This window comes from Zingiber officinale, chromosome 2B, assembly GCF_018446385.1.
Source record: "Zingiber officinale cultivar Zhangliang chromosome 2B, Zo_v1.1, whole genome shotgun sequence".
In the NCBI taxonomy this organism is placed as follows: Eukaryota; Viridiplantae; Streptophyta; class Magnoliopsida; order Zingiberales; family Zingiberaceae; genus Zingiber; species Zingiber officinale.
The window spans coordinates 62105825-62250003 of NC_055989.1; the positions used below are offsets into that span (position 1 = coordinate 62105825).

Consider the following 144179-nt stretch of genomic DNA (forward strand, 5'->3'; position numbering starts at 1 on the left):
AGTTTCTTTCTAATGAAAGTCCCATACCTTTCATTGAAACTCTTAATTTCCCCCTTGATACTAAGGTCAACACTTAACTTAGTGATAATCCCATATCACTTATGTCTTTTAGGAGTAAAAACTCCCCCTAAAAATCAACTCCCCCTTGACTAATAGGTAAAACTCCCCCTAAAGGTCAACTCCCCCTTGACCATTGCACCAACAATGTCTTGGAGAGTTTCAAACCTTTAGAAATCCAAAACACCAACTCCCAGCTGAAATTTCAGACAAACAGTCGAAATTCAGCAACTTGGCACGCCCTGATCGGATCCTGGATCGGTCACGGTGACCGATCCAGGCACCCCTGGACCGATCAGAATCCCCTCTGATCGGTCCACAATTCTGATTTCTGAACTTTTCTTCTCCCGAAATTCAGAAACCTCTAGAAAATTACAGAAAATTTCAAAAATTGTGAAATTTTGAGGATACATTCCTCATAACATATACTATCAAGGAAAAATAGTTTTCTATGAAAATAACTTCCATTTTCAAATCTTGATACAAAGTTCACAAGTCTTTGAAATAGCTCAAAGTTAACTTATCTTTGTATCAACTTGTTCAATGATGAGAGCTATCACTAGAAAAGCTTCATCAAGGTTTTTCAAATCAATTTTGAAATGATTTTAAACCATTTAATTTAGGACCATAATCTTTGGGCTAAATGTACATGACTTGTACACAAGCTTTCCCTATGATCCTCAAATTAGAATTAGGCTCATCTAGGTACAAGAACTATGCACCTTGATCCTAACTCATCATCCTAATATCTCACACACATCTAAGGTGTATCAAACACATCCAAGTCAATTTTGATGTGAGATATGAGTTTAGGTTATCTTAGACTAAGATCTCATGCATTTTCTAAACATCAATTTGATCTCCATATCAAATTGTGTTTTTAACCTTAAATCAATTTCATTGATTATAAATGCAAGATAAGAGATGATGACATGGCATATAATGATATCATAAATGAAACATGTGCCAATGTCATGATGTCATAGCATAAAGTATAAAACTTAAATAGAGCATGACATTTAACTAACCTAAGCATTATCATGACATTTTAAATGATCATAAAATAAATATGATGTCATGACATGGCATATGACAAACAATATAAGGCAAATAGCACATAAAGGTATAGAAAATACCTAATTCTAGCCTTAGTTGCCATTTTTTATAATTTTGATCATTTTGCCATAAATTCTATATTCCTAAGTGTGATAGACCTAAAATCATATACTAAGGATTTTTAGATCACTATGTGCCAACTAGATTGACTCTAGAAAATTCCTCAAATGTGGTTGGCACATTCTAATCACTTTAGGAATACTTTTCCATTTCATTTCCAAGGCTTGATTATATCTTGAAAATTCCTAGAGTGCCACCTTTTGCCATGATTAGGTTAACTACCTATTCAAGTAAGGTTGGCACACCCTAACTAATCTAGCGTGATGAAATCACGCTACTAGGAACCCAATACCTATTGGAGCTCATTGGGTTCACTAAGTATTCACTAGGGATGACTTCCCTAGCAACCCTCCTAATGACTCTCCTACGCTTTGAAACCTTAGTCATTTGGGACTCATCAAAATCAACTCTAGGGGTGACTCCCCTTGTGACCTTGGTGATAGTCTTCCTAGCCCTAGATTTTGTTCCATAATCGAATGGAACATTGTGATAAGTGGGTTTGACCACTTGGGACTTAGGTTTGTGACCCAAACCTTTCTTGTCCTTGGACTTGGATTTTTGACCCTTAAACCCTAGAGATGACTTCTCCAAGTTCTTAAGAGCCTTTTCCAAAGTATCAAGTCTTGACCTCAAGACTTGATTCTCCTTTTCTAATACCTCAAGTTTTAATTTGTCATTGTTCCTTGAGGTACTCCTAGGCATATGTCGAGTAGTTTTGGGATTCCTACCTAGGTTTCCCTTAACCTTAGATGAGTTAGTCCTAGGGTTGACATTTCTAGAGTTATCCTTATCTAGGTTAACATGTTTGGCTCCTAAGCATGTGTATCGATTTCTATAATTAACATGCTTATCATTCTTGACAATAGCAATAAGGCTACTAGCATGCATCCTACTAGAATTGCAAGAATATGCCTTAGAGATTACCTTAGGGTTTGCCCTAGCTCCCCCTATACATGTGCTCGATCTCTTGTCCTTGTGAGGTTGCCTCCCCCTCGAACATTGGCTCCGATAATGTCCCCTTCGCTTGCATTGGAAGCACATCACGTGCTCCTTGCTCTTGCGTGTTGGGACTCCGGCTTCCTTGACCTTTGGCGCTGGTGGAGTCTTTCTAATCCTCTTTGGACACTTACTCTTGTAGTGCCCAAATTCCCTACACTGAAAGCACATTATGTGTAATTTGCTAGAAATTAAAATGCTTGAGTTACCTAGGTTTGAGGATGGATGAAGGCTTTCTTCTTCATCCCTTCCGGAAGTAGAGGCTTCTTCTTCTTGCTCCAATCTTGAAGAAGAACTCTCCTCCTCTTCTTCCTTAGATGTTGAGTAGCCCTCAACTTCTAATTCCTCTCCTCCATGATGTGAGTTACTTGGCTCACTTGACTCCTCTTCATGGCTTGAATTGGAGCTCTCCTCATGGAACTTAGCCAAGTTGTTCCACAACTCCTTGGCATCGTTATATCCACCTATCCTACACAAAACATCATTAGGTAAAGAAAATTCAATGATTTTCGTTACCTCATCATTGATGGTTGATTGGTGGATTTGCTCCTTCGTCCACTTCTTCTTCTCTAGGGTTTCTCCTTTCTTATCCATTGGAGGCTTGAAACCTAATTGAACACAACTCCAATTTTCAAGGTTAGTCATAAGAAAATACCTCATTCTTACCTTCCAATACGCGAAGTCGTCGCGATCGTAGAAGGGTGGAATGGTGATGTCTTCTCTGAGTTGATCCATCTCTAGCTTGTGCTCCCTCGGGTGTTAATCCGGCGAAGAGCTACCTGGCTCTGATACCACTTGTTAGGATCGATGGACTCAGCTAGAGAGGGGGGTGTGAATAGCCGCCCCAAATCTTCGCGTTTCTTTCTACAAACTAGGGTTAGCGCAGCGGAAATAAAAATAAGAAACGAAGAAAAGAAATCAAACCTCAATACGCGTCGATGTAACGAGGTTCGGAGATGAAGCTCCTACTCCTCGGCGTGTCCGTAAGGTGGACGAAGCCTATCAATCCGTCGGTGGATGAGACCCCGGATAACCGGCTAATATATATACTCCTTCTGAGTGGAGAAACCTCGCCACAATCTTTCTTGCACCAGCAAGAATAGGAGTACAAGAATAGAGGAAACAAACAAGAACAATAGAAATTGTAAACACACTTGCTTGCCTTCTCGTCGGAGTCCGTTGATGAAGCAGCAGCTTCACGGCTCCTGCAGCTAGAAAACCAGCACGAAGCTCACGCGAAGCTTCAGCGAAGAGGAGCTAAACAAAGCTCAAATCGCAGTAGTGAGGAAGAAGAAGAAGAAGAAAGAACAGTAGCTCCTCAACCCCTTTTATAACCTGCGAAGAAGACACAACAGAAACTAGCCGTTGCTACGCAACGGCTAGGATGTGGACCGATCAGGCTTCATCCTGATCGGTCCACAAGGGTCCTGATCGGTCACAAGACCGATCAGGCCCTTCCCTGATCGGTCATGGTGACCGATCAGGTCCTTCCCTGATCGGTCCCATGACCGATCAGGGCCTTTCCCTCCTTCTGATCGTCTCCTTCTAATCGTCTCCTGATCGGTCTGCAGACCGATCAGGAACTTCACTGTATGCTACTGATCGATCACTGATCGGTCTTCAGTCCGATCAGATAACACACAGAAGCTCACTGTGTGGTTACTGATCGGTCACCAGACCGATCTAGATACCCAGTGTATCACTGGATCGATCCACTGATCGATCCAGAGCTTAGTTTTTGCCCAAACCAAGTCCCAAGCCTTCCAAACCAACATCCGGTCAACCTTGACCTATTGGCACATCATGCTTAGCATCCGGTCACTCCCTTGACCTCCCACTTGGACTTTTCTCTTCGTGTCAAGTATCCGGTCACTCCCTTGACCTACTTGATCTTCTCAACACTAGATGTCCGATCACCCTTGATCCATCTGGATTTTCCCTTGCCCGGCTTCACTCACCAGGACTTTCCGACTGCTTGGCTTCACTCACCAGGACTTCCACCTAGCTTCACTCACTAGGATTTTCACCTGGCTTCACTCACCAGGATTTCCCAACTGCCTGGCTTCACTCACCAGGACTTTCCCGTCTGCCTGGCTTCACTCACCAGGACTTTTCCACATCCGGTCCAGAGAAAAAGCTACCGAGCCCTCTCTGACCACAGTTCGGAGAACGAACTACCGAGCCCTCTCCGACTTTCATCCGGTCCAGAGAACGAGCTCCCGAGCCCTCTCTAACCACAGGTCGGAGAACGAGCTAACGAGCTACCGAGCCCTCTCCGACTTCCATCTGGTCCAGAGAACGAGCTCCCGAGCCCTCTCTGACCACAGTCCGGAGAACGAGCTACCGAGCCCTCTCCGACTTCCCATGTGCCAAGCTTCCATACTTGGACTTTTCCCGTGCCAAGCTCCCTGCTTGGACTTTTCACCATGCCAAACTCCCTGCTTGGACTTTTCCGAGTCAGGTCAACTCACCTCAGGTCAACCAGGTCAACCTTGACCACGGATTGCACCCACAATCTCCCAAGCTTGTATCCTTGTCAAACATCAAGATACAACCATTGCCAAATATAACTCGTCAAACATCAAAACACAACTCGAGTCAAGTCAACTCGAGTCTGGTCAACCAGGTCAACCTTGACCTAAGGTTGCACCAACAGAAGAGAGCCACCTCTTGGTTCCTATTCACGGCGGCGGAAAACGCAGAAACCCAAACCCCTCTCCTTTAAGCCCTAAATAGTGAAAAGACCTTAATACCCTCCTCCTTCCCCCTATTTCCATTGGGGTCCTTCCTATATATCTGTATCAAAAGCCTCCCCTTCAAGTCTAGTCGAAGGAGGCGCAAGTCCGACTGACTAGACCCAGTCAAACGAAAAACATAATCACTACTGAATGCAGAGTCATATCGCGGGACCTGTCATATAATGTCGAACGAGTAGCTATGGCAATCCCGAGCAAGTAACCCAAATAGTACCGAGAGATGAGAAATAGTGCGAAGCGCATGCCGAGCAAGCGATCGATCAGATGCTGAGTGAGACCGAGTGATATTGGGAAGACGCCTGAGTGATAGTGAGCAAAGTGATCGGGCGATTATGCAAATGACTAGTAAAAAATAAGTGTCGACCGGGTGATGAATGCGAGGCAAAGTGATGAGTGAGATATGAGCAAAAATGTTGACCGAGCGTCAATAAATCACGACCGGGCAATAGAGAGGATGATGGGCGAGTAGAGCCGTGAGCGCAACCGAGGAAATACTGACCAAGCGTCAATAGATCGCGACCGAGAAATAGAGAGAGTGCTGGGTGAGCAGAGCCATGAGCGCAACCGAGGAAATACCGACCCAGCGACAATAAAATCGTGACCGGGCAATAGAGAGAGTGTTGGGCGAGCATAGCTGTGAGCGTAACCAAGGAAATATCGACCCAGCGACAGTAAAATTGTGACCGGGCAATAGAGAGAGTGCTGGGCGAGCAAAGCCGTGAGCGCAACCGAGGAAATACTGATCGAGCGTCAATAGATCGAGACCAGGCAATAGAACAATGCCGATCAGGCAATCGAAAAATGCTGAGCTAGTCGAAAGACGATGGGCGAACGGTCTCAAACGAGTGATCGATAAGATGTCGACCAAGCGATAATAAATCACGGCCGGGCAATCGATCAATGCCGAGCGGTGCAAAGCGAACGCTCGAACAGATGGCCAAGCCATACTAGTCGGTCGACTAAGAGAATGTCGATCGTGTGATCGGAAGAATGTCGAGTGGGTGCGAAGCCTGTACGCTCGGTAGACACGGAGCCTGAGACCAAATGAGAATGGGAGAAGAGCCCATGGATCGAGCACAAATGGGAGCGAAGGTTCTGTGAGCCAAGTCGGGTGCGGATCCCGAGAGACTGAAAGCGACTGAGAGCAAGGCATGTGGATCAGGCGCAAACGCGAGTAGAGCCTATGGATGGAGCGCAAACGGGAGTAGAACAATCAGTTGCTTATGCGAATGCCAAGTAAGGAGGAAAGTGGGTATCAACCGAGCAGCAACGAGCAATAGCAGTGAATGAAATGCGAATGATGAGTGTCGGGCAGAGTTACAAGTGTGTAGTAAGTGCCGATCGAGCAACAACGGTGAGAGAAAACATAAACTGAGAGTGCGGTGTCGGTAAGTGAACAGTAAGTGCCGATCGAGCAACAACGGTGAGCAAAAACGCGAACTGAGAGTGACGGGTAGGGCGGCAAGTGAACAGTAAGTGCCGATTGAGCAACAACGGTGAGTGAAAACTCGAACTGAGAGTGTCGGGTAGGGTGACAAGTGAAGCAAGTGTGATGAGTGCCGGGCAGAGCGGTAAGTGAGCGGTGAGTGCTGACCGAGAGGTCGTTAAGAATGAGAGCATGCTCATTTATAACTCGCCCTGGGGCGAGAGTCTGGGACACCGACCTGTCAGTCGTTGGCTGTGAGAGCATGCTCACTTATAGCTCACACTGAGACGAGAGTCTGGAAGCATGAGAGCATGCTCACTTATAACTCACACTGGGGCGAGAGTCTGGGACCCGACTTGTCGGTCGTTGGGCGTGAGAGCTTGCTTACTTATAACTCGCACTGAGGCGAGAGTCTGGAAGCGTGAGAGTATGCTCACTTATAACTCACACTGGGGAGAGAGTCTGGGACCCAACCTGCCGATTGTTGGGCGTGAGAGCATGCTCACTTATAACATGCACTGTACTTGCCGGTCGTTGGGCGTGAGAGCATGCTCACTTATAACTTGCACTGAGGTGAGAGTCTGGAGGCGTGAGAGCATGCTCACTTATAACTCGCACTGAGGCGAGAGTCTGAAGGTGTGAGAGCATGCTCACTTATAACTCGCACTGGGGCGAGAGTCTGGAGGCATGAGAGCATGCTCACTTATAACTCGCACTAAGACGAGAGTCTGGAGGCGTGAGAGCATGCTCACTTATAACTCGCACTGGGGCGAGAGTCTAGGACCCAACCTGTCGGTCGTTGGGCGTGAGAACATGCTCACTTATAACTCGCATTGGGGCTAGAGTCTAGAAGTCTGAGTAGGACTTGATCTAGATACCTGACCATGGAACAATCCGAAGGCCTGACCAAGAAGCATTCTGGAGGCCTAATCAGGAATTGATCTGGAGGTCTGACCAAGAAGCAATCTGGAGGTCTGACCAGGAAACAATATGAATGTCTGACCAAGAAACATTCTGGAGGCCTAATCAGGAATTGATCTGCAGGTCTGACCAAGAATTGATCTGGAAGCTCGACCGAGAGTTGGTCTGGAAGCTCGACCGAGAGTTGGTCTGGAAGCTCGACTGAGAGATTGTTAGCGATACTCCGATCCGAGACCGGTGCTGATACTCCGATCCGAGACCAGTGGCAATAATTCGACCCTGACCGGGGGAGGATAAGTCTTGAAATCCATAGAAGCAGAGCCCATAGCAATATGAGAGGACATAGCCTTTATCATACCTGATGGCGAAGTGATGTCAACCGACTGGCTCGAATCCCAAAGGCCCGTATAGCTAGTAAGAGAAATAGTGTCGATCCCTTGACTCCTAAATGTTCGCAGAGTTAGGGAGAAGAATAATCTGAGCCCCGACCATCAAAGGGAGTGAAGCCCACAACCATATAAGGGAGCAGAGTCCGTATTAATAGAAGTAGAGCACCCAGGGTGAAGGGAGCAGAGCCTGTAGACGTAAAAAGCACACAAAATAGGTGGAGAATACAGAGCATATAGTAATAATAGAGTGAAGTGCCTATAGCAGTAAAAGAATGCAGAACCCCATGGTGAAGGGTGCAGAGCCTGTAGCAGTAAGAGGATGCAGACCCTTATGGTGAAGGGTGCAGAGCCTGTAGCAGTAAGAGGATGCAGACCCTCATGGTGAAGGGTGCAAAGCCTGTAGCAGTATGAGGATGCAGCCCCTCATGGTGAAGGGTGAAGATTCTATAGTACACCTGATCGGGGAGCTGGGCCCTTGGTCCCTGATTGGAGAGTAAGGCCCCTAACTTGTAATCAAAGAGTGAGGCCCCTAGATCCTGATCGGGAAGTCGTACTGCGAGTCAATGATCAGGGAGTTGTATCCCTAGTGTAAGAGCGGGGAGCTGTGTCCCTAGTGTATGAGTGGGGAGCTGGACCCCTAGTGTCCAATCAAAAATCGAAGGCCATAGTCTTTGATCAAATACTAGGATCTTACTCTTATTAGGGAGCTATAACAGCTCCTATAATTGTAAAAAGGGAGCAAAGCTGGTAACGTACCTGATCGGGGAGCCATGCCAACCGACTAAGGGTTTGTCTCGGTCCCTTAATTCCCGAATACCCGTGGAGTCAGGGAAAAAATATAATGGAAAAACTAACATGTCAGCCAACTGAAGCTTCACTCGATCCCTCGACTCCCGAATATCGGTGGAGTGAGGATAGAAGGTAATATGTTCGTCGGGATCTTCCGGAACTGTGATAATTACATAGAACCTCCCGACATCATCCATCTTCACGTCCCAGAACAGGTGGATGTGTTCCCACAGACGACGCCAAATTTGATCCCGTCCGGAAGCTGAGTTAGACGGACCGCAGGGTGAGGTGGATGAAATGTTGACCGAGTCGTGATGCCCCAGAGGGGGAGTGCACTGAGATGGCTTCCGTGTTGACCAAGTTTTCAGAAGTCCTCTGGTCAACGCTACCTGCAGCTAGCGACCGGGTCCCCTCGGTCCCTGGTACCCCGAGGCTCGAGGTGGATCCAACAGACATATAAGTAACAGGATAATAATATAATAATGAAATAAATGAGAGACAAGTACGAAGACGTACCCTGACCCAGGGGACGCCCTCGGATGGGACGCTGCTCGAGTTGTCGCGGCCCGGAAGAGCAAGTGACTTGGAGCCGGATGAAGAGCTAGATTTGACGATGCGAAACCGGACACGGTGGCATGAAATCGACATATGACTCTAGCATGCAGGCTGAGATAAGACACCGGCACGTAGACCGGGACATAACAACACCCCGAAGGCTAGACACAAAGCATACAATCTGAAAGACAACCGCGGCTCGCAGGCCGTGATACAATGACAGCAACACGTAGATCGGGATTTAACTACAACTCGAGGGCCGACATATAGTAACGATGTACACTTGATCTGTAGCTCGGGATACGACATACAAACTGGATCAACACGGGGTCGGCATACAACGACAACACAGAATCAGAGCCGGGGCGAAATCAGCGTAGGGACTGCCGGCACGTGGACTACCGGCACACGGTGGCTGCTGGTCAGTGAGGCTACAGCACGTGGAGGCGTGAAGAGTCAACAGAGACGTCGGCAAGCAGGGCCGTGGTGCTCGGTGACTGTCGGCGAGAGAGGCTGCTGCGCACGGACCAGGAAAAAGGGGGATGGTTCTGTCTCGACGATGATAGGCATCAACAGCGAGCAGCGTCGGCGGCGACGTGCACGAGAGCGAGAAGAGGGGTGGCTCGGATGCGGCTCCGACGAGAGGATGAGAGGAAGAGGAGAGGTAGAGCAAGGGGGTGGTGAGAAGGAGAGTAGGGGCCGGTCTGTCTGGCAGCTGTGTCGTGAGGAGAAGAGGGAGTCCGGCGGCGGTGTCGCGAGGAGAAGAAGAGGAGCGGCTGTGGGGAGGAGAGGGCTGACGTCAGATGGCGTGCTATGTGAGGACAAAGGGCCTGCTGCTCGCGTGGTGGGAGACGAAGGCGAGGTGCATCCTGGTGGCCGACTGCGATGGAAGCCCCGGGATGCCACGACGGACGCCGGCTGGGAGAGGAAGATAGGAGAGGAGTTGGCGACGGTGCTCCTCGGCGGCGTTGGTGTGAAGAAGGCCGGAGGACAGGAGGTAAAGGAGAAGAGGAGAGGAGCGGCCGGCGTCGGCGCCGGTGCCGGCGAGGAGTGTGAGACTGAGAGGGAGGAAGAGAGCGACCTCTTGGTTCCTGTTCACGGCGGCGAAAAACGCAGAAACGAAGAAACCCAAACCCCTCTCCTTTAAGCCCTAAACAGTGAAAAGACCTTAATGCCCTCCTCCTTCCCCCTATTTCCATTGGGGTCCTTCCTATATATCCGTATCAGCTGTCTTTGGGAACTCTGAGCCATGACGCTACGATGGTTAGCACGAGAAGGACTATTGACAATCGTGACTCCACTGAGGAAAGAAGTCATGGCAAAGCGGCAATAATTTCGAAGGCATTATAGGGATTCCTATAGCAATACCCCTTCATTAGCGAGAGGCCTCCCTTCCTTAGTTGGGGTGCCTCCTGCTACGGGTCAAATGCCTTCTCCCTTTGTAAGGGATCACTCATGGTTCCAATTAATTAGGGCGGTGCACTCCTTGGTGAAGCTTCCCATGAATTGTAAGTAGGAGAAACGTTGCCTCGTGACCTCATGGGAAAGACTCCTATCTCTAATGAGGTTAGTAGCCAAGGAACACCTTTCTCAAGGGAGGTCCTTGAACAAGAATTATCTTAGATATTTCATCAACTACAACTAGTTGAGTGCATAGGGGTACCAGACTCAAAATATCATCTATGCCACTTTGAGATTGCTACTATGCTACATCGATGCCCAATTGGTGTTAAGTGACAAGTCTTCTTTGTTGGTGCAATCGACCCAAGTTTGATCGATATGATCATGGTTTTGATGTGTGTGTCAAAGAGTTTAAGTTAGGTTTTCATATGTGTTTGATATGTGTTTAAGTCTTGCAGGACTTGGTGAAACACATGAGGAACTTGGTGCGACCAAGATTGGAAAGCTCATCCAAGGTCTCAAATCCTTGAGTCGGTGAAGGATGGTGTGGAAGACATCCGAGGGACCGCCGGACGAGGAGAAATGGAGTGGAGCCGAGGGAAGTGGACTTCAAGGCAACATGAAGGATGACACGGAGAGGAGCCGCGGGCTCGGGTGCATCTGAGGGACAAAGGCCGAGGAAGAGGACTTCAAAAGACGACTCTGAAAAGGATGAGTGTGTGAGAATGTAATGGACCAGTCGACTGGTCATGGGACAATTCGACTGATCCAATTTCATAGAAAGCACAGAATGCTTCTGTGCTCTTCGGCTAAGGGGACCAGTCGACTGGTCCCATGACCAATCGACTGGTATATGGCCGTTGGCAGAAGATGGCTTCTGCAGAGAGCCGTTGGCTGTGTCTAACGGCTACATCAGTCGACTGGTGCATGGACCAGTCGACTGATGTCGGGGTTGAGTTGATATGATGATCAACTCTCTCCTCTAATTTAAAGAAAGCTTTGGGGCATGAAGGATGTTACTGATGCTTGTTGAATAACTCCTAGTCTTTGCACAAAGCTTCCAAGTCTATTCTCTTCCTCCCAAAACCTAAACTTCATCTTGTAAAGAGGAAGAGATCCTTTGTGAGAGGTTTGCTCCACCGAGAAGAAGAAAGCTCTAGCCAGAGATTGTCGGGGACTGATCCACCGAAGGATCAAGGGTTCGTCCACCTCAAGGACACATCATGGAGTAGGAGCAAGCAATCTCCGAACCATGTAAAGGAATCGTATTAGCGGTTGTGATCTTTCATTGTTTTAGTTTCATTTTTACTTGCTCAAACTAACCGTGTAGAGAAGAAAGGGAATTGGGGGTGACCTAGCTATCCAATCCCCCTTCTACTCGGCCACCTACTAAATGTTCTTCCCCAACAAGAAGTGACTAGGATTGGAAACTACACAAGCGCCAAGGACTTGTTGTTAGTGCGGGAAGCATCTGACGATCGAATCGGTGTTTTGATTATGTCAAAGGGTTCAAGTTAAGTTGTTTTGTTATCTAATGTGCTTGAATAAGTTTGCAGAAAAGTCCTAACTGCGGTTAGGCAGGTGAAAAACCCTAGGGGGTGGTAACCCTAGGTGGTAGAAAACCCTAAGGGGCGGTAACCTTAGGTCCTAGGGGGTGGTAACCCTAGGTGGAGGAAAATCCTAAGGGGCGGCAACCTTAGGTCCTAGGGGGTGGTAACCCTAGGTGGTGAAAATCCTAGGGGGCGGTAACCCTAGGTCCTAGGGGGTGGTAACCCTAGGTGGAGAAAAACCCTAGGGGGCGGTAACCCTAGGTCCTAGGGGGTGGTAACCCTAGGCAGAAAGACCAGTCGGTCTGGAGGACCGGACTGGCATCAGGTAACTCTCCCGAGTGGAGTAGGTGAGGACTCGTTCTTCGTAGAGGGAACAGTAGGCGTCGGGTCAACCTAGGGTTTCCGGTCGAAAATATGAAGTCAGACCTGGACACTTCGAAGACTGTCATTTACTATCTTTACTATATTTTATGTGTGCTAATATTTGTCTTGTAGGGTAGGTTATTGTTTTGGAGCTAACACATCTTGCAGGTACAAAAAACTAAAGTTGAGCCTCGGATGAACAGTGTCCGAGGCGCCTCCATAGAGCTTGGAGGCGCCTCGGGTGCAAGCCGAAGCCAACTGTCCAGAGGAGCTGGAGGCGCCTCGGACGTAGCTAGAGGCGCCTTGGACCAAGGCTTGAAGGCGTCTTGAAGAGGCTTGAAGGCGCCTTAAACCAGATAAGGTGCGACTAGTTTTGTGCTGATCCACGCATTCGACTCGGCGGCCTGGAGGTGCCTTGGACAGGCTTGGAGGTGCCTTCAACATAGTATAAAAGATGGTCTCGAGACAGAACTCAAATAATTAAGTTCTAAGCTTCCTTTCTTCAACGTGCTGCCAACGAGACGAGCTAGAAGTGCTGCGAATTGACACCAACGACCCGGAGCTCCGAATCTTCAGTTTTTCCTACTGTCGTTGGTATCATTTAGTCGCTTCTTTTAATCATTGTACTTCATCTTGTAAACACATTAACGAGCTTATAGTTGTTGCCCACTAGAAGCCATCAACGATCGCAGGCCTTAGAGTAGGAGTCGCCATAGGAGTCGCCATAGTTCTTGTGTGATTGTCTTTTTGTTTCCGCTGCTTTAACTCTCGATTGTTTGACGAATCCGAAATTAGCAAAATAGCCACGAGCGCTATTCACCCCCCCTCTAGCACTTTTCAATCCAACAATTGGTATCAGAGCGGGGTCACTTTGAATCGGTGCAACCACCATTCAAGTAATTTTTTCGTGGTATTTTTAGTTTTATGGAGTCAATTAGAATTAGCTTAATAGCTAAATTCTAATTATTTTTCCTTCGAATAGGTTTTAACTCGAAGTGGGTGCAACACCACTCGAGTTCGTTATTTTATTAAACTTATTCCCGCACTACTAATCCATGACCTAGTCTTGGGGCATCTCTTCTATTGTGTTTTTGCATATTAACTAAATGGCTCAGCAAGAAGGATATAGCATCGTTCGTCCCCCGCTCTTCACCGGAGAAGACTTCGGATACTGGAAAGGACGAATGGAGAATTTCCTCAAAATCCAGTTCGAGACGTGGATGATCATCAAGACTGGATTGGATCTACCAACTGATAGAGACAACAAACCTACACCCTGCGATGATTGGGAACCAGCATTAATCAAGAAGGTGGAGGCAAATGCCAAAGCAACCTATACTCTTCAATGCGTCTTAACCAATGAAGAGTTGAACCGTGTCGGCCCCTTCTCAAGTGCAAAGGAGTTATGGGAGAAGCTGATCGATCTACACGAGAGTACATCATACATGAAAGTAAGTAAGTATAATTTAATAGATGAATTATTTGAGCAGACTAATACTACTCTAGCCGAGAAAGGTGTTACGTTATTTGCAGGAATAAGCAAGACGAAGAAAGCACTGAAGGCAACTTGGGATGAATCTTCTTCCGAGGAATCCGACGACGAAGAAATCGAGCAGGCGAGCCTCCTCGCGTTGATAGCTTGGGACTACACCAAAAGCGAGGACGAATCGGAAGCCGAGTCCGAGAGAAGCCACGGATCCGCTCCGTTTCCAAGGGCCAAACCCCTCTGTAAGTAAAAGTCGTTTGTATAGTTTAATCAATTATTTAATGCATAAAGTAGCTAAGTCGAAAGTTCGAATCAAGTCGCTTCTAAAGAAGGTAACACTCCTTAAAGAAGTGACTAACCTCGTAACCTTGCCTGACCCAGTTCAGACTAAAAATTTAACCCAAGTCCAAAAGCTTGAGGAAGAAAATTCAAGTCAGAAAACTCAGGTCAAGGATTTAGAAAAGACCCTAGAACAATTTTCTTTGGGGTCCAAGAACCTTGACCTAATTCTTGAGACTCAAAGAGTCGTTTACAATAGAACTGGACTAGGATTTAAATCCAAAAAGAAATATAAAGCCTATCTATCCTTAGTCAATAGACCAAAAAGTAAACTAGTCCAAGCATGGGTACCCAAGTCCGACCTGGTCAATCAAGTTGGACTTGATCAATACTGGGTCCCCAAGGATCAAGTACATTATCTTGATAGACCTTATCGAGGCTATGATCCAGGGGAGCAAAAAGAAATGTTGTTTTAATTAATGAATAATTAAATTAGTTCAATTATCTTAACAAATAAATAAATAAAAATTATCTTTAATTAAATTAAAATTATTTTAATAAATTATCTTAACAAACAAATAAATAAATAAAATTATTTTAATAAATAATTAATTAAATTAAAATTTAAAGGAAAATCAATAATGGAAGCTCCAGAATAGCTGACACATCCAAAAAGGAACTTACTCGACTGGGTAACTAAACGAACCTACCCGGCAGGGTAATTAGGACTAGAATAAAAAGGGTTAAGTTTAACTTGACCCACGGTACTGGTGAAGTATTGGATGATAGTACGTTAGGGAAGCTTAGTCTATGCATGTCTAGGAAGATATGGCTTCGACCTGGTGCATTTGGCTAAGTGGAACTGACCGAAGCTACCCTTTATGGATCCTAACTAGTTAGACCAAAGTTTTGTACTAAGTTCAGTGGATAGGACTATTTGGAAAACCTCGAAGGCATGATTACTTTAATGATGTCAATTGACTCACCACAGCCCAAAAGTTTATCCAAAGAATGTCTATTTATTGAAGCCAAAGCTAAACCATCTAATATAAAGTTAAACCAAACCCTATAATTAAACATAATTCATCTCACAAAATTATAGGATTCCCTGATTTAAAATTTAGATCGGGTGAGATGACTAAGGGTTAAATTAAATTGATAATTAATGATTCAAATCTAATTAATAATTCAAATTAAATTAATAATCAAAATTCAACTTAAATTGAAAATTAAATTAAATTATTATTTAAAATTGTTTTAAAAACATATTTAAAAATTCTTTTAAAAAACCTATTTAAAAATTCTTTTAAAAACTTATTTAAAATTATTTTTTAAAAATCCTTTCAAAAATCATTTTAAAAAATCCTTTTAAAAATCCTTTTAAAAATTATTTTAAAAATACTTTTAAAAATCATTTTAAAAATCCTTTCAAAAATTATTTGAAAATTATTTAAAAATCCTTTAAAAATTTATTTGAAAATTATTTTAAAAATTCTTTCAAAAATCATTTAAAAATTACTTTAAAAATATGTTAAAATATCTTACAAATCATTATAATTATCAGAATTAATTAACTGATTTAATTTTCAATGACTTTCAAAATTTTAATTATTTTAAAATGTCGAGTAATTTTCAAATTATGTTTGATTCGAAATCTTAATTTTTAAATTATATTCAGAGTTTTAATGATAATTAACTTTTAATCTTCAAATCATATTGTCAAATTATAATTTTAAACTCAATTTTCAAAATATTCATAAGTTTAAATGATTACTCATTAAAACTCAAAATTATTTTAAATATCAATTACAATTTAAACAAAGACAACTTCGTCTCATACACACTCATCAGCTGAACTTTCTTAATAATCTATAATGGGTGAGATGATAAATTAGGAAAATAATTACCTTTAAAAACATGCTTGGACTCTAGAATCCTCAAAACTTTTAAGCCATTAATCAAGGGGAAGTGAAGGGAGTCGAACTAAATTCTTTTAATATTTCCAAAAAAAAAAAATTTTTGACCCACAAAAACTAAGTACTAAATTTATCAAAATGTTTTTTAAGTTTTGAAATTTAAGTACTCAAACTAAAAGAAAATCCTTTTAAGAAGTTATGTATTTACCAATACTTTTAAGGGCTTGCCAAAATCTTTTAAAGGCTTTTCAAATTTAGCTAAGTGTTTACCAAAACAATTACTTTCAAATGCTAAATTTTGCTAAGTTTTTTGTTGAAAGCACTAAGTATTTTCCAAGGCATTTCCTAATTTAAGTAAAACAATTCTTTTTGAAACACTAAGACATTAGATAAAATGCTACTCTTCAGGGGGAGCTTAAACTAAAATAAAATAATTATTCTTTTCTCTTCCTGGTATTCTTTTTGATTTATGTCAAAGGGAGAGAGAAAAGTCAAAGTTAAAGAATTAAAGAAAATTACGAATTAAGAATTTAAACATAAAGAGGAGCATAAGTTTTACAAATTTTTACATTCATGCTCATGTTTAAATTTCTTAATAATTTCATATTTAATTTTCATATTTTTACTTAACTTTGAACCGTGTTGCCATAATAAAAAAAGGGAGATTGTTGGTGCAGAAAGCATTCGACGATCGAACCGGTGTTTTGATTATGTCAAAGGGTTCAAGTTAAGTTGTTTTGTTATCTAATGTGCTTGAATAATTTTGCAGGAAAGTCCTAACTGCGGTTAGGCAGGTGAAAAACCCTAGGGGGTGGTAACCCTAGGTGGTAGAAAATCCTAAGGGGCGGTAACCTTAGGTCCTAGGGGGTGGTAACCCTAGGTGGAGGAAAATCCTAAGGGGCGGCAACCTTAGGTCCTAGGGGGTGGTAACCCTAGGTGGTGAAAATCCTAGGGGGTGATAACCCTAGGTCCTAGGGGTGGTAACTCTAGGTGGAGAAAAACCCTAGGGGGCGGTAACCCTAGGTCCTAGGGGGTAGTAACCCTAGGCAAAAAGACCAGTCGGTCTGGAGGACCGGACTGACATCAGGTAACTCTCCCGAGTGGAGTAGGTGAGGACGCGTTCTTCGTAGAGGGATCAGTAGGCATCGGGTCAACCTAAGGTTTCCGGTCGAAAATCTGAAGTCAGACCCGGACAGTTCGGAGATTGTCATTTACTGTCTTTACTATATTTTATGTGTGCTAATATTTGTCTTGCAAGGTAGGTTATTGTTTTGGAGCTAACACATCTTACAGGTACAAAAAACCAAAGTTGAGCCTCGGATGAACAGTGTCCGAGGCACCTCCATGGAGCTTGGAGGCGCCTCGGGTGCAAGCCGAAGCCAGCTATCCAGAGGAGCTGGAGGCGCCTTGGACCAAGGCTTGAAGGCGCCTTGAAGAAGCTTGAAGGCGCCTTAAACCAGATAAGGTGCGACCAGTTCTGTGCTGATCCACGCGTGCGACTCAGCGGCCTGGAGGCGCCTTGGACAGGTTTGGAGGCGCCTTCAGCACAGTATAAAAGATGGTCTCGAGGCATAACTCAAATAATCAAGTTCTAAGCTTCCTTTCTTCAACGTGCTGCCAACGAGACGACCTAGAAGTGCTGCGAATTGACACCGACGACCCGGAGCTCCAAATTTCAGTTTTTCCTACTGTCGTTGGTATTATTTAGTCGCTTCTTTTAATCATTGTACTTCATCTTGTAAACACATTAACGAGCTTATAGTTGTTGCCCACCGGAAGCGATCAACGATCGCGGGCCTTGGAGTAGGAGTCGCCACAGGCTCCGAACCAAGTAACTCCTCGAGTTCCTGTGTGATTGTCTTTTTGTTTCCACTGCTTTAACTCTCGATTGTTTTACGAATCCGAAATGAGCAAAATAGCCACGAGCGCTATTCACCCCCTCCCTCTCCAGCGCTTTTCGATCCAACACTTGTGGGAGAAACTAGTGGAGTTTCATGAAGGGACATCGGAAGCAAAATTAGCAAGAAGAGACCTCCTTCGAACTCAATTCTCCAATATCAAGCTTGAAAAAGGAGAAAAGATATCAATTTTACATTCTAAAATTAAGGAAATTTTAAATGGACTAACAAGTGTAGGAGAGACACTTACAAACCGAGACATCATAATGAAAGTCATTAATGCTTTCTCAAGAAACTCAACATGGAGCTCAATTATAGATTCGTTCTACATTTCAAAGGACCTAGAGAAGAGCTCTCTAGATGAATTCTTTTCAACGATGGAGCTTCATGAGACACGAGTTGAAGGGCTAGATGGAGAAAGATCAAGAGGAGTAGCCCTTGTGGCAAACAAAGGAAAGGGAAGAAGAAGAAAGCTCCATCTCCATCATCTTTCGATTCCGAGGAGTCAAGTGCCTCAATGGATAGCGATCAAGAGGCATATATGGTAAGGAAGATGAGAAAAGCATTAAAATCTTTTTCTACTAACAAATCACATGCTAGGAGAAGTTCAAGGGGCAAGAGTAGAAATAGGTAGGTCATTTGCTATAATTGCTAAGGAGAAGGACACATGAGGGATGATTGTCCTCTTTTGAAGAAGAAAGAAGAAAAGAAGAAGGAAGAGAAGAAGAAGTCAAAAGAAAAGGGGAAGAAGGTTAAAAATCTAAAGGCTACATGAGATGATCCATCATCATCGGAGGAAGAAGAACATCATGTCTCCCACTTTGTATTAATGGGAATTGATGATGTAGCCTCCACCTCATCCGAAAATGAAGAAGGAAAGAGCTCAAGTGAAGATGAAGAAGGGAGCTTAAGTGAAGGGGGAGGTCAAACTTCAGATTTGGACTTCTCGGTAAGTAAGGTATATAATCTTCCTCCCCATGTTTTAATTAAAATTATTACAAGTACAAATGATGATTTATTTAGCATTTGGATTCATTCCTTCATTGTGTTGATTTGGTTAATACTTGTTTGTTTTCAAGAGTTCTTGATGTTGGTTGATCTTTATTGATAGATGATTGTATTAGATTGGGTTTCTCATGTTTTAGATTCCTTGCATTAGGCTTAAATTAGATGTTGCCTTTGATGTGTTCGATGAAATGCCCCAAACACCCTTAACAGTTTTATTAATGCATTTTAGTTCCTTAATTGCTTGCAATGCTTTGGTTGGTTAAATGTTAGTGATAGTTGTCCTTTGATTGAATGCAATTAGGATAGATTAGTTTATGTTTCATTACATGCTCTAGATTTCGGCCCATGCTTAGTTTCATTAATGCTTTACTTCATGTTGCATTTTATTTTCTACAATAGTTAAGTTACACTTAGCCTTTCATTACTTGCATTATCTTTCATTTACTAGATTATGTTTCATTTAATGCTTTGATATTTCATTCCTTAATTTAATTTCGTTGATGGTGAAATCGTAGCGTAGAGTGATAATGCGTTGTGAGATCACTATTAATAGGTAGATAGGATGTTGTTCATTTCATTAGGATAAATTTTATACTTGATTCGTTATCTCATTTGTTAGGTTTAGAATCAAAATCCAAAATTCCCATTTCCATATCAAAAATCCAAAAACATAAATAAAAAATAATCCTAAATTACTATTCTATCATTGCATTCGTTGGGAAATGACTGAGTCATTTCTATATTGCATTAGTGTAGTTAGAGGGGGTTCAATACTTAAATCCTTTTGATATCGTTTCACGACAAAAATGATCATTATCACTAACCGAATGAGTTCTTTTTGTGTCACAAATATTTTTTCTAATGGTGTTATTATATATAGAGATGTAGGAGGCGTCTACTGGTCAAACCTTCAAAGTGTATAGCAACCAACTCAATAAATTTCTTCGAGGAAGGAAGTGAGTTAGAGATGGATGAAGTGAATAATAATAATGTCATCTACTCAATTTGAAGGAGAGTTTTTTCCATCTCACACATTTTTCATTTGTAGATATCCATTCGTTTACTTTGTTGCAAGAATAACTGTTTAGTTTTTATTAGTAATCTTTTTGCTTACGATAATGTTGAATTCGGTTTTTGAAAATAAATTCTTCATTGTAAATATCACTTCTTTTTGCTTGATCATTTCAGTCTTGCAAATAAATTTTTAGTTTTTGGAATAAATTATACCCTTTACACTTCTTTATATCATTTTAGAGATTTTAAAAGCAAGATAGATTTGAGCATTAAGTTTTGGGACTTTGTTGCATGAATAGATTCTTGGATTGCATGAGGTTAACACTTAGTAATGGATTCCAGATTAATAATTGAGATGATAACTTTTGCTTACCTAGTGAGGTTTGAGCCTAATTGTGTGATGCACTTGTGGTTTTTGTCACTCTAGAACTTGCTTTAAGTTTAAAAATAATCACTTGATCAGAGATTAAATCATTTTATGAAGGTTATTCCATTTTTCACATTTTCCCCTCTTATTATTGCTAATTTTCTTTTCATGAATCATCATTCCCTTTATCTTTTCTCATGTTTTATTATTTTTGGATGTGGTTACTTTGGATGTTATGTGATAATTTTATTATTGAGTGCATTGGAGTTAAATGCTAGATGCTATGGAGTACCTTAACTTTGGGGATTTAAGTGTGCACAAGTTAAAATGACAATTCGGAAATGGTTTAAGATGTGATATCAAGGAACAAGGGTTGCGTGGTGCAGTTTTTCTTGTGCCAATAATTGAACTTGCTTCTCATTAGTATTGTTTTCAATGGATGGTTCTTAAGATTGTAGTGCGAAACTTAATCATTCCTTGAGCTTAATTATGTATAGAGCAAGCTCAAATAACTTTGAATTCTAAGAATTGATACTATGGTGATCCTTTATAGAGCTATGAAAGTGTTCTGAAATTGTTTTAACAACTCATTTCTGGAGCTAACCATTCTAAACATTGGTGGCAAAAGGCGAATACGCTCGCCTCCAGCGCCCCCGCCAACCCGTCCCAGGGCCAACACGGAGGAGGTAAATCACGGGCGGCTACTAGCCTTTGGAATAGTGACTAGCACATAAGGGAGGCATTTATCTCGGCTTTGCCGAGATTCGAACCCCAGACCTCATTGGTGGCAACACCTCATGTGCTAGCCACTAGACCCATCCGAGGGGACCTCATTGGTGGCCATTCTAAACATTGTTGATTGGAGTGCTAGCTAAATCTGTATAGCAGATTTATTCAAATGCTGAAAATTTGTTACTTGGATACATAGCTCAATCCGGACATTGCTGCTGTGTCGTGATTGCAGAAGTTATAGAAATCTAAATCTGCAATCAAGGTTGGCTTGTTCTAGAATAGGAATTTTGAAGTAGAAGAGTTAAGCATGGAGTTCAAAATTCAGGTATTGAAAAGGAAATGAAACAAGGTGTTGAATTTGAGCTCTGAATCCCTGAGTTTGATTCTGTAAGAAGCAATCTGAATTGGTTTGCAATTCTAATTGGAATTTGAGTGGGTGCTAAAAGCTGAACAGATTTGTTCAAAGTTGTAAAGAGTAGCTAGTTTCACCAGTATTGAATCTGGATTTTGTTGTTTAGCAGCCACAAATGCAGAAATCTATAGAAATATTGGAATTGGAAATGGTTTCTGAAGCAGTGGTGTATCAAAATTAAGGACAACAACATCAAGCAAACTTGAAGCTTAGGAGAAGTCTTGTAATATGAAGAAACAAATGGTATTCTTGCATTCTATGACAACCCCATGCTGAAATGAGGAAACAGTGAGTTGGCTATTGACATCAAATGTTGGCTGATACTAGCGAAATGAAGTGAGTGAATGCAGAATTGTAGAACTGTCCCATGCATTGAATCTTTACCACTATTCCAATAGATGTCGAGTGATGAGGAAATGAAATGTGATGAGTGCTTTTGAATTGAAAAAAAATTTGAAGAATTCTGCTAAGCGAGTAGCAGGATGTTGTTAGAGTGTACAATGAATCTTTTCAATTGGAAGGAATTAAAGGGCAAGCTAATTGTGATTGAATGTTAATAAGATGGTTTTTTTGGAGGTTTAAGCTTAATGTTTGGCCAGAAATTCAAAGAAGAAAAAAAAAGAAAGACATAAATTCTTCCTAATGAAGCATTTCGGTGCCATTTTTGGAATATGAGTTATGACAAGCTAGAGTGCTAAAACCTGGAAATTTTTGGAGGATGAATTGATGGGGGTATTAAGAAGCTAAGTGAAAAAAGAATTGAGAATATTTTAGGCTAAATGATGCCTAGTTGAAACAAAGTCAAAGAACTGTGTTGGAAATAAGGAATCTGCACCTTGCCGTGCTAAATGGAGTTTAAAGCCATTTGTTCACTGAAAATTAAAGGTTAGATATTGATTCAAGTGTTGATAGATGCTAATCTTGTTTCTCTATAGTGGCATGATTTTTAGACTGAGAATTGGATACAAATTGGCACCAATTCTACAAAACACAAACTCGAAGTCATTTCTGCAGTGGTGTTGGTTACTGAATTTACAGAGCTAAAACTTTGTGCCATTGTAAGAAAATGTGGTTAGGTCTTGCTATAGATTAAATGCAAAATAAAATTTATAGAAATGGAGGACGTAAAACTTTTAAGAGGACATTGTACAGCTGAGAATGGAGCTGGAAATCATAACTTTGAAACTGAATACTATCTTCAAGGAACTGTAGTGTTGTACCAAGATTTCTTGTTAGATCTAATCGGAAATGAATGGAATTCAAAGCCCTCGTGATTTAATATCAAATGAATTATCTTCTAAAGCTTTAGTTGCTGGAAAACTTTGCTGAAGTGCCCTTGTACCAGAATTTAGAGATTAAAAGCTAGAAACTGTCCAGCTTACAAAAGTTGTGCCAACTTGCTGACTAACTTCTTTATCCAAAATCAATGAAGACTAAACCTCAGGCTTACACTGGGATTCAAAGGAGGTTGAAATTGGGCACTTATCAGGAATTACAGGATTTCAAAAACTGCAGAATCTGTAGGGTTATTAGAATTTAGATTGTTGAACTAAATTTGGATTTGGTGCTGAAAAGGATAAGCTGAATTCTAAAAATAGAAGTGGAGAGTTACAGTTATATGCTGATTGGAGTGCCTTCCAAGCCAAATCTGCAACAACACTCAGTCAAGATTGAAAATGCAGAATTTGATGCCATGGCCGGAAGTCATCATCACATAGCATCTAGTTCCATGTCTTCCACCTTTACTTGAAATTTTGTTTTCCTTATTGCTTTTCCAACACTAATTCTTTCATTTTCATCTGACTTTGCTTTCCTTTACAATTGTTATAAACCTTCATAATGGTGTATCTTGATATATGTGATGCTGGTGAAAATTAGATGAGAAGCAGGCACATGCTAGTGCTTGACACATGAATAGCTTGAGCGATCTCTACCATTGCATGAAATTGAGATTAGAATGAGAGCCACTCAAAATTACCTTGTGAGAATTAGTTGTTGATGTCATTTTCAATTACTCATGAAAGATTGAAGTCATTATGTGGTTAACCAAGGGTAAGAATGGAGTCTATGATAGCTTGAGTTGTTGAAACTTAACAATCCTAGGTAACTTGCTTTTATTATTTTCTAAACATGAAGAAGAATTGTTAAGGGGTACAACATTGATTGTTTCTTGAGTTTTGATTACTTACACGAGACGTGCAAGAATAAGTGTGGGGGATTTGATAAGTTGATACATTCTTTTGGGTTGATATTGGGTGAATTATGTCTAAATTCTTACGTCAATGTTACATCTTTTATCATGTTTATAGGTGGAGGATCGTTTTTGAGCTTAAGTGTATTTTTTCTTAATTTATGATATTATTTCTCAAAATTTGCATTTGGTCTTGTAGGACATTTAAGTGGATCCAAATTGGTACATGACCAAGGCACAAACAAGTTTGGTTTGATCACAAACTTTATGAAGAAGTTCCACCAAATCGATGCAACTCATCTTAAGGAACAAATCCATGGAGCTTAACCCAAGTCAAACCCCTATATTAAATCCCTAAATTCTTCATTGAACCAGAACTAAACCAACTACAATTCCTAGTTCAAACCATGGTATAAAACCCAAAAAATTCACGGATGAACAATGACTTGCGCTATGTTCACCGTGCTTGTCTTCCTTCTGCGCAATCACAGCCCACCATCTTCTTCCAAATCTACTTCTCAGCAAGCAACATTGGCGTTGAAGGTTCATCCATTTACTTCCAGGTCCTAATCATCTGCACGTGCCGGTGATTGTTTCTCCGGAGCTCAAATATGTTTCTGCGTTTACTCTACTTCAGCCATCATCGACGGGGATTTTTGGTGACAGTGGATCCACCTTCCATCAGCGAGCATCGGAGGCATTCCTCCTGTGCTACTGAGGCCCTTTCGATGACACTCAATCCATCATTATCCACCCATCAGATCCAGAGAGTCCAAATCACAGATTTGCAGTTTTCTGAGCTTGGCAGTTTCGATCTTCATCAGCTTCGCTCGGAGAGGTTTCCTTTGGTGCTGGTGAAGGTTGAGCTGAGTTTAATGGGTGTGAGCTTCTTCTTCAACACCAAAGTGAGAATTTCATAGAGGTTCCTTGTGTGACGGCAAGGAGAGACTTGTTAGAAGAGTAGATTCGTTTGGAGATGGTTTAGATTTAAATTCGGCAATTTCTGTGTTTTTGCAACTTTGTTTCTGTAGATCTCGTTCTCGAATTTTTGTTTCTTTAATTATGATCTATGTAGTTTTGAATCTGCAGACTTGTTTCTCAAGATTTGATTTCTACAATCCAATTTTGTTTTTCTTGTTTCTATAGCTAGAGTTATGCATTTCTGTTCTTCAGCTTTCATTCCTGCAATTCAAGTTTTGTTTTCAATTTCTACAAACTTCATTACTGCAATTTTAATTCTGTTCTTCTTCCTTTAGTTTCTGAATTGTAGTTATTGCAATTAAATTCTGCAATCTCACTTCATGTACTTAGACTTAGATCTTGTTTCGAATAACTTAGGTTTTTTTTAAAAAAAAATTGAGGTTTCAAGTAATTTAGGAAGTTGTTGTAAGCCTTAGTAGTAGTTTTCGTAATCTAGCATTACTAAGTTGGGTGTGGTTCTGTCAAGTCATAGTGTGTCTCTCAAGTTTCCACTAGTTTTTAATTTTGTTAAGTGTCTACATCGAGATCATCGCTAAGTGGATTATTGAGTTGTGAAAGTAGGTTTCTAAATTATAGTTGGTAATCTAGTTTTAGTTGAGTCTCAAGTAGTTGCTAATTTCTCGAGTGATTGTTAATTTTGCTTAGCTTAGATTTCTGCTTTGTTAAGTGAATTAGTTTCTTCTTTTAGCTAGGATTTAACTACTATTTTAGATCAGAGTTATTCAATAGCCATTTTCTTGATTTGCTTGCATTTTCTTCCTTAAGCTAGGCTTTAATCTAAAAACCAAGAAACCCCCATTTTGATAATGAAAACTCCAAAAATAGCTCTAAGTCTAAAGACAAACTTTCGATTATTAGTTCCTTGAGATATTCGACGCCGGGCTCTTTTCTACAACTTCACCGTGCAGTTAAGGGGTTTGTTGGAATTAAACTGTTAATTTGATAAGTTCTTGTGATACTTAGTTTTGGGATTTATCAAGGTCCACTAGTACAAAGCTAAGATTTCTAAGTTTTTCATGAGGAGGAGCCATTTGCGAAGGGCTAGGAGGGCTGAGAGCTCTGCTAGCATGGAGCTAGGATTTCCAAGCCTGTCAAAAGACGGAGCCACTAGCGAGGGCTAGGAGGATCGATACTGAGAGTGTTGGTAGCTAAGCATATTGCTAGTCCTATCTTAAATCCGATCATAGAATTTGACAGAAGTGAAAAAAGCCTTCTGTTGACTTTCCTGACGTTACTCCTCATTTGCCTTATAGGTATCCAATTCTCTCCAAGTGGTATCCCTATAAGCTCTAATAGTCTCCAATTCAAAAACAAGTCTCTCCTTTTTCTTATTGGGGTTCAATCAAAGTCTCATATTGGAAAGATTTGATAAAGATCATGAGTTTAAAAAGATGTAGAATATCTTCATTGGCATAAGACCTTTTGAGAAGAGCCCGAGAGTAAAGTCATATAAGGGTCTATGGAGGATTGAAAGCGCTAGAGGGGGTGGCGGAGAGAAGGGGGGGGGTGAATAACGCTCGTGGCTAATTCGTTCGTTAGAGTAAAACATGCAGTGGAAAAATAAAAACAATATTCGAACACCAAGAGTTTTACTTGGTTCGGAGCTTGTGGCGACTCCTACTCTAAGACTCACACTCGTTGAGTGTTTACTTTGGGCAATCACTATCAATTCATAATTTTACAATTTAGAATATAGAAATTAAGTGCAGTAAAATATACCAACGACTAAAACAGTAAATTTGAAGCATCGGGTCATCGGAGTCTTGTTACAGCTTGTCGGATCGTCCTTTGAGCAGTGCACAGTCGAAAGAATGCTTAATTCCAGTTCTTGCCTTGCTGCTGCTCGAGACAGACTTATATAGCCTATTGAGGGTGCCTCCCATCTCCCTGGGAGGCGCCTCAAGCCCGCTAGATCTGCAGCATAGATAAGCTCTGCTTCGCCTGCAGCTAATCCGCCGGAAGGCGCCTCTAAGCCCATGGAGGGCGCCTCCAACCCCGCGTCCAAGGTGCCTCCAAGCTCTATGGAGGGCACCTCCTGCTCTACGGCACAGAGCCTTAGAGCAGTGCACCCGAGGCGCCTCCAAGCTCCATGGAGGGCGCCTCGGGTACTATTTATCCAAAGCTTTAAGGTTTTTTCACTCCCTGCAAGATGTGTTAGTCCAAAACATATCCTGCAAAATAGATTTTAGCACAATAATATAAGAAATAATAAGTCATTTTGACAGTTTTCGGACTGTCTAGTTTTGACTTCGGGTTTTCATCCGAATATCCTAGGTTGAACCGACGCTTACTGTTCCCTCACCGGGGAGCGCGCCCTCACCTACTCCACTCAGGAGAGTTTACCTGTTGTCAGTCCGATCCTCCAGACCGACTGGACTTTTGCTCAGCACCCGAGGCCTCCGGTCTTCATGTTGGACGTCCGCTCAACGACCTGCCCAGACTTCCACCCGGTCTGCGACCACCAGGATTTCAACCTAGAGTCCCCGACTCTAGGATTTTTGCCCGAAACACTCGACCTACAAAGACTTTCCGCCTAGGATTACCACCCCCTAGAACCTAGGGTTACCGCTCCCTAGGATTTTCCACCTACCTAACCATAGCTAGGACTTTTCTTCACTTAGGGTACCACCCCCTAGGGTTTTCCACCAGTCTAACCGCCGGTAGGATTTTTCTTCACCTAAGCTTACCATCCCCTAGGGTTTTCCATGTGCCTAGAATCCACTAGGACTTTTTCCGAAGACAACTTAGGACTTTCCTACGAGCTCAATCAAACTTGTTAGATCATAAGACAACTTAACTTTGGACCCTTTGACACAATCAAAACTCAAGTTCGATCGTCTGGTGTTCCCTGCACCAACAATCTAGGTCCAAATTGGATAATATCATGTCATTATAGACATATGTGGGCATCCTTTGGGCACAACAAATGGTATCAGAGGCATGGTCCATATCAGATTCCATATGAGGTGGCCTTAAACGAAGTTGAGGGTAAGCCCGAGTAGGTTAGTTGGCCGAATGCGGGAAGGGCCTAAAGCAGGTCAGGGTGATCGAATACTCGCGGGGAGGCCTGGAGATAGTTAAGATGACTAGATGCTTGCGGAGAGGCCTGGATAAGGTCAGAGTGGCAGGATACTTGCGGGGAGGTGAGTATGTCAGGGTAACTGGATGCTCATAGGGAGGTCCGAAGTGTTAGGATCGTTCGTACTCGGCTAGAGAGGGGGGTGTGAATAGCCGCCCCAAATTACTCGTTTCTTTCTACAAATCAAAGTTAGCGCAGCGGAAAATACAACAAAGAAACGAAAGAGAAGAAAACCAAACCTTAACACAAGGATGTAACGAGGTTCGGAGATTAGGGCTCCTACTCCTCGGCGTGTCCGTAAGGTGGACGAGTCCAGTCAATCCGTCGGTGGATGAGTCCCCGGATAACCGGCTAATACAATATACTCCTTGTGGGTGGAGAAACCTCGCCACAAACGTTTGCAACAGCAAACAAAGAGTACAAGAACAGTAAGAAAAGCAATACAATATGAATACAATAGCACTCTACCAATTGCTTGCTTTCTTGTCGACTGGAGGTGAAGCAGCAACTTCACAACCCAAACGCAGCAGCTGGTCGACGACTGGAAGCTCACGCGAAGCTTCGGAGGCTGAATCAAAGCTTCAGCAGCAGAAGAACAGAAGTTCTAGTAGCAAGGAAGAAGAAGAAGATTTGCAGCAGCAGCCCTCGACCCCTTTATACCGTGAAGAAGACAGTGAAGAAACTAGCCGTTGCTACGCAACGGCCTGGGGCTTACCTGATCGGTCGTGGGGACCGATCAGGCCCTGTGCTGATCGGTCCCCAGACCGATCAGAAGGCTTCACAGAGAGTTGCCCAACTCTCTGTGTGGAATCTGATCGGTCCCCGGACCGATCCCAGCTCTCCCAGATCGGTCGTGGAGACCGATCAGGCATACACCTGATCGGTCCCTGGACCGATCAGGAGCTTCTTTCTTCACTTCTGATCGTCGCCTGATCGGTCTGTGGACCGATCAGGAACTCCACAGTATGCTACTGAGTGGAATCTGATCGGTCACCAGACCGATCAGGAAACACTGAGTATCACTGGATCGGTCTGCAGACCAATCCAACTCCTAGGTTTAGAGTGCCCTCTCTAACCTAGTTCGGAGAACGAGCTACCGAGCCCTCTCCGACTCCATATGCCAAGCTTCACTCACTTGGACTTCTCAACACCAGATGTCCGATCACCCTTGATCTATCTGGATTTTCCCTTGCCCGGCTTCACTCACCAGGACTTTCCACCTGGCTTCACTCACCAGGATTTCCACACTGCCTAACATCCCAGTTAGGACTTTCTCACTGCCTGGCTTCACTCACCAGGACTTTCCAACTGCCTAACATCCCAGTTAGGACTTTCCCATTGCCTGGCTTCACTCACCAGGACTTTCCAACTGCCTAACATCCCAGTTAGGACTTTCCCTCGTGCCAAGCTCCCTGCTTGGACTTCTCCGTGCCAAGTCTCCATACTTGGACTTTTCCAGTGCCAAGTCTCCATACTTGGACTTTTCCCGTGCCAAGTCTCCACACTTGGACTTTTCGTGTGCCAAGCTCCCTGCTTGGACTTCTCCGTGCCAAGTCTCCATACTTGGACTTTTTCCCGAATCAGGTCAACCAGGTCAACCTTGACCTACGGTTGCACCAATAATCTCCCAAACATCTATTCTTGTCTCATATCAAGAATAGAACTCTCTCACGAGTGTCAAACATCAACATGCAACTCAACTAGGTCAACCTTGACCTAAGGTTGCACCGACAATCTTCCCACGTCAAACATCAAAATACAACTCGAGTCACGTCACCTCGAGTCGGGTCAACCAGGTCAACCTTGACCTAAGGTTGCACCAACACGAAGCAGGTCAAGGTGACCAGATATTTGCAGGGAGGCAGAAGGCCCCGAAGCAGGTCAAGGTGATCGGATACTCGCGGGGAGGCCCGGAGAAGGTTAAGATGACTGGATGCTTGCGGGGAGGTCTGGAGCAGGTCAGAATGACTGGATACTTGCAAGGAGGTGAATAGGTCAGGATGACCGGATGCTCGCTGGAAGGCCCGAAGCAAGTTAAGGTGCCCAGATGTTCACAGGGAGACGGAAGGTCCCGAAGTGATCGGACACTCACAGGGTCAGGGTGACCGGATACTTGTGGGGAGGTGAGTAGATCAAGGTGACCGGATGCTCGCAGGGAGACCTAAAGCAGGTCAAGGTGACCGGATGTTCGCGGGGAGGCCTGGAGCATGTCAAGGTGACCGGATGCGGATGCTTGTGGGGAGACCCATAACAAGTTAGGGTGACCAGATGCTCGCGGGGAGGCCGGGACCATGAGAATAATTGTGATCCTTCATTTGAGGGGGGGATTATTGGGGTTCAATCAAAATCTCACATTAAAAAGATTTGGTAAAGATCATGAGTTTAAAAGGATGTAGAATATCTCCATTGGCATGAGACCTTTTGGAGAGAGCCCAAGACTAAACCCATGAAGGTCTAGACCAAAGTAGACAATATCATATTATTGTGGAGATATGTGAATATCCTTTGGGTACAACATTTCTCTCTAACATCAAATAACCACATCCCTAGTCTTTCATTGGCCAAAGCTTCCGTGCAAAAAACATCTTGAAGCTGCAATCATTGATTTTATGAGGAAGTTAACTTCTCCATTTGTAGGGCTAACTCCTGAGCCTAGAGTAGCTCTCTCTCTGGGTCTGCTTGACTAACCCCTCCATAGCTTGCACCCTGGCCCGACCCTTCCAAAGCCCTTAGTAGTTTTTGCCTAATCAAGCTCTTGCACTTGCGATTGCGCCTTATCAGAAGAGGTCTGGGTTTCCGACTCCATTTTATAGCCACGACTTGTGCTTCGGCCCTCTCTTTCTCTTGTCGGGCTATGACGCCTCAGCTTGGACATTATAAGAAGTTGTTGCCGCCTTCATCTCCTTCAGTCCTGACTGAGCTTGTTGCCTCTCCAGCTCAACTATCCTATCTTCCATCGAGTGATATTTTTGGCCTAAATTTTGGAGGTAATTGTATACTCTTGTTTCCGTCATGTTTTGCATAATTGCAAATGCAAGTTATAGTTGTTCCAAGAGTTCATGAGTAAGAAGCACAACATACCTTCCGATTGGACCAGACTAGATTCTTGTGCAGCTCTAGAATGCTTAGATAGGGCATGACATTCGTCTCATACTCATGTAACTCCTCCGCATAAGGGAAAGTGCAATTCCCTACTCTTTCCCTGCCTTTGAACTCAAACTTGGACCTAAAAAGGGTAAGTCAGAGCTAGAACTTGGTTGCAGTGGCTTTGAAGATGAGGAAGGGCTTTGCTTGGGGACTCTACCAACATATGGGCGCGTCCACCTCGTTTGTGGAGCCAATGCCCTACCATCAGAAGTTGTTAGAACCATGATTTGGAGTGTGTTGGCTTTGGCCCTGACAGTGTTCTTAAGGGTTCGAGAGTCGCTTTCCGTCATCTCTCAACCCGAGCCAAACTCGAAACCATTGAAGCTTTCGTAGGAGGTGGCTGTGGTGAAATCTAATGACCTTTTCGAACCTGAACCCCCCATGAAGGCCCAGGTGCCTCAGGAGACTCGGGCAGCTCGAAGACTGGCACCTGCATCTCAATTATAGCTAACGATGCAGGGAAGGAATCTTAGTCCCCGTTATAGTTATCACAAGCTCAACTACAACATCCAAAGTTTTAGTAGGTATGACCTCATTCCAAGGAAGGTATGAGGAACAGATGCACTAGAGAATTCCCTAACTGTCTTCTCTAGGGTACACATCATCTAGGGAACTCATACCTCATTTCAGTTTCTTGTGCATTGATGTGTTATACATGATTCAACCTACATGAACCAGAAAGAGGAGGATAAAAGAGAAAATGGAGGCTCCAGATATGTTCTCTCCATTTTACCATCACCCAACATTGAATGAACTGGGTGAACTTTAGCGCCTTTTGAATATACTGTCTAATATGACTCCTATCAACGGACGAGATTCATGATCCTTGAAAAGAGTATAAACATGAAAAATTAAGAGGTCAAAAAAGTAAAGATGAAGAAAAAGGAGGACTTGCTAGGTTACTGGATGTAGGAAAGAAGACGAAGGTGAAAATATCGAAGGTAAAAAAAGGTAAATGCACATAGCGCAACTTTCAATTAACCTAATGTACCTTGACGACGATACAATGGAGTTATCACATCATCTCGCTAGGCCATCGGATGGATATACGAGAGCTCTTTGCAGTCGTGGGAGCATTTGAATGGATAATCATGATAGCAATTAACAACACAAATCTTCACCATTAAAACACAACAACGGCAAAACCCAAGGCAACACCTCGACCTCCTTCAGTGATTTAAATGTAGCCGTTTGATCTAGAGCCTGAAAAGATGCCAACTCACCACCACCATTAGATCTGGAGGGCGTTAGCAGTAGTACCATCGGACACCTTTGCGGTTAACACGGTAGGAGCTATCGCAGTCCGAGGCATGCCATCCATTAACACAATGATATAGTGCACCAATCTACTTGATACGTTATCTTGTGCATCACATCTATTTAATCTAGGGCTCTCTCTCCTCGATCATCACGACACATCTAGATGTCCTAATAAAATGTTGACGTCTCAATGCAATAGTACAAAAGGATAGGTCACTCACTATACCTCCTTCTATTATGCTGAAAAGGGAGATTTGAGATGCGACGATTTCCTTCAGCCTCCACGTGTCCAGTGGATCAATGGTCATATCGAGTTGTCAATCAAAGTCAAGGCTTATGGGGAATCAAACTCATCCTAAAAGGAACTTGGGACTAGCTAATTAGCACCAAAGACTCGAGTTTAGACAATAACAAGTCCATTTTCAAAGTCCCTTTCTCAGACCCCAATACCAATTCACTCCTGACACCGATTCACTCCCAGATCTGACACCGGTTCACTCCCAAATCAAACACTGATTCAGTTTGGATTCTGACATAGGGACTTCTTTTCAGCATCAAAGCTAGTCACCGGCGTAGTCTCAGTCTCAACATTATCTCTTTGTCTCAGCATCATCTCCCTGTCCTAGCTCTAGTTCTTGGCATCATCTCTCAGGCTAGGCATCATCAACTCCATGTCTCAACATCATCTCCCTGCCCAGCTTCAAGTTCATCTCCTAATTTTATCTATATTCAAGGCCGCTCCACATTAACATCACCTTTTTTTATCTTCAAAACATACCCATCCCTACAAGGTCTTGCTAATAGTGATAAGAATTATTTTCGAGTGCGCCATAAAATTAGAGAGATAGTCACAAGGTTATCAGATTCGGTCTCCTAAATACCTTCCTACAAACACATGGTGTTAGATGAATGGGGAGACTATTAACGATTGTCAAATCTGATTCCCTCATTCACCCCTCCAATGGTGACATTTTAGCTGATGTGGAGATGCTCCTCAGAGACCTATATAAGCACATACAAAAGAATAGAGGGGATTTTTTTGATTTTTTCTTCAATTTCACCGAGTTGTATCGCTCCACCTTCATTCTTTAGCACATACCACCTTAAACAAACCCTAACTTGAGCGACAGAATGGCCCCAAGATATGTCCCTCAATCAGTCTAACCCTCTTTTTTGAGTGCGCCTCCAGTCCCTTCATCTTCTTGGACGATCTCCGAGGAGTAACGCACGTTAGCAATTTCGTTGACTAGTGACTTGACCATTCAAAATATTTGGCTGAAACATTTAGTCTTTAGCTTGATGCCCCTGTAGTCGTCTCGCTTCCAAAACATTCTCATTTGCATTGACTAATTTCAGTGAAGATCTAGACAACTCATGATTTAAAGTTGATCTATCACTAGTCGTAAGGGCTATGATAAGTGGTGGGACGATCTCCAACCTTAGACAATGAGGATATCAATCTCATCTAGGCATGTTACATTTGAGAAGTTTGAATTACTTGTGATGCTGGGCCATTCACCAAACCCATAGATTTACTCCGGTGGTCAATGAGAAACTTCCATTGAACCGAATCAGTTATTTCCAAAATTAATTGGATCGTAAGAACTAGATACATTGATTACCCAAAAAAAATTCATATATCACTACGATTATATGGAGAAAAGCCCTCGAATCCTACTATTGAGATCACAACACAACAATAACAAAAAACTAAAGAGAAGACATTGAAAAGGAAGAAGAACAATCGAGAGAGAACGAGAAAGAATAGAAGACGTAGAATTACCGTGGTTCGACAATATGTCTACTCCACGAAAACAACCAAGAAATTTTATTAAAATTTTCTCCACATACTTTTAGGGTTACAAGGATCCTATTTATACATACCAAACTCTACATGGTATTTTGGACCCAAAATATCATGTATTGAACGAAATTCCAAAAATCCTGACACTTTCTCGGCATCTCCCGAATGGGGCATGGCCATGCCTCGGCCGTGCCTAGGTTGTGTGATGCAGATTCGACAAAGCAATCTTTCGGAATTATAACTTTTGACTCGGAACTCAGAATCATGCTTTGTCAGTGCTCATGAGTGCAGAATTCAAAGATCTAGGTTTGTTTTAGGCAAACCAATAACCACCAAATTTAGATTTTTTCGGAGCCTCTGAATATCTTTTTTTACTATTTTTAGTAATTTTAATTTTTATAGTGTTTATGGTATTTTTGATATTATTATCTTGCAATTACGATATTCGATATGTATAAGCATCTTGTTTAATGTTTTAATGCAATTTTTTATTAATGTTATTTGTAATTGTCATCTCCTCCTTGGAATAACGAGATTTCATTTTTCTTGGTATTCTTACGCAAATCAACAAGGATTAGAAGGTCACTTCCGGTATTCATGTTTGAATCAACAGATTTGATAGTCGCTTACAATATTTGTGTGTGAATCAACAGATTGGATGATTATCGACTACATCACTGTGGTTCCTGAATGGGGGCACGACAATGCCCTAGCCAAAATCACCACGCCCTAGCCGTGCTTCTCAGCACAATCGTGCTCGACTTCAACTCCATATAAGTCATCTCCAGTAATCTCTACCTTCGCGAATATCTACCCATTCGGAGAAACACGAGCTTCTAAGAAAACCTCTACCTAGAACACCAAGTTCGCACTATAATCCTCTAGCAACTAGAGAAATGGATTAAGTTCAAGCAATACTTGAACTTCTCTGTGGTAACTAATTTTGTTAACATATCTGCAATGTTTTTAGAATTGTCGACCTTCTGAAGTAGTATTTTTCCGAATAAATTAATTCCCTGATCTTGTGAAACCTCATATCAATGTATTTGGTCCTCGCATGATACACCTGACCTTGACTCCATCTTGTTTAATACGTAGTTCTTTGACTAACCTTGTAAGCCACAATGCTTCCTTGGCTGCTTCAGCTACTGTCATATACTCTGATTCAGTAGTGGACAATGCACTATATATTATATCATAGATTTCCAATAAATTGGTCCTCCCACTACTGTGAACATATCCCCTGCATCGGTTACATCCACATATCCTGTAACAGAAGTACACTCTGTTGTCTATTAAACTCAATGTCATAATCTATAGTATTTCTCAAGTATCTGAAAATCCACTTGATCGCATCCTAATGTTGTCGACTAGGATTTGGAAAAAAACTTGCTCACTATACTAATAACCTGTGCTAAATCAGACCTTGTGTAAATCATTACATACATTAGATAATCAACTGCATTAACATAGGGAACCTTTGACATGTCTTAGATCTCTTCATCCGTCTTTGGACATTGTGTAAGAGATAATTTAAAATAATACGCCAGAAGTGTATTTACAAAATTGACATTTCTCATGTTGAATCTATTTAACACATTCTCAACACAACTAGCTGAGATAACTATAATCTCCCCGAGACTCCTCTCTCTATCTTCATCCCATGAATCTTTTTGGCCGCACCCAAATTATTCATGTAAAATTCCTTACTCAATAGGTTCTTTAACTTGATGACTTCCTTCATCCTCTTTGCAACAATCTACATATCATCTACATATAGTAGTAAGAAGATAAGTGAATCATCGTTAAGACTTTTCACGTAAATGCAAAATCCATACTCACATATCATCTACATATAGTAACCATCTTTCCTTTAAGAAGTCCCACTAGATCTCAAGTTTGGTTCTTATGCAATAACTCTATCTTCTCTACCATAGCACCCATCCACTTATCCATTTTAAAGCTATCTTCCACATGAAGAGTAGTAGGATCTTCACTGCTAGTGATAGTGCATAAGAAATCAAGTCCTGAAAACCATACCTTGTAGGTGGCTTAATTATATGTTTGGTCTTGTCTGCAGTTATAGTTTGATGCTCCATGTACTTTGAACTATTGATACAAGCACACCGTAGTACTACGGGTGTATTAAATTACAATTAATTTACCAAATCATCTCTATGTTAATGTAGCATAGAGATGATTCGGATAGTCTCCCAACAAATATAACAATGGTTGATAGTTCTAAAGATTGATTTGTTATTACTTTTTGGGTTTTTGAAGTTAAATGAGGGGGTTTGGATTGAGGGCTAAGACTACGAAATAAAATAGCAATGCATGTAATGAAATCTAATCCTAATCAATGACGGACAATATGAGCAAAGAAAATCTAATATAACCTAAACTACGATGGCAAGGAATTGAAGAAAACACAAGCAAACATTAATTGAAACTAGCATGAATTGAAATCTAGCGCAATTAACAAAACCTTACCTAATTGCATTCAAATGAAAGACATAAACATAAGAAAACATAAAGCATTCAACTAACTAAGTATTGTGAGAATTTAACGAATTTAAACACAATAATCAAAGTAACAAGAATGGTTGGGGAATTTCATCGAACATGTTGTATGTATGGATCTAATTAACCCAAGCATGTGCAATCTAAACATGAATGATCCAATTTGATACAAGCATTAAACATCACAAACAACAATAACATGAACACATCAACATAGAAGAAAACAACCCAACATAAAGAAACAACCACGCATGAAGAAAGAACCCAAGCTTACACGGAGGGATGGAGTTTCTCCCTCGATAGTCAGATGGATGATGATAGTTGCACAGGAGACCGAACCTTCCTCTTCTAACCCGAAGGGGAAGGGGGCTGTCGGGAATCCTCCTCTTCTAAGCCAAAGAAGAGACTGCCAGATGACGGAGCGGGCTGCCGAAGTGCAAAAGAGGTTGTCGGTGATGGAGAAACTTCCCTCTTCTAAACCGAAGAGGGAAGGAGGAAGATGGAACTCTGGTTCCTTCTCTTCTAACCCGAAGAGGAGGTGATGGCCGGAGATGGAAGAAACTCCTCTTCTAACTCGAAGAGGAGACCCTTGCTCTCTTCCCTTCTAACCTGAAAGGAAGAGGTGGAAGAGATGAGTCCGGCGGTAGGAGATGGTTCGATCTCCGACAGTGGTAATGGAGGGGGAAGAAGGTCTCGGTGAAGCTTGGTGTCGGGTCCTTGCTGTGTATTCCGTGTGTTGCTTGAAGAAGAAGGGATTGCAGCGTGGATTGAGAAGGAGAGGAGAGGTGGCGGCGGGCGGGCCGGCCGGCAGTAGATATGGAGAAGGATGGTCGCCGGCCTGCGGAAGAAGGTGCACAACGAGGGGTGGCGGTGTCGAGCATTAATCGTCGAGCGTGAGGAAGGAACGCTGCGTCAAGATGAAGAATCTGAAGAGATAGCATAAGTGAAGGTCGAGAAGGATTAGGTTTTTAAGTGGGTCGGGTTGAGGAGTTGATGTTTTTGGGTTCATTAGAGCCTAGATCTCGATTCATTAAGAATGAAGATTGGGTTTCAAATTGAATGAGTTGGGCTCCCTTCATGGATGGATTGGGTTGAGAAGAGGTGACTTCAATTGGTTTGATTCAAGTGACCCAAATTGATTTGATGAGTTATCTTCATTGGATTGAACTGAGCTTCACATCAACTGAGCCCTCCTCAACTCTAGTAATGGAGTTGGTCCGGCTCAGCTTGGGTCCATGTTTCTTCTTTAATTTCTTATAAAATCAAAAAATAATGTCAAAATTTAGAGAAAAAGTATAATGAGTTCAAAAATAGATTCTACTCTTAAAGCATAATATAAAGCAAGATTTAAACATATGAAAAGATAAAAAAATACTAAGTATAAGAGTCAAAATAATATATTAAAATACTAGTTATCAGCTATCACCATCAACATCATGGGTTTCTAGCTCCACCTGCACAACATTCGTGCTATTGTTAGTGTTTGGTATTTATTTCTCTTCCTCATTAGTACATTGTATCATGACTCTTTCTTCAAATACCACATCTTTATTGATCATTATCTTATTTGCCTTCGGATCCTAAAGCTTATAGTCTTTCACCCCTTTCTGATTACCTAGAAAGAATACTATCTAGACTTCGTATCCAACTTTGATCTATTTTCACTAGAAATATCCATGTATGCAGAATATCCAAATACTCTCAGACTAGAGTAATCAACCGGATTTTTTGTCCACAACTTCTCTGCTACTTTGTTATCTAATACTAACCTCGATTAATCAGGAAGCATGTCATGTTTTCTATCTCTGCCCAGAAGTTCTTCATAAGCCTTGTAATCAACCTAAGACATCAAGCTCTCTTAATTATTATTTTGTTCATGCTCTCTACTACACCATTTTGCTATGGTGTCTTACAAATCATGAAGTGTTTCTTAATTCTATGATGCTCACAAAATACCTAGAACTTTGAATTCATGTACTTAGCATCATTATCCAATATAAGACATTTGATATTTCTTCTAGTCTGGTTATCTACTTCAAAAATTTTTATATTTTTTTGACTTGTGATTCATGAAGTACGCCCAGACTTTCATGAGTATTTGTCGATGAAAGTCACAAAATATACATGTCTTCTATGTGATTATACACTGGCCAATCCCTAGAGATCCGTATGAACATACTCTAGAATTCCTTCCGTCTTGTGTGTGGCTGTCTTGAATTACACTCTGCTTTATTTTCCAAGAACACAGTACTTGTAGAACTCGAGTTTCCATGTCTTGACACCCTTCAATAAATTTTTTTTATCAAGCTTTATTATCCCACATTTACTCATGTGACCCAACCAAAAATGCCACAAAATTATCTTATCTGATTTAGATTCGATAGTGGCATCTCTACCTATAACTATAGTCTCCAACAACCTATAGATGTTCTTGCTAGTTTCTGTCCTTTCATCACCATTAGAGCACCTTTATTGATCTTCATGCTCAATGAAATCAGATTCTTCCTCAGATCTACTACATGTCTAACATCACCCAACGTTCTAACTATACATCAAACATCTTGATTATGATATTTACTATTGTAATGGCTCTGCATGATGCATTATTACCCATCAGAAAAGAACCATAATTCACCAATCTATAAGTGTCGAACCAATCCTTGTTAGGTATCATGTGATAAGAACATGCTGAATCCAGGATCCACGAGTTTGTCAATTACTCTAAACTGGACAGGACAGAAAGCATATCACCATCACCGCTGTCTAAATTTTCCTCTTCCACTATGTTTGTAGACTTCTATGAACCATCTTTATTCTCTGCATTGACTTTCTTATTATCTAGATAATCTCTTTTGATGTGACTTTTTACCCCGCACTTGTAACATATGATCATCTTCTTTTTTCTCGATTTAGATATTGTTACAAACCGCAAGTGCACGGATTCGCCATCAGTAATAAAGATTATCGATCCCACGAGGACTGGTTATAAGCACTAGCAATGGCTTACTTAAGATTAGCTAAACTATCGATGGTTGTGAGTTATCTAAAGAAAAGAGAATGAGAACTAGAGAGTAATTTACTTGGTTTATGAAGAGTTCTAGGAATTCGGTTTCGTTGTGGTGGTATTGATGTATCACGTTCTATCTGTTGGTGTGGTTAGTACTAACGGTATAACTCAAGTTTTGATGAATGACAAAATAGGTTAAGTTTGTTTCATTGTTATCTAATACTCTGACCGAGTGTGCAGGAGAAGTCCAGACAGGTTGACGGACTGACCTGATGTCTAGCACAAAGTTCAATTAGGTCGGCGGGTCGACCGGATAGCTGGCACGAAGTCCAAACGGGTCGATAGGCTGACTGGATGTTTGACACGAAGTCCAGCTAGATCGACCGGCTGACCGGATAGCTAGCACGAAGCCCAAATGGGTCGAAGGACTGACAGGATGTGACTGTGTGGACGTGTTCCCAGGAAGGGAACATTAGGCGTCGATCCGACTTAGATCTATTTCGAATATCTAAGTCGAGATCGTGACTAGATTCCGGTCTCAAGGAGATGGAATCTAATTACTATCCTTCTTTTATCATAAACTGTGCTAACACTCTGTTTTGCAGGATATTTTGCATTTATGTTTCGGACTAAAATTTTCTTGCAGGGAAATGAAATTGATGGAAAATGGAGTCCGGGCACCCGGAAGGGATCCGGGTGGCGGAGGTCCGGGCGCCCAGGAGGGATCCGGGCTCCCGGAATGCAAGTTTTATCCGCAACGTCACTCCGCCACGTGGAGCGCCCTGGTTGGCTCGACTATGTCATATTCAGGGCGCTCGAAAGGATCCAAGCGCCCTGAACCTCCTATATAAGGAGGGTAAAGGCTGGAGCTAACACAACAACTCACGATCTGCTCTTCTGTGCTCCTGCAACGCTGCGAAGACTCTCCGACAAGTTCATTTTCTGTCTTATTTTTATTGTTGATTTTTCTATTACTAATTAATAACTGTACTTATTTTTTGTAACAATCATTCGAATTATTAGTGATTGCCCAACGAAAGCACTCAACGAGTGCGGGCCTTAGAGTCGGAGTCGACACAGGCTCCGAACCAAGTAAAATTACTTGTGTCATTCTTTCTGCTTTCAATTTTTTCGCTGCGTACTTTCGTTAAAATTTTAATCGCTATTCACTCCCCTCTAGCGAAACTCATCGATCCAACAAGTGGTATCAGAGCAGGTACCGCTATGATTTGGTGCAACCACCAATCAGACAAGGGGGTGAAAACTTTTTTTTTCATTTTTTTTCGATTTTTAATTTTTTCATTATATTCCAAACTGGTATTGCTACCTTTTTGAAAATATTTTTTAGTTGCAAGTTATCTGAATTGGTGCAACACCAATTCAGCTTTTATATTTTTTTTATTTCTTCCCGGACTACTAATCCAAGACCAAGTCTTAGGATTTTCCTTGTCTATTTCTTTACTTGTGTGCAAGTTAAAGAATGTCTCAAATTGAAGGTTTCATCACAGTAAGTCCTCCCCTATTCAACGGGGATGATTTTTCGTACTGGAAGAAGGGGATGGAAGTCTACTTGAAGACAGATTTTGACCAATGGTTTAGCGTCACCAGAGGCTACAAGGTGCCGGTCGACAACTCCGGAATTCCATTGGACCCGGAACAGTGGACTCCGGACATGAAGAAAAAGTTGTTAATGGACTTCAAAGCCCTCAACACCCTACAATGCAAATTGACAAAGGAAGAGTTGAACCGGGTAGGACCGTATCAAAATGCGAAAGAGCTATGAGACAAATTGATCGAGTTACACGAAGGAACGAGCGACGCTAAGGTAACAAAACGCAACCTCCTCTTAAATAAGTTATTTAATATTAAAATGTAGGAAGGAGAAACGGCGAGTCAGCTTCACACGAGGATCAAGGACATCCTCAACGGACTCCACGTGATAGGTCATCAAATAGAGAACCGTAATTTAATAAGGTATGCGTTAAATGTCTTTCCATGTAACACCTTGTGGGCTGATGTGCGTAGATTATATACACTTTTATGCATGCTTTGATGCACATATACTTGTATTTCATTAGAATAATCTATGTTTATTGCACCCTATTTCATTGTAATGTCATACTTCCATTATATTTTTTTTTCGGAGATCTGCTCTTTGCTTGTTTTGATTGATAGGACGTGAAGCTTAAATGAAGTCTAGAGCTTCTAGAGTGTCACGGGCATGCAAAAACTAAGTCCTTGTAGGTTCTGGCCGTGTGGAGGCAATGTTGGGGGTGTGTCGAGGTCGTGTGAATGTCACACGGCCGTGTGAATATCACACGACTATGCGAAGGTCGTATGGAACTTTTAGCACTGCAGACCAAAACTAAAATGACCATAACTTTGTGCTCGGTTGGAATTTTGGGTTGTTCATTATACCGATTTGTAGATAACTTCAAGATTGACAACTTTAATGAAGACGTCAACCAGAGAAAACCCCATAGTGATGGTGTAAAATACGTTGCAATAAAACATAGCCATTTAGAGCTTTACATCCAAATACTTTTAAATAATTCATGTTGGGAATTTTATTATAGTATACTTCATAAGGCGTTTTATTGTGCAATTTGTTAATCAGAATTCTATTTTGAATGTAGTTTGCTGTATTTATTGCTTCGGCCAGGAATTGATGACTTAAGTTATACTCATTTAATATGGTTCTAGTGGCCTCTTGTAGGGTTCTATTTTCTGTTTCACTAGACCGTTCTGTTAGGGGGGGGGGGGGTTCCAGGGCATGAAAATTCATGTTTGTATCCATCGATTTTACAAAATTGGGTAAATTTATGATTTTCCAATTCACCCCCATGATCACTTCTTATTCTTTTAATTTTGGTATCTTTTTCATTTTCTATTAGCTTGCAAAAATTATTAAAAGTTTCAAAGGTTTCATCTTTTGTTTTTAGAAACTTTACCCAAGTGAACCTAGAGTAATCATCAATTATGACTAAGCAATACTGGTTCTTGCTTAGTGACTTGGCTCCATGTGAATCAAATAGATCTAAATGTAGGAGCTCAAGTAAGGAGTCAGTTCTATCTAGATTGGTTGACTTGTGGGTTGATTTGGTTTGTTTACCTTGTTGGCAAGCTTGGCAAATTGTATTCTCTAACTTCCTTAATTTGGGTAGCCCTCTAACTAAGTCATTTCGACTCATTTTTTAAATGAGTTTGACATGCATGTGACCCAGTCTTCTGTGCCACAGGTTGATTTCCTCTTGTTGTGTCAAGAGACACTTTGTTGAGTATATGGGCAGGTCAATTGTGTAGATATTATTTTTCCTAAGCCCTTTAAGTATAATTTCAGGGTTATGAATATTTTTAACTAAACACCCAGAATTATCAAAAGTAACTAAGTAGCCACTATCACACAATTGACTTATACTCAGTAAATTAAAGTTAAAATTTTTAACTAATAAAACGTTTTGAATAATGAAGTTGGAACTAAGTTCGATATTACCCTTTCCGATTACCTTAAGTTTACCGTCGTTGTTGAATGCAACTGATCCTAAGTTCTTGCATTTGAGCTTAGTGAACTTCATCCTATCTCCAGTCATATGTCTGGAGCATCCACTATCCAACATCCATTGATCCAATTCCTACACATAAAATATTTGAATTGGATTCTATTTGATGGATCAAAAGATAGTTTTATTGAATTAAGTTCCCTTTCCATCTCACCCAGTCTAGGTTAACACTTAGTTATGAGTGATTGTTAGATGGTTAAGTTTGTTTCAAGTTAAGTAAGGTAAGTGCCTTTTGAAGAATAATTAAGGTAAGTAATTTTGAGAAATTTTACTTTAATTTAATTTATTTGAATTTAACTTAATTTTAATTTAATTTAATTTAATTTTTAAATAAGTTCTTAAAGTAATTTTTTAAATAAGTATTTAAATAAATTTTCAAAACATTTTAAATAAGTTTTTAAAATAAGTTTTTAAATAAATTTTTAAAACATTTTAAATAAATTTTTAAATAAGTTTTTAAAACATTTAAAATAAGTTTTAGTTTATTTAAGTTGATTTTAATTAATTAAATTAAATTTTAATTAATTTTAATTTAATCCTTAGTCATCTCACCCAATCTAAATTGTTCAATCAGGGGATCCTATAATTTTATGAGATGAATTATGTTTAATTATAGGGTTTGGTTTAACTTTATGTTAGATTCAAGTTTAGCTTTAGGCTCAACAAATAGGCATTCTTCAGATAAACTTCTGGGCTATGGTGAGTCTCTTGGACATCATTAAAGTAACCATGCCTTCGAAGTTTTCCAAATAGTCCTCTCCACTGAACTTAATACAAAACCTTGATCTAACTAGTTAGGATCCATAAAGGGTAGCTTCGGTTAGTTCCACTTAGCCAAATGCACCAGGTCGAAGTCATATCTTCCTAGATATACATAGACTAAGCTTCCCTAACGTACTATCATCCAAAATTTCACCAGCACCATAGGTCATGTTAAACTTGTTCCCTTTCTAATTAGTTCTAATTACCCTGTCGGGTAGCTTGGTGTGGGTTACCCTGCCGGGTAAGTTAGTTTTGGAGGTGCCAGCTATTCTAGAGCCTCCACCTATATTATTGATAATTTCATATAAATAATAATTTCTTTTTTTTTAATTTATAGATTAGATTAAAAATACATTTAATTTAGTTATATTTTAATTATATATATATATATATATATATATATATATATATATATATATTAATGATTTATTTGTTTATTAATACAGTTTTTCTTTTGGCTCCCCCTAGATCATAGTCTCGATATGGTCCATCAAGGTAATGTACTTGATCCTTGGAAACCCAATATTGACCAAGTCCAACTTGATTGACCAAGTTGGACTTGGGTACCCATACTTGGACTGTCTTACTATTTGGTCTGTTGACTAATGATAAATACGATCTATATTTCTTTTTAGGTTTGAATCCAATTCCGGATCTGTTGTATACGGCCTTGTGTTTTCCAAGAATCAAGTCAAGATTCTTGGAACTCAAAGTGAACCATTTCAACGCGGTCTTCAAATCCTTGACTTGAATTTTCAGGTTGGAATTCTCTTCCTCAAGCTTTTGGACTTGAGTCGAGGTTCCAATCTGAACAGATTCAGACAAGGATTTGAAGTTGGTCACTTCTTTAAGGGATGATGCCTCTTTCAGAAGTGACTTGATCTGAATATTGGATTTTACTAATTTACGTAATAAATAATTAACTAAATTATTTAAACGTGGAATACTTACAGTGGGGCTAGTCCCTTCGGAAACGGATACAGATCCGTGGCTTCTTTCCAATTCAGCTTCCAATTCGCTCTCGCTCTCGGACATATTGATCTGGTCCCGGGCCATCAGTGCAAGGAGACTCGTCTGATCGAGTTCGTCGTCATCGTCTTCTGAGGAAGATTCTTCGAATGTTGCCTTCAAGACCTTTTTCCTTCTTTGTTTCTTTATCTCCTTTTAGTTGGGACAGTTGGCTTTGATGTGTGCCTTCTGGTTGCAGCCATAACACGTCACTTCAAATTTTACCTTCGAGCTTAATTGGGCTTCTTTGGACTGGACCGCCTTCTTGAGGTCCCTTTTGTTGAACCCCTTCTTCTTCTTGTAGAGGTTCTTTACAAGGTTGACGAGTTCAGACGTTAGTTCATCGTCTTCATCATCCGAGTCAGGTTCTTCATCTGATTCTGGTTCGGTTCTACACCTTGGTCTTGGTTCACGTGTTCTGCTTGTACATGCAACCAAAGCAATGCCCTTCTCAGTTGGCTGTGCATTAGTCTGCTCATATAATTCAAACTCAGAGAATAATTCATCTAATTTTATAGAAGATAAGTCCTTGGAGACTTTGTAGGCATCTACCATTGATACCCACAATGTACTCCTCGAAAACGCGTTGAGAGCGTACCTTATTATATCCCTGTTCTCGACCCTTTGCCCGATCGCGTGGAGGAAGTTGAGAATGTCTTGAATACGTGCGTGGAGTTGACTTGCTGTCTCTCCTTCCTGCATTTTGAGATTATATAATTTATTAAACAACAAATCTCTTTTGCTTACCTTGGTGTCGGAGGTGCCCTCGTGCAGTTCGATCAACTTCTCCCACAACTCTTTTGCGGTTGAAAAAGGACCAACTCTATTGAGCTCTTCCTTGGTCAGTCCACACTGGAGGGTGCAGGATGCTCTGGCATTGGCTTCTACCTTCTTGATTAGAGCTGGTTCCCAGTTCTAGCAGGGTATAGGCTTGCCATCTTCGTCGGTTGGCAGTTGAAACCCATTCTTGACGATCATCCACATCTCGAACTGGATTTTTAGAAAATTCTCCATTCGTCCTTTCCAGTACCCGAAATCTTCTCCGGTGAAGAGCGGGGGATGAACGGTGCTGTAACCTTCTTGCTGGGCCATTTAATTAATATGCAAGAATAAAATAGAACGAGATATCTCAAGACTAGGTCTTGGATTAGTAGTGCGGGAAAAATTTTAAATAACGAGCTCGAGTGGTGTTGCACCAATTTCGAGCAAAAACTGATTCGTAAAAAGAATTAGAATGTAGCTATTAAGCTAATTCTAATTGACTCCGTAAAACTGAAAATAACCACAACAAAAAAATGCTTGATTGGTGGTTGCACCAAATCGAAGCGACCCCGCTCTGATACCAATTGTTGGATCGAGAAGCGCTAGAGGAGGGGGGTGAATAGCGCTTGTGGCTATTTCACATTTCGGATTCATAAAACTATTGAGTTAAAGCAACAGAATAAAGTAAAAGACAGCAAACACAGAAAGGCACCAGGGATTTATTTGGTTCGGAGCCTGTGACGACTCCTACTCCAAAGCCCGCGATCGTTGATCGCTTCCGGTGGGCAACAACTATAAGCTCGAAAAAGAGTACAAATTTGTATTACAATAAGTGCAATAAAGAACTATTATACCGACGACAGAATCAAAATCTCGGAGCTCCGGGTCCTCGGAGGCTTGTAACAGCACTTCAGGGCGTCTTTTGGAGCAGCACGTTGTAGTAGAAGCACTTAGGAATTGTTGTCTTGACTGCTGCCTTGAGACCCCCTTTTATGCACTACTGGAGGCACCTCCAACACCATCTAGAGCGCCTCCAACACGCCGAGTCAACCATGTGGATCAGTGCTGAAAAGTTCACCTCTTATCCTGCTTGAGGCGCCTTCATGGCCACTCCAAGGCGCCTCCAAGTCCTGGTCCAAGGCGCCTCCATCTCCGTCTGAGGCGCCTCCAAGCCTGTTGCGCAGCCAGCTCACCCTCTGCACCCGAGGCGCCTCCAAACTCCATGGAGGTGCCTCGGACACTATTCATCCGAGGTGTGACTTGTACATTTGTTCCTACAAAATGTGTTAGTCCCAAACACATACCTTGCAAAACAAAGTTAGCACATAATAGTCATAGTAAATGAGATATTGACAATCTTTGGACTGTCCGGGTCTGACTTCAAATTTTCAACCGGAAACTCTAGGTCGATCCGACGCCTACTGTTCCCTCTACGAGGAACGCATCCTCACCTACTCCACTCAGGAGATTTACCTGATGCCAGCACGATCCTCCAGATCGACTGAACTTTTGCTTGGCACTCGATGTTTCTAGACTTTCTGTTGGACGCTTGCTCCTCGACCCGTCCAGTCTTCCACCTGGTTCGCGATACCAGGATTTTTCACCTAGGGTTACCACCCCCTAGGACTTTTGCCTAAATCTCTCGACCCGCCAAGACTTTCCGCATAGGGTTACCACCCCCTATGACCTAGGGTTACCATCCCGTAGGGTTTTCCACCTGCCTAACCGTAGCTAGGACTTTTGCCTAAGTACACTTAGGACTTTTCTGCAAGCTTATTCAAACTGTTAGATCATAAACTAACTTAACTTTGAACCCTTTGCCATTATCAAAACACGGGTTCGATTGTCGGATGCTTCCAGCACCAACAGTAACCTTAGGTCTTAGGGGGTGGTAACCCTAGGTGGAAAGACTTGGCAAGTCGAGGTCTTCGAGCAAAAGTCCTAGAGTCGGGGACTCTAGGCGAAAAGTCCTGGTGTCGCAAACTATGTGAAAGTCTGGGCGGGTCGTGGACCGGACGTCTAGCAAAAGACCTGAAAACTCAGGCGAAGAGCAAAAGTCTAGTCGATTTGGAGGACCAGACTGGTAACAGGTATACTCTCTTGAGTGGAGTAGGTGAGGGCGCATTCCCCGCTGAGGGAACAGTAGGCGTCGATTCGACCTAGGATTTCTGGTCGAAAATCTGAAGTCAGAACCGGATAGTCCAGTGACTGTCAAACGTCTTTTTATATTCATTATTATGTGCTAACTTTATGTTGCAGGATATTTTTTTGGACTAACATATCTTGCAAGGATAAAGGAGCAAGTTTTACCTCGGATGAATAGTACCCGAGACACCCTCCATGGAGTTTGGAGGCACCTCGGGTGCAAAGCAAAAGGAGTGTGCACAGCGAAGCTGGAGGCGCCCTCAAGGAGTGTTGAGGCACCTCGGACGACATTGGAAGTGCCCTCAAGGGAGATGGAGGCGCCTTCAAGAGGATAGGTTGTGAAGGAGTCAAAGCTCATCCTCGCTACGAGTTTGCCGGTGATGGAGGCGCCCTCAAGGGTCTTGGAAGCACTCTCAATGGCCTTTATTAGGAGGTCTCGACCAGCAGCTGAATCAATCAAGTTTTAAGCGATCATACAATTGGTTACTGCTAACGAGACATTCCGGCTGAGCCATAACACGACCCTGACGACCCAGAGCTACAAATTTCAAATTCCTATTGTCGGTATAATTTGTTAGTGCATTTAAAATTGTAATACCTGATTGTACTATTTTCCAAAATTATAGTTGTTGCCCAAAGTAAACGCTCAACGAGCGTGGGCCTTGGAGTAGGAATCGCCCTAGGCTCCGAACCAAGTAAATCTTGGCATCTTCTTTGTGTGTTTTATTTAAATTTCCACTACATTTTACTCGATCGTTTCGAATACGAAAAGTGAAAGCCACGAGCGCTATTCACCCCCCCTCTCTAGCACTTTTCGATCCAATAGGAACCTATTCAATAAATTTACCTAGTGGACTTGTTTTGAATTTAGAAAACTATTATTTTGTTCCTAGTTTCTCAAAGAATATCATTTCGGTGTCGAGTTTAGACACCAAGGGATTTGTATTTCAATTCAAGGACAAGTTATGTTCCTTTTATTTGAATAATGCATTCTATGGGAATGGTTTATTGAATAATGATCTTTATATTCTTAACATAGATGAACCGATCTATTGTCTTGAAAGTAAGAAATAGAAATTACATGACTCAAACTTAACATCTCTCTGGCACTATAGACTTGGTCATATAACCCAGAAAAGCATCGCTAAATTACTTAGTAATGGGTATTTGGACTCTTTTGAATTAGAGTGCATAGATACATGTGAAGCATGTTTACATGGCAAAATGACCAAGAAGTCATTCACCAAGATAGGTGAACGGGCAAAGAAACTACTAGAACTCATACATAGTGATATTTGTGGGGCATTGCAAGTTCAAGTTAGAGGAGTGTATACCTACTTCATAACTTTTACTGACGATTTAAGTAGATATGGATATGTCTACTTAATGAGACATAAGTATGAAACTCTAGGCAAGTTTATAGAGTTCAAGAATGAGGTGGAAAATCAATGTGGCAAGAAGATAAAGGCCCTTCGGAGTGATCGAGGTGACAAGTATCTAAGCCAAGAGTTCATTGATTACCTAAAAGAGTGTGGGATAATTTCTCAACTTACACCTCCTAGAATGTCGGAGTGGAATGGTGTTATAAAAAGGAGAAATCGCACACTCATGGATATGGTTAGATCAATAATGAGTCATGTAAGTCTTCCAATGTCATTTTGGGGCTATGCCTTAGAAATAACAGCACACACACTTAACCAAGTTCTAACCAAGACTGTAGATAAGACTTCTTATGAATTATGATTTGGAAATAAACCAAATTTATTTTATCTTAAGATATGGGGTTATGATGTTTACGTGAAGAATGAAAATTCTAATAAGCTTGCAGCAAGATCCATAAAATGTACGTTTGTAGGTTATCCCAATGCTACAATGGGATATTACTTTTATCTCCCAAGTGAGCACAAAGTTATTGTTGCTTGATATGCTACTTTCTTGGAAAGAGAGTTTATTTCTAAAGAAAGAAGTGGGAGTAAAGTGAGTCTTGAAGAAATTATAGACTCTGCAAATAGGTTGGAAGATGAACAGTTGGATAATGAGACAGTGCCACAAGTACAAGTGTCTCCTTCATTCGAGACTGCTTAAGAAACACAAGATCAACGTAAGTCTACAAGAATACACCGAGAGCCAAATAGATATGGTTGCTTGGTAACCCAAGATGAGGAAGTCCTACTCATTGAAGATGATGAATTGTCGACTTACAAGGAAGTAGTTGCTTCAAGTAATTCTAAGAATGGCTAGAAGCTATGGAATCTGAAATGGACTCCATGTACACCAACCAAGTTTGGGAGTTGGTTGATGTGCCAGTTGAGGTAAAACCCATAGGGTGCAAATGGATCTTTAAGAAAAAGATTGACATGGATGGAAACATAAGTACCTATAAATCTAGGCTTGTGGCAAAGGGTTTCAATCAACGTCAAGGAATTGACTATGATGAAACATTTTCGCCCATTGCAATGCTTAAGTCCATTAGGATTTTGCTAGCTGTAGTAGCTTACAAGGATTACGAGATTTGGAAAATGAATGTTAAAACTGCTTTTTTAAATGGAAAGTTACAGGAGGAAGTATATATGGTATAACCTCCTGATTTTATAAAATATGAGAACGCTAATAAATTATGTAAGCTCAAGAAGTCCATTTATGAACTAAAGCAAGCATCTCGGAGTTGGAATATGTGATTTGATGAAGCCATTAAAGATTTTTCTTTTGTTAAAAATCTAGAAGAACGTTGCGTTTACAAGAAGGTTAGTGGGAGCAAGATTATGTTCCTAGTGTTATATGTTGATGATATACTTCTTATAAGCAATGACATCCATAGCCTATAATCTACTAAGACTTGGTTGGGAGAGTGTTTCTCAATGAAAGATTTTGGGGATGCAATCTATGTCTTAGGTATTAGAATATACCAAGATAGACAAAGCAGATTACTAGGGTTGAGTCAAGGTGTATACATTGATAAAATGTTGAATAGATTCGGTATGTAGGACTCCAAGAGAGGATATTTACCAGTGTCACATGGTGTGCATCTTTCCAAGGCTATGTGTCCAGGAACACAAGAGGAAAGAAGTAGAATGGACTGTAGGATCGAATGAGTGTGATAGGGGGGGTGAATATCGTGCTCTTTTAAAAAAACTTTTCTTTTCGTATTTTAAAGATAATCAGAATATGCAGCGAAAAGTAAAAGACTCAGTTCGGTTACTTGGTTCGAAACGTAGGTCGACTCCTACTCCAAGACCCGTGATCCTTGACCACATCGATGGGTAATCTACTAAAACCCTTCTTTTCAAAATCCTCGGAAAGAAGCAGATCATACAAATGCAAATAGAAGATAGTAATAGACTACTATCTTCTTTTAAATCAAATACAATGCAAGCTTTAAATAATTATACCGACAAGAGTAGAAGATGAAGCTCGGTCGGCTGGATGAAGTTTCTTGCTTGAAGATGTGCAGAAGACTTGTAGACGCACACGCTCTTCACGCCCACCGGAGTACTCTTCCGCAGCTCTCTCGTCCTTCGGACACACCGAGCCCGTCGGCTCCCTTCCCGTGCCATCCTTCTCGCTAGCTGCGTCTTCCGCTCGACTTCCTGTGCTCCTAAGCTCCTGCACACTCAGACACAGGGATCAAACACAGCAGGACCTAACCAACTTGGTTGATCACATCAAAACTACCACGGGGTCCAACAATCTCCCCCTTTTTGATGTGCATCAATCCAAGTTCAAGTTAGGGTTTACAAATAGACATAAATAGTAATTTTAAAGGAAATTACTAAACTAACATATTAAGCATAAATTTACAATAATTAAAATTGCAACACATTTTCAAAAAATAGGTAAAATTTTCATTTTCCTAACTCCCCCTAAACTTGTACCTTTCTCTCCCCCTTTGATCACAGCAAAAATGGGGTACCAATAAGAGAATATTAAGTAAATTAATAAGGTAGGAAAAAATTCTGAGCAAAAATGAATTTTTAAAAAATTTCTAAGTTAAATTGAACTTTCAAAAAATTTTCTAAGCAAAAATGAATTTTTAGAAATTTAAAAAAAAATTCTAAGTTAAACTGAATTTTCCAAAAAAATTTCTAAGTCAATTAATTAAAAAAAAATCCTAAGTAAACTAAATTTTTGAATGTTCCAAAGAAAATTTCTAAGGTAAATGAATTTATTTAGAATTTCTCCAAGAAAAAATTTCTAACTAAAAAAAATTTTCTAAGTTAGAATTTTCAAGAAAAATTTCTAAGAGAAAAATTGTTTGATAAACTTTCAAAGCATTATTTAATTCTTGTTTTTAATGCTTTTTCAGAAAGTTAATTAAACATTTTCTTTCAATATTTTAACTTCCAGGTCGTGGCGAGGCACTAGGCCTTCTTGGTTATTGGAGCAACAACCACTTCCTTAGACAAAGCTTCCATAAAGAATTTCAATGTTTAATTTTCTCACTGTAAAGATTTTAACTTAAAAGTAATTAATTTAGCACAGATTTTGGAACCCAATAAAGGTTCCTTCCTACTGGATTAATCAGATATTTAGGGGGTACATAAATTTTGGGCACTTTTCTAAGTTGACCCTGATGGTTTCTAATGTACCAGTTCAACTTTCCATAAATTCTTAATTTTGAGTTTGGAAATTGATTTAAGCATGCAGAAAATTTCAGTTTTTCAATTTCTAATTTTAAACTTTCATTTTCTGATTTCAAATTTTCATTTTTTTTCTAATTTATCTAATTCTTTAGAAAGAGATTTAATAAATTTAAAAGATTAATTCGGGGTTAGATTGCATACCTTACTTACCTGATCTGGTGACGCTCCCCCTTCACTGCTGCTTTCTTCTTCTGATGTTCCTCCCCCTTTATCCATGCTCATGTCTGAGCTTGAGTCTTCTTCCGGCTGATGGTTCGCCATTAGCGCTAACCCCGAGAATTCTTCGATGTCTGACTCAGAGGATGATGAATCTGACCAAGTAGCCTTCAGGTTCTTGTGCTTGGAGGGTTCTGGTTTCTTGTATTTTGACTTTTCCCTTTCTTTCTCCTTTTTCTTTAGCTTTGGGCAGTCATCTTTAATGTGCCCCTCTTCATTGCAGTTGTAGCAGCGAACCATCCTCTTCTTTCGATGATGCCTCTGCGATTTAAATTTATTAGTACTGAAAAACTTATTGAAGCGTCTTACCAGTAGTGCCGCTTTGGATTCGTCGACTGAGGCTTCAGAGTTAGAACTGTTCATTTTTGCCTTTAAGGCAATGTTCTGACTGGTCTTCTCTACTCCATTGGGCTCTGAAACTCGAGATTCGTGAAGTTCAAAAGTGGAAAACAATTGTTCTAAAGTACTTACCTCGAGGTCCTTAGAGATGTAGTACGCATCTACTAAAGAGGCCCACTCTGGAGTTCTCGGGAAGGCATTGAGCGCGTATCGGATAGAATCCCGGTTGGTTACCTCTTCTCCAAGGTTCGTTAGTTGCGTTATCAGCTCCTTGATTCTCGCTTGGAGTTGCGCTACCTTCTCGCCTTGGTTCATCCGGAGGTTCGTCAACTGGTTCCGGAGGATGTCGCGCCTCGCTAGCTTCGCTTCAAAGGTACCTTCGTGAAGTTCCAGGAATTTTTCCCAGAGATCTTTCGCGGAGTCGTAGCTTCCGATCCGATTTACCTCCTGAGGCGGCAGAACGCTGAGTAGGTGGAACTCAGCCTTTCTGTTAGCGACGAAATCTGCTTGCTCCTTTTTCGTCCAAGTATTTTCCTCCTTATCTTTCGGAACTGCATAGCCATATTTCATTATTAAAAGAATGTCAAATTCGGTTTTAAAAAATACCTCCATTTTACGCTTCCATGTGGCGAAGTCTCCGTCGAACTTCGGGGGATGGATGTTCGCTCCGACCATTTTCTTGATCGTAGTGCTTCAGTTGGGGGTTAGTCCTTCTGAGGCGATCAGGCTCTGATACCAATTGTAGGTGCAGCGGAGGCGGGCAAGAGGGGGGTGAATTGCTGAAAACAAAAAATAAAAACACCTTCCTCGGATTTCAACTCAGAACAAATGTAGTAGTAAAATAATAGTGGCAGAAAATAAAAGCAGAAACAGAATTTTAACCTGGTTACAACCAAGAGGGTTGTTAATCCAGGGCAGTGAAAAGCGCACTAAGAAAATTCTCCTTTGCTGAAGGCGGAGAAGCCTTTTACACTCTAATGGCTCAGAACTACTGCTAGGAAATGCTTATAGAGTTGAATGTAGAAGTTGTTTTGAATTCCTAGCTCCAGGGGCCTTTAAATAGCCTCTGGAAATTTGATCTCGAGGGTCCAAGGCGCCTCCAATAGGGGTCCAAGGCGCCTCCAAGAGGTGAGCGGATAAAACTTTATCCGTAGCTTGAAATGGTCACTTTGACCTGTTGAAGGCCCCTTCAACAAGGTTGAAGGCGCCTTCAAGCTGGAGGCACCTCCAAGCCTGATGGAGGCGCCTCCAAGCTGGCAGCTCCAATTCCAACTTGCTTTCTTCAGCTTCCGACGCTCCGTTCTTTTGGGTGATTGCGGCCAACCGGAATAGGGATCACCCGAACCTAATTCCCGGCCTTCTCCTCGAGCAGCCTTCCATCCCGGCTTAACGTCCCTCGAACGCTGCGCACGCTCTTCACGCCCACCGGAGTACTCTTCCGCAGCTCTCTCGTCCTTCGGACGCACCGAGCCCGTCGGCTCCCTTCCCGTGACATCCTTCTCGCTAGCTGTGTCTTCCGCTCGACTTCCTGTGCTCCTAAGCTCCTGCACACTCAGACACAGAGATCAAACACAGCAGGACCTAACCAACTTGGTTGATCACATCAAAACTACCACGGGGTCCAACAGTTAGCATAGTTATAATACATGAGTAGTAATATGCATGAGTATAACAGTTAAGACTGTCTTGATCTCAACTTGGAAACCTTCCCAGTTTCTTCAGTTGGATCAGCGACCTTAGGTTGTTCTTTTTCAGAACACGATCTCACTATCACTCCTCCAATTGCATACCTCAACTTACCTGCCAAACATTGGTCCTCCAGACTTGTTTGGACTTTCTCTGCTTAGTGTTTGATCACCTGATCCACTAAGACTTTTCCTACAATACTATATTATCTAGCAACAATAATAGTAATATAAAATGCTATGGTAAAACTAAACTTAGAATCACCAAGATCCGCTAGTCCGGTCAAACGCTCGCGGTCGACCGAAAACTATCCGATCAACCTTGCTTGGAGTTCACTCCTCTAAGACTTCTCGTTACCTAAGGTTATCTCCCCCTAAGATTTTCTCCACCTGGCTTCACTCACCATAACCTAAGGTTCCACCCCCTAGGATTTTCTCCACCTGGCTTCACTCACCAAGACTCAGTATTCGGCTACCCAGGGATCAGGTCCTTCAGACCTATCCACCTGGTTTTCATGATCTACCAAGATTTCTCTTCCCTAGCTTACAACTAGGACTCAGTATTCCGCTACCCAGGGATCAGGTCCTCTAGACCTATCGAATCCACCTGGCTTCCACGATCTACCGAGATTTCCCTTGCCTAGCCTACAACTAGGACTTTCCATGCCTAACAGCAGTTAGGACTAGTCATTTGGTTGACTTCTCACCCTTGCCTAGCCATAACTAGGACTTCCCATGATCAATCTCTATTAAACATAATTAAACATATTTGTCGGACATTAAAACCTTGGAGGTCGATTGCACCAACAATCTCCCCCTTTTTTATGTTTGACAAATATGTTTAAGTTAGGTCTATTCATAAGATTTAGATTTCTAACTTAAAACCTTATTCTCCCCCTTTTGTCATTCATCAAAAATAATACTTCATAAATATCATTGATTGCTAAGGTATCCCTAAGTTTTGCACCAACAATGATGTAAAACCTTAAGCATTCTCAAGATATTCCTTCACTCTTTTGAAAGACAATAATAAGATGTATATTGGGTTTTCAAATTGAACATGCATCAAATATATTTTGAAAAATATTGGTTCTTAGTGTCAAAAATTCTTTTGAAGGAGTTTTCAATATCATTTTCAAGATAAAGATACTTTTTTAAAAAAAATATTTTCAGGTTAATTTCAAAAATATTTGTCAAATAATTTTCAAAAAGATTTGCAAAGAGTTTTTCAAAGTATGAAACATAAAATTTTAAAGGAATTTTCAAAGTATTTTTTAAACTATGATTTTTCAAAATGTTTTAAAAAAGTATGAGTTTGAAGAATATGATTTTGAAAAGATAATGCTTGAGCTATGTTTAAAAGATAATATTTTGAGTTACTTTTGTATGAAATTTTTCAAAATTATTTTCAAGCTAATTTTAAAAATGTTTAAGACTTAAGATATTTTTGCAGAACTAAGTTGCTTTCAAAATAGTTTTTCAAGTAAGTTCAAAAAGATTTGCAAAGTAATTTTTATCATCCATACTTTTCAAGGAGTTTTTCAGAAAATTTTTCAAAATATGATGATTTTGAAGAAAGTGTTTTAAAAAGAGAATGCTTAAAACTTTTCAAACCCTCTTGGAAGATATATTTTCAAAAATATTTCAATTTGAATAATATGTCTTCCAGTATAGTCTCTCCCCCTTAACCAGACACTCTTTTTAGATATCCTTGTTACTCACAAGGAAGGCTTTTCTATGTGTGTCTAAGGGTCTGATTGACTTAGAGATCTAAAAACTTAGGTGATGAACAATAATTTATATATAATACACCCAATAAATCATCAATCAAAGTTTTAAAAATATTTTTAAGAAAATAGATTTATTGGTTTTCAAAAACATTTTTAAAAAAAATATTTTAAATTTTAATTTTCTTAGCATCTCACTCATTCTAAATTTTCAAATATGGTAATCCTATAATTATATGAGATGACTTTAAAAATTTGAATTTTAGTTTAACTTTGATTATTTTACGTTAAATTTGGGTTAAATTATTAAGATTAATTAAATTGATATTAATGGTAACATTATTATTATTATAGTATGAATTAATTGAATTAATAATGTTTTGTTAATTTATTAGTTTAAGATTAATTAACTAATTAATCAAGGATTAATCTAAAGTTAATTAAGTATTTTTTAAATTAATGGTTATTAATTGAGTTAATGTAATTTTTTACTCGTGTTGGTAAATTTATATAGATTGATTTTTAGATTAAACTTAATTTGAAATAATTCAAAGTTAGTTTCAATAGATATATTAATTTGTATTTTGAGTTCCATTTAGTATGATTATTTTATATTTTAATTTATAATTATTGGATTAATTATTTCTTATTTCAATTAAGGGTGATTATTATTTTATTTTTTTTTATTAAAGTTTCATAATTAATAGTTATGGTTTAATTGATCATGAATTATTATTAATTAAGGATTAATTTAATTAGTTTCTTAGGAATTAATTAGGAAAATATTTAAGAATTAATTTAAATTTGTTAATGTTAAAGTACTTAATTTATTGATTAAAGTTAAGATTTCAAGTTGAAAGTCATTAAGATTTAATAAGTATATTAAGTTAAATTGTAAAGTTAATGATTAATAAAATTAAGTTAAACTTATTAATTATTGATTTAATATTGGTTAAGGTTAAAGTATTTTATTTATTGATTAAAGTTATTAAAAATTAATTATGTCTATTAAGGTAGATTAGTTAATGATTAGGGTTAATCAATCAATTAATTTAGTTTTAATTTAAAGTTGATTTAGTTTGCTTTTTAAATTACACTTGAGTTAATTTAAGTTTAAGAGTTTAGTTTAGATTAAGTTTATTTTAATTTTAGTTTAAATTAAGTTTAGTTTTATTAAATAAATTTGAGATTTAAAGTTGTAATTTAAATTTAATTAGGTTTTCATAATTAGGTTTAATATTTGAATTAAATTTGAATTAAAGTTTTAAAATAATTTTTTATTTAAGTTCTGAAATAATTTTAATTAAGTTTTAGTTTTTGAATAATTTTAAGTAAATTTTAATAATTTTAATTAAGTTTTAAAATAATTTTAATTAATTTTTAAAATAATTTTAATTAAGTTTTTTTAATTGAAAAAGTATTTAGGAAAAGGTTATTGAACCCATGTTAAATTCAAACTTAGCTTTGGGTTAATCAAGCAAGTTTCCTAAGGATAAGTTTTCAGTTCAGTGGCGAGACATATGACCTTCTTGTGTATCAACTGTGGACCACTTGCTGAATACTTTGCAAAATAGTCCTGCCCAAAAAAAACTTAATACTAAGTTTTGGTCTAACTATCCCATGTTTGACTGGGGTAGCTTCGGTTAGATCTACTAAGTCTAGTGCACCAGGTAGAATACACAAGATTCAGTCTAGACATGCCTTCGACAAAGTTTCCTTGACGTACTATCATCTCAATCCATTCCGATGCTATGTTGTTAGGGTTTGGTAAACCTTTTATAACTAACCATTCTAGACTTAACAGCATAAAGAAAAGATGCATGACATAGTATATAATAGATAAATATGCATGATCATGATAAGTCAATCAATTCATATTATTGTTGATTATTTTTATTGTTATTGTTGTTATTATTTTTATTGTTGTTATTATTATTGTTATTATTTATTTTTATTATTGTTATTATTGTTATTATTATTATTATTTATTGTTTATTATTTTTATTGTTATTATTATTATTATTATTATTATTATTATTATTATTATTATGTATCATAATTAAAGGGTACATGATTATAATTAGGTCTGTGAAAGTTTTGTTTTAGATTCGGTTTTGATTTATAACTTAAATCTATATTTCATGAGTTGATAAAATTATTAATAATGTTTTCTAATTTATTAATTTTATTTTTCAAAATATTATTTTATTTTTCAAAATATTATTTTATTTTTCAAAATATTATTTTATTTTGTATTTAATTTATAGTTTAGTTTCTTATTTTTATTTTCTAAATTTTTAGTTAAATTTTATTTATTGTTAGTTAATTTTAGATAATTATTATTTTGATTTAAATTAAAATTATTTTGAATAAATAAATTTTGATTAATTAGATCTAGGTCTTGATTAAAGTTTGAGTTGATTTGATCAATTTTAATTACATTTCAATTATTTAAAACTTTATTAATTAAATTAGTTTTATTAAGTAATGTTAACGTAGGATTTTCATGCTTTTTTAAATTCATAGAACAATGCAAACAAGAAGCATGTAATTTTTCATGTAAATATATTGTTTTACTTTAATTGCTCCCCCTGGATCCTTGGAGCTTCTTTCTGGACATTGAGATTTATAGTGTCCCATCATTTTGCACTTGAAACATTCAATGTGGTTCTTCAATTTCCAGACTCTAGGCATCGGTTCCTCCTTTGCCTCCGGTAGTGCAAATCGGTTCTTTGGACATTTACTTTTGTAATGCCCATTTTCTCTGCAATTAAAACATGTTATATGTTCTTTAAATTTTGTATTTACAATATTACCTTTTGAATCCTCATTAGGATTCTCCCCCTTGACCATTGTCATCTCGGATTCAGGCTCGAGCATTTGATCGGACTTAGGTTCGGATCCATCTACCTCCTCCTCGACGATTAGTGCCATGAAGTTGATTTGTTCTTGATCTTCTAAATTTGACTCTGAGGATAGCTCTCTGGATTCAGACTCAGATTCAAATTCACTTTGATCTTCTAGCCTCGATAGAGTCTCGTGAAGCTCGATCAATTTGGTCCCATCTCGAATGTGTTCTTGTAATCTTCTAATTGACACAAAACTCTATTAGACAAAACATTAATTAATATGTCCATTACCTTTGTATTTGATTCTGAGTTTTGAGAGGATTGTCTCAATGCGATCTAATTGTCGAAATTGTTGCTTCCAATGAAGCATTCCATCATTTGCCTCCAGGAATTGAAGTAGACTTGGTCGTACGATGGAGGGTCGTAGATACTTTGCCCTTCTTGATATGACATCGATATGACATCGACCACATTAAGAGGTGTTGTAACCTCCATGGAATGTCAAGAGTCACAACTCTTGGTAACTCCCATGAGGTGGCATCCCACTTAAGCAACCATGATGATGTGGAGCATCATCATTGGCTCACTCAACGCCAACTCACCAATGAGGTGGCATAAAGTCAAGTCAAACTTGACTCTTCATCTTCCTCTCAAGTCAAGTCAAACTTGACTTAATCTCTCTCATGGTTGATCTAATCCAACCATTTAATTCAAGCCAATTTAATATAATGAATCTAATTCATTTAATTAAATTGATTCAATGAGTCATAATCTAAATTAGACTCATTGAACACATGAATCAACTTGAGTCCAACTCAATTAGCCCAATTAGGATTACTCTTAATCCAATTTGATTCATCAAATGAATCTAATCCTCTTGGTTCATCATATGAACCTAATCTCCATCTAATTGTCCTTAGTGTGTGACCCTATAGGTTCTTGTAACGTTGGCAATGCCCCTAAACCCATTTAGAAGCATAAGTAATGAGCGGTATCTAACAATACATCATTACTACCCAAGTTACATGAATGTTGAGATCCAACATCACCTTGTGACTACTAATTGTGACTCTTCACAATATATGATAAGTGTCCTTCTATCCAAGACATCTAGATTGATCAATGTGAGGCATAGACCGTGTCATCCTCTAATCAATCTAAATCTTGAACTCCAAGTAGACTCATTAAATCAAATGAGCTCAATATCTCATATTGATTCATTTGGGCATGGTCATGCACTTCGTGGTCTCACTCTATCAAGAATATCAATGTCGCTCCCGTCATATAGGAGGGATAGATCCCATCTACATCACTCACATCCCTCTGCATAATTCGTTATATACCAGTAATCGCCTTTATAGTCCACCCAGTTACGGGTGACGTTTGATGAAACCAAAGTACATAACTCCTTATGTAGGGATCCATGGTGACTTCAGGTCCAAGGACTAGTAGTCATACTAATAGCCACATGAGAAAGTATATGACACTCATATAACGATCCATGATACTTTCTCATGGCGGGTCATTCAGTATACATTCTCCAATGCATACCCATGTGTCAACTTGATATCTCTATATCCATGACTTGTGAGATCAAGTCATCGAGTTGACCTACATGCTAGTCTTATTGCATTAACATTGTCTCTTAATGTTAATACTCGACTAGGAATGATTAAGAGTAGTGTTCCCTATATCATCTCACTATCGGTTCAACTAACCGATTGATATAGGTGAGAACCTTCTAATCAAGGACGCTATTATACTTAGTTTATTTGGCACCAATACAAGTAAGTATAATAACCAAAAACAAATGTCTTTATTTATATAAGAATATGATACAACAAGTCCATAATACAATTATCAAATGATTGGCTCTAGGGCTCTAACTAACAACCTTGACATCTAGATTGATTGATGTGAGGCATAGACCGTGTCATCCTCTGATCAATCTAAATCTTGAATCCCAAGTAGACTCACTCAATCAAATGAGCTCAATATCTCATATTGACTCATTTGGGCATGGCCATGCACTTAGTGGTCTCACTCTATCAAGAATATCGATGTCACTCCCGTCATATAGGAGGGATAGATCCCATCTACATCACTCACATACCCAGTAATCGCCTTTATAGTCCACCCAGTTACGGGTGACGTTTGACGAAGCCAAAGTATGCAACTCCTTATGTAGGGAACCATGGTGACTTCAGGTCCAAGGACTAATAGTCATACTAATAGCCATATGAGAAAGTACATGACACTCATATAACGATCCATGATACTTTCTCATGGCGGGTCATTTAGTATTCATTCTCCAATGCATACCCATGTGTCAACTTGATATCTCCATATCCATGACTTGCGAGATCAAGTCATCGAGTTGACCTACATGCTAGTCTCGTCACATTAACATTGTCCTTGAATGCTAATACTTGACTAGGAATGATTAAGAGTAGTGTTCCCTATATCATCTCACTATCGATTCAACTAACCGATTGATATAAGTAAGAACCTTCTACTCAATGACGCTATTATACTTAGTTATTTGACACCAATACAAGTAAGCATAATAACCATAAACTAATACCTTTTATGTATATAAGAATATGATACAATGAGTTCATACAACAATCATCAAATGATTGGCTCTAGGGCTCTCACTAACAATCTCCCACTAGCACTAGTGCCAATCAGTATAGGCTCTAAGGCCTAATGACCTAGTGTGACCATAATGCTTTCTCTGTGCCAAAGCCTTGGTCTAGGGATCTATGATGTTAGCCTCAGTGGGTACTCTACAAATCTTCACATCTCCTCAATCGATGATCTTTCGAATGAGATGGAAGCGCCGTAGTATGTGTTTGGTCCGCTGGTGTGAGCGAGTTTCCTTGGCCTGTGCTATTGCTCCATTGTTGTCACAATAGAGCTCTATGGGATTAGCGATGCTAGGAACCACCCCAAGTTTAGTGATGAACTTGCGGATCCAAAGTGCCTCCATTGCTGCTTCTGATGCAGCAATATACTCGGCCTCTGTTGTAGAATCAACTACTGTGTCCTGCTTCGAACTCTTCTAGCTCACAGCACCACCATTTATGTAAAACACAAACCCAGACTGCGATCGATAATCATCCTGGTTAGTTTGGAAGCTAGCATCACTGTAACCCTTTACATCTAGCTCGCCATCGCCTCCATATATCAAGAAATATTCTTTAGTCCTTCTCAAGTACTTAAGAATATTCTTGACTGCTATCCAGTGACTTTCACCTGGATCTGACTGGTATCTGCTCGTCATGCTCAAAACATACGAGACATCAGGACGAGTACATAGCATGACGTACATGATAGATCCTATGGCTAAAGCATAAGGGATCTGATCCATGCGGTCTCTCTCCTCTCTAGAAGAGGGACCTTGAGTCTTCGAAAGACTCACACCATGTGCAGCTTGCATACTCTGCCAGTATGCTGTGGATCTATAAAACCCTCAGGTTGTGTCATGTACACATCCTCGAGCAGGTTTCCATTTAGAAACACGGTTTTGACATCCATCTGCCAGATCTCATAATCGTGGTATGCTACAAAAGCAAGCATGATCCGAATGGACTTAAACATCGCTACTGGAGCAAAGGTTTCATCATAGTCAATACCATGAATTTACTTGAAACCTTTAGCTACCAAGCGACCCTTATAAATAAGTCCATCCATGTCAGTCTTTCTCTTAAAGACCCACTTACACCCAATGGGTTTGACCCCTTCAGGTGGATCAACCAAAGTCCATACTTGGTTAGTGTACATGGATTCCATCTCGGATCTCATGACCTCTAGCCATTTCTCGGAATCTGGTCTCATCACAGCTTCCTGATAGGAGGTAGGCTCATCCTCAATGAGCACAATGTCATCATGGTCAGACAAGAGAAATGAGTATCTCTCAGGCTGACGACGTACCTTATCAGACCTGCGAAGAGGTAGGTCTACTTGAACTGGTTGTGGTTCCTCAACTCCTTGTGGAACAACATCATCCACAACACTTTGTGGTTTCAGTTCAACTTCCATCGATGCTTCAGTGCTATGGTCCATATCTTGAACTTCTTCAAGATCGAACGTACTCCCACTAGTCTTTCTAGAAACAAAGTTCCTTTCTAGAAATACCCTAGTCTTAGCCACAACTACCTTGTGTTGACTGGGAATTTAGAAGTAATATCCCTTCGTTTCCTTGGGATATCCAATGAAATATCACTTGTCGGATTTGGGTCCAAGTTTATCCGAGACTTGACGTCGAACGTAAGCCTCACAACCCCAAATCCTCATAAAAGACGCCTGGGCATCTCTCCCAGTCCATATCCTATATGGTGTCTTTATCACAGTCTTAGATGGAACTCAGTTGAGAATGAAGGCTGCTGTGTCTAGAGCATAGCCCCAAAGATATATGGGAAAATCTGTGTGACTCATCATAGACCGTACCATATCTAATAAGGTACTGTTGGTGCGGTTAGCACTAACGATTTAACCCAGGTTTTGATGAATGACAAATATGTTAAGTTAGTTTTGTTGTTGTCTGACACTTTGATCGAGTGTGCAGGAGAAGTCCAGCTAGGTCGATGGGCTGACCGGATAGCTGGCGAGAAGTCCAAGCGGGTCGACGGGCTGACCGGACGCTTGGCGAGAAGTCCAGCTAGGTCGACGGGCTGACCGTATAGCTGGCGAGAAGTCCAAGCGGGTCGACGGGCTGACCGGACGCTTGGCAAGAAGTCCAGACGGGTCGACGGGCTGACCGGACGTCTGGCAGGTAAGTGAGGTAAGTCACTGGAGGGAAGTGACTGTGAGGACGCATTCCCGGGAAGGGGACATTAGGCGTCGATCCGGCTTAGATCCATTTCGGATGTCTAAGTCGAGATCGTGACTAGATTCCGGTCTCGGAAAGACGGAATCTAAGTCATACTCTTTTTATCCATCTGTTGAACTTTAACTGTGCTAACAATCTGTTTTACAGGATGTATATTTGCCTCGGACTAACTTTATTTTGCAGGAAAAGAGAGTTTTCTGGGACAAGGTGGTCCGGGCGCCCGGAAGGCGAATTCTATCCAGCCAAGTCGTCGCCACGTGGAGCATCTCGATTTGAGCAGTTTCGTCACATTCCAGGCGCCCGGAACAGCATATAAAAGAAGCCCCAGGCAGGAGCTTCAAAATAAATCAATCAAGCTGAGAACTCTTCTACTGCTGGTCTTGCTGCTCGACGTTCAGTGCGACGCCAACAAAGCTCCGACACTATGCTCCGTTCTTTTCCCTTTTTGTCGGTATTTGTTTTTAGTTTTCATTAGCATTCCCTGTACGGTTCTTTTGTAATCATCATTTCGAATTGCTAGTGATTGCCCAACGAAAGTGGTCAAGGACCACGGGACTTCGAGTAGGAGTCGTCACAGGCTCCGAACGAAGTAAAACCATTGTGTCTATTTTACTTTTCCGCTGCGTTTAAACTCTTGTTTTTCGAATCGATATTCACCCCCCCCTCTATCGAATCTAACGGTCCTACAAGTGGTATCAGAGCAGGTACCGCTCTGATTTGGTGCAACCACCAATCAGACAGGGGGTGAATTATTTTTTTTTCTTCAATAATTAATTTTAAAACTGGTGTTTCGTTAACTTAATATTTCTCTAATCAATTTAAATTAGTGCAACACGAATCTAGATTTTTTTTCTATTTTTCTCTTCCCGCACTACTAATCCAAGACCAAGTCTTGGGATATTTTTTGGTTATTTACCTGTGCACAGAATGTCCCAACAAGAAGGATTCAGCACAGTACGACCTCCACTCTTCAACTGGGACGACTTTCCATACTGGAAGAAGCGCATGGAGGTCTATCTCAAAACAGACTTCGACCAGTGGATGAGCATTACGAGACCTTACAAAATTCCAGTGGACAACGCCAGGAATCTAGTGGATCCTGAAGACTGGACAGCAGATCTCAAGAAAAAAGCATCAACAGAAAATAAAGCGATCAACACTCTACAGTGCGGATTGACAAGAGAAGAACTGAACAGAGTCGGTCCACACAAAAATGCTAAAGAGCTATGGGACAAGCTGATCGAACTGCACGAGGGAACGAGCGACGCTAAGGTAACAAAACGAGACCTGCTTCTAAATAAAATTTTTAATATAAAAATGCAGGAAGGAGAAACAGCAAATCAACTACACGCGAGGATCAAGGACATCCTCAACGGGCTTCATGCGATAGGCCACCAAATGGAGAACAGAGACTTAATAAGGTACGCATTAAACGCCTTTCCACGTAATAGTTTGTGGGCATCAATAGTGGATGCCTACAAAATTTCTAAGAATCTTTCTAACTTAAAATTAGATGAGCTGTTTTGTGAATTAGAATTACACGAACAAACTAATGCTGGAGCCGAGAAAGGTATAGCTCTATTTGCAGGTTCCTCCAAAGAAAAGAAAAGCAAGCCTGAACTTGAAGAAGACTTCGATCAAGATTCTGAAGACGAAGAACACCTGGTGAACTTGGTAAGAAAAATGTTCACCAGGAGAAAGAGGAGCTTCAGCAAAAAGGATCTTCAAAATATCAGCTCTCCCTCAGAACAAAAGAACGTGACTTGCTACGGCTGCAACAAAAAGGGACATTACAAGAACGAATGCCCAAAACTGAAGTTCGACAAACCAAAGCCAACCAAAAAGAAGGCACTCAAAGCAACGTGGGACGACTCCTCGGACGAATCGGAGGAAGAAGAGCAGAAACATCAGAGCCACCTCGCACTGATGGCCCGCGAAGCCGAAACAGAAAATGAGTCGGAAGATGAAGACGGGTCTGAACCCGAAACAAGCCACGAGTCCGTACCGAAGGCTCGAATGAGGTATATTTTAATTTAAACAAAAAGTTTTTTAGAATAATTTCCTGTTTAAACAGTAAATTAACTAAAGTAGAAAATGAAAACAAATCACTTCTTGAGGAAAATCAAAACCTCAAGGAACAATTAAAGAATTCGAATCCAACTCAAGATCTAACACTTGAGGAAGAGAATTTATCATTAAAAAATGAAATAAACAATTTAAAGGAGATGTTAGAAAAATTCACAACAAGATCAAAAAATTTAGACTTAATCCTAAATAATCAAAAAGCATGTTATAATAAAACCGGACTAGGATATAAGTCGAATTCAAATAAAACTTTCAAATCATTAATAACCCAATACAAGTCAACCAATCTAGCTTGGGTTCCGAAAGCGTGTCTGACCACGCAAGTAGGACTTAATCAATATTATATACCTAAAGAAAAAATACATTATATAAAATCGAATAAACCAAACCAAAATCCAAAATACAAACCTAAATCAAATTCAAAATCTAAACAGTTTAAAAATCAACAAAATTATCACCAAGTTAACTATAACTATAAAAAGAATCGACACAAGCCTAAAACCAAAATCTAAATTAATGGCCAATAATTCAGGGGGAGGCTCCAGAATAGCTGGCACCTCCAAAACTAACCTACCCGACAGGGTAACCCAAAACAAACTAACCCGGCAGGGTAATTAGGATTAGTTAAAAAGAGACCAAGTTTAACTTGAATCATGGTACTGGTGAAATTTTTGGATGATAGTACGTTAGGGAAGCTTGGGCATCGCATGTCTAGAAAGATATGGCTTCGATCTGGTGCATTTGGCCAAGTGGAACTGACCGAAGCTACCCTTAAATGAATCCTAACCAGTTAGACCAAGACTTAGTACTAAGTTCCGTGGATAGGACTATTCGGAAAACCTCGAAAGGTTGGTTACTTCTAATGATGTCCATGTGACTCACCAAGCTTAGAAGTTTATCCGAAGAATGCCTATTTGTGGAAACCAAAACTAAATCTGAATCTAACACACGTTAAACAAAAACTCCATAATTAAAAATCCAATTTCATCTCACGAAATCATAGGATTCCCTGATTGAAAATATAGATCGGGTGAGATGAATAAGACTTCAAAATTTTAATTTTAAAACTTAAAATATTATTTTCAAAATTTTAATTTTAAATTTAAAAAATTATTTTCAAAATTTTAATTTTAAAACTTAAAAAATTATTTTCAAAATTTTAATTTTTAAGTTTAAAATTAAAATTTTGAAATTAATTTTTAAGTTTAAAATTAAAATTTTGAAATTAATTTTTAAGTTTAAAATTAAATTTGAAATTAATTTTTAAGTTTAAAATTAAAATTTTGAAATTAATTTTTAAGTTTAAAATTAAAATTTTGAAATTAATTTTTAAGTTTAAAATTAAATTTTGAAATTAATTTTTAAACTTGAAAATTAATTTCAAAATTTTAATTTTAAACTTAAAAATTAATTTCAAAATTTTAATTTTAAACTTAAAAATTAATTTCAAAATTTTAATTTTAAACTTAAAAATTAATTTCAAATTTTAATCTTAAACTTAAAAATTAATTTCAAAATTTTAATCTTAAACTTAAAAATTAATTTCAAAATTTTAATTTTAAACTTAAAAATTAATTTCAAAATTTTAATTTTAAACTTAAAAATTAATTTCAAATTTTAATCTTAAACTTAAAAATTAATTTCAAAATTTTAATCTTAAACTTAAAAATTAATTTCAAAATTTTAATTTTAAACTTAAAAATTAATTTCAAATTTTAATTTTAAACTTAAAAATTAATTTTAAAATTTTAATTTTAAAACTTAAAAAATTAATTTCAAAATTTTAATTTTAAAACTTAAAAATTATTTTCAAAATTTTAATTTTTAAACTTAAAAAATTATTATTTTCAAAATTTTAATTTTTAAACTTAAAAAATTATTTTCAAAATTTTAAAACTTAAAAAAAAAAGTTTTTTTAAAATTTTAAACTTAAAACTTAACTTCAAATCTAATTTCAAAAAAAAAAAAAAAAAAGTCAAAAACCAGGGGCGGGCGCCCCTGGTATTCCCCTCCGGGGCGCCCGGAAGGGATCCGGGCGCCCGGAGTCCCCTATAAATAAGGGGCAGCAGGCGCCCCCAACCTTTGCCCCACCAATTATCACTTTTGCCAAGGTTCACTCTGAACCTCAGTGCAAAAGTACTCTAAATCAAAATTTTCTTGCGGTGAAGACGCTGTTGCGATTCAACCGAGGTCGTCAAATCTATATTTTTCGATGGTTCCTCAGTAAAAATTCTTCCCCTCTCTAAAAATTTTTATTAGACTTTGTCTTCTCAATTTTTTTTCTTAAAATATTCTTTTATTTATATACAGTAGGAAACGAACAAATACTGGTGCTGGACCCTCCAATGCTAGTACAGACCCTAGGTTTCCCACAGACGAACTTAGGATTAAGTTTGAGTCAACCATTTATAAGGCCATTAGGACTACCTGCATAGATAGATCGTTCTTTCTAAGGTCATGTCCCTCCGCTTTAGAGGTTATAGGCCACTATAACTTAAGGAACCTTGTCGAATGTACCAGTCCAATAAACATAAGTCTGTGTGCCGAATTTTGCAATAACCTAGTGAAAGTAGACGATCTCACCTATACCACTAGGGTAGCAGGCACTGATTTAGTTATGACTCACTTTTGTAGCTACACTACCTGTAAAATATTTTGAATCTATCTAGTGATATTTCAGACTTACATCAATTATGTTCTATCTTAATAGACTAGGATTCTTTTTAAACTAATTTTAAAATAATGTTTTTTTTAACTAATAGGTTAAACTTATTTGTTTTCAAAACTTTCCATTTTTAGATTTTCAAAAACAGTTTTGGCCTTAGACTAGTTTTGAATCCTTAGAAAGCATGTACCCATAAGACTAGTTTTTGAGCATCTCACCAACACCTTAGGTTTACCTTGCTTGTGTTTGACAAACATAGAAAGGGGTGAGGTGCATAGGCCAACAGTCTGGACTTAAGATGCTTATTTCAGTGCATCAGCATAAGTCTGGACGTTAAATACAATTCAGATATTAATCAGATTAAAGTTCATCAGTCAAGTCAAACACTGACTGGTTATAATTAACTTAATCTGACTAACCAAGTGAAAGCTACTATCTTCTGATAGTTAGTTAGTACCTAATTGGCTAGACAGCTGGTTAAAGATAAATGTCAAGTTCAGGGGGAGAAATTAATGTGTGTTTGAAAAATGTTTTTTAACATCTATGTTAAAACTAACTTATTTTTAAAACGCCAGTTTTTTCAAAAAGTTAAATTTAACTAAGTTTAATCCAACCTAATCTTAAAACCTGATTTTAAAAGTTGAATATTGTAAATTTAAACTTATTCAGTTTTGTACCATATGTTTGAAAAATCAACTTTCCAAACTTAGCTTTTATCAAATTAGCCTTAAAAAATTATTTTAGCAAAATTTTACTTCTTGAAAAATTACTCTTACTTGCTTAATTTTTGCTTTGTTTTGAAAAATCGTAGTTGAAAAATTTACCTTTTTGAAAAGAAAATGTTACTTAAACATGAAAAGTAAATTTGAAAAACCTGTTTTGAAAATTTTGTTTACACGCTTGAAAAGTTACACTTGACTACCTTTAAATTTATACTTTTCAAAATTCAACTTGTCTCCCCCAAGTCAACTTGACTATTTTTCTTGGTGTTAAAAATTGTACTTTTACAAACTCTTCACTATGATTGTGTACCCTTGCTTATTTTTGATGAATGCCAAAGGGGGAGGGTTAGGTGGTTAAGTTAGCTAAACCAGAATTGAAAATACAAACTAACTTAAAAACCACATAAATGCATGTTGTTTCTTGCATATGTTTTCACTAACTTAACCAGGTTGTCATTCCATCAAAAAGGGGGAGATTGTTGGTGCGGTTAGCACTAACGATTTAACCCAGGTTTTGAGGAATGACAAATAGGTTAAGTTAGTTTTGTTGTTGTCTGACACTTTGATCGAGTGTGCAGGAGAAGTCCAGCTAGGTCGACGGGCTGACCGGATAGCTGGCGAGAAGTCCAAGCGGGTCGACGAGTTGACCGGACGCTTGGCGAGAAGTCTAGCTAGGTCGACGGGCTGACCGGATAGCTGGCGAGAAGTCCAAGCGGGTCGACGGGCTGACCGGACGCTTGGCAAGAAGTCCAGACGGGTCGACGGGCTGACTGGACGTCTGGCAGGTAAGTGAGGTAAGTCACTGGAGGGGAGTGACTGTGAGGACGCGTTCTCGGGAAGGGGACATTAGGCGTCGATCCGGCTTAGATCCATTTCGGATGTCTAAGTCGAGATCGTGACTAGATTCCGGTCTCGGAAAGACGGAATCTAAGTCATACTCTTTTTATCCATCTGTTGAACTTTAACTGTGCTAACAATCTGTTTTACAGGATGTATATTTGCCTCGGACTAACTTTGTTTTGTAGGAAAAGGGAGTTTTCTGGAACAAGGTGGTCCGGGCGCCCGGAAGGCGAATTCTATCCAGCCAAGTCGTCGCCACGTGGAGCATCTCGATTTGAGCAGCTACGGCGCCCGGAAGGAATCCAGGCGCCCGGAACAGCATATAAAAGAAGCCCCAGGCAGGAGCTTCAAAATAAATCAATCAAGCTGAGAACTCTTCTACTGCTGGTCTTGCTGCTCGACGTTCAGTGCGATACCAACAAAGCTCCGACACTACGCTCCGTTCTTTTCCCTTTTTGTCGGTATTTGTTTTTAGTTTTCATTATCATTCCCTGTACGGTTCTTTTGTAATCATCATTTCGAATTGCTAGTGATTGCCCAACGAAAGTGGTCAAGGACCACGGGCCTTCGAGTAGGAGTCGTCACAGGCTCCGAACGAAGTAAAACCATTGTGTCTATTTTACTTTTCTGCTGTGTTTAAACTCTTATTTTTCGAATCGATATTCACCCCCCTCTATCGAATCTAACGGTCCTACAGGTTCGATTCCTCCTTTCGGATACACCATTCCACTGTGGTGTTCCAGGAGGAGTGAGTTGGGATAGGATCCCACACTCAGCTAGATAGTCACGAAAATCACGGCTAAGGTATTCTCCATCTCGATCTGATCGAAGTATCTTTATACTCTTGCCAAACTGGTTTTGTACTTCATTCTTGAATTCTTTGAACTTTTCAATGGATTCTGACTTATGTGTCATCAGGTACATATAACCATATCTACTGAAGTCATCAGTAAATGTAATGAAGTACCTATAACCACCTCTTGTCGTGACATTGAAAGGGCCACATACATCACTATGTATAAGACCTAACATGTCAGTCGCTCTCTCACTGTGTCCACTAAAGGGAGTCTTGGTCATCTTGCCTAGAATGCATGACTCGCATGTCTCTTATAATTCAAAATCAAATGAGTCTAGCAAACCATCTTTATGGAGCTGGGATAAGCGTTTGCCATTTATATGACCTAAGCGACAGTGCCAGAGATAGGTTTGGTTCATGTCATTTGACTTAAACCTCTTGGTACTTATGTTATAGATAGGGTTCTCAAGGTCTAGAATATAGAATCCGTTCATCAGAGGTGCACTACAATAGAACATATCATTTAAATAAACTGAACAATATTTGTTCTTTATTATAAATGAAAAACCTTTCTTGTCCAAACAAGAAACTGATATGATGTTCTTAGTTAAAGCAGGCACATAACAACATTCATTTAATTCTAATACAAGCCCAGAGGACAGAGATAGATGATAAGTTCCTACAGCAACAGCAACAACCCGTGCTCCATTGCCTACTCATAGGTCCACCTCGCCCTTTGTTAATACTGTTAGGATCGATGTACTCGGCTAGAGAGGGGGGTGTGAATAGCCGCCCCAAATTCTTCGCGTTTCTTCCTACGATTAGGGTTAGCGCAGCGGAAATGAAACCGTAGAAACGAAAAGGAAGAAGACAAACCTTAAACTCGAACTCGACGATGTAACAAGGTTCGAAGATGATACTCCTACTCCTCGGCGTGTCCGTAAGGTGGACGAAACCTATCAATCCGTCGGTGGATGAGTCCCCGGAGAACCGACTAATATAAACTCCTTGTGGGTGGAGAAACCTCGCCACAATCTTTGCAACAGCAATAAGGAGATACAAAGAAGAGCAAGAACAAAATATACAATGAATGTACAAATACTCGCTTGCCTTCTCGTCGACTGAAGTCCCGGATGAAGCACCAACTTCACAGACGAATGCCAACAAGCAACTCAGTCAAAGAAGCTCCCCCGAAGCTTCGGAGCTCAGCAAAGCTCAAGCACAGCTTTCAGAAGAACAGCAGCTCAAGGAGGAGGAAGAAGAAGAAAATACAGCAGCTCCTCAACCCCTTTTATAACCTGCGAAGAAGACACAGAAGAAACTAGCCGTTGCTACGCAACGGCTAGGATGTGGACCGATCAGGCTTCATCCTGATCGGTCCACAAGGGTCCTGATCGGTCACAAGACCGATCAGTCCCTTCCCTGATCGGTCATGGTAACCGATCAAGTCCTTCCCTGATCGGTCCCATGGCCGATTAGGGCCTTTCCCTCCTTCTGATCGTCTCCTTCTGATCGATCACTGATCGGTCTGCTGACCAATCAGATAAGCAACAGAATGCTTCTGTTTGGTTACTGATCGGTCACCAGACCGATCAGATAACCCAGCGTATCACTGGATCGGTCACTAGACCGATCCAGGTTTAGAGCTCCCAGCCCTAAACCCTACTTGGTCCTGAGAACGAGCTACCGAGCCCTCTCTGACCTAGTCCGGAGAACGAGCTGCCGAGCCCTCTCCGACTTCGTCCGGTCCAGAGAACGAGCTACCGAGCCCTCTCCGACTCCATCCGGTCCAGAGAACGAGCTACCGAGCCCTCTCTGACCTAGTCCGGAGAACGAGCTACCGAGCCCTCTCCGACTTCGCATGCCAAGCTTCCATACTTGGACTTTTCCCGTGCCAAGCTCCATGCTTGGACTTTTCCGTGCCAAGTCTCCATACTTGGACTTTATCCGTGCCAAGTCTCCATACTTGGACTTTTCACCAGATGTCTGGTCAACCTTGACCCATCTGGATTCCCCTTGCATGGCTTCACTCACCAGGTCTTTCCCAATTACCTAGCTTCACTCACCAGGACTTTCTCCAACTGCCTGGCTTCACTTACCAGGACTTTCACTTTCACCTAGCTTCACTCACTAGCGTTTTCACCTGGCTTCACTCACCAGGATTTCCCGTCTGCCTGGCTTCACTCACCTGGACTTTCCGAACTGTCTGGTTTCACTCACCAGGACTTTCCGAACTGCCTAACATCCCAGTTAGGACTTCCCAGTCAAGTATCCGGTCAACCTTGACCTACTTGACTCTTCTTCATCCAACCTGATCAGACCCTGATCAGTATCTCTCCGCATGGACAACTGCACCTGCATTGTCCATGTCTACATATCTTTCTGTATTGTCAAACATCGAAACCATGACCAAAGTTTACGCTTGGTCAACTAGGTCAACCTTGACCTACTGGAAATTGCACCAACAAATACCCTACTATTTCTCAGCGCCTGCACATTAGTACAAATGTGAGAAGCACATCCGGTATCTAATACCCATGATGAAGAAATAGATAGATTGACTTCTATAACATATATACCTGAAGTGGAAGTCTCACTTCTCTTATTCTTAAGATCTTTCAAGTAAACTTTGCAGTTCCTCTTCCAGTGCCCGGTCTTACCGCAGTGGAAGCAGGTAGCATCCTTGGCGACCCCTCCTTTAGGTTTCAGTGCCTTGCCTTTGCCCTTGGCTTGAGACTTTCCCTTTCCTTTGGGCTTTCCCTTGCCCTTATGTTTCTGAACCATCAGAATAGAGTTGGGCTTAACCTTCTTAAGGTTGAGCTCAACAGTTCTCAACATGCTAAGCAACTCGGGTAGTGGCTTGTCAATTTCGTTCATGTTGTAGTTCATGACAAACTTACTATAGCTCTCTGGCAAGGACTGCAAGATCAAGTCAGTGGCCAGCTCTTGACCAAGGGGAAATCCCAACCTCTGTAGGTTTTCTATGTACCCAATCATCTTGAGTACATATGGGCCTACGGGAATCCCATCTTGCATCTTGCACTGAAACAGTGCCTTAGAGATCTCGAATCTCTCGTGCCTCGCTTGTCCTTGATATAGTTGACGAAGATGTTCAACCATATCATAAGCGCCCATCAACTCGTGTTGCTTCTGAAGCTCATAGTTCATGGTCACGGGTATAAGACATGACACATCTAATGCATCATCTTGATGCTTCTTGTAAGCATCTCGGTCAGCTCACGTGGCAGTGGCAGGAGGTGCCTCCGGAACGGGCTGCTCTAGAACGTACAGTTTACGTTCTTGTGTGAGAACGATTCTCAGGTTCCAGTACCAGTCCAGGAAATTAGGTCCGTTGAGCTTGTCCTTCTCAAGAACGGAACACAAGGAGAAAGAGTTCGTATTTGACGTCATGGTTATCTACAATAGAAAAAAATGCAGAAAAATAAATATCATATTCTATTAATTATCTAATTAGGCATTTAATTAAATGATGCTCCCACTGAATTATAGAATTCATGTGGGACAAGATCCACATCATACTATGCCCTGAGTTTGTTTTGGCTAAATCACCCAAGACTTAGTATGATCGGTAGGTAACTAATTACCAATTACATCTCTATGCAGCTCTTGTTTATAGGATCAAGATCCGCATTTATATTAAAACTTGAGTTAGCTTTGGCTAATACGCCCAAGAGTTAATATAAATGTGATTTTGACCTATCTACCAACCATTGGAAAATGCCTATAGTTAAACTCGATCCACTTGAGTTAACTAGTTACTCAATCTAATTGAGTTGTACTCACCCATACGTTGATAGGCGGGACCAAGATTGTCCCTCCGTACCCTACCAAGATAATATGTGTTGCTCTGCTTTAGTAGATTCAACAACAACATGTGATTGAGGTAGTGATAGGTATCACGGCATGGTAGGCATTACGAGTTGACGCGATTGAGATCTAATCTAATCGACGAGGTGTATCATATACGTGATTTAGATCTAATCTAATCGTTAGGGCGCATCATGTACGCGATTTAGATCTAATATAATCGTTAAGGCGCTAATTAATTACTATTCTAGCATGCATCACATATACACACACAAACAATTAATTAAATATTTTGTGATTAGTCATGACCCTACTACGATCTTCTCAAGCCAATGAGAAGATCAGATGGTCAACCTAAGGTCAACAGCTTCTCAAGCTCCTTCCTTTGACCACCTTGTGTTGCTCGTGCCCTCCTCGCAACTCCGTCTCGAGTGGACCTTCCACCGCTCCATTTTGTACATTACAAAAGTGAAACTTGAGTTACATTCGAGTCTAAACTATTTACAACAGGAATAAATAAATAGAAAGGCACGACGCGCAGGTCGCGTATCAAATATACAACACGCACAATCACATGACGGCACGCAGGCCGTATTATGAATTACAACACACAATATCCAATCAAATAGGGTCTTTTGGGCCATGACCATCACAAAATAATACATAATTCTAAATTATGTAATTTCTATGAATTTTTGTAATTTTTCTTACAATTTTTATGAGTAAAAATTCCCGGCGGTCCCGTTTAGTGATTTTCGGGCGCAATCGCGGAACGAATCCCCTTGCGGGGTCAGGGGCAGCACCCCTACCCGCAATATAACCATCGCGAGTGTTCCTAAGCGATCATACAGCGCCTTAGCCCGCTGTCACAAAATGATTTGGGGTGAAACCTTGCCGTTTCGGAAATATTTTCTCGGTAGTCGAAGCCTACAAGTGTCTAAACACTTGTGCTTTGCTTCTACGAGAAAAATATCCATAAAATCTTTAAAAACAGTAAATTTACAGAAATTCACAGATCTGTAATTTTCATAAAAATACAAATTAAAACTCGTACGCGCTTCGCACGTGACTCTGATACCACTGTTGGGTTTTTCGGGCCGCAAAAACCGCTTTTTGCGTTGCGGAAACCCCGAAATCCCCATGCCACAGATCCATGCGAAGAAATAAAATTTCGTAAAACTTTCACGTATGAGTTTTCTAAGCCTAGATCTACTTTAGATCTACAAGATAAGAATTTAACCTTGATGCGAAGCCCTTCGCTTAATCCCGCTCGTCCACGGTTCGCCGGATCTCGAGAGTATCAAAGTAGATACTCCTCTATGTGTATCCACACAAGCAAGAGATGGAGAATAAATCTTGTATGTGCTAGCACTCCAAGAAGTCTCGGCCAAAGAGGAGGAGAGGGAGAGAAGAGAAGAGAGCAATGAGGAGGAAGAAGAGAGTTACTCCACAAAATGAAAACTCCCACACAAGAATGAATGTGGCCGGCCACTTCATGGAGGAGTTTTAACTCCATGGGATACCAAGAGTCACAACTCTTGGTAACTCCCATGAGGTGCCATCCCACTTAAACAACCATGATGATGTGGAGCATTATCATTAGTCCACTTAATGCCAACTCACCAATGAGGTGGAAAATGGTCAAGTCAAACTTGACCCTTCATCTTCCTCTCAAGTCAAGTCAAACTTGACCACTTCTCTTCCTTGGTTGATCTAATCTAACCATTGGTTCAAGTTAATTTTAATTTAATGAATCTCTATTCATTGAATTAAATTAATTAAATAAGTCTAAGTCCAAATTAGACTCACTTAACACATGAACCAAATTGAGTCCAACTCAATTAGCTCAATTTGGATTACTCTTAATCTAATTTGGTTCATCACATGAACCTAATCCTTTAGGTTCATCAAATGAACCTAATCTCCATCTAATTGTCCTTTGTGTGTGACCCTATAGTTCTTGCAATGTTGGCAATGCTCCTAAACCCATTTAGAAACATAAGTAATGAGCGGTATCTAGCAATACATCATTACTACCCAAGTTACAAGAATGTTGAGATCCAACATCACCTTGTGACTACTTATTGTGACTCTTCACAATATATGACAAGTGCCCTTCTATCCTTGACATCTAGATTGATCAATGTGAGGCATAGACCGTGTCATCCTCTAATCAATCTAAATCTTTAATCCCAAGTAGACTCACTCAATCAAATGAGCTCAACATCTCATATTGACTCATTTGGGCATGACTATGCACTTAGTGGTCTCACTCTATCAAGAATATCGATGTCACCCCCATCATATAGGAGGGATAGATCCCATCTACATCACTCACATCCCTCCGCATAATTTGTTACATACCCAGTAATCGCCTTTATAGTCCACCCCGTTACGGGTGACGTTTGACGAAGCCAAAGTATGAAACTCCTTATGTAGGGAACCATGGTGACTTCAGGTCCAAGGACTAATAGTCATACTAATAGACACATGAGAAAGTATATGACACTCATATAACGATCCATGATACTTTCTCATGACACTCATCTACATCACTCACATCTCTTCCTTGGTTGATCTAATCTAACTATTGGTTTAAGTCAATTTTAATTTAATGAATCTCTATTAATTGAATTAAATTAATTAAATGAGTCTAAGTCAAAATTAGACTCACTTAACACATGAACCAAATTGAGTCCAACTCAATTAGCATAATTTGGATTACTCTTAATCCAATTTGGTTCATCACATGAACCTAATCCTTTAGGTTCATCAAATGAACCTAATCTCCATCTAATTGCCCTTTGTGTGTGACCCTATAGGTTCTTGCAATGTTGGCAATGCTCCTAAACCCATTTAGAAGCATAAGTAATGAGCGATATTTAGCAATACATCATTACTACCCAAGTTACAAGAATGTTGAGATCCAACATCACCTTGTGACTATTAATTATGACTCTTCACAATATATGACAAGTGACATTCTATCCTTGACATCTAGATTGATCAATGTGAGGCATAGACCGTGTCATCCTCTAATCAATCTAAATCTTGAATCCCAAGTAGACTCATTCAATCAAATGAGCTCAACATCTCATATTGACTCATTTGGGCATGGCCATGAACTTAGTGGTCTCACTCTATCAAGAATATCGATGTCACTCCCGTCATATAGGAGGGATAGATCTAATCTGCATCACTCACATCCCTCCGCATAATTTGTTACATACCCAGTAATCGCCTTTATAGTCCACCCAGTTACGGGTGATGTTTGATGAAGCCAAAGTATGCAACTCCTTATGTAGGGAACCATGGTGACTTCAGGTCCAAGGACTAATAGTCATACTAATAGACACATGAGAAAGTATATGACACTCATATAACGATCCATGATACTTTCTCATAGCGGGTCATTCAGTATACATTCTCCAATGCATACCCATGTGTCAACTTGATATCTCCATATCCATGCCTTGTGAGATCAAGTCATCGAGTTGACCTATATGCTAGTCTCTTCGCATTAACATTGTCCTTGAATGCTAATACTTGACTAGGAATGATTAAGAGTAGTGTTCCCTATATCATCTCACTATCGATTCAACTAACCGATTGATATAGGTAAGAATCTTCTACTCAAGGATGCTATTATACTTAGTTATTTGTCACCAATACAATTAAACATTATAACCATAAACAAATGCCTTTTATATATATATAAGAATATGATACAATGAGTCTATACAGCAATCATCAAATGATTGGCTCTAGGGCTCTAACTAACATCAGGTGCTCCAGACCTATCGAATCCACCTAGCTTCCACCATCTACTGAGATTTCCCTTGCCTAGCCTACAACTAGGACTTTCTATGCCTAACTGCAGTTAGGACTAGTCATTTGGTTGACTTTTCACCCTTGCCTAGCCATGACTAGGACTTCCCATGATCAATCTCTATTAAACATACTTAAACATATTTGTCGGACATTAAAATCTTGGAGGTTGATTGTACCAACATGGATAAGATATCATATGCTTTGGCTATATAGGGTCCATAATGTGTGCTATGATATGCACTCAATCAGATGTCTCATATGCATTAAGCATGACGAGTAGATATTAGTAAGATCCTGGAGAGGGTCATTGGAATGCGATAAAGACTATCTGTTGGAACCCCAAGGTTGGTTTTGGTGTGATCAACAAGTTAAGTTATGTTATGTTGTTTTCTAACCTTGTGTCTAAGTGTGCAAGAGCTTAGGAGCACAGGTACTCGAGCGGAAGACGCAGCTAGCAAGAAGGACGGCACGCGGTGCGTCCGAGGGACGAGGCGCTGCGGAAGAGTACACCGGCGGACGAGAAGGAAGTGCGCGCGATGGTTCCAAGGTACGAAAGCCGGAGCGGAAGATTGCTCGGGGAGCAAGAGACGCAGCTAGCGCGAAGGTCGGCACGGGGTGCGATTAAGGGACGAAGTCTGCGGATGAGTACGCTGGTGGACGAGAAGGGACACGCGGCAATTCCGAGGGACGAGAAGTCGGAGGGAAGCACGCTCGAGAAGACCAGAAGATGGGTTCGAGTGAGCCCTATTCCGGATGTCAGAGATCACCTAATCAAGCGGATCCGGAGCAGAAGACCTGGACCGAAACGGGGAATTAACGGAGAAGTGGTCCCGGACAAAAAGTCAACCGCAGTTGACTTTTTGCTCCGGGGCGCCCGGAACCAATCCTGGCGCCCGGAGCTGTCCGGGGCGCCCGGACCCTGATTTTGACCAAGATCGTGATTTACGCGATCTGAACTTTATCCCCAGGGCGCCCGGAACCCTTCCAGGCGCCCCGACCAAGGCTATAAATATAGCCTTGGTCCAAAAGCTCTTCATCAATTCAGAAATTGTAAACAACACTTGTGTGCTTCCACTGTTTAGATTAGCTTCTGTCTTTCTATGCTTACACTTCTGTAAACGAGGCTTCTCCGCCTGAAGGAGTTCTTAGTGCGATCTTCATCCTTGGATTAACAACCTCCCCGGTTGTAACCAAGTCAAATTCGGTGCCTCGTTTTTATGCTTTATTTTCTGTTTAATCTATTTTTTTATGTGTTAGCTTAATCGTACGAGAAAGGGTTGTGTTTGATTTTTCAGGGCTATTCAACCCCCCCTTCTAGCCGGCCGCATCGGTCCTACAAGTGGTATCAGAGCCGAGGCGCTCCAGGAGGACTGACCGCCGAACGAAGCAACAAGATGGCCGGATCCAACATCCACGCACCAAAATTCGAAGGGGACTTCGCTAGCTGGAAAAAGCGAATGGAGGTATTTCTTGAAACAGATTATGATTTATTACTAACAATGGAATTTGGCTATGAAGCACCAGAGGGCAAAGCAAGAAATCAATGGTCAAAGAAGGAGCAGGCTGACCACGTGGCAAACAAAAAAGCAGAATTTCATCTGCTAAGTGTACTTCCAACACAAGAAGTCAATCGAGTCGGTACCTACAACTCGGCAAAGGAGCTTTGGGAGAAATTCCTTGAGTTACACGAAGGAACATCCGAAGCCAAACTTGCAAGACGGGATTTACTTCGTAACCAGCTTACAAACCTCCGATTTGCAGAAGGTGAAACAATTGCACATCTACACTCGAGGATTCAGGAACTCATCACCAGACTTACGAATCTCGGAGAAGAGGTAAGTAACCGAGATTCGCTAAGGTATGCCCTAAATTCCTTTCCTAGAAACTCAAAATGGGCATCACTAGTAGATGCCTTTTACATTTCAAAAGATCTAGAAAAAATTTCATTAGACGAATTCTTTTTAACCTTTGAAGTGCATGAGTCAAGATGTGCAGGTCTGAAGGAGCCCAAGAATAATGTCGCCCTTAAAGCTTCGAGAGACGAACCTGAGTCAGAATCTTCTCTCGACGACGAGGAAATGGTAATGATGGTAAGACGATTTAAAAATATTTGTAAATCTAGGAAATCTAACCATCCGCAGGGAAGAAAGAAAAGAACCATCCGCTGCTACCATTGCGATGAAGAAGGGCACGTCAAGGACAATTGCCCTAAACTGAAGAACAACGGGAAGGACAAGGGTAAGAAGCCTATCCAAAATCGCAAGGCCCTAAAAGCGACGTGGGACGATACGTCGTCGGAATCAGAAGTCAAGGAGTTCTCCGGGCTCGCGTTAATGGCGAGTCATCAAGACGACGACTGCGAATCAAGCTCTTCCGAAATGAGCATCGAAAGCATCAATGAAGGGGGAGCCACGTCCGAAGAGAGCAGCGATTCAGGGGGAGAAACCGACAACGAGATCGACAAGGTAAGTGAGGTACGATCTCTTCCTCCTAATAAAATGTTTAAATTCATTAAAATTTTAACAAAAGATTGCTGCAAATTAGAAAATGAAAATAAAGATTTAAAATCAATATTAGCTACATCTTGTCCGTTAGAAATGCTAGATAAATCAAATTTAGAAAATGAAAAATTAAAATTAGAAATTCAAAATTTAAAAATTCAAGTAGAAAACTTGAAAAACTCTGCTTGCTTATCTAAAACCAATTTTAGAAGGTTCAATAATTTGAATTGGTATTATAGATATCACCAGGGACAAATTAAAAATATCTCTAGAAAATATGTCCCTAAGAAATTTTTAGTTAATCCAGTAGGTTGGAACCTTTATTGGGTTCCTAAATCTTGCTTAGTGTAAATTTTAAAATCAAAGTTAGCGCTTTAAGTGAGAAAATTAAAAAAAATTTCTTTATGGGCTTTGACTAGAAAGTGGTTGTTGTTCCAATAACCAAGAAGGCCTAGTACCTCGCCACTGCCTGGAAGCCAAATATTGAAATAAATGTTTAATTAATAAAGCATTAATACTAGAATTATTTAATGCTTTAAAAAATTATTCAAACATGGTTCAAAATTTTGATTTAAATAATTAGTTTTTTTTTAATTCTATTTTCAAAAATAACTTTTACTTAGAGTGTTTAGAAAAATTTTCAAAAACTATTTTTTCCTAAGTTAAAATCTTAAAAATAAATAAATAAATAAAATAAATTGCAAAATTCTTTTTCTAACTTAGAATCTTTTTGACTTAGAATTTTTTTTAAGGTAGCTTTTCAAAATTTTCTAAGTCTTTAACCCTTAGATTTTTTCTTGGAACCCCATTTTTTTTTTGTGATCAAAGGGGGAGAAGGATAAGTATAAGTTTAGGGAGAGGTAGCCTAAAACTATTTTTTTTCTATCTTTGTGCACTAAATTGTAAATTTAGTTAGTTTATTTTTTGTCTAGTTAACCCTAGCTTAACTTGGGTTGATCACACCAAAAAGGGGGAGATTGTTTGAACCCCAAGGTTGGTTTTGGTGTGATCAACAAGTTAAGTTAGGTTCTGTTGTTTTCTAACCTTGTGTCTAAGTGTGCAGGAGCTTAGGAGCACAGGTACTCGAGCGGAAGACGCAGCTAGCGAGAAGGACGGCACGCGGTGCGTCCGAGGGACGAGGCGCTGCGGAAGAGTACACCGGCGGACGAAAGCCGAAGCGGAAGATTGCTCGGGGAGCAAGAGACGCAGCTAGCGCGAAGGTCGGCACGGGGTGCGATCGAGGGACGAAGTCTGCGGATGAGTACGCTGGTGGACGAGAAGGGACACGCGGCAATTCCGAGGGACGAGAAGCCGGAGGGAAGCACGCTCGAGAAGACCGGAAGATGGGTTCGGGTGAGCCCTATTCCGGATGTCAGAGATCACCCAATCAAGCGGATCCGGAGCAGAAGACCCGGACCGAGACGGGGACTTAACGGAGAAGTGGTCCCGGACAAAAAGTCAACCACAGTTGACTTTTTGCTCCGGGGCGCCCGGAACCAATCCGGGCGCCCGGAGCTGTCCGGGCGCCCGGACCCTGATTTTGACCAAGATCGTGATCTGAACGTTGGGGGATAAAACTTTATCCCCCCCAGGGCGCCCGGAACCCTTCCAGGCGCCCCGACCAAGGCTATAAACATAGCCTTGGTCCAGAAGCTCTTCATCAGTTCAGAAATTGTAAACAACACTTGTGAGCTTCCACTGTTTAGATTAGCTTCTGTCTTTCTGTGCTTACACTTCTGTAAACGAGGCTTCTCCGCCTGAAGGAGTTCTTAGTGCGATCTTCATCCTTGGATTAACAACCTCCCCGGTTGTAACCAAGTCAAATTCGGTGCCTCGTTTTTATGCTTTATTTTCTGTTTAATCTATTTTTTTATGTGTTAGCTTAATCGTACGAGAAAGGGTTGTGTTTGATTTTTCAGGGCTATTCAACCCCCCCTTCTAGCCGGTCGCATCGGTCCTACACTATCCTCAAGTATCTTAGAAGAATAAAGAACATGTTCTTAGTTTTCGGAGGAGACGAGGAATTAGGCATTAGAGGATATACTGACGTAAGCTTTCAAACAGATCAGGATGATATGAAATCGTAGCAAGGATATGTATTTTGTTTGAATTGTGTAGCTGTTTGCTAGAGGAGTTCCAAGCAAGAGACAGTTGCATATTCAATAGCTAAGTCCGAGTACATAGCAGCTTCAGAGGCAGCAAAGGAAGCTGTGTAGATCAAAAACTTCATAGCGGAGCTTGAAGTGGTTCCTAACATTGTTGATCCAGTTGTGTTATACTGTGACAATAATGCGACCATAGCACAGGCAAAGGATCCAAGGTCTCACCAATGATCCAAGCATATACTAAAGAAGTATCACCTCCTTAGAGAGATTATTCAAAGGGGTGATGTGTTGGTTAGTAGAGTAGATACCAACGAGAATATCGTAGACCCATTGACAAAGGGCTTACCTCTACAGAAACATGAGAACCATGTGAGAAGCCTAGGATTGAGAGTCCGTAGTGTTTGGCAATAGTGCAAGTGGGAGATTATTAGAGTGTACACTTATGTGCCAAGACACTCCTTATGTATTTTATGGATAATTATTTAATAAAGGCAAGTATTTATCATTAATTATTTACTTTTCTATACGTATATGATTAATGATAAAGTCCCACAGATTAATGGGTATATTAATCTGAAAATAGTCCTTGATCGGATATATATCTAGAGGGGACATGGATATCTAGATTAACGTTGAGTATGACTAGGGCAAGATAAATCGAGGGATGGATATCCAAGTTGTACTTGGGGGTTCCTTGAGTTTAGAGGTACACTAGACACGACCCGCTTAAGAGGAGACTACATATTAAACATCATTGGTTATTCCTCTTATGAACGAGTGTAACTGATCTTTTGACTTGTGACCTTCATTTATTCTATGCGTGGAGTTATGTGCTTTGACGCGGTTAAAAGCAATCTTTAATCGGATTGTGATTAATATGGTAGTTGGGTGTATGACAAAGCGTAGAGAGAATAGTGTTAAGTCAATAGAGGATTTATCGCTCTCTTGGATTATGAGTTAACATCCTAGCCGCTTGATAGAGATATTAGTGACTCGAAATCCATGGCCATGGGAGGAATGATTTATCATTCAAGAGAAGTCTATTATATCTTAGAAAACAATTAATTTGGTAATGATGGAAAATGTACCAAATTAATTGGGATGTAGGCTTAGATGAAGAGATTGAATTATATAGTAATCAGTTCATAGTGGTTTACAGTTTATGACTAATATTAATTTTATTGCGTTGAGTGGCTAAAAACTGTTGCTAGACAATTATCTTAGTCTGTGTATGGATTTACATTGCCTTCGTGTATAAAACCTAGAAGGTCGCAACATAGTGTAATGACCCAATTTTCCTCCATAGGAGTCCTAAAAGTGCTTTAAAATATTTAGAAAAATTCTAGAGATTTTCAGGAATTTATAGAGTATTTTTATGCAATTTTTGGAGTTCATTTGGTATTTTTACCAAGAGGAAGAAGTTTAAAATAAAAAAAATAAAAATTTGTTGAAGCCGGGTTTTGAACCCAAGACCCCTGACCCGAGCAAAACCCGGCTAACCAACTGGGCTAGCAGTTTTTACTTGATCAAGTAAAGGAAGAATTTTATTTAAGTAATAGAAGTTAATAGCAAGAAATAATAGGAAGAAAAATGGTTGTAGCCGAGAATCGAAACCGCGGCCTTTTGACTCGGTTAAAACCCGATTGACCAGGTGTTCAGCCGTCGGTTTTGTTTAGAAAAGGTAGGAAAATTTACTTAAGTTAACATAATTTAGGAAAATTAAAAAGGAACTTTAGGGCCAAGAACCCTAATCACTCTTTCCCCTTCTTCTCTTTGCGCGACGCCGTTCCTCTTCTCGGGCGAAACCGCAACAAACAGCCCGGCATCTCCGGCGGCCGGCGGCCGGCGAGCACCCCTCTCCGTGTAGTCTTCACACCATCGAGCCCCTCTCGTCGAGAAGAGCAAGTGGGCGCAAGGAGAGATCGAGAACTTGAGTTTTCTTCGAACCCTAGCAGCTCCTCTTCCCGATTTTGAGTCCAAGGATAGGTGAGTTGCTACTCACCTGCAGTAGGAGTAGTTCCGAGTTTTGATTTGTTTTCATGGCTTTCGGATTTTAGGTTGTAGAGATTTTTGGTTTTATGCTTACTGCCGTGAGTTAGATTTCGGAAGCATGTAGTAGTAGTTTTGGATTTTGTTCCTTCTTGACTTCAAGTTATGTTATAAAGTTTGTTGTCTTGAAACCTTCTGCCGTGAACCCCAAAGAAGAAAAGATGATGGTTAGTATAGATTGAGCATGTAGGTTTGTGTTTTTTTGTGAATTCTTACAGAATAGTTAAGAAAGAGTTTTTGTTTTGTTTTTCCCTGTCGTGGTATTGAGCATGAAGAACAGTTATACCTTGTTTCCCTTACTGTGGCATTGAGCATGAAGAATAGAGTATTGAGCATGTATTTTCCTTCATGTTGTTACCCTAATGGTTTCTAGAAGAATGGTTTTCCATGCTAGATGAATGTTACAGAAGCTCTTATTATGTTTAATTTATGTTTAAAGTGTTCGGAGTTCTTGATCATGAGGTTTTAAGCGTTGTACCATGTTATTTTTAGGCATTTCAGTTTAGTATGGCATGCAGATTTTATTAAGTTATAATGCATAATCTAATTAAGTTAGTATGCAGAATTGTGTTAGCTTAATATGCAGCATTTTAGTGTGCAGAATTCATTTACCCTTAGCTGAACATGTGCAGATTTTTAGATTCCTTGCTATTGGAATAACATGAGCAGATTTTATAAGTATAGTATGCAATGTTTCAATTGTTTTTAGTTCTTTTCAGTATGAGATAATTCTATGCTTTTAGGTTGCTTGTGACCTTAAACAGATTCAGTTTTGTTGGTTTAGCATTGGAATAGCTAGAGATTATTGAGTAGCATGCATTCTTTGCTCTCTTTCTTTATCTCTGTTGTAGCAAGATTTAAGGTTTTAATTCCAACAAGTTTTAGATTTAGTTTAAGCTTGTATGATATGCAGACTTTCATAAGTATTGCTTTCAGATTTTAGATAAGCTTAGTATGCAGATTTTAGATAAGCTTAGTATGCAAATTTTGTTAAGCTTAGTATGCAAATTTTAGATAAGCTTAACATGCAGATTTTTGTTAAGCTTTGCATGCAGATTTATGTTATGCTTTGTATACAGATTTTTGTTTAAGCATTTCTGTGTTAGAATTTGTTTAAACATTTCAGTTTTGTAAAAGACATTCTTTTATAAGAAAAGTATAAGAAAGATAAAGAAAAGTATAAGAAAGATAAAGGAAAGAAAGAAAAAGGCCAAGGCCTTAAGTAGATCCCAAAGTCAAGACTTTAGGGATTTTGGCACACAAGGTGCTTATTAAAATGCCAAGGCATTATATATTAGAAGTATTAAAAGATAACAAGTATTTTACTTTCATCAGTGGACTCTCAGATGTCCTTGGGTTGGGCTCCCATAGTCGTCCCTAGGTTTAGATAACCTAGTATGCAGGACTCTCAGTAATCCTTGGGCTGGGCTCCCATAGTCAGTCCCTAGGTTTAGATAACCTAGTAAACCCTACTAGATTTGGGACCAGCTATCTCGGGTCTAGTTAGGGATGCGCGCATAGCAAGTACAGTTGTCGGGCCCAAGAAGAAAGTTGATTATTATTTTGAAGTATTATAAGTATAAGTTTTTGAACAAGTAAAATAAGTTTTATCTAAGTATAAAGTGTTAAAGAATAAGTTTTAAACAAGTGAAATAAAGAATAAGTTTAGAATAAATGAAATAAGTCTCACTTTGTTTTAAAATCAGCAAGTTGAGTTTTCTTTTATGCTAGCATGTTATTTAGATTAGTTTACTGTTCTTTGCTATTAGAAGAGCATGAGTAGCTTTATATGTTTAGCATTTCAGTATGTTTGTTTCTTTTACTAGTAGATGAGCATGAGTAGTTTTCCTTCTGAGCATTTAGCTTTTAAATTTCAGTATATTCACATGCATATCGAGTTTTGTGAGTTAGACAGCGCTTACTAAGCATTTTGCTTATAGATTACATTTCCTCTTATTGCAAATAAAGGAAGACGACGAGGAGGTGCGGATGATGTGTGATGCCAGGACTATGGAAGTCTTGGGATTAGAAAGGAGTCACTTTAGTCTTCTTTCCTTAATTTTAGTTTCCGCATTTTAGTTATTGTAACCATTTGAGTTGTATTTTAAGTTCATGTCATTTGAGATTATTCTGTTTAGATTGCATGTAGGATGAGTTCAGTTTAGTAAGTAGATATTTGTGTGTTTGATACTTATTTAACTGCGTGGGTTTTTGATAAATGTTCCAGCCGCCTGTGGCTGATGTATACTATGCTTGTATCTTGGTTTATGGTCACTGGTACAAGGGAGACTCTGCCGAAATTTTTCGGTAGGGTTTCCATGTGATTTTTAATCATACCGGTTAAGTAGAGTTAGTAGTTAAGTAACGGTCATCCTTAGAGAGTAGTAGTAGTAAGAAGGGTGGTCGTTACACATAGCACGTAGACATGAACAATAGTATCAGAAGCTATGCGAGATCAAGATCAAATATGAATTTATTTGATACAAAGAAGAGAGAATTCGAATAGCCATAATCATGATGATTAATGGAAAATTTGAAATGTCATCATAATGACAATTAATGGAGAAGTTAAAGAGTCATCCTAATGAAGGTCATAAATGAAGAATTTATGGAGGTTATAACTCTTCATCTTCCTAATTAATGAAGATCATAAATGATGAATTAATTGAGATCTTAACTCTTCGTATTCCTTGGAGGCTATAAGTAGTCATCCTCGGAAAGATTCAATAGAAAAATTCCTTCTCTCAATTTCTGCCTTGTCAACTTCTTCTTCGTTTTCTTCCACCGGAAGAAATCGGTAGTGCTTCCAAAACTTTGTCTATCAAAGAGGCTAGCACCTAACGGATCATATCAAGTTTATGATCTAGCGCGCGTGGATACCGCTAGAGGAGTCACACGTGGGGCTCTTATCTGTATGTAATATCATTCAAGTCCACCGAGAACTCGAGGTATGTTTTTATATTATTTTTGTGGTAAACTATATGTACCACGAAAAGGACCATGATTTAATGTCTTTCGTTGTGCTCCGAACAATATATATAATCGGCTATTCTAGTAAGATATCGGATATTGGTAGTCCCTCTATACCCTCCTGTAAAATAGCAAAAAAGGACAAATATGTTAGTTAGAGCCCTAGAGCCAATCATTTGATGATTGTATGGACTCATGTATATCATATTCTTGTATATTAATAAAGGCATTTGTTTGGTTATTATACTTATTTATATTAGTGCCAAATAGACTAAGTATAATAGCGTCCTTGAGTAGAAGGTTCATACCTATATCAATCGATTAGTTGAATCGATAGTGAGATGATATAGGGAACACTACTCTAAATCATTCCTAGTCGAGTATTAGCATTCAGGGACAATGTTAATACAATAAGACTAGCATGTAGGTCAGCTCGATGACTTGATCTCACAAGTCATGGATATAGAGATATCAAGCTGACACATGAGTATGCATTAGAGAATGTATATTGAATGACCCGCCATGAGAAAGTATCATGGATCGTTATATGAGTGTCATATACTTTCTCATGTGGCTATTAGTATGACTATTAGTCCTTAGACCTGAAGTCACCATAGATCCCTACATAAGGAGTTATGTACTTTAGTTTCGTCAAACGTCACCCGTAACTGGGTGGACTATAAAGGCGACCTGGGTATGTAACGAATTATGCAGAGGGATGTGAGTGATGTAGATGGGATCTATCCCTCCCATATGACGGGAGCGACATCGCTATTCTTGATAGAGTGAGACCACTAAGCGCATGGCCATGCCCAAATGAGTCAACATTAGATGTTGAGCTCATTTGATCGAGTGAGTCTAACTTGGAGTTCAAGATTTAGATTGATTAGAGGATGACACGGTCTATACCTCATATTGATCAATCTAGATGTCTAGGATAGAAGGACACTTGTCATTATTTTGTGAGTAGTCACAATTGGTAGTCACAAGGTGATGTCGGATCTCGACATTCTTGTAACTTGGGTAGTAATGATGTGTTGCTAGATACCGCTCATTACTTATGCTCCTAAATGGGTTTAGGGCATTGCCAACGTTACAAGAACCTATAGGGTCACACACTTAGGACAATTAGGTGGAGATTAGGTTCATATGATGAATCAAGAGGATTAGATTCATTTGATGAATCAAATTGGATTAAGAGTAATCCTAATTGGGCTAACTTGAGTTCGACTCAAGTTGATTCATGTGTTAAATGAGTCTAATTTAGATTTTGACTCATTGAATCAATTTAATTTAATGAATTAGATTCATTATATTAAGTTGGCTCGGATCAAATGGTTGGATTAGATCCACCATGGTAGAGATTGAGTCAAGTTTGACTTGACTTGAGAAGGAAGACGACCAAAGGTCAATTTTGACTTGACCTTTTGCCACCTCATTGGTGAGTTGGCATTAGGTGGACCAATAATGATGTTCCACATCATCATGGGTGCCACCTCATAGAAGTGACAAAGTCACTCTCTTAATGGTTTCATATTAATTGCAATTAATGCAATTAATGTGATTTTATGGTTTCATATTAATTGCAATTAATGTGAATTTTGAAAAGTGGCCGGCCACTTTGTTTTTGGGTGAAGAAATTCATTTTTCATTCACTTGTGTGCATCTTCCTCCTTCTCCCTCTCAAGCTCTCCCTCTCCCTCTCCTCCCTTGGCCGAACCACATAGGTGCTAGCACACCTTGGTTTTTGGTCATCTCCATCTAGTGTGTCCGTGTGGATACTTCTAGAGGACCGGCGCTTGACGGTCTTGAGATCCGGCATCATTTGGACGAGCGGGAACGCGAAGGGCATCGCATCAAAGGTATAAATGGTTTATCCTTATGTAGATCTACTGTAGATTAAAGTTTTCAAACTCATACTCGTATTTTCATTCGGTTTTACCTTGCACGAGATCCGTGGCTTGGGCGATTCGGGGTTTCCGCGACGCGAAAAGCGGTTTTCGCCGCCCGAAAAACCCAACAGTGGTATCAGAGCCACGTGCAAAGACTTGTACGAGTTAGTTTTTGGTTTTTGGAAAACAAAACTTCTGTGATTTTCTGTAAAAATTCAATTTTTATGTTTTTATGGGTAATTTTTCCTTATAGGCGAAGCACAAGTGTCTCGGCACTTGTAGGCTTCGGCTATCGGGAAGAATTTTCCCAAACGGCTTCGTTTCGACCCAAAATCTTTTGGGACAGCGGACTCGGGTGCCTTTAGATCGCAACGGAGCAACTCACGATGGTTAGATCGTGGGTAGGGGCGCTGCCCCTAACCCCGCAAGGGGATTTGCTCCGCGATCGCACCCGAAATCGCTAAAATGAACCCGTCGGGAAGATTTTTCCGAAACGGTAATGTCTCGGCCCAAATCGTTTTGGGACAGCGGGTTTAGGCGCTGTTGGATCGCAAAGGAACCCTCGCGATGGTTAGATCGCGGGTAGGGACGCTGCCCCTGGGCCCCGCAAGGGGATCCGTTCCGCGATTGCGCCCGAAACCGCTAAACGGGACCGCCGGGAAATTTTACTTGTAAAATTGTAAAAAAAAAATATTTTTAAAATTACAGAAAATAAGAAAATATATAATTTTGAATTATATATTAATTTTGTGATAGTCATGGCCCAAAACCCAATATGATTGGTTGTGTTGTAATTCATAATACGGCCTGCGTGCCGTGATGTGTTTTCGCGTGTTGTATTTATTTTATTATTCGAGACCTGCGCGTCGTGCCTCATCTTTTATTCTTGTTGTAAATTAGATTTAGACTCGAATGTAACTCGAGTTTCAAATTGTAATGTACAAATTGGAGCGGTGGAGGGTCCACACGAGACGGAGTTCCGAGGCGGGCACGAACAACACAAGGTGGTCAAAGGGAGGAGCTTGGAGAAGCTGTTGACCCTAGGTTGACCATTTGATCTTCTCATTGGCTTGAGAAGATCGTAGTAGGGCCATGACTAAATCACAAATAGATTAATTAATTAATTATTATGTATCTGATGCATGTTTAATAGTTAATTAATTAATTAGTGCCTTAACGATTAGATTAGATCTAAGTCGTGCACATGATGCACCCTTGAGATTAGATTAGATCTAAGTCGTGCACAAGATGCATCCTTCTCGATTAGATTAGATCTAGATTGAACCAACTCTAAATGCCTAACCGTGCCGTGATACCTATCACTACCTCGATCACATGTATTGTTGAATCTGCCAAAGCAGAGCAATACATATTATCTTGGTAGGGTACGGAGGGACAATCTTGGTCCCGCCTATCAACGCATGGGTGAATACAAACTCAATTAGATTGAGTATTCCTAGTTACTCGGTTGGATCGAGTCAACTATAGGCATTATTCCAACGGTTGGAAAAGATAGGTCAAAATCACATCTATATTAACTCTCGGGCGTATTAGCCAAAGCTAACTCGAGTTTTAATATAAATGCGGATATTGATTCTATAAACAAGAGTTGCATAGAGATGTAATTGGTAATCGTTACCTACCGATCATACTAAGCCTTGGGCGTATTAGCCAAAGCTAACTCAAGGGTTAGTATGATGTGGATCTTGTCCCACAAGAATTATAGAATTCAGTGGGAGCATCGTTTAATTAAAGGCCTAATTAAATGATTTTTAAAAGAATATGATATTTATTTCTGCAAATTTTTCTGTTGTAGATAACCATGACGTCAAATACGAACATTTTCTCTCTGCGATCTATCCTTAAGAATGGCAAGCTCAACGGAGCAAATTTCCTGGACTGGTACAGGAATCTGAGAATAGTTCTCACCCAAGAACGTAAACTGTACATTCTGGAGCAGCCCATTCCGGAGGCCCCTCCTTCCACTGCCACGCGAGCAGACCGAGATGCTTACAAGAAGCATATAGATGACGCATTAGATGTGTCTTGTCTTATGCTCGCAACCATGAACTTTGAGCTTCAGAAGCAACATGAGTTTATGAGCGCTTACGATATGGTTGAACATCTTTGTCACCTATATCAAGGACAAGCAAGGCACTGGAAGAGGAACTCCAAAGAATACCCGGAAGATCTTAAGAAGAAGAGAAATAAGATTTCTACTTCAGGTATAAATGTTATAGAAGTCAACCTCTCTATTTCTTCATCGTGGGTATTAGATACCGGATGTGCTTCGCACATTTGTACTAATGTACAAGCGCTGAGGAATAGCAGAGCATTGACGAAGGGTGAGATAGACCTACGAGTAGGCAATGGAGCACGAGTTGCTGCTATTGCTGTAGGAACTTATCATCTATCTCTGCCCTCTGGGCTAGTACTAGAATTAGACGATTGTTGTTATGTGCCTGCCTTGACAAAGAACATAATATCAGTTTCTTGTTTGGACAAGAGAGGATACTCGTTTATAATAAAGAACAAATGTTGTTCCGTCTTTTTAAACGATATGTTCTATTGTAGTGCACCTCTGATAAACGGACTCTACATTCTAGACCTAGAGAGCCCTGTCTATAACATAAATACCAAGAGGATCAAGTCAAATGACTTGAACCAAACTTACCTCTGGCACTGTCGCTTAGATCATATAAATGACAAGCCTTATCCCAGCTCCATAAGGATGGTTTGCTGGACTCATTTGATTTTGAATCATATGAGATATGCGAGTCATGCCTACGAGGCAAGATGACCAAGACTCCCTTTAGTGGGCACGGAGAGAGCGATCGATTTGTTAGGACTCATACATAGTGATGTATGTGGCCCTTTCAATGTCATTGCTAGAGGCGCTTATAGATACTTCATCACATTTATCGATGACTTCAGATATGGTTGTGTACTGATGACACATAACTGAATCCTTTGAAAAGTTCAAAGAATTCAAGAATGAAGCATAAAACAGCTTGGCAAGAGTATTAAGGTACTTGATCAAATCGAGGTGGTGAATACTTAAGCCATGAGTTTCGTGACTACTTAGCCGAGTGTGGGATTTTATCTCAACTCACTCCTCCTGGAACACCACAGTGGAATGGTGTATCCGAAAGGAAGAATCGTACCTTATTAGATATGGTACGATCTATGATGAGTCACATGATCTTCCGACATATCTATGGGGATATACTCTAGACGGCGGCTTTCATACTCAACCGAGTTCCATCAGGCCGTGATAAAGACACCATATAGGATATGGACCGGGAGAGATGCCAGTGTCTTTATGAGGATTTGGGGTTGTGAGGCTTACGATCGACGTCAAGTCTCAGACAAATTAGGACCTAAATCCGACAAGTGCTATTTCATCGGATATCCCAAGGAAACTAAGGATATTATTTCTACATTCCCAAGGTAGTTGTGGCAAAGACTGGGGTCTTTCTAGAAAGGGATTTTGTTTCTAGAAAGACTAGTGGGAGCACGTTCGATCTTGAAGAAGTTCAAGATGCGAACAATAGCACTGATGCCTCGATGGAAATTGAACTGGAACCACAAAGTGTTGTGGATGATGTTGTTCTACAAGGAGTTGAGGAACAACAACCAGTTCAAGTAGACATACCTCTTCGCAGGTCTGATAGGGTACGTCGTCAGCCTGAGAGATACTCATTTCTCTTGTCTGACCATGATGACATTGTGCTCATAGAGGATGAGCCTACCACCTATCAGGAAGCTGTGATGAGACCAGATTCTGAGAAATGGCTAGAAGCCATGAGATCCGAGATAGAATCCATGTACACCAACCAAGTATGGACTTTGGTTGATCCACCTGAAGGGGTAAAACCCATTGGGTGCAAGTGGGTCTTTAAGAGAAAGACTGACATGGATGGACTTATCTATAAGGGTCGCTTGGTAGCTAAAGGTTTCAAGCAGATTCATGGTATTGACTATGATGAAACCTTTTCTCCAGTGGCGATGTTTAAGTCCATTCGGATCATGCTTGCTATTGCAGCCTACCATGACTATGAGATATGGCAGATGGATGTCAAAACCGCGTTTCTGAATGGAAACCTACTCGAGGATGTGTACATGACACAACCTGAGGGTTTTGTAGATCCACAGCATACTAGTAGAGTATGCAAGCTGCATAGGTCCATTTATGGACTAAAGCAAGCTTCTCGGAGCTGGAATCTTCGATTCGATGATGCGATCAAACAGTTTGGTTTCATCAAGAACGAAGATGAGCCTTGTGTCTACAAGAAGGTTGTAGGGGACATAGTTGTCTTCCTCATATTGTATGTGGATGACATACTACTCATTGGGAAGGACATCCCTATGCTTCAGTCTGTCAAGACCTGGCTAGGGAGTTGCTTCTCAATGAAGGACTTAGGTGAGGCATCCCGCATTCTAGGGATACAGATCTATAGAGATAGATCTAAGAGATTGCTTGGCCTAAGTCAGAGTACATACATTGACAAGGTACTCCTTCGGTTTGCCATACAGAATTCCAAGAAGGGATTTCTGCCGATGTCACATGGCGTGAGTCTTTCGAAGACTCAAGGTCCCTCGTCTAGAGAGGAGAGAGATCGCATGGATCAGATCCCTTATGCATCAGCCATAGGATCGATCATGTACGCCATGCTATGTACTCGACCTGATGTCTCGTATGCTTTGAGCATGACGAGCAGATACCAGTCAGGTGAAAGTCACTGGATAGCGGTCAAGAATATTCTTAAGTACTTACGAAGGACTAAAGAATATTTCTTGATATATGGAGGCAATGCTGAGCTAACTGTAAAGGGTTACAGTGATGCCAGCTTCCAGACCGATCAGGATGATTATCGATCGCAGTCAGGGTTCGTATTTTGCATTAATGGTGGTGCTGTCAGCTGGAAGAGTTCGAAGCAGGATACAGTAGCTGATTCTACAACAGAAGTCGAGTATATTGCTGCATCAGAGGCAGCAAAGGAGGCAGTTTGGATCCACAAGTTCATTACTGAACTTGGGGTGGTTCCTAGCATCGCTGATCCAGTTGAGCTTTATTGTGACAACAATGGAGCTATAGCACAGGCGAAGGAACTTCGCTCACACCAGCGGACCAAGCATATACTACGGCGCTTCCATCTCATTCGAGAGATTATCGATAGAGGAGATGTGAAGATTTGCAGAGTACCTACAGAGGCTAACATTGCAGATCCCTTGACCAAGGCTTTGGCACAGAGGAAGCATGATGGTCACACTAGGTCTTTAGGCCTTAGAGCCTATACTGATTGGCACTAGTGCTAGTGGGAGATTGTTAGTTAGAGCCCTAGAGCCAATCATTTGATGATTGTATGGACTCATGTATATCATTATTCTTGTATATTAATAAAGGCATTTGTTTCGTTATTATACTTATTTATATTAGTGTCAAATAGACTAAGTATAATAGCGTCCTTGAGTAGAAGGTTCATACCTATATCAATCGATTAGTTGAATCGATAGTGAGATGATATAGGGAACACTACTCTAAATCATTCCTAGTCGAGTATTAGCATTCAGGGACAATGTTAATACAATAAGACTAGCATGTAGGTCAGCTCGATGACTTGATCTCACAAGTCATGGATATAGAGATATCAAGCTGACACATGGGTATGCATTAGAGAATGTATATTGAATGACCCGCTATGAGAAAGTATCATGGATCGTTATATGAGTGTCATATACTTTCTCATGTGGCTATTAGTATGACTATTAGTCCTTAGACCTGAAGTCACCATAGATCCCTACATAAGGAGTTATGTACTTTAGTTTCGTCAAACGTCACCCGTAACTGGGTGGACTATAAAGGCGATTACTGGGTATATAATGAATTATGTAGAGGGATGTGAGTGATGTAGATGGAATCTATCCCTCTCATATGACGGGAGCGACATCTGTATTCTTGATAGAGTGAGACCACTAAGTGCATGGTTATGCCCAAATGAGTCAACATTAGATGTTGAGCTCATTTGATCGAGTGAGTCTAACTTGGAGTTCAAGATTTAGATTGATTAGAGGATGACACGGTCTATGCCTCATATTGATCAATCTAGATGTCTAGGATAGAATGACACTTGTCATTATTTTGTGAGTAGTCACAATTGGTAGTCACAAGGTGATGTCGGATCTCGACATTCTTGTAACTTGGGTAGTAATGATGTGTTGCTAGATACCGCTCATTACTTATGCTCCTAAATGGGTTTAGGGCATTGCCAACGTTACAAGAACTTATAGGGTCACACACTTAGGACAATTAGGTGGAGATTAGGTTCATATGATGAACCAAGAGGATTAGATTCATTTGATGAATCAAATTGGATTAAGAGTAATCCTAATTGGGCTAACTTGAGTTTGACTCAAGTTGATTCATGTGTTAAATGAGTCTAATTTAGATTTTGACTCATTGAATCAATTTAATTTAATGAATTAGATTCATTATATTAAGTTGGCTCGGATCAAATGGTTGGATTAGATCCACCATGGTAGAGATTGAGTCAAGTTTGACTTGACTTGAGAAGGAAGACCAAAGGTCAATTTTGACTTGACCTTTTGCCACCTCATTGGTGAGTTGGCATTAGGTGGACCAATAATGATGTTCCACATCATCATGGGTGCCACCTCATGGAAGTGACAAAGCCACTCTCTTAATGGTTTCATATTAATTGTAATTAATGTGATTTTATGGTTTCATATTAATTGCAATTAATGCAATTAATGTGAATTTTGAAAAGTTGCCGGCCACTTTGTTTTTGGGTGAAGAAATTCATTTTTCATTCACTTGTGTGCATCTTCCTCCTTCTCCCTCTCAAGCTCTCCCTCTCCCTCTCCTCCCTTGGCCGAACCACATAGGTGCTAGCACACCTTGGTTTTTGGTCATCTCCATCTAGTGTGTCCGTGTGGATACTTCTAGAGGACCGGCGCTTGACGGTCTTGAGATCTGGCATCATTTGGACGAGCGGGAACGCGAAGGGCATCGCATCAAAGGTATAAATGGTTTATCCTTATGTAGATCTACTGTAGATTAAAGTTTTCAAACTCGTACTCGTATTTTCGTTCGATTTTACCTTGCACGAGATCCGTGGCTTGGGCGATTCGGGGTTTCCGCGACGCGAAAAGCGGTTTTCGCGGCCCGAAAAACCCAACAAAATAACCATAAGGAAATTTTCAGAAATTTTTTCGGAGACCGTATGGCTTCAGTTTTGGGGATAAAAACTGGACCCCGGGAAAGCCTGTTTAAGGTACCCCATTTAAGCGAGGAAAAGTTATTTTTCTTTTCTTTTTTTTTCCTTTTTTTTCTTCTCCCCAGCCGAACGCCATCGCCCCCTCCTTCGCGCCGTCTCCTCCCTTGCCCTAACCGCACACGGCGGTGTCTTCCTCCACTTGCATACAAAACCCTGGACAAGTCTCGCCTCTGCCCAATCCTCTTCTTCTCTTCTCCTTCTTCCTCCCCGAGCCGATCCTTTTCTATCCCTACCCAAGCGCCGGCAACGCACAAACCACTGTCGGTCCTTGATCTAGCGCCGGCGCCTCACACTAGCACCCGTGATCCTCTGCCCTAGATTTAATCGTGACGTCGTCGAGTCTGCTTCGCCGAACTTCGCTTCTCCTTTCCTTGTACCCTAGCGTCGGCTGCTGCCACTATGCCCTGCCGACGTCGCTACCGTCTCTCGACCCGAGCAGCGCCGCTGACCTTGTGCCCTAGCGTCAGTCGACTAGCCATCCAGTGGCGAGCTTTTCTTCCCTCACGCTACTGCCTCCATACCTTCTCCCTCACGACCTCACTGTGGTCACACCTCCCATGCGTTGCCTCCTCCACAGAGAAGACACAGATTCAAGGACAGAGGAAGAAGATTAGTGTAAGGCAGGTAGGGTTCTGTTTTCCCAATTCTTGTGCTAGTGGGTTAATTGATCACATTGGTGTTTTCTTGGTTTCCAACAGCGGCTCCATTCTTGTTTCAGTAGCCAATGTCTTCGATTTTGGATCAACAGTGATACATCCGAATTGCGGTAAGAAGTAGGAATTTGTTTCTTGTTGTAGCTCAAATTTGAATTAATGGTTGGGCTGGTCACTGTGGCACCAGTCACTATTTTCTGACAGCTCGTATATCTGGCAGTGGCCTAATAGTTGGGCACTGAGTTTTGGAGTTTGTTTCATGATTAGCCTAATCCTATATGATGGGGGAATGGTTAGTAATTATTCATGAAAGTATATGTGTATGATGGATCTAATTAAGGTTCGTTAATTGTGTTGGATTTAATTTAGGTAGGTTGAGGTTTATGGTTTAGGGGTTTTCCCTAAATTATTTTTAAGGATTTTATTTAGTTATTCATTTAAATTATAGCTAAATAAAAATATATATTTATTGGTGACACAGGACTTTGACGCGAGACGAGTATCTCGACGTTGGATTGGACCTTTCTATTGGAGGCGAGTACCATGACTTATCTTTTAGATATGTCATTTGATATGCATAGTAGTTTTTAACAAATAGTAATGATTATGTTTCATATCTGCATCGGTTTATCACTACCAGATACCTGTTACATGTTGGTTTACCTGTTATGCATTTCATGTTATTACCACATGATTATATATGCTTATAGAGGTAGTGACATAACCATGCTTTATTATGTTCAGGACCTAGGTTTTGATATTTTATCTGACCTGCGTACCTAGACCATTGATTTAGTCAATTTGTTCTATGGTACACATTTTGTAGAGATTGATAGGTTCAGGATATTTCCATGCTTAGTGTCATGCACCATCTCGCATGATTGCATGTTGTGCGATAGTCGGCTCCATTATTATTGAACACATCGTCAGTTACATGAATCTGCACACACAACCACTCATGGGTTAGTGGATTTTATCAGGCAGGGTGTGTTGCAGCAGGTTGCTCTATCAAGGGCTCCGTTGGTCCACTCATGGGTAGTGTGACGCAGCGTTGTAGCAGGACAGGGATCCCTCTCTGGACTTGCTCAGGTTGATGAGAGCATTGAGCTCCCCTACTTATGATTTGGGGTAAGGAGGATAGGTGTACTCCGACAGCATCCCGTCCACTCGGTCACTCATCAGGAGCAGTGATGGCAGAGTGCACGGTTGTCACAGCCCTACCCACTCGGTCTCACCATCGTGTGTGAGATGGCTGACTGGCAGTAGGGGTGACCAGGACATGTCATTGGCATCATACGCATTGATACATTTATTGCTTGTGTTTGCTACATTTATTTGCTGCATATTGGGTGGATGCATATGTTTGACATGCATACAGGATTTCTATATACCTCTCAGTTTATTATCCATACACCAGGTCCTGGTTAGTACAGTTGTTCTCCTATTTTATTCAGTTGCATTTATCCTTCTTATATCAGGAGATTGTACGCATGATTAGTTCTATTTGTTATATTTCTTACTATGTATGTCAGTATTTACCCGCTGAGTAGTTGACTCACCCCGTGGTTATTACTATTTCAGGTTGAGGTTGTCCTGAGAGTTCCAGTCACTAGTACCCCTGCAGTTCGCGAGGATAATTTTTTGGTTTCTTTTTTTATTATACTATCTAGACTTGTACTAGTTTTGTTTCTATGGATATGGTATGGTTTTGTTTTAATTTTTGATGGGTTTTATTAGATTTGTTCCATTACATGTCTGCCTAGATGACAGAAGAGGTGAGTTGATTTTTATTGCGTTGTGATTTGAGTTTTATGGGTGTAGTTGAGTAGGATATCGTGATTTGAGGTTTATGGGTGTAGTTGAGTAGGATTTTTGAGATGATTTTTCCTTATCATTGCTTTAGTTTAGTATTACTATTAAACTGCGTGGGAGTTTGCATTATTATTTATTGTTATTGTTCCGGCCGTATTGGTCGAGGTATCTGGATTGATGTAGTAAGTTTCAGATTGTCACCAGTACAAGGGAGATGTTGCCGAAATTTCTTCTGGCAAGGATTCCCCCAGGGCGTGACACCTCCTCTATTCAGGACGGATATCGGATCCTCCATCAGGTTCGAAGGAAAATTTGTTGGGACTTTCGAGCCGCAAAAATAGCTTTTTGCGTTGCGAAAACCCCGAAATCTCATGCCACAAGATCCGTGCGAAGATTAAAATTTTGTGTACATGTTTTTTCTAACCTAGATCTACACTAGATCTACATGGTAGAGGGTAGAGAAGTTATACCTTTGATGCGAAGCCCTTCGCATATCCCGCTCGTCCAAGGTGCTCCGGATCTCAAGGGTGTCAAGTGAACACCCCTCTATGTGTATCCACACCAATAAAAAGGATGGAGAAGAAACCTTAGAGTGCCCTAGAACTCATGGAGGTTTCATCCAAGAAGGAGGAGAGGGAGAAAGATGAGAGGAGGAAGAAGATGGAGTTACACAAGCACACTAAATGCACACTTAAGTGGTCGACCACTTAATGGAGGAGTTTTTATCTCCATGGTATACCAAGGGTCACAACTCTTGGTCTCCCTCATGAGGTGGCACACACTCATGTAACCTTTGATGATGTGGCACATCATCATTGGCCGGCCCTATGCCAAGTCACAATGATCATGGCAATTGGTCAAGTCAAGGTCAAGTCAAATTTGACTCTTCATCTTCCCTCTCAAGTCAAGTAAAACTTGACTTAAATTATCCCATGGTTGATCTAATCCAACCTTTGATTCAAGTCAATTTAATTTAGTGAATCTCTATCCATTAAATTAAATTGATTCAATGAGTCATAATCTAAATTAGACTCATTGGACACATGAATCAAATTAAGTCCAACTCAATTAGTCTAGTTTGGATTACTCTTAATCCAATTTGGTTCATCACATGAACCTAATCCTCTTGGTTCATCAAATGAACTTAATCTCCATCTAATTGCCCTATGTGTGTGACCCTATAGGTTCTTGTAACGTTGGCAATGCTCCTAAACTCATTTAGAAGCATAAGTAATGAGCGGTATCTAGCAACACATCATTACTACCCAAGTTACAAGAATGTTGAGATCCAACATCACCTTTGTGACTACTAATTGTGACTCTTCACAATATATGACAAATGTCCTTCTATCCTTGACATCTAGATTGATCAATTTGAGGCATAGACGGTGGCATCCTCTGATCAATCTAAATCTTAAACTCCAAGTAGACTCACTTTAATCAAATGATCTCAATATCTCATATTGACTCATTTGGGCATGGTCATGCACTTAGTGGTCTCACTCTATCAAGAATAACGATGTCACTCCCGTTATATAGGAGGGATAGATCCCATCTACATCACTCACATCCCTCTGCATAATTTGTTACATACCCAGTAATCGCCTTTATAGTCCACCCAGTTACGGGTGACGTTTGACGAAGCCAAAGTATGCAACTCCTTATGTAGGGAACCATGGTGACTTCAGGTCCAAGGACTAATAGTCATATTAATAGCCACATGAGAAAGTATATGACACTCATATAATGATCCATGATACTTTCTCATGGCGGGTCATTCAGTATACATTCTCCAATGCATACTCATGTATCAACTTGATATCTCTATATCCATGACTTGTGAGATCAAGTCATCGAGTTAACCTACATGCTAGTCTCATCGCACTAACATTGCCCCTGAATGTTAATACTTGACTATGAATGATTAAGAGTAGTGTTCTCTATATCATCTCACTATCGATTCAACCAATCGATTGATATAGATAAGAACCTTCTACTCAAGGACGCTATTATACTTAGTTATTTGGCACCAATATAAGTAAGTATAATAACCAAAACAAATGCCTTTATATACATAGGAATATGATACAATGAGTCCATACAACAATCATCATATGATTGGCTCTAGGACTCTAACTAACAATCTCCCACTAGCACTACTGCCAATCAGTGTAGGGTCTAATACCCAATGACCTAGTGTGACCATAATGCTTTCTCTGTGTCAAAGCCTTGGTCAAGGGATCAACGATGTTAGTCTCTGTGGGTACTCTGCAAATCTTCACATCTCCTCTATCGATGATCTCTTGAATGAGATGGAAGCGCCGTAGTATGTGTTTGGTCCGCTGGTGTGAGCGAGGTTCCTTAGCCTGTGCAATTGCTCCATTGTTGTAACAGTAGAGCTCTATCGGATCGGCTATACTAGGAACCACCCCAAGCTCAGTAATGAACTTGCGGATCCAAACTGCCTCCTTTGCTGCTTCTGATGCAACAATATACTCGGCCTCTGTTGTAGAATCAGCGACTGTGTCCTGCTTCGAACTTTTTCAGCTCACAGCACCACCATTTATGCAAAACACGAACCTAGACTGCGATCGATAATCATCCTGGTCAGTTTGGAAGCTAGCATCACTGTAACCCTTTACAGCTAGCTCGTCATCGCCTCCATATATTAAGAAATATTCTTTAGTCCTTCTAAAGTACTTAAGAATATTCTTAACCGCTATCCAATGACTTCCACCTGGATCTGACTGGTATCTGCTCGTCATGCTCAAAGCATACGAGACATCAGGATGAGTACATAGCATGGCGTACATGATAGATCCTATGGCTGAAGCATAAAGGATCTGATTCATGCGGTCTCTCTCCTCTCTAGAAGAGGGAATTTGAGTCTTCGAAAGACTCACACCATGTGACATCGGCAGAAATCCTTTCTTGGAATTCTGCATGGCAAACCGTAGTAATACCTTGTCAATATATGTACTCTGACTTAGGATAAGCAATCTCTTAGATCTATCTCTATAGATCTTTATGCCTAGAATGCAAGTTGCTTCACCTAAGTCCTTTATTGAAAAACAATTCCTTAGCCAAGTCTTTACAGACTGCAGCAAAGGGATGTCGTTCTCAATGAGTAGTATGTCATCCATATACAATACAAGGAAGACAACTGTCTTCCCTACAACCTTCTTGTAGACACAGGATTCATCTTCATTCTTGATGAAACCAAACTGTTTGATTGCAACATCGAATCGAAGATTCCAGCTCCGAGAAGCTTACTTTAGTCCATAAATGGACTTATGTAGCTTGCATACTCTGCCAGTATGTTGTGGATCTATAAAACCCTCAGGTTGTGTCATGTACACATCCTCGAGCAAGTTTCCATTCAGAAACACGGTTTTGACATCCATCTATCAGATCTCATAATCGTGGTATGCTGCAATAGCAAGCATGATCTGAATGGACTTAAACATCGCTACTGGAGAAAAGGTTTCATCATAGTCAATACCATGAATTTACTTGAAACCTTTAGCTCTCAGACGACCCTTATATATTAGTCCATCCATGTCAGTCTTTCTCTTAAAGACCCACTTACACCCAATGAGTTTTATCCCTTCAGGTGGATCAACCAAAGTCCATACTTGGTTGGTGTACATGGATTTCATTTCGGATCTCATGGCCTCTAGCCATTTCTCAGAATCTGGTCTCATCACAGCTTCCTGATAAGAGGTAGGCTCATTCTCAATGTGCATAGCGTCATCATGGTCAGACAAGATAAATGAGTATCTCTCAGGCTGACGACGTACCCTATCTGACCTGCGAAGAGGTAGGTCTACTTGAACTGGTTGTTGTTCCTCAACTCCTTGTGGAACAATCTCATCATCCACAACACTTTGTGGTTCCAGTTCAACTTCCATCAAGGCTTCAGTGCTATGGTCCATATCCTGAACTTTTTCAAGATTGAATGTACTCCCACTAGTTTTTCTAGAAACAAAGTCTCTTTCTAGAAAAATCCCAGTCTTAGCCACAACTACTTTGTATTGACTAGGAATGTAGAAGTAATATCTCTTCGTTTCCTTGGGATATCCAATAAAATAGCACTTATCGGATTTGGGTCCCAGTTTGTCCGAGACTTGAGGTCGAACGTAAGCCTCACAACCCCAAATCCTCATAAAAGACACCTGAGCATCTCTCCCAGTCCATATCCTATATGGTGTCTTTATCACAGCCTTGAATGGAACACGGTTGAGTATGAAGGCTGCTGTGTCCAGAGCATAGCCCCAAAGAGATATAGGAAGCTCTGTGTAACTCATCATAGACCATACCATATCTAATAGGGTACGATTCCTCCTTTCGGATACACCATTCCACTGTGGTGTTCCAGGAGGACTAAGTTGAGATAGAATCTCACACTCAGCTAGATAGTCATGAAACTCATGGCTAAGGTATTCTCCACCTTGATCTGATCAAAGTATCTTAATACTCTTGCTAAGCTGGTTTTGTACTTCATTCTTGAATGCTTTGAACTTTTCAAAGGATTCTGATTTATGTGTCATCAAATACACATAACCATATCTACTGAAGTCATCAGTAAATGTAATAAAGTACCTATAACCACCTCTGGCAGCGACATTGAAAGGGCCACATACATCACTATGTATAAGTCCTAACAAGTCAGTCGCTCTTTCGCTGTGTCCACTAAAGGGAGTCTTGGTCATCTTGCCTAGTAGGCATGACTCACATGTCTCATATGATTCAAAATCAAATGAGTCCAGCAAACCATCTTTATGGAGCTGGGATAAGCGTTTGTCATTTATATGACCTAAGCGACAGTGCCAAAGATAGGTTTGATTCATTTCATTTGATTTGAATCTTTTGGTATTTATGTTATAGATGGGGTTCTCTAAGTCTAGAATATAGAGTCCGTTCATCAGAGGTGCACTACAATAGAACATATCATTTAAATAAACTGAACAACATTTGTTCTTTATTATAAATAAAAAATCTTTCTTGTCCAAACAAGAAACTGAAATTATGTTCTTAGTAAGAGCAGGCACATAACAACATTCATCTAATTCTAGTACAAGCCCAGAGGGTAGAGATAGAAAGTAAGTCCCTACAGCAACAGCAGCAACCCATGCTCCATTGCCTACTCGTAGGTCCACCTCGCCCTTCGTCAATGCTCTGCTATTTCTCAATGCCTGCACATTAGTACAAATGTGAGAAACACATCCGGTATCTAATACCCATGATGAAGAAATAGATAGATTGACTTTGATAACATATATACCTGAAGTAGAAGTCTCACTTCTCTTCTTCTTAACTAGTTTTACTCAATCTAATTGAGTTTGTACTCACCCAGGCGTTGATAGGCGGGACCAAGATTGTCCCTCCGTACCCTACCAAGATAATATGCATTGCTCTGCTTTAGCAGATTCAACAACAACATGTGATCGAGGTAGTGATGGGTATCACGACATGGTAGGTATTTTGAGTTGACGCGATTAAGATCTAATCTAATCGTGGTGCATCATATACGCGATTTAGATCTAATCTAATTGTTAAGGCACTAATTAATTACTTTACTCTAGCATGCATCACATACACACACACAAGCAATTAATTAAATTGCGATTAGATCATGACCCTACTACGATCTTCTCAAGCCAATGAGAAGATCAGACGGTCAATCCTAAGGTCAGCAGCTTCTCCAAGCTCCTCCCTTTGACCGCCATGGGTTACTCGCACCCTCCTCGTAACTCCTCCTCGAGTGGACCTTCCACCGCCTTATTTTGTACATTACAAAAAGGTGAAACTCGAGTTACATTCGAGTCTAAAACTATTTTACAACAAGAATATTAAAATAGAGAAAGGCACGATGTGCAGGTCGCATAGCAAATACAACACGCACATCACACAAAATGGCGTCAGGCCATAATATGAATTACAACACATTTTGTCCAATCTTATTGGGTCTTTAGGCCATGACCATCACAAAAATTATACATAATTCTAAATTATGTAATTTCCATAAATTTCTATAATTTTTTCTACTATTTTTACAATTTTATAAATTACAACTTCCCGGCGGTCTCGTTTAGCGGTTTTCGGGTGCGATCGCGGGACAATGCCCTTTGCGGGGTTAGGGGCAGCACCCCTTCTCATGAAATGAGTCTCACGAGTGTCCCACGACGATCTTACAGTGCCCTAAGCCACTGTCCCAAAACATTTTGGGCGAGATCTTGCCGTTTCGGAAGGTGTTTCTCGGTAGTCAAAGCCTACAAGTGACCAAACACTTGTTGCTCCGCTTTTACAAGAAAAATACCCATAAAATACATAAAACAGTAAATATACAGAAACTTACAAATCTGTAGTTTTTCATAAAAACCAAAATAAAACACGTACACGCTTCGCACGTGGCTCTGATACCACTGTTGGGACTTTCGAGCCGCAAAAACCACTTTTTGCGTTGCGGAAACCCCGAAGTCCCATGTCACCGGATCCGTGCGAAGATTAAAATTTCATGTACATGATTTTCTAACATAGATCTACACTAGATCTACATGGTAGAGAGTAGAGAAGTTATACCTTTGATGCGAAGCCCTTCGCTTATCCCGCTCGTCCAAGGTTCGCCGGATCTCAAGGGTGTCAAGTGAACACCCCTCTATGTGTATCCACAGAACAAAAAGGATGGAGAAGAAACCTTAGAGTGTGCTAGCACTCATGGAGGTTTCGGCCAAGGAGGAGGAGAGGGAGAAAGATAAGAGGAGGAAGAAGATGGAGTTACACAAGCACACCTAATGCACACTTAAGTGGTCGGCCACTTAATGGAGGAGTTTTTATCTCCATGGTATACCAAGGGTCACAACTCTTGGTCTCCCTCATGAGGTGGCACGCACTCATGTAACCTTTGATGATGTGACACATCATCATTGGCCGGCCCTTTGCCAAGTCACAATGACATGACATTTGGTCAAGTCAAGGTCAAGTCAAACTTGACTCTTCATCTTCCCTCTCAAGTCAAGTCAAACTTGACTTAAATTATCCCATGGTTGATCTAATCCAACCTTTGATTCAAGTCAATTTAATTTAGTGAATCTCTATCCATTAAATTAAATTGATTCAATGAGTCATAATCTAAATTAGACTCATTGGACACATGAATCAAATTAAGTCCAACTCAATTAGTCTAGTTTGGATTACTCTTAATCTAATTTGGTTCATCACATGAACCTAATCCTCTTGGTTCATCAAATGAACCTAATCTCCATCTAATTGCCCTTTGTGTGTGACCCTATAGGTTCTTGTAACGTTGGCAATGCTCCTAAACCCATTTAGAAGCATAAGTAATGAGCGGTATCTAGCAACACATCATTACTACCCAAGTTACAAGAATGTTGAGATCCAACATCACCTTTGTGACTACTAATTGTGACTCTTCACAATATATGACAAATGTCTTTCTATCGTTGACATCTAGATTGATCAATTTGAGGCATAGCCGGTGGCATCCTTTGATCAATCTAAATCTTGAACTCCAAGTAGACTCACTTTAATCAAATGAGCTCAATATCTCATATTGAATCATTTGGGCATGGTCATGCACTTAGTGGTCTCACTCTATCAAGAATAACGATGTCACTCCCGTTATATAGGAGGGATAGATCCCATCTACATCACTCATATCCCTCCGCATAATTTGTTACATACCTAGTAATCGCCTTTATAGTCCACCCAATTACGGGTGACGTTTGACGAAGTCAAAGTATGCAACTACTTATGTAGGGAACCATGGTGACTTTAGGTCCAAGGACTAAAAGTCATACTAATAGCCACATGAGAAAGTATATGACACTCATATAACGATCCATGATACTTTCTCATGACGGGTCATTTAGTATACATTCTCCAATGCATACTCATGTGTCAACTTGATATCTCTATATCCATGACTTGTGAGATCAAGATATCGAGTTGACCTACATGCTAGTCTCATCGCACTAACATTGTCCCTGAATGTTAATACTTGACTAGGAATGGTTAAGACTAATGTTCTCTATATCATCTCACTATCGATTCAACCAATCGATTGATATATATAAGAACTTCTACTCAACGACGCTATTATACTTAGTTATTTGGCACCAATACAAGTAAGTATAATAACCAAAATAAATACCTTTATATACATAGGAATATGATACAATGAGTCCATACAACAATCATCATATGATTGACTTTAGGGCTCTAACTAACAAAATTGTCATCCCTAATCACGAACCATATTTCTAAAATACCCTTCCTCTTTCTCTATAAGTATATCATTTAATTTTGTCCAAAATTAACTGATGGATCTAGAGATCTTCGAATTATTTCAAACAAAACAAATAATATACTTCTAGAAACCTCCTTAATTTATCTATGTCTTTGGATTTAAATTGATAGCGTAAATTTAGAGCAGTGACTTAAATTGAAAGCACATCTCTAAATTTTTACTCTACTAATTCAAAAATTCACTATTCTCAATTTACATTATTGAATTCAAATATAAAAGCATAGATATTTTAAGGAGATTTTCAAGAGTATATTGATTTTGTCTTAAAGTGATTTGAAGTTCTCTAGATTCATTGGTCAGTTTCGTCCGAAACTACACCATTCAAAAATTTAAAAGTTAGATATTTTTCGAACATGGGGAGTTTTAAGAACTCATTATTGATGTTGGTTAGTGAGTATCATTGTCATAGTCCTTATAATGAGTTTATGATAAATTTTATAGAGCCTTTACAAGTTTAAAAATTCATTGCTCTTAATTAATGCTATCAAATTTAGATACGAGAGCATGGATAAATTAGGGAGACTTTCATGACTATATGACTATATGATTATATTAATTTTGCTTTAAAATGATTAGGAGTTTTCTAAGTTCATCAAAAAATTTTGGATAAAATTGATTGATTGATTTGCACCATTAAAAAAAAATAAAAATTTGATATTTTTTGAGTCATGGGAGTTCTAGGAATCTATTAATGGTGTTGATTAGTGGATATTATTATCCTGTGTCTTATAATGAGCTTATGATAAATTTTATCAAATCTTGTAAGTTCAAAAATTCATTATTCTTAATTTATGCTATTAAAGTTAAATTCTATGACATAAATACATTAAGTAGCTTTTCAAAAGTACACTATTTTAATTTGAAATAATTTGAAATTTTCAAGATCTATCAATTATTTTCAGATGAAATTAATTGATGGATCTGTAAAAAAGAAGTATGATATTTTAAAAATATGATATATAGTTTAGATATTATAAAAATTAGGTACATGATTTGAATAATATTGAAACTTACTCAAAGATGAAAATTAATTTAGAGCTGAAATAGTAAGACTGTATGGGACAACTCAAAAGGATAATCAAATTGCTATATGGATTTCAACATTTTATTTTATTTTATTTTCAACCTTTTATTGTTAATTCTTTTTTTAAGGTGGCAAACCTTGGTGTGCATTTTAATTTTTTAAAAATTAATTAATAAAAAATAAAGGTGGCTTGACGAGCCTAAGATTTTAATTTTATAGCTTGGGCTAGCACCTACTTTAAAAATATACTATTTGTATTTCTAGTGTCATTAAATTAATCAAACACTAAATAATGTTGAAAGAATTCATCTAAAATAAAATTGATTTTAAGCTAAAAATAAATTAATTTCAAAACATTTATTTGTTTTTAGTTTTATTTCAAGCTAAAATTTAAAGTCTGATGACTCATACCAGTTTGCAAGAAAAAAAACATGCTCACGTTTGTATTAAAGTGTGAATATAGTCATATAAAAAAATAATTTAACAAATGCCTATAAAAAGAATTCAAGCATATGCAATTGAAAAAGACGGTTTTTTTTATCAACTCTAGATAGGTTTTCAAAATATTTAAATTATATATTATAGTTTTAAAATTATTAAATCATGTATCTTTTTTTTTTCTTCCTCAAATCAATTTAATTAGAAAAAAAATAGTCGATTGATTTTGTTTACAATCGAATTTATTTCTTTCTATGTTTTAAAAAAAAATTATTAGTAAATTAAAATCGACTGATGGACCTAGAGATATCGAAATAACATGAAATCAATTTTATGTATTCGCTTAATTTTTTTGATTGTAAAAATACTATTAAATATTAATTTTATCTAATATATTGAGAGTTGTGATTTTAAAACACGAATATATCCGAAAAATTAATTTATGTTTAAAAAATCACTACTCTCAATGTATTCGATCAAATTAATGTTTGATAGTATTTTTACAATAAGAAGAACTAGATAAACGCATAAAAACATATTTTGAGGTCTCTAGATCTATCAGTCGGTTTCGGTCGAAATGGACTGATGGACCTAGAGACCTCAAAAAAAATATGAAATCGGTTCTTATGTGTTCATTTAGTTCTCCTAATAGTAAAAATGCTATCAAACATCAATTTAACCAAATATGTTAAGAACAGTAATTTTTTAAACATGAATGTGTCCGAAAAATTAATTAATATTAAAAAAATCACTGTTCTCAATATATTAGGTCAAATTAATGTTTAAGAGCATGAATATAATCATAAGAACTAGAAGAACTCATAGAATCTAATTTCACTTCATTCCAAACTCTCTAGGTACATTAACTGATTTTGGCCGAATGAACTTATATTGATTTTATTTAGGTTCATTCGGCCATAGTCTTAAAAAAATTATTGCTCTCAATATATTGCGTCAAATTTATATTTGATAGTATTTTTACAATCAGGAAAACTAGACGAACACATAAGACTGGTTTCATGTCATTTTAAGATCTCTAGGTTTATGATTTCGACCAAAATCGACTGATGGACTTAGAAACTTCGGAATTATACGAAATCAGTTTCTATGTATTAATCTAGTTCTCCTAATTATTAAAATACTATTAAACATCAATTTGACCTAATATATTGAAAGAAGTAATTTTTTGAGTACGAATATATCCGAAAACTAATTCATGTTAAAGAATCACTATTGCTAATATATTGAGTTAAATTGATATTTGATATCATTTTTATAATTAGGAGAGCTAGACTAATATATAGTAACCGATTTCATATCATTCCGAAGTATTTAAATCCATCAACCGATTTTGGTCGAAATCAATTAATGAATTTTTTAAATAGAATGAAATTAATTTGGCTTAGAAAAAATTTTAGTCGGATTGATTTATTTTTTTTCAATCAAATTGATTTAAGAATGAGACTAAAATAAAATGTGAATATATAAATTAATAAATTATGATATATGATTTGTGTATTTTGAAAATTTATTCATTCGATTCAGTAAAAACAAAGCGGTTTAAAAGATAATAATAACTTTTAAAGAAAATAGTATATTTATTGCATTATTCACATATAATAAATAGCAGTGCTCCACGTGTATCATTCACGTGATGAGTCCGACATGAGCACCTCCGGTGGGTCCCGATCTCTACTTATTAAAATTTTTTAAAAGACAAAAATCAAAAGGACATGTTAAAAAGGTATTCTTTAAAAAAAAATAAAAAAATAAACAATAAAAAAAGACATATTTTATTCTGCTAACGGCTTATCAGTGAGCGCTATACAACGTATCGAAACTAGCCAATATAATTATTTTTAAAAAAATTTTAATTAATTTAAAATAATTTTAATAAAATTTAGATATTTTGATTAAATTGGTAAAAATTATTTTGATAGGATAATATTTAAAATTTATAATTTAAGATTTATGATTTTAATAAAATAATAAAATTTTTCGATTATCCACCGCCACAACTATTGAATAACTTCTAATAGCCACCAAATTACTTCTACCTATTATTATGATTAAAACTTAAATTTTCAATTTTAAATTTTAAATCTTAAACTTTGACTATTAAAAAAATTAAGTTTTTTTTTTTTTAATGTTATAACAACTATGAGTATCTTCTATACACTTTAACAACTACTGATTAATTTTTTAAACTCTAAATTTTAAAATCTTGAATATTATTATATTAAAATACTCTTTAATAAGATAGTCATAATTATTTAAATTTCATCAAAATTATTCTATATTAATTAAAATTATTTTAAAATAATTATAGCAGCTATTAAAGTAATTTTTATATGTTAAAACAATTATAGAATAACATTATACATTATATCAACTAGCCATAACTCAGGAAGTAAGGAATAATATTATAACAATTATGCCTCCGGGTTATAATATGATGGTAAGAGGTGGAACAGACTCTTATGCAACAAAGGTTAAAATCTCACCAAGGGTACATTATATTTAGGAATTTAAAAAACTTATAATGATGAACTTATATGTGTTTTTGATTAATCCTAGTATCCTATAAGAAATTTTTATAGGATCATACTAGTCATATGTAAGATTAATCAGATATAAGAGTTGGATATCTGAATTATAAAAAAAAAATTATGCAGCTATCAATATTACGTAGCGTTGTTGGTCACCCGTAGTTGTTATAAAGTGTATTTTTTTCGTCCTCAGGGCGTAGCGCAGACGGTGAGCGCATGATATCTCTGCGTAATAACCAGGAATCGATTCTCAGGAACTGACGACCTGGGGTTTACCCCACCATGCGCCTATGACCTGTGTACTTGTATGGACCTCCCTCCATATCCGTGAGATCGGTACTAGGGGGACCGCTAAAGTAGCGGATCTACCTTTTTATAAAGTGTATTTTGAGAATAACACCTTTGACGTTTTTCTATTTAAAATAAAAGCCTTTTTTTACTATTTACCTAAATTTCAGACGTCCTTTGATTTTTTATCCAAAATAATTTCATTTTACGACATAGTAAATTAATGCCTAACTAATTAAGATGGCTAAAAGAGCGCCCTTAACACTTTATATTTTAAAAATATTTGTATATCAACACCGTATAAAAAGCTATCGTAAAAGCCAAATAATTTAATTTAATTATAATTAATCAAATATTAATAGAGCAATTTTTAATTAAAATTATTATAATATAAAATAAAAATAGACTGAAATTATTTATAGCCATTATGATCAAAGCTACGACAGTGTTGTTGGCAAATATAGTATGATTTTATTTATTATTATTATTATTATTATAAATAAGAGGCCGACAGGCGACAGCCGTCATGGTATAAATAAAAAAATAATAATAATTTTAATTATTTGACAACCAAATCTCATAGGATGACGTGGCGGTCGTTGCTGGTCAATTACCATCCTTTTTCCATTTTCTTTCTCCTATCGCTAATAGTCGCCTTCGCTTACCGTCCCTTCGACCTTCCTTATGCGGTCACACATGGCGCACCTCCCTTATAGATACTACTTCTCTCGCTCTCTCGTTCCTAATAAACTAAGCAGGCCAGAGCGTTCGAGATAGAGACAAGGGCGGCCAACCGTGAACCGTCTCCATTCCCCTTCTTATCCTCACCATTCGATCTTCTTCTGCACTGCTCCCTCTGCATCATCCCCTCGCATTCGATCCCAGCGCAAGCCCAGGAGGAGGAGAGCCAGCGTCTCCGCCCCCCATCCTCGTTCGTCTCCATCCCTGCCCGTCTTCGGGTACAAGTAAGAGATTGAGCGCGCAAAGCTGCCTCCTTGGTAGGTTTACGGATCGGTTCCCCCCTTTGGGCGTGCAAAAGTCGTGTTTTTTTAGGGCAAGAAGGAGGTGTGCATGAGAGTAGAAGATCATGGAGTTCTGGCCGGAGTTCATGGCGAACAGCTGGGGGAGGGAGTTCGTGGCCGGGGGCATCGGCGGCATGGCCGGGGTCATCTCCGGCTACCCCCTCGACACGCTCCGCATCCGTCTCCAACAGCCGCCGACGCCCGCTTCCTCGAACGCCTCCACCCTCGCCCGACGACCCCCCTCGGCCATCGGCCTCCTTCGCAGCATCGTTGGCCGGGAGGGCCCCGCCGCGCTCTACCGCGGCATGGCCGCGCCGCTTGCCTCCGTCAGCTTCCAGGTACTCGTCCTCCCCTTTCTCAAACAATTCCTGAAAAGGGTGGTGATTCCTTTGGTTGATTAGAATAATGTTTTCTGAATAAACAAAGAATTGGGGATCAGAGGAAATTAAAGAGCAAGCTTCTTTCTGTTTTAATTCATGAATCATGATGAAAGTTCTTCCGATCCCACTTCAAGACAACTTTTTGGTCGATAAACGTAGCGATCGACACCACACGGCGGCTAGAAAAGAGAACAAAAAGAGATTTAGATTGTGTGAGTTGAATCGGAAGAGCTTGTTCTAGGAAATCAGGAGTCTCTACATGAGAAACAAATCGTGAACGTCTTTGTTTTGTGACATCAGCTCCGATGTGAAAGCTAACCTAACAAAACACATCTCTTTTTGGAAGAAAGGTGTTTTGACCTAAATCACCTTTATGAATCTAAACATGGTCAAATGTGTATATTTCTTGCAACAAAAAGCCATGAATAATTACAAACACTTTGAATCAATGCCTTCTATCTATGTTCATGTGACTTTTGTTCAAGTTCTTGGTAACATTTCATTGGAGAATTTCTTCCGTTGCCAATCATGTCTCTTTCTGTGTGCAGAATGCCATGGTCTTTCAGGTGTATGCAGTCTTGTCTAGAGCTTTTGATTGTAAGAAGACCAATGAACCTCCTTCCTACCGAAATGTCGCATTGAGTGGAGTCGGAACTGGTGGCCTGCAGACTCTGATACTAAGTCCCGTTGAGCTTGTCAAGATAAGGCTCCAATTGCAGATGGTCGGCAATAGGGGGTACCGAAGTCGTCGTTTGGGGCCTATCGAAATGGCCAGGGAGATCATAAGGAAGGAAGGGGTGAAGGGAATATACCGAGGCCTCATGATCACAATCCTTCGAGATGCACCTGCTCACGGAGTCTACTTCTGGAGCTACGAGTACGCGAGAGAGAAGCTACACCCGGGTTGCAGGAAGAATGGCCAAGAAAGCCTCGGCACAATGCTTGTGGCCGGAGGTTTGGCCGGAGTTGCAAGTTGGATTGTTTGCTACCCACTAGATGTGGTGAAGTCCAGACTTCAGGCACAATCAATGCCTGAGGCAGGTCAGCCTCCTCCTAAATACAACGGAATTGTCGATTGCTTCCGCAAGAGTGTACGAGAAGAGGGTGTAGCTGTGCTGTTTCGAGGGCTTGGAACAGCAGTCACCCGCGCATTCCTGGTGAATGGGGCCATCTTCACTGCTTATGAGTTAGCTCTCAGGTCCTTGTTCAATAGCAATGAAGCATTAACAATGGAGGAAACCTGAATTATTCATATGCTGCATTAAAAATGAGATATCAGTAAACTGATTCAAGTCACAAATGTTGTTATCTTCTTTTGTTAAATTGTGTAGGACAAAAAGATATTCAATTATTTGTCATATTGATGTAGATGCAGAACTAGTTCATGTGCATGTCTGGCACAATCCTTTTTATTTTCCTGAAAAAGAATACGAAGTATCAGGTGGAGGTATTATTGGTTCTTTCATGTACATCTCACTAGGTGAGATATATTTTTCTATGTTATTTGAATGCTATTTTTTATTATATAATTATTTCTATTTAAATAAATTTTATTTTATTTTATTATTACTAATCGAGTGTTTTTTTTATCTTCTCTTGTTTGATGTGTATATTTATTATAATTTTCACATCATCTAATTGGAACATTTATTGATTGTCTAGATACAATATCTTTATTATCTTAAATATATTTCTCAGAATTTTTTCTCAATAATTACAATTTTAATTTTCTCTCTAATATGTTAATATGTTCAATTCAAATTTTAATGTTTAATTTCATATAATATAGTAAATCTTGTTGTTTTTAAAAATATTCTTATAAGTTTTAAAGATATTTTATAATTATAAATAACACATGAGGCTTTTCTCTATTTAAATCATTTTATGTAAGATTCTTGACTCTTTCATCCTTTTATAAAAATTATCTTAAATACTTAAAATTCTTGATACAAATAATTCATCCTCTCCTATTTTAATAATGCATAAATTATATGGGAAATTTTGCATGTAGTTCTCAAGCACAACTTAAACTTTGCATGCAACCCATGTGTAAAAAACTTTATTTTCACTCCCTAACAAAACATAATGGACATCAATTTAACTAATTACCTCTCATATTTTTAGGTGCAAAAAGTCAAAAATGAGTATCATTTCTTTTAAATTCAGCACATTAAACTATAATATAGTATATTTTCTATCAAATTGATTACTACTTTTTTTTCACCTCAATTGGAAAGAAAATATATTAGATTCTCTTTAAATGATATTCAATTGGATGGAAAATATATTAAATTTTCTTTAAATAGTACTGAATTTAGAAGAAAATATATTAAGTAGAAAAAATCATATTCAATTTGATAGAAAATATATTCTATTCTAGTTTAAAGTATTGAATTTAATAGAAATTATACTCATTTTTGAACTTTTTATATCTAAAAAATATGAGGAATAATTTGATAGAAAATATATTCGATTCTAATTTAAAGTGCTGAATTTAAGAGAAATTTTATTCATTTTTTAATTTTTTATATCTAAAAAATATGAGGGGCAATTAAGTAACTATATTTGTATGAGAAAATTAAAATAAATAAAATTTTATATGCAGGGAATAAAAATAAAATTTTTTAAATATGGAGACTGTATATAAAATTAAAGTTATAATTGAGAATTTTTTTCTAATTAACTAAAATTATATTATATTTTAAATTTATCTAATAAATAAATTATAAAAATGATGGAGTTGCCGTGGAAAAAATGACTACTTTTACTAATTGGTGTGATGAGTCAGATAACACAAAGTAACTTGTTAGGTTGAGCTTATCTAAAGCAAGTTCTCTTAAATTAATTAGTTTTGATAAAAATAAAAAATAAAAAGGCATTTTGACAAGAATAAAAGAAAAGGTGTATTGGCACCAAAGTTTTTGTGCCGATTGACACAATAACAATAGAAGTGCAAGAATAAAAGGGGCAGTTGTTGGCCAACAAGGGGCTAGAAGAGATCATTGAGAGGATAACAGAGAAGTAGGATCGGATGAGATTGGTACGGTGAGAACAATTAATGTTTGCTATACGAGTTTACATAGATAGGTATATTAGATGCGGATGAGAGTACAACGGGATTAGAAGGCTAATTTGTACAAAGATAAAAATATTTCTTTAATAATAATTTTAAAAAGAATAATATCAATGATTCAATAAAAGGGAGTAAGAGTATCTACATCAGATATTCTATTCAAAAATTTTATTTTAAATTTTGGATAAAATAATTAAAAAATCTTTGAATATGCTCTCTATTTATTCCTTAAGGCATAGTTTGGAAGTTGGAAGGGAAAAGAAAAGAAGAAAAGAAAGGAAGAGAAGAGAAATGATGTGTTGTTTTATTATTTTTTTTTTTTGGAAGTTGTAAGAAAGTGAAAGGAAAATACTTAATAATATATTCATTTGACTTTTATAATTTTTATTTTTTTATAGTTCTAATTGTATGTTTGATACGGTTAGAGCACCCAATAATATAAAAAATAAATCAATTTAATGAAAATTTAACCATTAAATCATGATTTATTTCAAGATATTAACTTCACCAAAAATAACACAAAACATGTTCTACATAGACGGATATATTTATTTTGTATTAATTTTTGAAAGGTATATTTGGAATAAAAATTAATGATTTTCCCTCCAACAAAAATTTCCCTCCATTTCCTCCCATTTTTGGGTGGAAAATCTTTTAATTATGAAAGGAAAACTTTCCCTTCCCTCACTTTCTTTTCCTTTACATAAAAAAACTCCCAAACATTATTTTTTTTTCACTTTACTATTTTGTATTAATTTTTGAAAGGTATATTTGGAATAAAAATTAATGATTTTCCCTCCAACAAAAGTTTCCCTCCATTTCCTCCCATTTTGGGTGGAAAATATGTTAATTATGAAAGGAAAACTTTCCCTTCCCTCACTTTCTTTTCCTTTACATAAAAAAACTCTCAAACATTATTTTTTTTCACTTTACCATCCAAATCTTTTTCCTTCTCTCCAATTTAAAACTCTCAAATAAAGCGTAAATTATGCATTTATGAATAGTACTTCTCTAAATTTAGGGAATAAATTTCATTTCCTAAACATTATAGAGGATATAAAAGAAATAGAGAACATATATAATATATTGAAAAGTGGATATTCAAATTTAATAAAGAAATTTTTATTATCCTAAACTATACATTTTGGATAGAAAAACTAGTATAGATGCACTAACAATAAAATTATTGTCATATGAATTTGAGTCTCTTACAAAATATAAAATTGTATATAATAAACTTAATATGATTGATCCTTCTTCAGACTCATTTTAGAGAGAGTTTCGTTCACCGAACATCTCTTTAATCTCGATTTAATAAACTTAATTGGAAAGATCCAATGTGGTTGGATCTTTTCTTGGCCCCCATACTGGAGGAAGATTCCTTAACAAGCTACCTCTGTAATCTCAATGACTCAACAAACCTAGCTGGAAGAGCTCACAGTCTGGCTATGAATCGCCATGGTCATGAGCTTATAAATGTGATCTCTTGGCCAAGTTGTGAATCACTCATGGCAGCCGTGAGTTTGTAGTTAGGTCAGTCATGAACTAATGGCCTTGCTGTGAATCATGACTCTGCAAGCTCATGGTCAGGCTGCAAATTGCTCACGGTGGTTGTTGGTGGCTTGGCCATGAATCACGATGCAAGCTGATAGTTTGACCTTGACACAAGGTCAGTAGAGGTGCTTCTTTTCTCCAACTTCATGTGATCTTGTTCGGAATCTGAGTCAAATGAAGACCTGATGAACTGGTGCGGACGAAGGGGACTGAGACACCTTTCTCATATATTCTTCCGAAAAGGGACTCCCACGTGGTGCTGACGGGCGAGGACACTGGAACTAGCGGTACCTGAGCTCTGTGCACACTTAGACGAACACACGGGCGTTAGAGGCCAGAATTCAGGGAAAAAGTGTTGGTGCAATATTCCCTAGGTCAAGGTTGACCTGGTTGACTAAGCTTGAGTTGGCTCAAGCTTGAGTCTTGATGTTTGGGTTTCGATGTTTGACAATACATTGAGACAATACATGGAGACTAACAGGTCATGGAGATTGCAGGTGCAATCGTTCGTGTGGGAAGTCCTGGTGAGTGAAGCCAGGCAGATGAAAATCCTAGTGAGTGAAGCTAGGTGCAAGTCCCGGTGAGTGAAGCCGGGCAGTTGAGAAGTCCTAGTGAGTGAATCTAGGTGAAAGTCCCGATGAGTCTTGGTGAGTGAAGCCGGGCAGTTGGGAAAGTCTTGGTGAGTGAAGCCAGGCAGGTAAAAGTCCTGGTGAGTGAAGCCAGGCAAGTGAAAGTCCTAGTGAGTGAAGCCAGGTAGGGGAAAGTGCCGGTGAGTGAAGCCGGGTAATGGAAAGACCTGGTGAGTGAAGCTAAGCACGAGGAAATCCAGATGAGTCAAGGGTGACCGGACATCTGGTAGAAGGAAGTCCAAGTGGGTCATAGAGGACCGGACACTTGGCACGAGATGATAAGTCCAAGTGGGTCAAGGTTTACTGAACACTTGGCACAAGGAGAAAGTCTAGATGGGCCAAAAGTTGATCGAACTCTTAGCGGTCGTAAGTCCAATAGGGAGTTGGCATGGAACTAGGAAGTTCGGACGTAGTGAGCTTCCGAAGGCCATAACTTTTGACTCGGATATCAGAATAAGGTGATCTCGGATGCGAAACGAAGATAATTTCAAGCTCTATCCATTTTTTTGCTTTTAAATTGATTGGCCAATCGATTGGGGGGTTCAATCGATTTGTCAATCGATTGGGCGACGTGATTTTGTGCAGAAATGGGATGAATCGATTGGGTAATCGATTGAAACTTTCCCAATCGATCGGTTAATTGATTGGGAGAGTTTTTGAGCAAACAGTGAGCTTCTAAATTGATCAGTTGATTGATTGAAACCTCCAATCGATCGACCGATCGATTGGAGCGCTGGAAATCGCTCAAGAAGCCTTGAATCGATCGGGTAATCGATTTAGGGCGATTCCAAGAGCGCAGAGGCACTCTGGATCAATCAACTGATCGATCCAAAGCCTCCCCAATCGATTGGGAGCAATCCAATCGATTGGGATTTGACCGTTGGCGCGGATAAAGCCGTTGGCGAGCGTTTTTCTACGTGCGACTTCCTCTCTTCTCCACAGGCGATCACAGAAAACCTCCACAGCGATCTTTTCTTCCTCACCGCCAGTTCTTGAAGATTCTTGGAGGCTCATCCAAGTCAAGAGGCGAGTTGCAACAACAAGAAGAAGAAGCTAGGGTTTTCATTGTAATCTTGTAAGATTCATTTGTATTTTGCTTCTTTCTTTCTCATTATTGTATTGTGAGGTTGTAAGGCTTCTCCGCCTTTGGTAGTTACCGAGAAGGAGTGTTTTCATAGTGAAGGGTGCGTGAGTGTGTGGATCCTTGGATTAGTCACCTCTTGTTGAGGTGGATACCAAGTAAATCCTAGAGTTAGCATTGTGTGTTTGTTTCTTTGTATTTTCCGCTGCATATCTTTGAAGAAACAAGCAAAGACGAGCACGAGGTTGCGCCGAGCTATTCACCCCCCCCTCTAGCTCTATTTTCGATCCCAACAAAAAGTCCCCGGAGCAGACCCTCCGACGCTCAAGTCAGGTACTTTTTCTCCAGAAGAACAATGTATGAAGAAGAAAGAAAGTAGAAGACAAGTGCGAATGCGCGAGAGAGCATACCTGCGAAAGGGTGAGGTCCTTCCATTTTATATGATAGTGTGTACCTTTTGGTGCCTGATTGATGTCAGAGAATGTCAGGTGCTAGGGCTTGTCGAGTGATGGAGGACACGTGGCATCCCCTTATTATAGCCTAAAGGAAGGTTCCATTCGCACGTGATTGCAGACCGTTGGAATATTACCTGACACTTGGTAGTTATTCTCTGATGGACAGTTATGATTCTCTGACCTTGTTGTCCTGTAGCGGTTTCTGCCCCAATCGGGAAGGAATAGAACAACCTTGGATGATCAGTCTGTTAGTTAGAGCCCTAGAGTCAATCATTTGATGATTGTTGTATGGACTCGTTGTATCATATTCTTATATATATAAAGGCATTTGTTTATGGTTATTATGCTTACTTGTATTGGTGCCAAATAACTAAGTATAATAGCGTCCTTGAGTAGAAGGTTCTTACCTATATCAATCGATTGGTTGAATCGATAGTGAGATGATATAGGAAACACTACTCTTAATCATTTCTAGTCGAGTATTAACATTCAGGGACAATGTTAATACGACGAGACTAGCATGTAGGTCAACTCGATGACTTGATCTCACAAGTCATGGATATAGAGATATCAAGTTGACACATGGGTATGCATTGGAGAATGTATACTGAATAACCCGCCATGAGAAAGTATCATGGATCGTTATATGAGTGCTATATACTTTCTCATGTGGCTATTAGTATGACTATTAGTCCTTGGACCTGAAGTCACCATGGTTCCCTACATAAGGTGTTACTTACTTTGGCTTCGTCAAACGTCACCCGTAACTGGGTGGACTATAAAGGCGATTACTGGGTTTGTAACAAATTATGCGGAGGGATGTGAGTGATGTAGATGGGATCTATCCCTCCTATATGACGGGAGAGACATCAATATTCTTGATAGAGTGAGACCACTAAGTGCATGGCCATGCCCAAATGAGTCAATATGAGATGTTGAGCTCATTTGATTGAGTGAGTCTACTTGGGATTCAAGATTTAGATTGATTAGAGGATGACATGGTCTATGCCTCACATTAATCAATCTAGATGTCAAGGATAGAAGGACACTTGTCATATATTGTGAGGGGTCACAATTAGTAATCACAAGGTGATGTTGGATCTCACCATTCTTATAACTTGGGTAGTAATGAAGTGTTGCTAGATACCGCTCATTACTTATGCTTCTAAATGGGTTTAGGAGCATTGCCAACGTTATAAGAACCTATAGGGTCACACACAAAGGGCAATTAGATGGAGATTAGGTTCATTTGATGAACCTAAAGGATTAGGTTTATATGATGAACCAAATTGGATTAAGAGTAATCCAAATTATGCTAATTGAGTTAGTCTCAATTTGGTTCATGTGTTAGATGAGTCTAATTTAGACTTAGACTCATTGAATCAATTTAATTCAATGAATAGAGATTCATTAAATTAAAATTAACTTGAAATAATGGTTAGATTTGATCAACCATGGGAGAGAAGTGGTCAAGTTTGACTTGACTTGAGAGGAAGATGAAGGGCCAAGTTTGACTTGACCATTTGCCACCTCATTGGTGAGTTGGCATTAAGTGGCTAATGGTGATGTGCCACATCATCAAGGCTAGCACATGTGTGTGCCACCTCATGAGGGAGATCAAGAGCCTTGACTCTTGATATTCCATGGGGTTTAAAAGCCTTTCATGAAAGTGGCCGGCCACTTAATCATCTTGGGAGTTTTCATTTTGTTTTGAAACCTCCATCTTCTTCCTCAAGCTTTCTTCTCTCCCTCTCCTCCTCTTTAGCTGAATCTTTCAAAGGTGCTAGCACACCTTTTTTTAGGTTTCTCCATCATTTGTTCGTGTGGATACGCATAGAGGGTTGTACACTTGACAACCTTGAGATCCGGCGAACCTTGGACGAGCGGGATACGCGAAGGGCTTCTCTTTAAAGGTATACCTTCTGATCTTGTAGATATAGTGTAGATCTAGGAGTAGAAAATATGTATATGAAATTTTAAACTTCGCACGGATCCGGTGGCATGGGATTCGGGGTTTCCGCAACGCAAAAAGCAGTTTTTGCAGCCCAAAAAACCCAACAGTGGTATCAGAGCCACGTGCGAAGCGCGTACGAGTTTTATTTTGAATTTTATGAAATTCTATAGATCTGTAAGTTTCTGTGTTTTTATGATTTTTATAGATTTTATGGGTAATTTTCTCGTAGAAGCGAAGCACAAGTGTTTAGACACTTGTAGTCTTCGATTACCGAGAAAATATTTCCGAAACAGCAAGGTTTCGCCCCAAATCGTTTTGGGACAGCAGACTAAGGAGTTGTAGGATTGCTTAGGAACACTTGCGATGGTTATATCGCGGGTAGGGGTGCTGCCCCTGACCCCACAAGGGGCTTCGTTCCGCGATTGCACCCGAAAATCGCTAAACGGGGCCGTCGGGAATTTTTACTCATAAAAATTGAAAAAAATTGTGGAAAATTTACAAAAATTTGTAGAAATTACATAATTTAGAATTATGTATCATTTTATGATGGTCATGGCCCAAAGCCCCCAATTTGATTGGAAATTGTGTTGTAATTCATATTATGGCCTGCGTGCCATTTTCTGTGATGTGCGTGTTGTACTTGATTCATGACATGCGCGTCGTGCCCTTCTATTTATTTATTCTTGTTGTAAATAGTTTAGACTCGAATGTAACTCGAGTTTCACCTTTTGTAATGTACAAAATTGAGGCGGTGGAAGATCCACTCGAGACGGAGTTACGAGGAGGGTGCGAGCAACACGAGGTGGTCAAAGGAAGGAGCTTGAGAAGTTATTGACCTTAGGTTGACCATCCGATCTTCTCATTGTCTTGAGAAGATCGTAGTAGGGCCATGACTAATCACAAAAAGTTTAATTAATTGCTTGTGTGTGTATATGTGATGCATGCTAGATTAGTAATTAATTAGTGCCTTAACGATTAGATTAGATCTAAGTCGTGCACATGATGCACCTCCATGATTAGATTAGATCTAAATCGAGTATATGATACGCATCGTCGATTAGATTAGATCTCAATCGCGTCAACTCAAAAATGGCTACCATGCCGTGATACCTATCACTACCTCGATCACATGTTGTTGAATCTGCCAAAACAGAGCAACACATATTATCTTGGTAGGGTACGGAGGGACAATCTTTGTCTCGCCTATCAACGCATGGGTGAGTACAACTCAATTAGATTGAGTAACTAGTTAACTCAATTGGATCGAGTTTAACTATAGGCATTTTCCAATGGTTGGTAGATAAGTCAAAATCACGTTTATATTAACTCTTGGGCGTATTAGCCAAAGCTAACTCGAGTTTTAATATAAATGCGGATCTTGATCCTATAAACAAGAGTTGCATAGAGATGTAATTGGTAATTAGTTACCTACCGATCATACTAAGTCTTGGGTGATTTAGCCAAAGCTAACTCAGGGCATAGTATGATATGGATCTTGTCCCACATGAATTATAGAATTCAGTGGGAGCATCATTTAATTAAAGACCTAATTAGATGATTAATAGAATATGATATTTATTTATTTTTCTGTATTTTTCTGTTGTAGATAACCATGACGTCAAATACGAACTCTTTCTCCCTGCGTTCCGTCCTTGAGAAGGACAAGCTCAACGGAGCTAATTTCCTGGACTGGTACAGGAATCTGAGAATCGTTCTCACACAAGAACGTAAACTGTACGTTCTGGTGCAGCCCATTCCGGAGGCACCTCCTGCCACTGCCACGCGAGCTGACCGTGATGCTTACAAGAAGCATCAAGATGACGCATTAGATGTGTCATGTCTTATGCTCACAACCATGAACTCTGAGCTTCAGAAGCAACACGAGTTGATGGGCGCTTATGATATGGTTGAACATCTTCGTCAACTATATCAAGGACAAGCGAGGCATGAGAGATTCGAGATCTCTAAGGCACTGTTTCAGTGCAAGATGCAAGATGAGACTCCCGTAGGCCCATATGTACTCAAAATGATTGGGTACATAGAAAACCTACAGAGGTTGGGATTCCCACTTGGCCAAGAGCTGGCCACTGATCTGATCTTGCAATCCTTGCCAGATAGCTATAGTCAATTCATTCTAAATTATAACATGAACGAAATTGACAAGCCATTGCCTGAGCTGCTTGGCATGTTAAGAATTGTTGAGCTCAACCTTAAGAAGGTTAAGCCCAACTCCATTTTGATGGTGCAAAAGGGCAAAGGCAATGGCAAGCTTAAAGGTAAGGGAAAGTCCCAAGCCAAGGGCAAAGGCAAGGCACTGAAACCCAAAGGAGGGGTCGCCAAGGATGCTACCTGCTTCCACTGTGGTCAGACCGAGCACTGGAAGAGGAACTACAAAGTGTACCTGGAAGATCTTAAGAAGAAGAGAAGTGAGACTTCCACTTTAGGTATCTATGTTATAGAAGTCAATCTATCTATTTCTTCATCATGGGTATTAGATACCAGATGTGCTTCTCACATTTGTACTAATGTGCAGGCGCTGAGAAATAACAGAGCATTGACGAAGGGCGAGGTGGACCTACGCGTAGGCAATGGAGCACGGGTTGCTGCTGTTGCTATAGGAACTTATCATCTATCTCTGCCTTCTAGGCTTGTATTAGAATTAGATGAATGTTGTTATGTGTCTACTTTAACTAAGAACATAATTTCAGTTTCTTTTTTGGACAAGAAAGGTTTTTCATTTATAATAAAGAACAAATGTTGTTCAGTTTATTTAAATGATATGTTCTATTGTAGTGCACCTCTGATGAATGGACTCTATATTCTATACCTTGAAAACCCTATCTATAACATAAGTACCAAGAGGTTCAAGTCAAATGACATGAACCAAACCTATCTCTGGCACTGCCGCTTAGGTCATATAAATGACAAACGCTTATCCCAGCTCCATAAAGATGGTTTGCTGGACTCATTTAATTTTGAATCATATGAGACATGCGAGTCATGCCTTCTAGGCAAGATGACCAAGACTCCCTTTAGTGGACACAGTGAGAGAGTGACTGACTTGTTAGGTCTTATATATAGTGATGCATGTGGCCCTTTCAATGTCACTGCTAGAGGTGGTTATAGGTACTTCATTACATTTACTGATGACTTCAGTAGATATGGTTATGTGTACCTGATGACACATAAGTCAAAATCCTTTGAAAAGTTCAAAGAATTCAAGAATGAAGTACAAAACCAGCTTGACAAAAGTATTATGATACTTCGATCAGATCGAGGTGGTGAATACCTTAGCCATGAGTTTCATGACTATCTAGCTGAGTGTGAGATTCTATCTCAACTCACTCCTCCTGGAACACCACAGTGGAATAATGTATCCGAAAGGAGGAATCGTACCTTATTAGATATGGTACGGTCTATGATGAGTCACACAGATCTTCCTATGTATCTTTGGGGCTATGCTCTAAACACAGCAGCCTTCATTCTCAATCGAGTTCCATCTAAGGCTGTAATAAAGACACCATATAGGATATGGACTGGGAGAGATGCCCAGGTGTCTTTTATGAGGATTTGGGGTTGTGAGACTTACGTTCGACGTCAAGTCTCGGACAAACTGGGACCCAAATCCGATAAGTGCTATTTCATTGGATATCCCAAGGAAACGAAGGGATATTACTTCTACATTCCTAGTCAATACAAGGTAGTTGTGGCTAAGACTGGGGTATTTCTAGAAAGGGATTTTGTTTCTTGAAAGACTAGTGGGAGTACGTTTGATCTTGAAGAAGTTCAAGATGTAGACCATAGCACAGAAGCCTCGATGGAAGTTGAACTGGAACCACAAAGTGTTGTGGATGATGTTGTTCCACAAGGAGTTAAGGAACCACAACCAGTTCAAGTAGACCTACCTCTTCGCAGATCTGATAGGGTACGTCGTCAGCCTGAGAGATACTCATTTCTCTTGTCTGACCATGATGACATTGTGCTAATTGAGGATGCGCCTACCTCCTATCAGGAAGTTGTGATGAGACCAGATTCCGAGAAATGGCTAGAGGCCATGAGATCCGAGATGGAATCCATGTACACTAACCAAGTATGGACTTTGGTTAATCCACCTGAAGGGGTCAAACCCATTGGGTGTAAGTGGGTCTTTAAGAGAAAGACTGACATGGATGGACTTATTTATAAGGGTCGCTTGGTAGTTAAAGGTTTCAAGCAAATTCATGGTATTGACTATGATGAAACCTTTTCTCCAGTAGCGATGTTTAAATCCATTCGAATCATGCTTGCTATTGCAGCATACCACGATTATGAGATCTGGCAGATGGATGTCAAAACCGTGTTTCTGAATGAAAACCTGCTCGAGGATGTGTACATGACACAACTTAAGGGTTTTGTAGATCCACAACATACTAGCAGAGTATGCAAGCTGCATAGGTCCATTTATGGACTAAAGCAAGCTTATCGGAGCTGGAATCTTCAATTCGATGATGCAATCAAACAGTTTGGTTTCATCAAGAATGAAGATGAATCTTGTGTCTACAAGAAGGTTGTTGGGAGCACAGTTGTCTTCCTTATATTGTATGTGGATGCCATACTACTCATTGAGAAAGACATCCCTTTGCTGCAGTCTGTCAAGACTTAGCTAGGGACTTGTTTCTCAATGAAGGACTTAGGTGAAGCATCCCGCATTCTAGGCATACAGATCTATAGAGATAGATCTAAAAGATTGCTTGGCTTAAGTCAGAGTACATACATTGACAAGATACTACTTCGGTTTTCCATGCAGAACTCCAAGAAGGAATTTCTGTCGATGTCACATGGTATGAGTCTTTCGAAGACTCAAAGTCCCTCTTCTAGAGAGGAGAGAGACCGCATGGATCAGATCCCTTATGCTTCAGCCATAGGATCTATCATGTACGCCATGCTATGTACTCATCCTGATGTCTCGTATGCTTTGAGCATGACGAGCAGATACCAGTCAGATCCAGGTGAAAGTCACTGGATAGCGGTCAAGAATATTCTTAAGTACTTGAGAAGGACTAAAGAATATTTCTTGATATATGGAGGCGATGATGAACTAGCTGTAAAGGGTTACAGTGATGCCAGCTTCCAGACCGACCAGGATGATTATCGATCGCAGTCAGGGTTCGTGTTTTGCATAAATGGTGGTGCTATGAGCTGGAAGAGTTCGAAGCAGGACATAGTCGCTGATTCTACAATAGAGGCCGAGTATATTGCTGCATCAGAAGCAGCAAAGGAGGCAGTTTGGATCCGCAAGTTCATTACTGAGCTTAGGGTGGTTCCTAGCATAGCTGATCCCATAGAGCTCTATTGTGACAACAATGGAGCAATAGCACAGGCTAAGAAACCTCGCTCACACCAGCGGACCAAACACATACTACGGCGCTTCCATCTTATTGAGAGATTATCGAGAGAGGAGATGTGAAGATTTGCAGAGTACCCACTGAGGATAACATCGCAGATCCCTTGACCAAGGCTTTGGCACAGAGAAAGCATGATGGTCACACTAGGTCTTTGGGCCTTAGAGCCTATACTGATTGGCACTAGTGCTAGTGGGAGATTGTTAGTTAGAGCCCTAGAGCCAATCATTTGATGATTGTTGTATGGACTCGTTGTATCATATTCTTATATATATAAAAGCATTTATTTATGGTTATTATGCTTACTTGTATTGGTGCCAAATAACTAAGTATAATAGCATCCTTGAGTAGAAGGTTCTTACCTATATCAATCGATTGGTTGAATCGATAGTGAGATGATATAGGGAACACTACTCTTAATCATTCCTAGTCGAGTATTAATATTCAGGGACAATGTTAATGCGATGAGACTAGCATGTAGGTCAACTCGATGACTTGATCTCACAAGTCATGGATATAAAGATATCATGTTGACACATGGGTATGCATTGGAGAATGTATACTGAATGACCCGCCATGAGAAAGTATCATGGATCATTATATGAGTATCATATACTTTCTCATGTGGCTATTAGTATGACTATTAGTCATTGGACCTAAAGTCACCATGGTTCCCTACATAAGGTGTTACATACTTTGGCTTTGTCAAACGTCACCCGTAACTGGGTGGACTATAAAGACGATTACTAGGTATGTAACAAATTATGCGGAGGGATGTGAGTGATGTAGATGAGATCTATCCCTCCTATATGACGGGAGAGACATCGATATTCTTGATAGAGTGAGACCACTAAGTGCATGACCATGCCCAAATGAGTCAATATGAGATGTTGAGCTCATTTGATTGAGTGAGTCTACTTGGGATTCAAGAATTAGATTGATTAGAGGATGACACGGTCTATTCCTCACATTGATCAATCTAGATGTCAAGGATAGAAGGATACTTGTCATATATTGTGAGGGGTTACGATTAGTAGTCACAAGGTGATGTTGGATCTCAACATTCTTATAACTTGGGTAGTAATGATGTGTTGCTAGATACCACTCATTACTTATGCTTCTAAATGGGTTTAGGAGCATTCCCAACATTATAAGAACCTATAGGGTCACACACAAAGGGCAATTAGATGGAGATTAGATTCATTTGATGAACCTAAAGGATTAGGTTCATATGATGAACCAAATTGGATTAAGAGTAATCCAAATTATGCTAATTGATTTTGTCTCAATTTGGTTCATGTGTTAGATGAGTCTAATTTAGACTTAGACTCATTGAATCAATTTAATTCAATGAATAGAGATTCATTAAATTAAAATTGACTTGAACTAATGGTTAGATTTGATCAACCATGGGAGAGAAGTGGTCAAGTTTGACTTGACTTGAGAGGAAGATGAAGGGTCAAGTTTGACTTGACCATTTGCAACCTCATTGGTGAGTTGGCATTAAGTGGCTAATGGTGATGTGCCACATCATCAAGGCTAGCACATGTGTGTGCCACCTCATGAGGGAGATCAAGAGCTTTGACTCTTGATATTCCATGGGGTTTAAAAGCCTTTCATGAAAGTGGCCGGCCACTTAATCATCTTGGGAGTTTTCATTTTGTTTTGAAACCTCCATTTTCTTCCTCAAGCTTTCTTCTCTCCCTCTCCTCCTCTTTGGCCGAATCTTTCAAAGGTGCTAGCACACCTTTTGTTAGGTTTCTTCATCATTTATTCGTATGGATACGCATAGAGGGTTATACCTTTGACAACCTTGAGATCCGGCGAACCTTGGACGAGCGGGATACGTGAAGGGCTTCTCTTCAAAGGTATACCTTATGATCTTGTAGATCTAGTGTAGATCTAGGAGTAGAAAACATGTATATGAAATTTTAAACTTCGCACGGATCCGGTGGCATGGGATTCGGGGTTTTCACAACGCAAAAAGCTATTTTTGCGGCATGAAAAACCCAACACAGTCGAGTATAACGCCTGGTCGAGACCTTAGGAGGCTGAGGCCATGGAGAGATAGTCCAAGCGTTGGCCGAGAATTTGCTGACCAGAGCTTTAGCTTACTGAGAGCACTGGGCTTAAGTACCGCCAGGCCATGAGAGCGTAACCCGTCAAATCCTGGTCATGTGTCATCTGACTGTCTACCCAGGTGTCTCAAATCTAGAATCCCGATCTGTTGGAACCCGGCCAGGAATCAGGTTGCTGGCATCGTTCCCTACCTATTGATTGTCATGTCTCCTTGACTTCTGACTGCCATGCCCCCTTGACTTCTGACTGCCCACCTTTATCGGACCCCATCATCATGCGCCGTATCACAAGCCTCCCCCCAAGTCTAGTCGAAGGAGGCCCAAATCCGATTGACTAGACTCAGGCTCCTGTTTACTTATTCCGCCATTCCGTTCTTAAATGCTGCATCTTTTCCCAATTCCTCGGATACGCAACTTGATTAATTACCCACTCATCCTTGAGAGAAGAGCCCCATAAATGTCTTAAAACTGCCTCTTCCCACCTTCCTCTTTAAAAGGGCTGAGTCCCCTCGTATCATTGTAGTTTTCTTGTTGACTTCTTCTGACCATAGAACCCACCCTTAACTTTGATGAGGTTTCCTCTTTACGCTAGTAACTAGCCCATATGACTCAACTACTCGCCTACAAGGATACAGATTTAGTCGAGATGACACAAAGCAGAGATCTTCAATGTTCTCTCTGCCAAGATATTGAGGAACTTTGGTTAGACACCAAGTCTCTAACCCGAGCTAAAGTAGCGTTGAAGCAGAAAGCTTATACGGATCTGGAGAGCCAGGCTCAATTCCTAATCTATCTAAAAGAAAAACATGCTACCTCCTTAGCTCTTCTTCAAGAAGAGAACCGACTCAAAGATGAAACTATTGCTCAGTAGTGTCGCATTGTTCAATTCACCAAGGTCGAGGTGGTTCAGGCGTGATCTAACTCGGGGCAAGCAGATCACACAGAATACCTTTGCTCGAGGTGTCGATTTGCTACTGACGTTGTCACAGACTTATGATCAATTTAGATATCCCCAGTTGTGAAATGAGAGCATGAGAGGCGTTCCTTGTACTTCATTAAATAAATACAAATCTAGTTGGGCTTCGGTCTCTGTTTCTTTCCCCCCCTTTTCCCTGGCATGTCTCTTGTTGGTTGATAACTCACCCGGGACTTAAACATGCCAAAGGTTGACCCATGAGTTTTGAAGCGCAATAGTGTGATGTGAGGGAGAGAGTTCAAAGTCCTGCCCAAGGGATCATTGGTCGTGAGAGCAAGCCCACTTTATAACTCGTGTTGGGGCGAGAGTCTGGAATCCCGATTGGGAGGTCGTTGGTTGTGAGAGCAAGCTCATTTATAACTCGCGCTGGGGTGAGAGTCTAGAATCCCAATCGGGAGGTCGTTGGTCGTGAGAGCATGTTCACTTATAACTCGCACTGGGGCGAGAGTCTAGAGGTGTGATCGTATGCTCACTTATAACTCGCACTAGGGCGAGAGTATGGAATCTCGACCGGGAGGTCGTTGGTCGTGAGAGCAAGCTCACTTATAACTTGTGCAGGGGCAAGAGTCTGGAATCCCGATCGGGAGGTCGTTGGTCATGAGAGCAAGCTTACTTATAACTCCTGCAGGGGTGAGAGTCAGGAGGCATGAGAGCATGCTCAGTTATAACTCACACTAGGATGAGAGTCTAGAGGCGCGAGAGTATGCTCACTTATAACTCGTACTGGGGCGAGAGTCTGGAATCCTGACCGAGAGGTCGTTGGTTGTGAGAGGAAGCTCACTTATAACTCATGCAAATGCGAGAGTCTGGAGGCGTGAGAGCATGCTCACTTATAACTCGCACTAGGGTGAGAGTCTAGAATCCCGACCGGGAGGTCGTTGGTCGTGAGAGAAAACTCACTTATAACTCACGCTGGAGCGAGAGTCTGGAGGCATGAAAGCATGCTTACTTATAACTTGCACTGGGGCGAGAGTCTGGAGGTATGAAAGCATGCTTACTTATAACTTGCACTAGGACGAGAGTCTGGAGGCATGAAAGCATGCTTACTTATAACCTGCACTAGGACGAGAGTCTGGAATCCCAACCAGGAACCGATCCGGGTTCCTGACCAGGAATGGATCTGGAGACATGACTAGGAGAGGGTCTGGAGGTTTGACTGGGAATGGGTCTAGAGGTCTGACCAAGAGAGGGTTTGGAGGTCTGACCAGGAAGAGATCTGGAGTCCTGACCAGGAGCGGATCTGGAGGTCTGACCAGGAAGAGATCTGGAGACCTGCTTAGGAATGGATCTGGAGACATAACCAGGAATGGATTGGGAGGTCTGTCCAGGCAGTGATTCAGATGATCAACTTCTATGCCTCGCAGGGATCATGCTTGAGGACTTAGTTTAATGCACCTGCAATCACGAGATGCAATACATAAGGCTTTATTAAATTTAAATCTTACTCGGATCTCGAGGAGGCATGAAGGCACCGAATTTTGAAGCGCCCCTTTCCGCCGCCTTCTTCTTAGTTTCCCGAGACAATCGCATGGAATTTTCAGTCTCTGAGGCCTGGTCTTCACAAGGTAAGGCACCCCTGTTCACATATCCTCTTCCATGATTTTCTTGTCACTTCCATCATAAATGCCCTTTCCTCGGGAGATGAAACGTGTCCCACTAACTTAACTCGCTATAATGTGTGACACACGTTTTTTGCAAGCGACCTCAAATAGCTTCCGCTTCTCTATCTGACGGCTGATGTGTGACATGCCGTTTTAGTTGTCCAGCTCACTTTTCAATGCTTCCTAAGGGTTTTGATTTAAAAATCCTAAAGGTTGTCCGTCATTGTTTCTTATCACTTCAACTTCCTTCATGTTTCCTTCTTCTCCTTGCTTTGCTTGCTCACCTCCCGCCTTGTGCATTTCCTTTGTCCTTCGTAAGTACTCTTTCTTCTTCCTTCCTTATTCCTTTTGATCTTGCAATGGCCGGTGCGAGGGAGGTGCTCTGGTATATGTATTTTCGCTCCAATATGGATAATAGTGATCTTAGGATAATTCGATCAAGTCTGGAACTTTCTGAGGCCTACAAGCTTTGTCCTCCAGGGCCGGATGAACATCCTTCCTCCCCTCCAGCCGGTTTCATAACCTTTTTTAAGGACCAGTTCCTTGGCGGTCTTCGCTTTCCCATCCATCCATTCTTCTCTTCTTTAAGCAGATATTTTGGTGTTTCATTGTTCCAATTCATCCCCAACGCCTTCCGAGCCATGTATGGAATGGTGATCCTGTATCGCCTGTATCAAATACCCTTGACCCCACAGCTTTTTCACCATTTTTACATCCTCAAGCGTTCGGAGCCGGGTGTTTTCATGGTGCAGTCTAGGGTCAAGCACAAATATTTTGATGGGATGCCTTTTTCCAACAAAGGTTGAAAGTCTAGATTTTTTTTATGTCCAACTTCCCGAGCCCGTATCCTGGGTAGTTGAGTGGCGCTATAATCTTCCCACTCTCTTTGAACTACGCAGCCACCAACATCAACCCTCCTGCCATACAATATTTGAAAAGCTGGAAGGCATGCAACTATTGCTCCCTTTCTACTACGAGAGAGCATATTATATACTTTTGCGCTCAGCCCCATCCAGACGCCTTTGGCCGCCCCTTTTGGTAAGCTCCAATATCCCCGTTTCCAGGTCTTCACTAACTGAGGTATTCTCTTTTTGTTTTACAGAAGCTACCATGTTTCGTGCCTTCGCCGTCGATTCTTCTAAATTTCCTAATGATGTTCTAACGAAATGGGGCCAGGAGATTTTGGAGGGCCATGAGGTTCCTCATGCCTCTCAAACCAGTGCCTCGACGGAGACTTCCTTTCAGCCCATCGGGGACCCCGAGGCCCTTGGAGCCGAAGAGACTGTGGAGGAGAGGGCTCCCTCTCCTCCTCCAGAAAAATGATTGCTGCCTCCAGCGTAAAAGGAAGCGGGTCATACCATCAGTTCAATCCTCTCCCTCGAGGCTCCCTCTTTCCTTCAAGGGCAAGGCGAAAACCCCGATTCGGGTGACTCCTTCTCTAATAACAGAGGCGGCAGGTTCCCTCGTTCCAGTTTTTATCCCCGAACAGACCGTCTCTCAGTCTGGAGCCCCGGCCGAGGATTCTGTGATCCCATCTTTTCCACCCCTACTCCTATTTCGATCCCTGCCTCTTCTTCGTGACCCAAGGAGTGCACTAAAGGCAAGTATGCCTTCATCTCGTCCTTTCATCTGCCTTCCCTACAAGGGCAGGGTCCTATCCCATCAGCTAGCGCTTATGGCTAGGTGAAATTCCATGGGACCCTGGCCGAGTCATGGAAGACTACTGCCGATAAGATTTTGGAGGCACCCCCCTCCCGCTAGAGCTAGTTGATTTGTTTTCCAATCGGCTAGTATCGGTGAGTTTCCTGTCTCTTTTCCTGATTCATGAGTTAATGCTAATCTTTTCCTGTACTCGACAGGCCTGCACCATGGGTTTGAGTATATCCTAGTACATGGCCGACTTACAACGGGAGAACGAGCTCCTAAGGGCTTGTATCCAGGAGTTAGAATCCCCCACTACCACTGGACACTTTTTTTATTTGACCACCTCCGACGACCCGATACAATCCTGCCTTCAAACTGTCGGGGAGAAAGCTCAAACTGCCCGAGACATGGCTCAGGCAAAATCAAAGAAGGTGAAGACCCTGTGGTTAGTCCTGAAGACCAGTGAGTCCAAACTCAAGTCTGAAGGGTTGAGGCACATCCAAATTTTGGCGGATTTAGAAGAGAAGGAGACTAAGGTGGCATCCCTCTCCTCAAAGCTGAAAGAACTGCAGGAAGCGCATGCTGCTCTGGTGAAAGATCTAGAGGCAATAAGGAGGTAGATCTGACTGCTAGTACTGATCGAGAAGCTACTCTTCAGAAGCAGTGGGAGGTAGGCTCGGCTACCCCGAAGTCCCTTTAAGTAGACCTATCCAAGGCCAAGAAAGAAGCTGTCGCCGCACACCAAGAGTTGGCCTTGGTCCGAGTTGATGCGGACAAGGCCAAGGACGAGCTAAAAGAGTACCAGGCCGGTGAGGCTACTCATTTGGAAGCTTATTGATAGATTGGATGCGAGCGATAGAGGGGGGGGGGTGAATATTGCTTCTTTTAAAACTCTTCTTTTACTTTTAAATTAGAATCGTGCAGCGAAAAGTAAAAAGGGAGACACGTTCATTTACTTCGTTCGGAGCCAAGCTCGACTCCTACTCGAAGGCCCGCGGTCCTTGACCGCACCGATGGACAATCAATATAACTCTTCTTTCCGAAACCTTCGGAAAGAAGCAGATCGTACAGATACAAAAAGTATAAGATAGTAACAACCCTACTATCTTATTTAAAATTGAGTGTAATACAAAATAAATATACCAACAATAGTATGCGTAGGATACAGCTTGGTCGGTACTTCCGGATGGAGTGACTTGTTCAGCTGTTGAAGATGTGTAGCACAATCCATACGTGAAGAAGAGCTTTTGAGATGATCAGAAGAGTTGTTCTGGCCTCAGACTTCGAGCCTCATTTTATAGGTGTAATGGAGGTTCGGTCGACTGATTCCTCTGTTCGGTCGACCGAACCAGCTCCCATCCTTTCCTGGCTGGAGTCTGACATTGCTCGATCTCTGACATTAGCTGATCTTTAATGGTTCGGTCGACCGATCGCATTTTTCGGTCGACCGATCAGCTTCCTTCCCTGTTTGTCGTGATTTGCTGAGATCAACATTCAATGCACCATTAATGCTGATTGGTTCGGTCAACCGATCCTCTGGTTCAGTCGACCGATCATCCTTTTTCCTTTTTCTACTGATCGATGCTGATGATCTGTTCTGTGCTGAGTCACCATGGTTCGGTCGACCGATCCTATGATTCGGTCGATCGATCAAACTTTGATCAGACACTCTGTTTTGGTCTGAACTGATACCTACTTTGAGTTGACCTGGTTCGATTGACCAATCCTCCTGTTCGGTCAACCGATCGAGTCGAACCTGCAAAACAGTGTTAGAATAAAAACATCCTGCAACACAAATGTTAGCATTGTAATATAAAATGCATGAGTTATAATATAAGACAGTAGAACTGTCTTGATCTCAACTTAGAAACTTACCCGGTTTATTCAGTTGGATCAGCGACCTTAGGTTGTTCCCTTCAGGAACTCGACCTCACTATCACTCCTCCAGTTGCTTATCTCAACTTACCTGCCAAACATGGTCCTCTAGACCTGTTTGGACTTTTGCCTGCTCAGTGTCTAATCGTTTGATCCACTAAGACTTTTCCTGCAATATTATATTAGAAAACAACAATAATAATACAGAAAATAATGGTAAACCTAAACCTAGATTTATCGAGATTCGCTGGTCCGGTCGATAGCACGCGGTCGATCGAAAACCATCCGAACAACCTTGCTTGGAGTTCACTCCTCCAAGACTTCTTGTTACCTAAGGTTACCACCCCCTAGGGTTTTCTCAACCTGGCTTCACTCACCAGGACCTAAGGTTACCACCCCCTAGGGTTTTCTCAACCTGGCTTCACTCACCAAGACCTAAGGTTACCACCCTCTAGGATTTTCTCCACTTGGCTTCACTCACCAAGACTCAGTATTTGGCTACCCAGGGATCAAGTCCTCTAGACTTATCCACCTGGCTTCCACGATATACCGAGGTTTCTCCCCTTGCCTAGCCTACAACTAGGACTTCCCTTGATCAAGCTCCATACTTAAACATACTTAAGCATACTTAAATATATTTGTCTGACATTAAAACCTTGGAGGTTGATTGCACCAACAATCTCCCCCTTTTTGATGTTTGACAAATATGTTTAAGTTAGGTTAATTCAAAAAGATTTAGATTTCTAACTTAAACCCTTCTTCTCCCCCTTTTGTTATACAACAAAAAGAACTCTTCATAAATGACTTTAATTGCTAAGGATCCCTAAGTTTTGCACCAACAATAATGGAATACTTTTAAACATTTTCAAGATATTCCTAAGGTATTCCCTTACTCATTTTGAAAGATAAGATGTATATTTGGATTTTTTTTTTAAAATGATTCATAGATATTTTGAAAAAGCATCAGTCGATGATTCATATATTTTTGAAGAATGCACTAAATAAGGGCTTTCAAGAATATTTTCAAAAATATTTGAAAATAGTTTTTTCAAGCTTTCTTTTCAAAGATTATTTCAAAGTTGGGTTCATAATATTTTCAAGTAATTTTCAAGGAATTCTCTAAAAATTTAATTTTCAAGGAACTATTTTTTAAACTATGATTTTTCAAAAAGTTTTCAAAAACTATGAGTTTGAAGAATATTATTTTGAGTTATATTTAAAGGATAAACTTTTGTAAACAATTTTTCAAAAATATTTTCAAGCTAATTTTTTTTTTAAAAAAAATGTTCAAAACTTTTGATATTTTTACAAAAGTAAGTATGATTTTGAAAAGATAATGGTTGAGCTATGTTTAAAAGATAATATTTTGAGTTTTGTAAGCAATTTTTCAAAAATATTTTTAAGTTAATGTCAAAACCAGAATTCTTTAAATAAGTTTGTAAAAGTAATTTACAAAAAGTATTTGATTTAGAGATTTTAAAGATAATTTCAAAAATATTTGTAAAGAAGTATTATCAAGCATTTTTCAAAGAGTGTTTTGAAACATTTTTCAAAATATGTTTTCAAAAGCATGATTTTGAATAATATATTAAAAAATATGTCCTTCAATCAAGTCTCTCCCCTTTAACCAGACACTCTTTTTAGATATCCTTGTTACCCACAAGGAAGACTTTTCTATGTGTGTCTAAGGGTCACGATTGACTTAAGGTTCTAAAGACTTAACCGGTGAATAACAATAATTTATATATATAATACACCCAATCAATCATCAATCAAGATTTGAAAAATATTTCATAAGAAAATAGATTTATAAGTTTTCAAAAAAATTTTTTTTTTAAAAAAATTTAAATTTAAATTTTCTTAGCATCTCACCCATTCCAAATTTTCAAGTATGGTAATCCTATAATTGTGTGAGATGAATTTATTGATTGTGAGTTTCGTTGTAATTAAGTTAAAATTTAGTTTTAGTTGAACTTTGATTAAATTAATTTTAGGTTAAAATGGATTAGTAATTAAGTTGATGGTAACATTTAGTTTAGGAATTGTAAAGTTATTTGTTAAGATAATTATCTAATTAATAAAGGATTACTTAAGTTGACTTGGTTAAGAATTTGGTTTTTTTTAAAAAAAATATTTTGGTTATAGGTTGATTTGTTTGATTATTGATTAATTTAAACCTAATTTAAAAGTTAGTTTCAATTTAGTTTAATTTAGTATGATTATTTATTTTTAATTAATTAAGGATTAAAAAGTTGATTTATAATTAATTATTACTTATTTCAAATAAGGTTGATTATAAGTGTCATAATTAATAGTTATAGATTAATTGACTATGAATTTAATTAGTTTCATAGGAATTAATTAGGGAAAGATTTTAGAATTAGTTTTGAAAATTTAATTTTGTTTATTGTTAAATTACTTTATTTCTGATTTAAGATTTCAAGTTGAGATTAAGAATTAATTAAGTGTATTAAGTTAATTAAGTTAAACTAGTTAATGATTAGGGTTAATTAATTAATTTTGTTTATTAAGTTTCTAAAATAATTTTAATAGAATTAATTAATAAATTATTTTAAAACAATTTTAATTAAGTTTTAAAATAATTTTAATTAAGTTTTAAAATAATTTTAATTAAGTTTTAAAATAAATTTAATTAAGTTTTAAAATAATTTTAATTAAGTTTTAAAATAAATTTAATTAGGTTTTACAATAAATTTAATTAAGTTTTAAAATAAATTTTTTAATTAAGTTTTAAATAATTATGTTTTTTTTAATTATTAATTTGATTAATTTTAATTTTTAAATAAGTTTAAAATAATTATGTTTTTTTGGTCGAACGATAAATGGGTTCGGTTGATCGAAACATTAAACGTACATGGTTAATTTACCGGGTATTATTCAACTGAACAGGTCGTTCGATCGACAGAACTAAAAAAATTTAATTTAATTTTTTTTATTTTTAATTAAGTTGTTAAAATAATTAAATTTTTAAATAAGTTTTAATTAAGTTTTAAAATAATTAAGTTTTTAAAGATGTTCAATTAATTTTAAAAATAATTTTAATTAAGTTTTTTTAAAAAAAAAGTTTAAAATTTCTAAGATAATTTTAATTAAGTTTTTAATTAAGTTTTAATTAAGTTTAAAATAAGTTTTTAAGTAAGTTTTAAAATAATTTTAATTAAGTATTAAAATAATTTTAATTAAGTTTTTAATTAATTTTTAAAATAATTTTAATTAATTTTTTAATTAAGTTTTAAAATAATTTTAATTAAGTTTTTAATTAAGTTTTAAAATAATTTTAATTAAGTTTTTAAAATAAGTTTTAAAATAATTTTAATTAAGTTTTTAATTATGTTTTAAAATAATTTTAATTAAGTTTTCAAAATAATTTTAATTTAGTTTTTAAAATAATTTAAATTAAGTTTTTAATTAAGTTTTAAAATAATTTTAATTAAGTTTTTAATTATGTTTTAAAATAATTTTAATTAAGTTTTTTAATTAAGTTTAAAAATAATTTATGATTAAATTTAAAATTAATTATAATTAATTGATTATTTAATTTATTTAAGATTAAACTTGAAAAAGGTTATTGAACCCATGTTAGATTCAAACTTAGCTTTGGGTTAATCAAGCAGACGTCCTATGGATAAGTTTTTAGTTCAGTGGTGAGGCATATGACTTTCTTGTGTATCAACGGTGGACCACTTGCTGAAGACTTTCCAAACTGTTCTCTTCCAGAAAACTTAATACTAAATTTTGGTCTAACTAGCCCATGTTTGACTGGGGTAGCTTCGGTCAGATCCACTAAGTCTAGTGTACCAGGTAGAATTCCATATTCAGCCTAGACATGCTTTCGACAAAGTTTCCTTGACGTACTATCATCCCAATCCATTCCGATGCTATGTTGTTAGGGTTTGGTAAACCTTTTTAACTAACCGTTCTAAATTAAGAGAAGATGCATGACATGGTATATAACAGATAAGTATGCATGACAATTCAAACAATTCAAAAAAGTCATGCATGATACAAATTGTTTATTAATATTATTGTTTTATTATTGTTGTTGTTATTTTTGTTATTATTATTATTATTTTTATTATTGTTGTTTTATTATTATTATTATTATTGTTGTTGTTATAATTTTTTTTATTATTGTTATTATTATTACTATTATTATTATTATTATTATTATTATTATTTAATTTCATAATTAAAAGGTACATTATTATAATTAAGTTTATGAAAGTTTTGTTTTAAATTTGGTTTTGATTTATAACTTAAATCTAGACTTTGTGAGTTGATAAAATTATTAATAATGTTTTCTAATTTATTAATTTTATTTTTCAAAATATTATTTTGTTTTTCTAGTTTTCTAAAATTTGATTTATAGTTTAGTTTTTTATTTTTACTTTCTAAATTTTTAATTAAATTCTGTTTATTGTTAGTTAATTTTAGATTATTATTATTTTGATTCAAATTATCTTGAATATATTGATTAAATAGACTTGAGTCTTGATTAAGGTTTGGGTTAATTTGGTCAATTTTAGTTATATTTGAATTATTTAAGTTTTTATTATTTTTGTTAAGTAATGTTAATGTAGGATTTTCATGCTTTTTCAAATTCAAATTATAATTCTAACAAGAAGGATCTAAAGCATACAATTTTTCATGTAACATAAATTTATTTACCATATTTGCTCCTCCTGAATCCTTGGGTCTTCTCTCTGGACATTGAGATTTGTAATGCCCCATCTTTTTGCACTTGAAACATTCCTTGTGGTCCTTCTTTTTCTGGACTCCAGGCATCGGTTCCTCCTTTGCCTCCGATTGTGTGGATCGATCCATCGGGCATTTATTTTTGTAGTGTCCTTTTTCTCTGCAATTAAAACATGTTATGTGTTCTTTAAATTTTAAATTTATAATATTACCTTTTGAATCCTCATTAGGATTCTCCCCCTTGACCATTGCCATTTCAGATTCAGGCTCAAGTGTTTGGTCGGACTCGGGTTCGGATCCATCAGCCTCCTCCTCAGCCACTAATGCGATGAAGTTGATTTGGTCTTGTTCTTCTAGATCCGGCTCTGAGGATAGCTCTCCGGATTCAGACTTGTATTCGAACTCACTTTCGTCTTGATCTTCTAGCCTCGACAGAGTCTCGTGAAGCTCGATCAATTTGGTCCACATCTCAAACGCGTTTTTGTAATATTCTAATTGACACAAAATTTTGTTAGGCAAAACACTAATTAATATATCTATTACCTTTGTGTTTGCTTGTGAGTTTCAAGAAGATTGTCTCAGTGCGATCCAATTGTGAAAACTCTCACTTCCTATGAAAGACTCCATCATTCTCCTCCAGATATTGAAATAAACTTGATCGTATGGTGGAGGTTCATAGATACTTCTCCCTTCTTGATAGGATGTTACCATTCTTGCAAGAAAATAATAGAAAACAAATTTCCAAGACTTTTTTCTTGGGATTAGTAGTGCGGGATTAAGAGTAAAAAGTATTACTTAAAAAAATTTAAAGAAAAGAAAAAAGTTTTAAAAGTTGCTCGGAAAACGGTTAAGTAATTTCAGAGCTACCAGGCCCTGATACCAATTGATAGATCGGATGCGAGCAATAGAGGGAGGGGGGGGGTGAATATCGCTTCTTTTAAAACTCTCCTTTTTTCTTTTAAATCAGAATCGTGCAGCGAAAAGTAAAAAGGGAGACAAGTTCATTTACTTCGTTCGGAGCCTAGCTCGACTCCTACTCGAAGGCCAGCGGTCCTTGACTGCACCGATGGATAATCACTATAACTCTTCTTTACGAAACTTTCGGAAAGAAGCAGATCGTATAAATACAAGAAGTATAAGATAGTAACAACCCTACTATCTTATTTAAAATTAAGTGCAATACAAAATAAATATACTGATAATAGTATGCGTAGGATGTAGCTTGGTCGGTACTTCCGGACGGAGTGACTTGCTGAGCTGTTGAAGATGTGTAGCACAATTCGTACGTGAAGAAGAGCTTTTGAGATGATCAGAAGAGTTGTTCTGGCCTCAGACTTCAAGCCTCATTTTATAGGTGTAATGGAGGTTCGGTCGACCGATCCCTCTGTTCGGTCGACTGAACAAGCTCCCATCCTTTCCTGCCTGGAGTCTGACGCTGGCTCGATCTCTGACATTAACTAATCTTTAATGGTTCGGTCGACCAATCCAATTTTTCGGTCTACCGATCAACTTCCTTCCTTGTTCGTCGTGATTTGCTGAGATTAACATTCAATGCACCATTAATGCTGATTGGTTCGGTCGACCGATCCTCTAGTTTGGTCGACCGATCAGCCTTTTTCCTTTTTCTACTGATCAATGCTGATGATCTGTTTTGTGCTGAGTCACCATGGTTCGGTAGACCGATCCTATGGTTCGATCGACTGATCAAACTTTGATCGGACACTCTATTGTGGTCTGAACTGATACCTTCTTTGAGTTGACCTGGTTCGGTCGACCGATCCTCCTATTCGGTCGACCGATCAAGTTGAACCTGCAAAACAGTGTTAGAATAAAAACATCCTAAAACACAGATTTTAGCACAGTAATATAAAATGCATGAGTAATAATATAAGACAGTAGAACTGTCTTGATCTCAACTTAGAAACCTACTTGGTTTCTTCAGTTGGATCAACGACCTTAGGTTGTTCCCTTCAGGAATTCAACCTCACTGTCGCTCCTCCAGTTGCTTACCTCAACTTACCTGCCAAACATGGTCCTCTAGACTTGTTTGGACTTTTGCCTGCGCAGTGTCTGATCGCCTGATCCACTATATTAGCAAACAACAATAATAATACAGAAAACAATGGTAAACCTAAACCTAGATTTACTGAGATCCGCTGGTCCGGTCGACAGCGCGCGGTCGACCGGAAACCATTCAAACAACCTTGCTTGGAGTTCACTCCTCCAAGACTTCTCGTTACGTAAGGTTACCACCCCCTAGAATTTTCTCAACCTGGCTTCACTCACCAGGACCTAAGGTTATCACCCCCTAGGGTTTTCTCAACCTGGCTTCACTCACCAGGACCTAAGGTTACCACCCCCTAGGGTTTTCTCCACTTGGCTTCACTCACCAAGACTTAGTATTCGGCTACCCAGGGATCAAGTCCTTCAGGCCTATCCACCTGGCTTCCACGATATACTGAGATTTCTCCCCTTGCGTAGCCTTCAACTAGGACTTCCCTTGATCAAGCTCCATACTTAAACATACTTAAGCATACTTAAACATATTTGTCTGACATTAAAACCTTGGAGGTCGATTGCACCAACACTTATAAGGCTACTTACCTGGCTAGTGGGGTATTTGGAGCAAAGATAGGCAAACTCATTGATCGGATAATTTGTTACAGAGGGGTGGGAGCCCTATAGAAGCTTCATGAGAAAGGCTACCTCCGGTTACCTCCTCCTGCGGATTTCCTGGATAGAGGTCGCCTTATACAAGAGCTTCCCGATGATGCCTTCCCAACTTTTGATGATTAACATGTGTTTCCTGTCTTATTCTTTTGATCTGAGCCTTGTCCGAGACCAGTATGCTAGCAGAACATTTTTGTAATGCCTAAGTGTATAGTTCGTTAAGTGCTTTTTCCCATGATCCACATTATTTCCCACTAGATATGTTTGCATGACCCGCTAAGTGCTTATCCCTTCGGCCACGATTTTACTAACTTGGCTTCTATGTAGGCGTTGAGGCTGCGGCTGATCAGGTTTTTGTTACCTAAACATGCATCTAATGTATTGATCGGGTTTAGCGATTTAGCGACC

General features: G+C 39.4%; 1 protein-coding gene across 1 annotated transcript; it reads left to right on the forward strand.

Moving 5' to 3' along the window:
- Window positions 1-113351: 113351 nt before the first annotated feature.
- LOC122045693 (mitochondrial arginine transporter BAC2-like) lies at window positions 113352-115549 on the forward strand. Its single transcript, XM_042606025.1, has 2 exons — window positions 113352-114042; window positions 114633-115549. Exons 1-2 carry the CDS (start codon window positions 113770-113772, stop codon window positions 115326-115328), a joined length of 969 nt encoding a protein of 322 aa, XP_042461959.1. The 5' UTR covers window positions 113352-113769; the 3' UTR covers window positions 115329-115549.
- The last annotated feature ends 28630 nt before the right edge of the window (window positions 115550-144179 follow it).

Bases quoted from the DNA above. Each gene is read 5' to 3' on its own strand.
- LOC122045693 (XM_042606025.1), top strand. From the start codon at position 113,770: ATGGAGTTCTGGCCGGAGTTCATGGCGAACAGCTGGGGGAGGGAGTTC. The intron at 114,043-114,632 runs GTACTCGTCCTC...TTCTGTGTGCAG, and splicing joins TTGCCTCCGTCAGCTTCCAG to AATGCCATGGTCTTTCAGGT.